The following is a 125231-nucleotide window of genomic DNA, read 5'->3' as shown; positions in this document are numbered from 1 at the left end:
AGAAATTTTACATTGTGCCATGAGGAATACCTGCCAAGCTGCAGCAACACTGCTTTATGCAGTGTTTTTAACCTGAGGTCCTTTCTTCTCAAGCTGAGGTGCATGCCCTCATGTAAAATATACTCTTAAGTGCTAGATAACCCTTTCACTGCCTCATTTCTCTAAAATGGAGATTGACTGCTAAGAAAATCCTGAATACAAACTTATTTAATCTTTTGATTTCCTCTTGCAAAATAAGAATCTTCAGCAAGGTTTTTTGTTGTTGTTGTTGTACTGCTCCTCGCTGTTGCATTTAGGTACCAGTTCTTGTTTTCCACGTAGATGGTTAGGGTATTTATTCTTTTAGAGCTTTGCTTTTCAGTGCACTTACTGCCCAATCATAGAATCATGTATCTGGACTAAAGTCCTCCTCTTTCTAGATTTTGGATAACCATTACAACTTGCATCTTTGCAACTTTCTGACTAAGCACTGGGCTCTGGTTTTGTGACACACCTGTAGAAAAGGAAAAGCCTTTACACATGCATACTTAACCATGGTGTTTCTTGGTTCAAATAGTACTTTTTGGAACAGATCTGTTTCGATCCTTTCTGATGGTTTCATCCACCTCATCAATAGGCTATCTGCCAGTGCTTTGGAAATGCAGTTGAACTTATTTGAGTCCTTATTTTCTCTACAGCTAGGGCCAGGAACAGAAACTCTACATGTTGAAATAGAGTGCCGTGTATAGAAATAAAATACTGAGGGGTGAGGCAAGAGGAGGTTACTAGTCTTTGCTAGGTGATGCGCACTATGCATATTTGCTCCAATGCTCAATAAAAGACTTCAAATGGATCGTAAGATCACTTCTATAGAAGTGAATGGCCTAGATCTGGCCATCATCATTCGACAGTGTAGCTTCTTTGTTGTCCTAGTGCTACTACTTCCCTTGGAAAACTGGTCCAGGCAATGCTGTAATGCATATAGATGAAGTCACAGATAGAATAAAAGGCCAAACACAGAAGAGACAGGTGGCTCTGTGTAGATGGGACATATTACAACATTATCTTCAGGTAGGTTTTATTCAGTAAAAAAAAAAAGGTACTAGAAGTCACCGGGACTTTCTCTGATACCAATAACATAAACATGCTTGGCTGTGACAAAAAGGGATTCTTTGTACAGGGCCCGATGGTCTGCTGCTTTTATGAAGGTAGCAAGATCTTCATAAATTCAGATCTTGTAAATTTTTGAAAAGCAAAATAATTACTAATTAAGTGTCTGACTCTGGAGCTTATGGTGGAAGATATTGGAGTTGATATTTACTGTTTACTTTCTTCTGTTAGTTTTGTTAGTTTGTATCTTCCTGGGCAGGAAGGAGGAAGAAAGAAGCTCTGTCACACATAAAAAAATTAGTGTCCTCAAGAATGTTTTTAGTGTTAGTCAATCACTTGGGCAGCAGTGATTCAAAACAGGTCCTTAAGAAATGGTCCGAACACCTTGTGTATATGGCTTCTGAAGTGTGAGACTAGTGGTTTAGTGCCCCCTGCCCCACCACAAGCTAACTGAAGCTCTTACGCTTACTCAGTTTATTAGCAGAATGGCAGGCACTTGTAGCTTGAGCCATGTCAGCTGTGACAGGAACTTCTTCCTGCACCAGCAGTTCCCTGCAAATGTGTTACAAAAAGCACTGGTTAATTTTAATCTTGGGACAACTACATGAGATAATTTAATTATATAAAAAATGGTGCCTGTGTTACCTGGAACATTCTTGTCATTCGTCCCATGTAATAGGGGCTGTTACCAAATTTTATTACTTCAGATATGCAGAGAAAAATGGGATTATCCCATCCAGGTTTACCTAGTGTAGTTAGCAATCCTGTTGCGTCTTCGTTCAAGCTTCTCTTCTGCATTTGGACACAGGTTTTTACAAGTAATATGTGAACCAAAAGCAACATTTCAGGTGCATTTCAGAGTTCCTACTGGAGTGTTGTTGCAGCACTGTTTATTATTTGAACTGTACTGCTGATTTAAGCAATTGAAGTAGGATGCACAATTTTTTTTCTTACTGATTTACCTGATGACCTAGGGCAAATCAATGAGGATATTGATCTTTATTCATCTTTGTATAAGCATGCAAAATATTCCAGTTGGGTATAGTAAACAAGCCCTAAGCCAGATCAGCACATTAAGAAGTTGGACAAATAGAGGGAACAAAGGAGACATTAAATCAGGCTTCAGGTAGAAGAATTAAGTTGTGACGGGAGAAGTGAGCACTGCAGATTAATGGAGAGCGCAGAGCTGGTTCTGTCTAGTGCTGGAAAAGGAGTTGGGGAAATAGATAATGTTGCAGTTGTTCTGCACAGTTGGCAATGGAAAATTTAAGAGCGCGTTTGACACTAAGTGATCAGCAGAGGACTTAAAATGTTACTGCACATCTGAGTCACAACCCCTTTTTTTAGTACTCGGGTTTCACACTGAGAGGTATTAACGTTAATCAGAGAGACACATGCTGTATGAATGATCCCTGGAGGTGCACGCAAGTGTCAAGGTGAGAGAAAGACTTGAAGAAAACAACCAGAAAGTACCAAGAACTGAGGCCTTGATGTCTTTATTAAGCCAGTAACAGTTGATAGCGCTGTAACTTCTGAAAGGAAGCTCTGAGCTGGCTGTCGGGGGATGAGTGCTACCCATCAGAAAACTGGTAGTGACAGGGTGAGTGTGCTGCAGGGAGGCTGTTTAACTGCCCAGCTCCCTTCTGAGAGCCAGTCTTGGAGGAAAGCATGGCCATGTTTTCCATAACAAAGCCTAGTTTGAAAACTAGCACTGAGTATCAGCCTTTTGAGTGAATCCTGACACGAAGGCCGGGCTCCAAGCCTTTGGGTGCTTGCTGGCCAGAGAGGTCACAGCTCCCAGTGTGCAGTTGGGAGACAAGCTGGCAGCTTGTCGTGCGCCCCTGGCCTGATCTGCTGATGTTAGCAAGCAGTGGGAAATAAGTAGCAGAAGAATATGCATCCTTGTTGGAAAATAGAAAAGTGTTAGATAGTACTTCACACAGACCGATAGCATACGCAGTACAATGAGGCTGGAGCTGTCTCCATAGACCCCCAGCCTGTGCCTAGAATAGTCTGGGAGATTAAGAGAAAATTAGCCATATATTCCAAAGAAATTGCAGTAAATGAGGAACAGAAAAATTTGGAAATAAAAGCAAACTACCTCTTTCCCCAGAGGGAAATTTTTCCTTGATTAAGTGAACTCTGAGCTGCTATTCTGGGGAGCAAAGACCTGAGACACAAGTAAAGCAACTTGGCAAAAGCCCAGACAGACTGCAGCACGGTTTGGCTACGTTTGCCGCTTGATACAGACAGCCCAGAGAGGCGGGTGGGGGCCCCCATCCTGCCTCTCAAACGTGTTTGTAAGGAACAGGCCATGACAAGAGGTTCCTTCCAGGGCTGGGAAGTTCCTGCCTCTCTCAGCCGAGGTAGAGCTGGCTGGGAAACCCCAAATCTCTCTTCCTAGACATCTCTTTCAGAGTATCCCATACCAGTTCTTTGGCTTTGCTGTAGAGAAAGCAAGAAAAACATCTGTACAAGAGCATTCCCAGGTTACAAATCATACTGACAATGTGCCAAAAAATGTCATTTCCCAGCTGATGTTACATGAGGGAAAGCAAAAGCTGTGGAAATCAAGGCTACTACGTTATTTTAGGCAGTTCAAGGCTGATGTGTTGTGAGAGACTGCATAGGGAAACTATTAAGGGTTGTCTGTCCTAGTGCCCTTTCCCATCCTGTGTCTGAGTGTTTGCATGAGGTCAGCTCCTTTTTCCAGACCGTCCCTGGCACCCACATCCCCTACCTAAACCCCAAATGACTGCACAGACCCAACCTAGCACTGAATGCAACCCCTGGGGCTGTTCAGGACCCTGGATTTCATCCTACCATCTGCCAGTGGCAGAAGCATCCTTATTTTTCACATGAAGCTATTCGTTAGAAGCCTTTTAACAGACGCATTGGAAGATCATTGGTTTCTGAGTGGTTTTGACTTTATAGCATGAACCTCTAAGATCTAAAAGACTTGTTGCCTCCCAAATCAGCTGCAGGGTGTGCAGGAAGTCCACACTTTCTCCTCCTTCCCGTCTCCTGGATGCTGGCTGCCCATACAGGTTCTTCAGCCCTGTGTATAATAGCAGGGCCATATCTCTCCCCACCTGCTGGCCTTCTCCCCTTAGCAGGTAGCTGCTGGTATAGAGCTGCCACACCTGAGTATCTACAGCTCCACAATGCTCTCCATGGCTGCACGGTATCAAATATGGAGGCAGCATCTTGACGACTAGCTGGAAGTGGACAGGAGGAGGAGGGAACAACTGTCTTAGCTTGCCCTAGCTGGTGACCTGAACACAAATAAGGGAGAGAGGGACACATTGAAGTATTCCTGGTATTTGGAGGGGCAGTTATCTTTTGCAGAACTCTTCTTTCATCCGCAGATGCACAGGCGCCTCCTGGCTTCCTTGGGACCATTGCCTGCAGTGTGAGTGTAACAGCAAAGGTCGCTTTTACCCAGATGGTCACAGCAACCCTGTCGTGGAGACCCACCACAGACGAAACCTTCTTGGAACATCTTCTGGAGAAAGGCTGGTGCTTTCCCCTCAGAGGGCTCCAGAAGGAGAGGAGACCCTTACTATCAGCAGCAAAATGCTAGAAGTTCATCCCAAAGCAATTCTTGAGTGAGAGTACAAGAAAATTATTAATCTGTCTAAAAATGAAATTATGAGTATTTTTCCCCCTACGCACATGATGTTGAGCAGTTTAAGCACAGCCACTTGTTCAACACTTCGGCTCTCAGCTCCAAACACTTTGAAGGAAGATGGTAGTGTCACTAGCCAGGGCTGGGACAGCAGGAATCGGGAGGCTCCTTTCACCTTTGGGTGAAAGGCATCTCTGCAACCACCCGCGGGCTCTGTGGGTAGGACAGCAGAGCCCTCACTGGGACACAAAGGGTTTATTGGGGACAGTGCTTCCCCACACCACAGGGATTCAGCACCAAGCGACAGCCTGGATGTCTCTCTGCACCTCCCCAGTCCAAAGCAGGTCTCACCCCACCCTCAGGATCCTGAAGCTGAATTTCCAGCATCTTCAGGGGACAAACAAATCCCAGTCAGTGAGTTCTGGCTCCTCTCCCAAGCATTGCCATCTCGATATTCTGCAGAGGACAGCCCAGGCACAACTGCACCATGGGGGCACGGACACACGCGTGCGTGCACTGGCACACTGACTGCAAAGACACTGCTTGCCCAGCCATGCCGGCTCACAGGTCTCCTCCCCAGTTCCCTGCTCCCAAAATACACTCCTCTACCTGCACCGGCCCCAGGCTGCCCAGCAGCAGCCACGTTTCTGGTCTCAGGGCATAAGAAGCCAAAAATTCTGTAGAGAATTCAAATAATCTGCTGGTGATCAGCTTTAAGTTGTAGGGCTCAAGATACCTCCAGAAGGGGTTTTTTAGCACTTAGAACTGGGGTACTATTTCACACTGCTTTTAAACACAGAGGTATTTTCTTGTTAAAAAATAAAAAATAACAAGTGGCTTCTCAGATATCCTGCAATGAGCTCCACAGATTATTTATGTATGAGTTAGAAAAGCTTTATAATAGATATGCCTGTTGAGATCACTTAATTTTTTTATGCCAGACTAAACTTGGTTTATTAAAGCACCTATTTAATTATTTACCCTCTGCCAGTTATCCTCTTTAGTAAGGTCTAAATGTTGTCCAGACAGGCAAGACTTCACACACCTTGTACGTATAACCAGCAGCCCCACGTGCTCCCTGCGCATTCATCTATTCATTGGTGTGAATCTAACACCCTGGAGGGGTGATACTGTTGGATCCACAAATGCCAGAGACGAGACACCTGAGATACCTACACACTATCTGCACAACACATAAAATTATACACAGCTGTCCCCGTGGCCGTACAGGCGTATTTAGATCTACTCGCTATGGCACACTGCTGGTGCAAAGGCATAGATGCAATTAAAAAAAATGCATGTGGGCAACCACGTACAAATACCTGCTCCCCCAAAGCCGTGCACAGCATTTGTGTGTGTAAAACCAGCGTGTTCGCTGTGCACCCTTCGCTAAGCGGGTGCTGCTCCAGAGCAGCAGCAGCTCTTGCAGCCCTCCTGGACAGTCGGCAGGATGACATGGTGGGAGGACAAAGCAATGAGCAGTATGGGTTGGTGGGCAAGGGCTCCCGCAACACCTGCTGTGGCACCTCAGCTACTGATGAATGCTGGTTGGGGTAGGAGAAGTCCTTGCACATAAATGGTCCTTAGGAGGAGAAATGCTGGTGGAGCAAAAAGGTCTCCTGAGCTCGCAGCATTGCTGGACTTCTTTAGCAACAGGCACACAAGAATTGTTAATGCTGAGGACGTCCATGTCCCACCTGTGGGAATAAACCACAGGGAGGAAGTTCTGCCATGCTGTGTCCAGGGGGAACCATTCTTGACTAAGAGCATGAGCACTTCATCGCTCATGCTCTAAAATCTTTGCATTTTGAAATTTTCATCCCAGATCACTGCTGCAATGCAGGTCAAAGTTGCTAACCTAGTAAAAGCAATTACAAATGTTACTACTCCAGCTATGTCAATGCCATTCTGCAGCAGGACATTGCTTGGCCTCGTGCGCGCTCCATCTACAGGCATGAAACAAACACTTTCATCCAAGCTGAAGCATTTGCCTTTCAGGTCCACTAAGTGACCTCTTGCGAAGTCATCTGGAGTTGCAAAGCGAATCGCAGCAACCATCTGGCTTTTTTTTCCTGTTTCTTATTTAATATATTGCTACCATATTTCCCTGCATCTGATTGGTTTTATTGCTCTGTACTAATCATTCCTTTTTCATCTTGCATTTCCCTTTTTCATGAAGCGCCAGCTACGCACGACTGGAAGTGATGGCTGCATGCACCGGTGGGGTAGCTGGGCTGGAGATGGCTCTGACCTTGCTGCCATGGCAGGCTGGCAGCGGGCTGGTGTCCATCTCCTGGGCCAGACCTCCTCATGCCCCCCACGGAGACAGGCTGGTCACTCGCCAGGGCACTCCAGGCATCACCATTGCCCCGAGCCACCGGGGAGACCAGAGGAGCACGGCTGTGCCTGGTAGCAGCCACAGCTCAGCTGTACCCACTACTGCTTTGCTTTCATCTAAAATGGGCTGGGGGGGGGGGGCACTCCTCAATCTGTGTGCTCCCTGTCAGCTATAGCTATAGGTTATCTATAGCTAACCAGCATGTGCTGCAGGTAGGGAGATGGTGCTTTTCCAACCTGGGCAGGAGGCGGCTCTGCTGCACCGGGTGCTGGGCACACAGCATTTTCTGAAATACAGGTAGAAAAAGATATAGCCCATGACTTTTCTGCAAGGAGACCTGGGCAGGGGGCCATTCAACTTATGAATTATTGGTTGGCTCACGCAGAGGGGACACCTGACACTGTGGGAAGATGGGGAAAGTGCATGTTTCCCACCTCCGCACAACCCCAAATGGGAACCCCCCCCCATGTGCAGCACCTAGCAGGGAGGTTTGCATTTGCCTTGGCTCTGTGTCCGAAGTCCTCATCAGCCTCCTGACCCCTCATTAGGCAACAGCAGGGGGAAAAGAGGAGAGAGGCAAACCCTCGGAGCTGACTGAAGCTCAGCTGCTTTATTTCTGTAAAGCGGTCTCCAGGCTGCTGAGGCACTGGCATTCAGGCATCCACCTTTGCTTTGATTTTTTTTACCTTTGGCTGATGAGTTAGGCTAGCAGGCTCCAAACTTTTTTTGATTGTGCACCTCCAGCAATAAAAGTAAATATATTAGGGGGCATGCACTCCCCCCAATATACATATATTTACTTATAAATTATATACGTGTACTACTGTACTAACATTAGGTACATTATAAAACATACACAAAACCAGGAATTAATAAAGGATGAGATGAAGATGAAACAAATATTACTTTATTTTATTTATTAATAGTACAAACAGTATTTTCTTTCTGCACCCCAATGTTGTTTTCTTCTGTATGCACCCCACTTTGCAGAGCTCTGATGTGCCAAAAAGGCTTCCTGTGCCAGCAGGTGTAGCAGCCCCTGTGCCGGAGGTGTTGCATTGCCCTCAGTCCCCGGTGCATCTCCAGGGGTCTCAGGGCCTCCCCAGAGGCTGAGGCTGAGAAACCTCCACAGGACTATGAGGAGATAAGAGGGCTGCAGAAATTTACAGGGGCAAAGGCAGGTGTCCGGGGCGGGGGGGGGGTGTGTGTGTGTGGGGGGGGTGTCCAAGTCACATTGTGGAGCTGTAACATCCCTCAGCTCCTCTCAGCTGCCTGGGGTGAGGTGGGAGGTGCAGGGGTACCTGCTCCCCCCCAGTGACTAGTCCCCCTCAACTCCCACCCCAAGAAGCAGCAAATCTCAGAAGGAGGGAAGCAGGATGGGGAACCTGCAAGGCACTCCGAGCTCACCAACCCACCACTGGATGCTGTTAATGGGAGCAAAGGGAGACTTCCCCGCTGGCGAGGCCCAGGCTGCGGGGAGTGCCAAAGACAAAAGGGGGTTTGGAAAGCAAACAAAGGGAGGGAAGGAAAAAAATCTTGGAGAGAAGATAGAGAGCATAAGTTATAAGTCTCTTGGGAGGTGCAGGGGGGGGGTGTGTGTGCACATGCGTGAATGGAAGATGCAGTGAGCAGCAACTTTGATCTCCCAGGACATCTGGCATGTGGGCATCCGCCATACATCTGCCTATAGGGCAGGCCCAGAGACATGCGTGACTGGGAGAGGGAGAAGAAAACCCAAAGCAAGATGATTACTGTTTCCCATGCTCCGTGCAACCTCTCCTTCAAAGCAGGCAGGCGGCATCAGCCCTGGAGAAAAGGCAGGCGGTGGCAGAGCCAAGTGGCGTCCAGCCTCGGCTCCTCGCTGTTCCCATGCCTGCCAATGCCCTGGGGCGAGCGCTGCGGTGCCCAGCCCCAGCGCCCCCCAAACTGCTCTGAGCAACATGGGATCTGCAGCTGCGGCATGGCATGGAGGGGCTCCTGGGCTGGAGGGACATCAGCTAAAGCAGGGCCTGGGGAAAGGAGAGTGACCTTTGGGGTGTGTGCCCTGGGTTTAATTTCAGTGAGGGCTGAAAATGGGCGCTCTGACCCCAAATGGCATGATGTGCTCCCCGGGATGGGCATGGGGCACTGGGCAGGGTGGCAAGGGGAGGCTGTGTTTGGTGTTTTGGACCCTAAATGCCAGCAGGCCCGAGGCCAGCACCCAGGGTACAAAATCTCCTGCACAACAGCCCGAGCCTGCAGCCGCCGGCCCTGTTCAGCTGCAGCGGTGGTCGCTGCGTGGTGGGACGTTGAAGACGCTGAGCCCCAGCACTGCTGACTCAAGTGCTTTAAAAAAAACAACCCTGAGAAATTTTCTTACAAGGGAAAAGAGTTTGTTTCCCCTTGCCGTGTGAGCAGGGAGGGTGTTCAAGCTTTTCTTTACAGGCAACATTTTTAAATGAAAGATGGCTGTCAAGTAACATCACCTGCAGCTTGGGAGAGAAACCAGCCCTGCCCGGACTCGTGCCAGAATCACAGGCTTTGGCAAAGAGCACTGCTGGCAGGTTTCCGGCCTTTCAGGGAGCTGATCTGGGGTACTTCTGTCCCTGCTGAGAGGAGCAGACCTGTCTCTACACGGTCCCCAGCCCAGGGCAGCTTTCCCTGAACTGCAACAGAGTGTGCCCCTCTGTGATCCCCCCCACTATATCACCAAATTGCCAGCGTCCCCATTGCACAATGCCCACAGTCATGCCCGCCAGTCACACACATGGGATGGCAGCTAGCACGTGCGCCCATGCAATGATCACCACCTTCTCCTCCTTCAGACCCGACACCTGGCTCATGGTGGGTCGCACCAGCAAAGCAAGCACTGGTCTGACCCCTGCAAAAAGCCTGTGTCAGTAATAGGCTTCATTCCTCTCCACCTGGAGAAGAAGCTGCCCCTGGTCCTGCCCAGGGTGTCCTCTCAGGGGGATAGACTGGTGACGGCGGGGGACTTAGCTCTCTCAGGGCATGCCACCGCTGTACTCAGTCCATAACAGCCTCCCAGCAGCTGGAGGAAAGCAATGACATGTTGGATGCTCTCGAAGCTGTCTCACATCTGGGGCTCTCTCCACCAGGTACCATTGGGACCCATAGGGACAAGGGTGAGAGGCCGGTCAGCCAGGGGGTCTGGGGTTTGGCAGCGGGGCTGGCTCTCAGGGAGCTGGGTGCTGACCTGAGTGTTGGGGATGTGCCTGCAGACAAGGACAGAGAAGAGGTTTGGGTTTGGTGCAAATTGGGCATTTTCATGGGGAAAATGAGAGAGGGAGAAGAGAGCTGCAGAGGAGAAGCATCATCAGCATCCAGGCATGCAGGCTACAAAGTGTGACAGTGATTGATGTGGGAGAGGAGGGTGATGCTTACAAAAAGGTCTGGTTTGTCTCCTACAGGCTTTCTGGGAAGCTCATGTGTGGCTCCATCTTCCTCCTCCTAGTTTGAAGAGCTGCCTCCCTCTCCAGCACAAAGGTTTTCAGTACAAGATGTAAAAAGTCTGTCTCTTCTTCTCCTCCCTGAGCTCAACAGATCCTCATCAAAGAAGGGAACAATCAGCACATTTCTTCACATCATGGTCTGCTGGCACTGGAAATCAGCACACAGCTCCTTCCTACAGAAAAAAAAAAAGTATCCTGGTTCCTATGCAAGTGGTTGGGCTGGAAAGGATGGGCTGGATGTTGCAAGGCCATGCTTGGTGTTACACAAGGGCCCAGGTGAAATAAATATTGCAACCCTCCCTTCTGACCCCAGAACATAGGGGATCTCCAAGGGCTTGACCAAGGAGGGCAGGGCGGGGTGGGGGGGGTGGGGTCGTGACAGAGTAACTTCCCAAGGCAATCTGTATTTAGCAGCAGGGAAGTGCGGTAGGATGTGTTTCCCTAGGGAAGCAGAGATCAGAAGGAGGGGAGACAGGGCAGGCAGCCAAGGGAAGCGAGGTAGACTGGTATGCACAAGCTGCATTTCCTCAGGGGTGATTCATTTCATATGCAGGTATGTCTTCAAAAGGGACACCGGGTGCAGGGGAACATCACGTGCTCCTGGGATGAATTGCCCCCCCTGGGAACGTGAGTGGAGAGGCAGACGCCTATGGGAGCCATTTCCCAGGGGATGGGTCTAGTTTGCCACTGATTTTCTTAACAAAACGTAATGGTGCAGGATCTTCAAAAAGCCCGTGCAGCCCGGAAATGTCAGGGACCATTAGCAAATGGGGTTTTGGAGGCAGTAAATCTGCTGGCATCTCCCATTTTGTCCAAGTTTCTGCTAAAAGGATGGTTGAGATGCAGCCGGCCGCTCTCCAGGGCTGGCTCTAGGCACAAGCCCTGCAAGACATCTTTTCCCCCCTCTGCTGATACAGCAAATCACGATCCAGCGTCTCTCTCGGGAAAGAAAATTAAAGCAAACTCTCTCAAATCTCTTCGGCAGGAGCACATCATGTGGTTTCCCTCACTGAATCCTCCATAGGGAAGCTTGAACCACCAGCTGAGTGAGCAGCGAGGCATCCCTCCCCCGCCTCTTGACCAAACCTGAGGGGCAAAGGGGAATCCTTGTGCCCCTTGGACAGCCACCCCCCTCCACCGGCCAAAGGCAGCCCTCTCCCCAGCCCCCGGCGCGGGCCAGGCGAGGGTTTGATGGATTGCAATTCTCCTCTGCCATGGTCAAAACAAAGGTCACGGCCTGAGGAAATTGCAAACAACTTTTGCCCACTGGCCCCGGAAGAATGGGTGCAGTGGTGACAAGGGGGTGAACATTTAACAATCCTTCCACCCCTGCAGCCTCTTTGGGAAAGGAATTTAAAAAAGCGGGCAGGGAACATGTGGCCTCCCGGTGCCGATAGAGGAGGAGGGGGCAGCCCTGAGACGCTGCTCCAGGCCCATGGCGAGCCCCTGCCCCTTCCCACCTTCTTCTCCTCCTCCTTCGGCAAAGCCACTCTGTCTCCTGTCTGCTGGGCAAGCACAGGGCCCTCGGGACTCCACATCTGGGGGCCAGCCTTTAGGGCTCTTGTTATGGTCCAGAACAAGTTTGCATTTTTTGTTAGCGCTTGGGAGACCCTAACATTTCTTAAGTGTATGTATAAATATATACACACCATCACTGCTCCCTCAAACTGAGCTTGTGACCGAGACCAAGGCATTCGGGTCCATTCCTGCCTGCCAGGGATGTGGGCTGCCCTGCCGGGCAAGCGGCTTTGTTTCGGCTTTCTGTGCCTGTGCCTTCTCCACAAAACAAAAATTGCAGCTTTGAGGGCTGCAGGAGATATAGGGGGATCCCACCCCTCAAGAGATCCCCAGGTGCTTGGAGAAATTGCATTTTACATCTCAACATGGGACAAAAATAAAAATCTTGAAATTATGGATATATTTTTTCTAATAACTATAAACATTTCTGCGAATAGGAACCGTTCATTTTAGCCTCAATTTGAGTCCTCCTGAACTACCTTAAATGCCTTCATCCTGCCTCTCTGTGCGAGGTGGTGTCTCCCATGCTAAAGTGTGATGACTAAAAGTCAAGGCAGTAACTTTACCTGCAGAATTCTTTAGTTTTAGGGAAATACACAAAACAGAACAACTAAACCCTTCCCAAAACACTGCTGGGTACCAAGGGCACTCTGGTTCTTCCCTTGCCATTAGGCACCCCTAAAGATGCACCATCCGTCAGCTCTAGCAAAACCTTCTTGGAGTGGGAGCTCTCCCCATGGTTGCCTCATGATGGGGGCGAGGGGCTGCCAGTTATTTCCACACCCAAACTGGGCACTAAACTGATCCCTATTGAAACCAATTGGTCCACCCATCCCTGACTCAAGCCTGCATGGATTAGCGAGTTGCTCTGAGATGGCTGGACAGAAAGCTGGAGGTGGGAAGTGTCCCAGTTCTCAGGGAGAAGGAGTCTAGAAAGGAAGTCAAGAGTTTAAAGCCTCAGCCTAAGAGTTCAGGGAAGCTTGCTCTCAATACAAGGGGGGAGCTTTGCTAACCCATGTAGGGAAGGAAGGAGGAGAGGAAATGAGAATTGTGGACTGCTGAAAGAAGGAAGAAAGGTAAAGAATTAGGGGGACACGTGGCCTAGCTTGATACCGCCTGTTACACTCACGATAGCATCTTGTCAAGGTTAGGACGTGGCATTTCCTACAGCACAGATAAGCTTTGTCTTTGCCTGGGCTGCAAGGCAGCTCTAAAAGCAGCGACTTTCCGCCCCTTCCCCAGGACTGGTTCCAATTAGCGCCGGCTCCGCTCAGTGCCGGCTTAGCCTCAGGATTAGAAATCTCCCCCTGCCAATCCCCTCTGACCCAAATGCTTCCTGGGACTGATGGGGCGACCAAATTCCTCCCCTTCCTAAATTGGACAGCTTGCTCTCGTCACCCCGAACTCTGGCCTCCACGGGGGGGGGAGAGGGGGAAGGGGGATACGTGACAGAGAGCAGCCCTTTGCCCACCCCCGGGAACAATTTACCTCACCCTGGCTCGAAGGAGCCTTTGCAGGGCCCGGAGCTGCGGCCATGCTGGGAAGTGCCTGCTGGGATGCTTGGCTTCACCCCCCTGGCCCAGGCAGCAGGGGCAGCTCCCACACCCAGCTGGTGGTTTTGGGGTGCTTAAGATGTAAAGGTGCAGCAGATCGCATCCCAGGCTTCTCCAAATGCCTAGAGGTGGGAAGGTGCCAACATGCGCTCCTGTGGGCTTCTTTGTGCATAAAATATGCAAGTATGTGGAGGGATGTCACTCAGACCAAGCCATGGAGGGTGAAGTGAGTCCTTGAAGGGCCCCAGGAGCAGGGATGCTCTTGAACAATTCACTCCCTTGGGCTCGTTTGCCCATCTTTGTAAAACGCTGGTGACCTCAGGGGATGAGCTCGCTGCTTAGCAGGCACAGAGGGGCAGGATGACACCCCTGGTCTGGCCAGTAAGTGTGGGGTCCTGTGTCACAGACAAATCTTTCATGAGCGTCTCTTTGCAGAGGCAGCTTCGGTGCTGTGAGCCAGACGAGTGCGTGCTGGGCTCAGGGGCAGCCCCCCCCCTCCCCACGAGGCTCCCACAGGAGGGTCAAACAGACCCCATGGCATAAGCAGGCTACTCTGCGAAGCTGTTTTGCCAGGAGAAGATGGGAGCAAGAGCATCTGTTACCAGCCCTGGAGGAAACAGAGGGAACTTTCACCAGCTAGAGCTGCGGAGGAAAGGGAAGGGCACGCAGCATGCGCCTGGGAGCCTTCGTGCCCCCGGCCTTCTGCCATTCGTCCCCCGTGCCTCCTTTTGCTGGCACCAACTTTTAAGGAAAACCGCTTTGATTTTGTCTTGATGAAAAGCTGCTAAATCAGCAAAATTGAGCAAGTTATTTATTCAGGGACCAGCTGTGCAAGGGCCAAGTGCAAGCTGCCCTCATGCACCTACAGCAGGCGCCTTCCCACATGAAACAGTACAGCCAGTTCCCAGTTTTGGTGCTGAAACCCTCATGAGAACATCTTTCAACACCTCTCTGCTGGGAGGGCTGCAACCACTGCCCCGTCTCATGTGGCAAATTTAACAAACAGCAAACAGCAGGCGCTGTATTGGGTCCAGTATGGATTCGGACCACGGCACATGAGCTCGAAAGGCTTCCTGTTCCTCTAACGGCCCCTGAGGGCTGTCATACCCTATGCAGCTTAGCGTTAAAGCAGCACAAAAGGGAACCTTGTAGGCTAAATTGGTTTCTCCTTCATAGCAGCATCACACCTCAGGCTTTACTCAAGGGCAGTCACCCTTTTTAAAGCAAAGAGACATTTCACAGAAGTTTGCAGGAACGGACTACCTGCAACCCAAGACCGTGCCATGTTTTGGGGAGGAAGGCAGGCTTTCCAGCACACCTGGGCTGCAGAAAAACCCGCAGCCCACTAGGGACTCAGGGGGAAAGCGGCGACACCAGCTCATTTCCACCACTGGGTTGTTCGTAGGCAGACAGCTGTGTTTCAGAAGGGGAAACGATCCCAATTAGCTTTCCAGGTGCTCCCTTGTAAATGGCTTTCAGGTGGTAGAACCGGGTCTGACTGCAGTCCAGGGCATTGTCTCTCTGAAAAAAAGCCCTCTGTGTTTCCCTCCCACCCCCATCCGCTCCCCGCTTACAAAGGAAGAGGGAGACCATCCAGGAGACAAGAAAACACACATACAGCACGGGTAATTGCTATTTTAAGAACATACTTTATACAAAATAACCAATTCATATGGAAATAAAATCTACAGACCTCCAAGGATCAAGCTTTTAAAAAAGTTCTTTAAAAAAATTACCCAACATACAGTATTAAACTAACTATTGAGGTAACTGTCGCTCTTGGGGAACAAAGGTAATCAGCAGACCAAGACAAAATATACACAATATAAAAATAAATAGCATTCCCCTTTCCAGTATTGACCAGGAAAGTTCACACAACTTTGCAGCAGCAGGAGAGAGAAGAGGATCCCTGACACTGTGCTCTACAGGATGGTGAGGGAGGCAGGGGCCAGAGCCGGGGCTCCTGGGCACGATGGAGAGGTGTAGGATCTGAGACCCCACTGGGGAGAGCAACTCCAGCATCAACTCCTTCCACTGAGAAATTCAGGTTATCAAATCCAACCTTTCCTAAACAGCACGGGCAGCCGGCCAGCTCAGTTTCTAACCGAGCCAAAGATGAGCATTAGGTCCCATCACCCAGCAAAACACCCCAGTCCCGAGCCCCACGCAGGTCAGATTCCCCCACTGAAGGATGCAGGCAGGGATTGTTTTCACAGCTTCGTGTGGGAGGTCTCTACCGCAGCATCGGCTCGCCCTCCTGTTGCCCTGGGACAGTTGCAATCAGTTGACAAGGGCCAGGCTTTTGCCTCCATGGCTGCTAGACCTCCTGCCCCCCAACAACAGAAAACACAGCAACATAAGAACAGCCTCACCCAAAAAGAGAAAGGCCCCTGTTTTCTCCTTGTGCCCCCAACAGACAGATTACATTCTTTACAAACTTACAATAATACAAAAAAAAAAAAAAAATCCCAACATCACCCAACTTCAAAAAAATGGACGTAGTGGCATAGACTCTCTTGCTACCTCCCCCATCAATGCCAAGTGAAGCAGCAGCGGGTTGCTCTCCTCCCCCAGAAGCATTAAATCAGCACTGCACCCACCCCTTGCTCCGCGCAACAGCAGGCACCCCTCTTCCATGCGCTCTGCTTTGTGGACGAGGCTCCCCTTTACCAATTTGCTCCCTTCCCTTTCTACCTTCCTGAACACCGAGGATAGCAGCCAGCTCTCTCCTGGCTACCTCAATCAATCCAACAGTCACTGGGAAAGCAGGAACGTGGCATAGGCAAAATACAGGGCCACAGAAAGCACCTTGCTTCCCACTGAAACTGTGAAGCCCACCAGTGTTTCATAGTCACTCGCTCCCTGAAACAATATGGGAAGGTCAAATTTGCACTGCTGCACATTATTATTGCTCAGAGAAAAAATCAGGCAGTAGTGTTCGCTGATCTATCAAGGAAGAGAGACAACATCTTTCATGGTTGTACACAGTATATATATTTAACCTAAGCCCCCTTGGAGGCAGACACACCAGGATCATGTGTGGGAACCCTGCACAAGGGCCAGGAGCAAATCCTTGTGCTGTCAGAGGGACAGGCATTGCCATGCCAGGGTGGCAAACCCCGGGATCACGTGGGAGAACACTAGTGAGCCACTGAGGACACCTTAATTTCACGAGGAGAGTAAATGTGTACTCCTCACCTGCTTTTCTATTTGCATGTGCAGAGGAGACACCTGGCAAGTTCAACCTTCTGCCCTTCTACCTGCGTGGGCAGTGAGCTTTCATCTCCGCACTCGACAGCGACCAATGGCAGCAAAGTGAGCAGAGGGAGAGAAACTTGAAAGCTAGGAAGCAAGGACAGGGGAAATGTTGGCGCATGACCAAAAGGGGATCAGAGGACTTTCTGGACTAAAAGTTGAGGTCCAAGCTCCTGTAGCTGCCTGACTGGCTTCAGAAAGGGAGATTGCTCCTCTGACGTACTCAACAGTGTTTGAATGCACTAGGTCTCTGCTTGCCTCTAACCGATTTGAAGGCCAAAGGCGTCCCTAATGGCCGTCTGGTCTAACTTTGTCCACAGCAAGGGTATTTTGCCCATATAAAATCAGTTCCACTTTCATTTAGCAGATATTCCATTTACTACACTTCTGCTAGCGAGCCATGTGTTTCCAAATAAAAAGGGCAAAGGACAGAGGGACTTGCTAGAGCTGGTGACAATCCCAATTAATCCTCAGCCCTAATTAATCCTTCATACCCTCTTCCTCTGGTGGATGTATCTCTTGCTCTCTCCTGGATGCACTGTCCATTTTGACATCCATGTTTCAAAAAGAGGAAGACCTTTGCCAAAAGAAATCTAGGCCACTGCTGCAGATTAAGGAAAAAAACCCTCTCAGTCGATGCAAGGCCAGCAGTGTTAAAACTACAAAACGCTCCAGTCTTTCAAATACCGCATGTAAGCTGAGGCAGGAGAGTAATCAAAAAGGGTACGGCATCACACAGCTCACTACACCTGCGCTTCAAAGGTACACTTGGATGTTACTACTTAGTTTTAAATACATACAACCCTGTCCAGAATTTCCTTGCCTAGGGGTGGATCCAGCCTGCTCATCCCAGGAGCTCCTATTCGGAGACAGCTGGAAATGGGTCGACCCCCAGCTCTTTTTCAAAGAGGGAGGTGGGCAGTGGAGAGTGGAAATCGGAACGCATAGTTCATTATGTGCTGGTTAAAAGCGTTTTCCTTCCGCATGGGCGGCAGGGGTCCCGCCAAGCCCAAATGTGCTTTACTCCCATCTGTATGTTAAACAGGTACAGATGGGGAAAGGCTGGAAGGTCAACGTTTGAGATGCTTTCTTGGTTACAATAAGCACATGCTCTTAAAGCTTGTCACATGGCCTGCAGCTGCAACGTTACTTTCACGGCCTGCTATCTCAATCTCGGCCTTACAGAAAGGATACAGCATTCACACACCTGCTCTTCAACCACCAGCATTGTACTTAAAGCTAAACAGGAATTCTGCAAGAGCAAACCCCTCTACCACCGATGCACTGCAGTAAAAACTTTCTACAGGGTTGCTCCAATTAAGTGTAGACCCAGTTGCACAGTTGCTCTGCAGTGAGGGGAACCAGAAGCAACCGCACCATCACCAATTCCCTTGCCTGTCTTCTCCAAGCCACCCCTCAGGATGGTGCTTCCCCATCACTTAGTTTAGCACCTTCTCCAAAACTCTACAATGCACATGGCAACATTGCTTGGAAAAGGAAAGCAGAACAAAGCCTTTGAGAGCAAAGCAACAGCCCTGCCTGAGCACAGATGCATGGAAGACTGACAGAGATCAGTAGAGTAAAAAAAAAAAAGGAAAAAAAAGTAAGGTTGTTTTCTAATTATACTTTCATTTTAAATGGAGAAGTGATGGGGTGAGAAGCTGCAGAACTGCCTCCGTCAGCAGAATGAAAGACAGCCTCTGTGAGTAGCTTTCAGATAAGACATCAAGAAGCTGATAGCTCTCCAAGACCCCGAGAAACCACACTTACAAAAATATACACAGGAGATTTGTTTCGGAAAGTCTGCATGGGAAAGGCATTTGGCAGACGAGAAAGGATCAGAAGCTCTTCCAAGAAAAGTGTCTCCTTGTACTTTAAAGTCACATATCAAACCAGTTGGGCCTTGAAGCTTCAAATTTGCTTTCCTCTTTTGTCCTCCTCATTGCAGGCTGGTGCCTTGGATTGCTACTGAGTGGTTTGGTGGGTCACACCATGGAATTTATAGACTGCAAACTTCTGCTGGTCACAGCTAAAAATCACTGTGAAGCCTCAGTGACTAGCCTTCTTAAAATACTTAAGTTGAATTGCCAGGGCCTGTAGTACTTAAGATGCCTAAAGCTTCCAGAGTCCCAGGGGAAGTTTATACAATGGCATTTATAATGGCAATTGAACATCTTGGCAACGCCACACACCACTTGCAAAGGGCGAGGCGGTGGGGGGAACAAGATGCTAAAAAGCCCAAGTAGCGTACAAAGCTCTTCTGAGAATATTGGAAATTTTTGGCATGCTCAAGCATGGTCAACATCATATTTGTTCTACGTATTATATAGTGTCATTTAATATGAAATCTGTAATTACAGCAAAACACATCCTCCATATGGGAAAAGTAAAAGCTAAAGGAAACTTTGCAAAGTCACTAGCTCAAGATGCTTGCTGAAGAAGGACCAACTGGTAATGTAATACACTATACTGCAACAACGCTTGGGGATGAGAAGGAGGGCTTCCGACTAGAGTCCAGAACTTCTCTGTATTGTAAGATAGTGACACAAGTATGGCACTCAAAAGCCAGGATATTGTAAAATGCAGCTACATGTCTCCTGCACTGTATGTCAACCCATGGCAAAAAAGTACCACTCTGTGCATAAAGACCTGCCGTTTTACTCTTTTCTAAATCCCTCCTTAAACTCATCTCTTTCACAATATCTGCAAAACAGACCTGTGCAGCATGGGTTGGGAAACCATAAACTATAAAATTCACATTTTCTGCTTCTCCCTGTGCATTTCCACTGCTGTTCCACCCCAGCAATCCGTTTCCAGCCCCATGCCCTCTGAGGGGTACCAATTTTCTGTGATTTGCTCAGATTGTACCTAGCAAGATAGAGCTCTGATTTTTGGGGCATCCTTAGATGTCATCATAAAAAAACCCCAAACCAAACAAAAAACCAAAGCCCAAACCCAGACACTTATGAACAACGCATTTGAAAGTCTGGAAACACCGAGCTAAGATTCCACAAGCAGCTCTCTGTCTCAGCATGCCCTGTCCCCAGGATAGCCCTATCCCTGTAGCCCAGCCATAGTTCCCCCTATACCCAATTAGTACTTTTCTTATATAAACCATATGTCCTCACAACAGCAGCTTGCTAGTCACTTTAATAAGAATTGCTGACTACATCAAAAGCCATTTACCTAGAAACCCTTGGAGGAGCGGTCAGCTTCACTACTCTGTTTTGTCTACCATCTGCAAGTCAAACCCTTCTCCCAGATTTCCATGATAAGGGGTAATATCTTTATGTTGTACGCTCCATATAGGATCCTCAGGGCATCTATTGCTGCCTAACACTCCACTAAGCTCTCCAGGCAGACCACAAGCAATTCTTGCCTTTCTTATTCTTTGTCCTCTGTTTTGATCTGGGCTTGGTACTCATCCAGATACCATGACCACTAGAACCATGTTTTCAGTGCCAGCTCCAGCTGAAGGCCAAGAGTGCTTCAGCTTGGTTAGTTTTGGGGGGTTTTTTTATGGCTTCTAAAAACCTCCTGTTCCACAAAGTTCACAATGAGCTGAATGAAAGGCACTTCAAATATTCAGGTAACTGTCTGTGATACAGAAGACACAGGCTGAAGTACAGCAGGGATTGTTTGCAGAATCTACATTTACATTTCCAGAATTTCGAATACTTTGCTACAAGTTATATTTTACAGTTCCTTTATTTCTAAATGTGCTATTTCAAATTATTTTTGTATCTACAATGAACTAAAGATTGTTTTACAAGGAGAAGCAACCTTTTTCATTTGTCCCAGATTTATTGTCTTGAAGAGCAGTTATACTTGCACAGTTTTTCATAAACACCTACTACTGCTTCGGTACCTCCATTCAGGGAAGGATCCAGACCTGCATTTCCGAGCAGCTGGGGCAACTCTGAAAACCCACTGCCAGCTGACAAGCCAGCAGCAGACCCTCAGATCTGGGACAAATTTGGATGAGCCATAGCATGATGTTCTTGGCCGGGGAGAGAAGTTAACTGCTTCTCAAAGGACAACCTTCAGGATAATCTATTCCGGTTTATACCAGTCCAACAGTGACAATTGCTCCCTGACAGATGAACACAAATGAAAAAAACAAACAAACAAAATACCAAAAAAAAAAATCTCCCTTTTGTAATGTAATGGCATCTATAGCTAGATATTGTAAGTCAGTAACTCCCATTATATTGAAATCTTCCATTGTGGAGGAGCCAGCTGTTCCAGGCAACTCACTGGACTAAGCAGACAGCAGCTATAGTTCACAGGCTAGCTGCAGCAGTAAGAAGAACTGTGTTTATAAACGCACTTGTGGGAATAGCATGAAGAAGTTTAACTCTTGTCAGGCTTGGAAAATGCCTTGGTTCTACACAGCTCATCAGAGGCAAAAGTACTGTAGCAATAGAGCAGTGAGACTCATTGGTAAGAGGGCACTAATATGGCAGTCCTTCCTTGTTCTAACTATTTCAAGAAAGAAATATTTCTCATGTTTTAGGCTTTTTGTGCTTCCAAAATCCTAGGATGGAAGGAGTAATGGCTCAGTGAGATGCCACCTGCCATTTGCTCAAACAGCTTTGCCAGCACATGGTAGATCTACACAGCAGGACAAAGGCGATGCAGTCACGCATGCTAGTGCAATCCAGCTAAAGATACGTGTGATGGCACCATTCAAGACAACAAAGCAGCCAGAAAAATTGTCCAGAAATCTGGACACAAAGACTCTCCCCTAACTGGTACCACAGACTAAAGGGCATGCTGCTGTGTCCTCACTTCTCCTGCCACTTGTGCTTTTGCTAGCACAAGTTGTCCAACACATTGGCACATCCTCCTTTTAACCATATTGCTATCCCCTCAGTGCAACCAGCAGCCTGCACTAGGGCTGTGGTCCCAGCAGATCTTGCTGACCAATCTTGTCATGTAGCAGCTCCACCTTGTTTTACTCCAGCTCCCCAAGGAATAATCAGCTGTATTTCCTTGTTAGGTTTAAGACGTGAAGAAACATCTGCAGATGAGATTCCTACCAAACTCATTTGTCAAACCTACATTTGAACATCAGTGCTTGGCAAAGCACTGGCGCGCAGGCTTCCCCAGTGCAGTACTGCAACTGGTGAGGAAAGCTCTAGCTGACCATGCACAGCCTCTGAGGGAAGGTGCCACTAGCCCTGTAGGACTTACTGCTATGTCATCAACGATGACAAAGGTGAACCAAGTCAACTTGCGCACGCAGCTTTCTCATCGCTTCCCCCCCCCGGAGCCATGCCACCTTAATGTTTGATTTGGAATCAGTGCTTTCTGATTCATCTGCAACTTGCAAATGCCAAATCCAACTCCATAGGACAACAAATGGCTCACGCTGCAGCAAACCAACCGCTCCCTCAAAGCGGCCTCATGCTTCTCCTTCACAAGCAACCAAGAGCAGTCAGGAACCCCAGGGTACTTTCTGCTTCACTGCTGCTAAGAAGTGAATATAGCCAAGGGACAAAGAAAGAAAGAAAGAAAGAAAGAATCCGGCTCCTCTCCTCGGGCAGCAGGGCAGTATAGATTTGCACAAAATTTGTTCTACTGGATAGGTGCTGCTCCACCCCAGCTGCACCGGTTTCACCGAAAGAAGTCTAAAATGACCAGTTATGCCATTTTCTGTTTTCTAGAGCATACATTTCTCCTATCAGAAAGGCAGGGAGAAGGGTGCTATACTAGCAGAAGGGACAATGCCATGAGTGTCCTGTCCTGGTTTAAATTCCTGGTCCTGGTTTCCTTGTTCCCCCATGATGACAGGAGCTGGAAGTGCACTCAGGCCCTGGATCCAGAGGGATGGAGGTGGGGGTGAGAGGGGGAAGGAGGAAGAAGACAAGAGAAAGAGGAGGACACGTTATGCTCCTGAGCAATTCCTGCTATTCAGTGAACCAATCGTCGGGTTGCGTCTCGGTTGCAGGGGACAGGAAGGAGGACAGCAAGTCATCCATCACATGTTCCCTCGCCTCTCCCCGCTCCCCTCAAACCCTCACCCTTATCCTGAAAGATTTCAGTGTGATATGATTGTAAACAGTTAAGGATTCCTCCAGTGCTAAGCCCACTACAAGCTGGGCCCACCCCCTCCCCCATTATGTACAATACATTCACCAACAACAGAAATTTATTTAAAAAGGCAACAGGTTAAATTCTGTAAACTGGATCCAGCTCCAAAACACACACGTTAATACTACAAGTAAAATTCCATCATCATCCTCTTCCACCCTGAAAAATATACCTGAGTTTAGCAGTCAATGAAAGTTTCTGCCCCCACCCCCACCCTCCCCACCCAAAAAAACCCCTCAAACCCTGAATGAGACGCAGTCTCCGGTCACGGAAAGCCACTAGTTTGCGATGCTTGCCCTGCGGCGGTGAGCCAGCTGCTCGGCTGGCTGGGGCCCAGCACCGCTCCAGGTTTCCAACACAAAAGCCATTGCGGCACCATGTTCCACGGACCCAGGAAGCTACATGCTGCTTGGGCGAGGGGAGGGTGGGAGGAAGGCCTGCCCCTCCTCCCGCTTGTCCAAATCACGTGTGGCTTTCGTCTTCATGAGGTCCTTCCTTCCTTGGACTAGCTCTGGAAGAGGAAGAACAAGAGTTGGAGGCCTTAACTGGCAGCTCTAGAAAGGAATAACCTCATGACTGCATGCAACAAGTTCAAAGCTAGCACTATCGGTTCGCCTAGGTTACGTTTTACAGTCAGCTAAGACTATAGAGACATCCCCAGCTCCTCTGCAGAGCAGTAGTTCACTTCCCACCTTCTTCCAGTGCTTCCCACCCTCATGAAACATTTCACTCCTTTAACCAGCGGGAAAAGAAAGACTCGCATTTCAACACTGCTCTCTCTAGCAGCCCTTACTTGATCCAGAGGCAACGCTGATGATTTTTGTGACGTCAAATCTTCTCGGGACATGGTTGCTGTAGGCATCTTCGGGAAGGGAACTTGAGCCTGATGCATTTGTATTCTGGAGCCAGGTTGAATGGAGAGAGTTTTAGCGCGTGAACATCAAGAGCAAATCCCATCTACTTGGTTGAATGCATACATACAACATTCTCATACAAGCACACATCTCGGGTATTCTTTCTGGCCACCCCCCTGCAAAACACAACCGTTAATCCATGCCCCAATGACTTAGTTGTAAGCCAAGCTCCCTGAATACTAGAAGAAGGACTGTCACGCTGGGATTATGACAAAACAGTAACAGTCAAAGCACATTTAAAAAATCTGAACATGGAATTTTTGGAGTAGCAGAATTTTCCACTCGGCAATAAAATGTGATATGCAGTCTCAGTGAGAAGTAATTTTCTGTGAGGGAAATGAGACAGACAGGAAGAGCAAAGGAAGAGGAGGGGAAAAAGGGGACAACATTAAAGGAGTTAATAACAAGAAGCTAACTTCCACTTTACTTAGCTACTCTGTCCCACTATGAGAAAGATGCAATAAAATTCTTGCAAAGAAAATGGCAAGAGCCCATTTGATTAAGAGATGCACAACCCTGGATGACACATTAACAAAACACTATCATATAAAACAAAGCACGGGTGGGGGGATGGATGGGACAGGCTAACAGGTCTCCATGATAGCAATTGCTACTTGTTTTAAGGAGCTGCAGTGAGACCCTCTCTCCAACTTAAAAGACCTCCTAATCCAAGGGTCTACAAGTCACCTGTTAGCCTCTCAACAGCACTTGCCATCCCCTCTGTCTTCAAGTCATGTCCTTTCAAGGATATCCAACACTTCTCATCACTCAGGCATCACCCCCCCACACCTTGCCTTCTCACAGAAAACATGATCTTACCCCGAGGGTCTATACAAGTCCTGGGGTGGTCCCCCCATGCCACCTCCACTGCCTCTCTGCTCCATCAGCAAGGCCTGAAAGTGACCTACGTTCTCCTCCCGGCAGCGGTACAGGGGTCCCTCCTGAGAGAGGCCGTTAGCCTGGCCAGAGGCCGGATGATGAGACAGGTGAGCATTCATGGGTGATCCATACGTCCTGGGCTGGAAATGACTGGCGGGATGCCGGGATGCATAAGGAGACCCAGTCTGTAGCATCACCCCGTGAGGAGGGAAAGCCGACGGGCCAAATCCCATCCCTGAACCCAGGTGCGGTGGGGGGGCTCCGTAGAGGAATTCCCCCGCTACCACCGAGCTTTGCCTCTTTGTGGCCGCATTGTGGTTGTCCAAATCAAGGAACTCTTTGGGACTCTCTGGCCTTTCCTGGGACTCCTCGGACTTCTCATCTTCAGGCCCCAGATCCTGCCCGTCGCTCGGAGAAACCTCTTTGGCACTCGCTACGTCCATGCGGTTGGGAGAGGCCAGGGCGGCACTCAGTGCCTCACAGCCCTGCAAGCTGCTGGCGGATCCCCGGTCTGGGAAAGGGGGTCTGGCCAGGGATGGGTGGGCAGTGGGGTGCCCGCTGGGGCCAGCCTGGGGGTGGAGAGGCCTCTGCCAGTCCGAGTAGCCCTGCGGACAGGCATAGTAGGGTGGTCGCTGGTAGTGGTGGTAGGAAGGTTGAGGCTGTGGCTGGTAGGGGTAGGGCATGCCCTGGGGGGGGCGATACCGGGGGAAGACCCCGGGGTGGGCACTGCTCGGCTGGAAGCCCCGTGGGGGAAAATGCTGGGGGTGCGAAGTGGGAGGAGGAGGCTTCCCTCCCATCACTGGGCCAAACCCTTGCAGGCCTGGGTTGATGTGGTACCGCCCGGCTGAATTCGGGTATTCCAGACTGGGCATGTAGAGAGGGTGGAACTGGTTGGGGGTGGCCCCCATGGAGCTGGCATCCATGCCAGGGAGGCCAGTGCCCTGCCCCATGCAAGGCACGGCCGCTTCGGGCAGAGCCTTCCCCCCGCCACAAAGGGGCTTCTCCAGCAGGTTGGCAGCTAGCCCTTTCCCCTCGGTGCTGGCCGCCGGCCCCTCGCCTGCCGCCCCGTTCTCAGGCAGGGGACCCCCTCTCTCGGAGGTGGGCACCAGGTCCCTCACACAGCCCGGGCTGCTGGTGTAGCCGCTCTCCGCTGGCCACGTGCCCTTGCCTTGCCCTGCCTTCAGGTCACCCTTCACGCCAGAGCCGTCCCCCTCGCCATCTGGGGGCAAGGCGCGCCTGGTGCACTCCATGGGCAGTGGGGGCTTGGGATGAGGTAGGAGTTTGGCGTAGGCCCCATCGGGAATGCCGATGCACTGAGCCTTCTCGTCCATGCCTGCCGGTGGCTCCACTAGAAAGAAAGGAGGAAAAAGTCACATGTCTTCTAATTTTGGATTGTCCCTCCCCGCCCAACACAAACACACGCCTACTCATGCTCACCCAAAGCACACATGCCAAAGATTAATTCCTGCCAGCTTAACTAGGTTTACCAAAGTAGTCTCTCAGCATCCTCTTTGGCTGCTGACCCAAAGTTGCTGGGCAGCCCTAACATCTGGATGGAGAAATCACCCCGCTTTCTGAACTGTGCAACTGGAAGAAAAAAAAGTGACTTTCTAAAGCCATGAAGGTCCTGCCATTGAAGGCTTCAAAGTACATACTCCAAATATCCTGTCCTCTACTCAAACCTCTCTACAGGACTCTTGGAGCATGGCACCAGGACAAACGCTCTTCTGCAAGGCTGCAGCCTCCCTCCCATACCCGTCATGCAGTCTTGTCTTCAGAGACCTTTAGCAATTCTGAAGAGCATTTTTGCAAACTTGGGTGACCTTTAGTAGATGCTTCTTTTAAAAGAGCTCTTTTAAAAACTACTCATGAGGTTGCACCTCCCTTGGAAAGATGGCACATGTGGACTGAACCTTCAAGATACAGGTACACTTGTAGTTTGCAAGCCACTGATAAGTCACACCTCCCCTGGAGTAACTGCACACGTGGGTTTGGTCTGACGCATGGGTGTACAGAGGCTGCCTAATGGAGAGGCAGAGTTGGGAAATACCGCAGTGGGGTCCACATGACAGCAAGATAAGAAGCCGGGGTAATGGCAGCTTTATTTCAGGCTGCATTGGCCCTTCCAGTCCACAAACCCCACTTGCCCACGCTTGGGCAGAAGCGCTACCACACACCGAGATGCTGCAGAGCTAATCGCAGCCATATTTTGACCAACTGTGATTTGAAGATGCAGCTACTCTGCCCTGCAATCGTTCAACATCCTCCCTCAGTCTCTGTTCTATATCCAGCACAGTTAAATGATAATGACTTTTAAGCAATGCCGCACAAGGAAAGAGTTTCCTCTTAGTGCAAGGCACACAAGGGATCGATAAAAGCTGCAAGGGTTTTGATCTCTAGTTTACCAGCTAGAATTAATGAAAAAACATTTTTTGTTTTGATCTCTGGGGTTTTTTTTGATCTCTACTTCAGGTTTGTTTTATTTTTAAGGGTTTTTGGGTTTTTTTTTGATCTCTACTTTACCAGCTAGAATGAGTGAAATTCAACTAGAAAGAAACTTGTGATGGCGCACAACATGCTGCCCTCCCACCTGAACTGACACAGCTGCTCAGTGGCTTTCTGGAAGTTCTGTTGTGTGAAGATTTTTGAGATGTGCTCATGAGGCACACGTGCATTTCAGAGAAGCCATACTGACATATACTCAAAGGAGTGTATTTAAACCATTTATTCACATAACATCTTCTTTCCTTACCTAACTCACTGCAGATCCCATTTTTATATTAACTCCAAGTGATCTCTAGAAGCATCACAGACTATGCTTTGCATTTGCACCCAGTGGCAAACTGATAGCTTGCGGGTATAGTTGGGACAAAGGGGACCCCTGGCAGGCTACAGTGAAACAAAACGATCTTAGAAAAATCTAAGTGATGGCTGGAGCAGAAAATATTTTCCAATTTAGATTTAAAACATAAAAAGATGTGCATAAAAAATGTGTGTGTCAACTATTTAATCAAGAATTTAATTCTTTTCTAGAAAAAAATCCTGCTTTTGTTGCTGAGCCTCAGTCACTGTTTAAAATTGACTCTGGTAAGCCTGAATGTCAGAGCATATTTTCCGCTTCTCTAGTGGTGCAAATCCAAATAAAGCCACCATTTGCAGATACAGGTTTTGTGCATCTGCAAGACAGTTGAGTTTGGGACCCTAAGAGCAACAAAGCTGGCCTGGCGGTGCTCCCTCGTCCTCCTTGCAAGCACACACTGGGGGGTAGAGGGTCTGCCCCGGCACGGGAAATGGTGATGCTGCAGAGCAGGCAGGAAAGATGCCTGGCAGCAAGCAAAGGGGCAGGCAGGAAAGCTCAAACGCTACAGGCAGGGGCTGCCACGTTGGCAAGTGGGTGCTCAAGGTGTTACCTTGGTTGCTCTCCGGCTCCATGGTCTGACCGGTGGGATCCTGTGAGCTCCCATTCCCCACGACGGGTTTTGGAGGCTGCACACCAGCGGCGGAGGCAGCGTGAGCTAGCTGGGGAAAGGGTCCGGGGAGGTGTGGTGGGGGCGGCTGGCGAGGGTGGTAAGGCACACCCGGCGGGCACACGCGGGAGGACAGCTGCTGCATGGCGATCATCTCCGGGCTGTCCATCATGGAGTCCCCACCCTGGCACCCTCTTTGAACCTGAGAGGGTCCCCCGAACAGAGCTGCCGGTGGCTGTGGCATCCTCTGGCCAGCGGTTTTCCCGGGGGGTCTGATGTAGCCTGAGGGAGGCACCCCGTGAGGTAGGAAATTTGACTGCTCGGTCCACTGGCTGGGAGGCAGTGGCGGCCTCATGGCCCGGGGGTCCATCATATGACCCAGGGCGCGGGGCTGGAGCGAGGGCCCCGGCCCCATGGGCGCCTTCTCCTCCGGCCCCATGGCGCCCTGGCCGGCAGGGCCGTGGCTGCCATTCCACAGGGCCGGGTGCGCGCGGTTCAGGTACTTGTAGGGCCGGTACATGTGCCCAGGGGGGACCTCTGAGCCTTCCGGCGGCCTCATGGGGGGCCCATTGTGCCTCGGGGGGAGGAAGCCCTGCTGGAACTGGGCTGGTGGGTAGACAGCGTCTGGCGGGGGGCCGTTCACACGCCCCAGCTGCAAGGCACCTGGCCGGGGGCCGAGGCCGGCAACGTGGGTCGGTCCACCGCAGGCCTGCTTCTCCGGGGCGGCCAGCCTGTGCCCGCGGTGCTCGCTCAGTCCCACGGCCGGCTGGGAGGAGGGAGAGAGAGATTAGGGGGGGGTCTTAGTGAGAGCCATCGCACTGAGGAGATGAGGGGACCTGTGGGTCCCGGGCTGCAGGTTCCTTTGGCTGCAGCATTTCTTACCTGCATGGCAAAGTGCTGGTGCTGCTGGACCGGGTCTCCGGGATGGGGTTCAGGCACTCGTGGCGAGCCGTACAGTTTCGTGGGATCCGATCCACGCAGAGGGCCAAATGTACCTGGCACGGCTGGTCTCTGGGGGATGGGGAGGGGTGTGGGGGGGGAGAAATAAAATGATTTATCAAGTGCAGAAAAGCAGCAGAGCTGCTGCAGGTCAGGGGAAGCCAAGGCTGGAGGACCCACACAGATGAGCAGATGGACTTTTTGGAGATACCGTGAAAAACTTGTAGTCTCTTTCCTAGGAGGTGACACAGCTTCCCTGCCAAAGCCACTCTCTCACAACCTAGCCACATCCCCATGCTCAGGGTACGATACACTCACCTGCCACCCAACTACTTGGGAGCAAGCAAGAAGATTGGAGGGGGCAGTGGTTCCCTCCAAGGAGAGGAACAGACCACAAGAGCACGAGTGATGGGGGAATGTGCCGGATTTCCTTCAAAATACTTGTTGCCTCCAGCTCTCCTACTGCCCCTCTCTATTTGCATCACAAGAAATGCTGAAAAAATTTTGTTTGATCTCTAGCTAAAAGGGCGAGGGGTAGCCTGGATCTCAGAGGAGCAGCTGATACACCACACCACAAGACATCACTGGTTAAAATGGAAAAGGCAGCGAAGGATGGATGAGGAACAGCCCAGAGGGGAAGCAGAACAGGTGGCATTTAGAGAAGAAATGTTGGGCTAAAGGCAGGTCACTGTTGCAGTCCAGGGTGACCTTATGTTTAATTTTGTTTACTGCTTTTATGAATACTCAAGGCATGAAACGCAGTAGTACACAGATGGCACAAAGTTACGAGGCATCTGTAAACGATTGAGTCAGAAGAAGACCAGCTTGCTCAGCATCATAAACTGGAGGTCAAGAGAGGAAATGTGACTGCCTTCCACGTACAACGTAACTCTCCAAGGAAAGAAAACTGGGGGAGCCAGGGCTGGCCACGCTGGGGGACATGCTGGCCGTGGGAAACATTAGGAGACTGTTCCTAGCTAGTGTGGTAAAGACTGAAACTGTACCATTTTAATTTTAAGGGCTGAAAAGTTTCAGTTGTAGAAACCACAGCCCTGACAATCTCTGGGAAAAGGTTCTTGCCACACAGTAGGGATTTCACAGTAAAGAGCTTCAATCCCCTTTACCTCCCTTCCCTCTGCAGGCCTGATGGGTGTAGAACAGCAGAAACTGCTCCTTACCATCTGGCTGGGATGTGGCACAGGGCTGGGCATGCCGCCGTACTGCAGAGAGCGAGGGAAACCTCGTCCGTTGGAAGGGCCAACTTCTCGAGGAGGTTGCATTGGGTTGCCACTTGGATCCTCTGCAGAGGACGAGGAGAAGGAGGAGGAAGAGGAAGAAGAGGAAGAAGCAGGAGCCCTGGAAGTAGCTCGATATGGTGGAGGTTTTCCTCCATTTTCCAGGCGTTGCTGCCTCTTGCCTGGTCCATCTGGGTCTCGCGACCGAGTCCAAACACTGCCTGTGCTGGAGCGGCCAGTCCGCCGGCTCCTCTTCTCTCTTCTCCCATCTTCTCTGATCCAAAACTCCTCATCTGTGTCTCCATCTTCCCCAGGGAAGTGCTTCATCATTGCTCGGTGGAAACACCTCTCTAAGTTGTAAGCCATCTTGGTATATTCTGCAGTCAAAAGAACCCAACATCAAGGACAGAGCCTTATAGAGAGAAACTATTAAGCAACATCAGACTTCCCCATCAGATAAATCATCTCCCCTCCACTAAGTTTCTTTGAGGAAGACTTTTGTTTCTAACTAGTTGACTTTGGTTTATGTTCTTAAACTCGATAAGCCATGCAGCATCAGATTTGTTCAGTAACCCCACTAGAGGACAGGCACATAGACATTACAAAGTACCAGTAGCAGCATGGCTTGCAGAGTAAGCATTAACCCAGTGTTCCAGCATAGTGCCAAAAATTACATTAGGAGAAGCACCACCTCTTCTCGCAGAGATGCATGACCTGCACAGTTAGCCAGCAGAGTGCTGAGAGAAGAAATGTGAACTTCCAGCAATACTATTTGATTACATTCAGAGGCTTTTCTTGGACTCATTCAAATCTCTGCTGTATGCTACAAGACAGAGGACAATCAGCAAACATATTTATCCATGTGCAGTTTCTAAAGCACTCGCTGACCCTGCCACGAAAGCTATTGCCAGCACCAGTGTCCCCATTGCGTCATTTCCACAGGACAGTTCTGCTTAGAGGGGCTCCTACTTTTTGTTAGAGTGGATAGGAAGGAAAAGACATATGAGAGGTGTTAATGACAAGGGCTTGAAGTAAATGACTTTCCAGTTGTTTCCACTAAACTAACCCAGAAGTTCCTCGGGAAACAGAGCTCTCCCAGTGGTGGTGCAGGAATGCTTTTACTTGGGGCCCACAGTGACAAGCTGGGTAGCTCTATTTTCCCTTTCAAGGCGGTGCTGGTGAGACACAGTCTACAGTGATGACCCACCATATGGGAACTGATTTCTTACCTAAGCAACAGGCAGAATTTTAACTGGCATGGCAATTAAACCCACGGTTTCCCATTGGCAGTCATGTTGTTCATTCAATAGCCAAGGAACCTAAAAACTACTTTTTTCATCCAAAGGACTAAAAGCTCAGTTCATTCCTCACTTTTCTGTAGTATTGAACGAACACTGGGAGCTCACCAGACTCCAATGCTTTTCAAAGTCTGTGTTAGATATTATGAGACAAAGGAGCACAGAGACACACAAGCACATGAAGGAATGAGGTCAGAAAGAAACAGGCTTTCTTCTCTTTGTACGTTCTGCCTTCTCCATTTACCAACATGAGAGTCCCTTAGTATGCCATGCCCCCGTTCTGCATGACCAAATTGAGCTAAAAACCTCACTAAAATCCCAGGCCTTATTGCTCAGGAGCTCCTACTCTTTCATCTGACCTCCAAAAATACCCCGAAAGAGAATAAGCATGTATCAAGTACTGGTGAGTAGGAAGACATCACTGCTTGCTTTGACTGAGCACTGCAAATAGATGAACTTAGCATCTTGCTGCTCTTACCACTGCCTTCACCATTGTACTTAAGACAGTTCCTGAACATGGTCTTCATATCGCCCACAAATTCTTCCTTGGTGCAGTACTGACCTCCATTCAACTTCTTCTCCATGCTAGAGATGTCCATGGGGGCCTGAAATGCAACAAAACCTCTCTTCAGTTACAGCAAGTGTAGTGGGGCTTACAAAGTTGCCTAGCTAGCTAGCTTCCTCACAGTGAGAGGTTGGGGAACGGAGGCTGTTTCCTGCAAGGCAGCCTCTCATCTTTGGTTTCCTTGCCTTGTAAAGCTAGAAGGGACTACTGGAGTCATGCAGTTTGACTGCGAGGGTAACGCACCCCACAAAACTTCAAAACACTTCCAAAAAACTGCATCCCGATCAACAAAGTGCATCAATCAAGATGGCTGGACCACTTTTCATACCTTAATGATCTGGTAGTAGTTGGGAGCATATGATTCATCAACAGGCTCCAAGAAGGGCCAAGAGTCCTTGTGAGCCTTTACCACATCTAGAACTGGCAGTAGCAAAAGAAAGGTGAATGGTTACATACACACGCCCAGGGCAGTATTTCACTTTGAGCAAGTCATGCAAAGGGGAAGGCTGGGGCAGGACTAACCTTTGTACATGGCCGTGAACTCATCATCCAGTTCAAAGCTGTAATGGGAAGCGCAACGGTGAATATGCAGACTGAGGACATATAAGACCTGCTCTTGTACTTCATCTTCCCTTCCATCCCATGCACAGTGTCATAATGCTGACAAACAGGCCTCATCAGAAACACTTCTCTAGTGTGGAGCAAATCTGGATGTTTCTCAGCTTACTCCTTGCTATTCTCCAACCTCACTTCTCCCTCTTCATTCCTGTGAATGATCACACTCCTCTCCTTCCCATACTCACTACGTCAATGCACTCGCATGCTGCATGCCCAGCTGCATACTCACAGATCCCTGGTCCTTCGCTCTTCCCTGGTAGGGGAACTGGGATCCAAGTGGGAAAGCTCAGGGGGGAGCTCCTTCCCCTGCGCCAGCAGCCAGGCCCGCTCTTCACGAAGCTTCCTCCTCCTAGCCCGTTCTGCAGTGGGGAGGGGAGAGAGGTGAAAAACCATTCAGTACTCCTTGTCAACAACATCTTGCAGGGAAAACGAAGTGAGCTCCTGCAGCTCTCAAGAACTCCAGCGAAATGTTCTTGTTCTTTCAGCAAAAGCAGCAACAGCACAGGAGCAGAGGAGGTGAGAATACAGCGCACCATCAACATGCTTCTTCATTTTTCCTTGACTTTACAATCATTGATTTTGAAGTATTACTGTGACACAGATGCTCCCCTAGGCAGCTTCCAGACAAATTCCTGACCATGGTGTGGTACAAAGAAAGAAGTTGATCTAGGCATAGATCAGCACTATGGAAAGAGCTGGCTTGTTAAATTACCATCCTTCAGATGCTTCACTCAGCCAGGTGAACTGAAGGCAGCTGGTTTTGCATTGAAGCAGATGAAGAGCAGTACTGAGGCAAGCGTGAAGTTCTACCAGCTGTGTGGCCATAAGTAACTGGGGTCATTAACATCCTCCACCACCGTGGATAGCTTTGGGAATATTGCTCAGGTAAGCCTTCACAGCCAGAGCGAGCAAGCTGCCACATAGGAGGGCCACTGGGACAGCTTTGGTTTAAGAGGTGAGAGACAGGAAGAAGCAACGCTGGTAATATAACCTGTGGTTTGCAACCAGACAGCTGGCTAACAGATTGCTTCATAATAGAAAGTTTATGGGCTCTTATGAATTTAATTTCCTTTTTCTTATAGGAAATCTGAATTCATTTGACTTGCTAAACACCTGCAGTTGTACCAACTTTCTGCTGGAGCAGAATTCTGTGAAAGTAGTGTTCAAGGAGAGATGTCATAGGAGTAAGACCCCAGAAAACAGGCCACATCAGGGAACACCCAGAGTGAAAGAATACCCTCTAGCAGAGACTCCATCTCTGGACAATGCCAAAGACTCAAGAAGCACCAGCTCTGGTGGAAGAGTATTAATTTACTGTTTTCCCCTCTCAGTCAAAAACAAACTTGGGGTGGGCGTTGAGGGGACAAGAAAACTAGGAATAGTTTTCTACTACAGGGTGGGTATTTTCAGGGAGGTCCATGGCCATGTATGTCAAAGACTGGTAAAGGAAAGTCTAAATTTCCCATTAGACGACTCTGGGTAGCACTGAAGCTGGGAGGACTGGACTTGCATCTGAGATGTCCTACAGAATCTATCAGCATCTATTGTAACATTTAATGATGAGAAGTCCAATATTGAACTGCAGTTAGCAGTCTGTCCAAGCACAGTTCAGTATTGCATGCTTCTTTTGTAAAATTTGCATCAATTAGACATCCATAATAACATCATCTAAGTGAGAAAGCTGAGGAAAACATGTGGCAATGATTTGGGCAGCAAAAGGAAAACCTCATGGCAACAGCAACCAAGAGGTAAGGTGATGTAGATTTTAGAAATCTATCAATGCCTGCTGAGGCTCTGACCTGGTAAACTGACAGTAACTGGGTAGAGCTACCCTGGTACCAGACTGCAGCTCAGTCAGGATCAATGGCAGGTTCCTCTACCACAGCAAGTGATTAACATAGCATGTTAAAGATCACTGGCAGAGCTTGTTGTCATGCTGTTGACATGGGTGGAGTCCTACCTGCCAGCTATCAAAAGCTAACCCACGCCCTGAAAAGTACCTCAAACAGCTAGAAAGTCATACGTGTGAGAGGTAATATTGGAGCAGCATCTGGAAAGAGTACTGGGAAACTCTAACCTGCTGTCATGGTAGAAATCTAGAAAGCTGCTCTAACTCATAAATTCAGGAAAGTACAGATGGGTCTAGCAGGAGGCTCACTACCTGGGGCGTGCACGCGTTGGAGTTAGGGGAAGCGAAATCTCAGACTGGAAACAGGAACGTGATCTAAAAACAGGCATACAGTCCAAAACTAAGAAGCAGGTGAAGTGCTGATGAAGTTCATCACAGAGCAAATATTTCATCCTGTGTTTCACATCACTCCTCTACAGATGATCTTACAAAATTAATGTGAAATCCCAAAAGAACTGCAAAATACAAGAAAATCTTTGTTGCCCTAAAATCTCTGTCGATGGATGTCCAGTTTTAACAAGTCTGAACCAAGCAAAACAAATGACTTCCTTTTCAAATCCATTTCTCTCCATCATAAGAACTGTCATGAAAGTAAGTATTAATGGAAGGTGTGCTTGGCAATACAGAAAGGTGGTTAAGAAGCCGAAGTGTTACCTGGGTAGCTGCGGTTTCCAGGTGTGAAAAATACTGCAGTGATTTAACTGAACAAGTCAGCCATTTAAATAACCTTTCTAAACAGCTTTTGCACCAGCCTAAAAGGAGACAACTTCTGACTTAGACTAAACTGACCAGGGACAAGTTTTAATTAAACTGAAAGAAATTGCACAAACCAAAATAAAAACATCTCTGCCAAGAAAAGCATGAACATATGTTAAACTTGCTTAAAACAGTTTACTGGCCAAACCCATACCAGCTTCTTTTGAGTGTCTCCGGTGCCTTTGCACCAGATGATGGAGTGATTGCATTTACCCAGAAAAGGACATGGTTCATACCAAAACTACAGGTACATTTATCTTTGCAGCTCTTCCGGAACTTCAGGACTAATTTTGGCTATACAGATGGAGAATTAAAGCACAGAATATGCAGTTTGCCAAGGTGAAACAGGTATCTGTGGCAGATATGGAAGCTGGATGATTCTGAGTTTAAAGCACTGGATTAGCCGGGACTGGCAACCAGGAATACATGAAGGCCGAGCAAGTAATTGGATTTTCTGAAGGTTAGAAAAAGCAGGTAAAAGAAACTATTCTTAGATAATATCTGGTCTGCTACCAAACATCTGGTAGCAGACTGTTTCATCTTGGAAAGTTTACAAGGTTTGCATGAACTTAATCTTTCTTCCTTTTCTGATTCTTTATCTACTTAAGGATTCATGATACTGCCACAGTTTTCTGAAGATGTTCAGCATTTCCCTGGAACCGCAACAGCCCAGCCAGCCACTGCAGCAAAAGCAGCAGGTAAAGGAATCCCTGTAAGGGAGGCTGACAGAGAGAAGGTGGTCAGAAATGAGCCTGCTCTTAGACACTAGTGCCTACACGCATTGGCGGAACATCTGCTGTCTGTACTTCGATCTGACTTTTTAAACACAACACAGTTATTTCTTGCAGAACAGCTTAAATCAGTATTTAATTCAAAACCACGGAAAAACAAAACCAACACCTGAAGTTGCCACCTGCCGGTGCTCTGTTTAGCCTAGTCCCTACATATTTAGTTCTCCAATTGACGAGGCCAGTAGCAAAATAAAAATACTACTCTTGCTACTCTCACGTTGTACCCTTCCCTTTCTCCTCAAGGAAAAAGGCCAAAAGGACCAAATGCTATTCAGCAGGAGCAAAGCCAGGTAATCCTGCACACGGGGAAATTCATGAGGACTCAAGTGGGGAGACAGATGAAGAGAACTGAGGAACAACACAAACAGCAGGAGAAAAATACAGCTGGGGCAAGGGAGAAAATAACTGTGATTTGAGGAAGAAGACACAGCTGCAGGGTGCACCAGAGAACAGTCACCAACACCACAAAACCATAGTCAAGCCAATTTATTTGAGGTAAGCGCAAAAAAAGATATTCCCATTCACATGTCTGGCAGGGGAGGAATGCAAATGCTTCATTCAATATCTCAATCTCCGCTTTGAAAGCTTCTGCCCCTGCTTCACACTGGCTGCACGTACCTTCCACTGCTTTGACTTTCTCCTCCATCTCTCTTTTCCTCTCCTCCTTTAGCAGCTGCTCCTGCTCCCGCTTCTGCACTGCTATAAGGATTTGGCGCTCCTCTTCTTCCTCCCTGCGCCTCTGCTTCTCCATCGAACTCAGCACATTTGGGTTTACCTGTGACAAAATGAGGCACCAAAAACTGTAATGCGTTGGCTTATTGAAGTCTGAGCAGAGGCAGGTTTACTCTGAGCAAGTATTAAAGCATACCTACAATGAATGGCTGGGGGTTTAAAAAAAAAAAAAAAAAAAAAAAGGAAAGAAAAGGATTTGTACATATGAATTCTCAGATGAAAAGCAACATGTAAAGGAAAGTTATTTGTCAAGCAATGAAACCCTACTGATGCAGGGACAAAGGAAGGAGAAGCAATGGGTTAGACAAGCTGTCACTCCGCCAGGGACACACTGCGTGTATTTCCCTTCTGTGAAAAGGATTCAGGCTGTTGACACCCCCACACAACATCTCTACCCCTTCCAGCTAGTGGAGTCCTGAGTTTCGAGTGTGAGCAGAAACAAAAACTCTGTTGAAACTGGGTCTGCTGTAAAACACAGAGTACGTAGGATAGAAAAAGAGACTGGTACAGCCTTGCATCAAGGTATTGTTTGGAGTTTTTCCTTTCTTGTTCAAAATAAGGCCCACCGCATTTCTGTGTGCTAATCTCCCCTGAACTAGCTCTCACTTGTTTGTTTGGATGGTTTACCTGCTGGGTCTCCTGACCGGTTTTCTCATTCGAGGACGCCTGGCTCTTTATTGCCTTGCTTCCTCACCTCCCCAATGCCAGCAGGCTGCTCAATCCTACTTAGGCTGCCTGCTTCCCAGACCAGGGATTGCCTGCTCCTATTTCTCTAACAGAGTGCAAGGTATGTGTATGGCAGCATGGAATTACCTTTATTAGCTTAATTTAATTATAAGACAAATGAATCTCTCATCCACCAGACACTCCCACCTCTTTTGACTTCTGCAAGACCAACGTATGTGTGCCTTATCAGCAGGGAATATCAACTGGAAAAGAACAATGTGTATACAGTTTTCTCTGCCTTCATTTTCAGGGAATAACCAGCAACCACCACTTAGGCAGAAGGCATTTCCTGAGGATTAGCAATCAGCTGGGGTCCCTTGGCTGCTGCTCAGACCATCGACTTCTCCAGGCCCATTATTAATCCCCAGAAAAAAATCTGGCACCATGATTACTATTTTGTCCTTGTTTCATTGCCTAGAAGTGGAACCTCAGGGTGTTTTGATAAATGCCTAGAAATATTGTCTGGTTTCACTGCATATTCATTCCCCCTCTGCCTCCACTTCCCCTATACAGCACTGCCCTAAAATCTCCCCCTGTATCTCTCTGTGGATGAGCATCATGCATTATCTCCCTGTCGCCAGCACCAACAATATATTAAGAAAATTAACAATATACTAAGAGAATCATGCTTCAACCACCAACAGCCATGGAGAAATATCCAAGAAAGGGTGATGGGACTCTTCATAACATTAGGACCATATCCTGCATCTGGGGATAGACTGGACAGCAAAAACACCTATTTTGTGCTGATCCTTTTTAGGCAAGCCCCACAGCACAATCTCACTAGGGAACTCACCCCATGTTCTTTTCCTTTTTTAGATCTTTGCCAACTATTAGTACTTTACTCTTCTATCACTTTCCTAGGGAAACCATTCTGTGAGGTTACAGGCCTTTATGTTAGCCTGGTTCTCTTCACATTCAGTCTAAAGTTAATTTTTCATCCCCTCATTCCATCCAATTATTCCTAGTTACACTCTTCTGGGCAAGCATAAATTCTCCTCTTCTTCAGCCACATTCCAGTCTTTATGGGCTTCCTCAGACACTTACACAAAAATCCTGCATTTCGGTAATTAGGTTAAATGTTTCCTAATAAAGCAATCCTTCCAACTCCTTGATCATTCCAGTAGTCTGCCTTGGGTCTTTCCTCCAACTGATCAATATCCAAATACCAGGATGCACAGGACTGAAACAGCTATGTCAAGTACAAGAGGTCAAGAACGTATAGAACCAGGTACTACATTTCCACTCAAAAGTGGAAATATCCCTTTATCAATCACTCCACCATTTTATTTTCTAGTCATGCACTGCAAACATCTTCCTTTCAGGCCTGATCCTGACCACGATCAACCAGTTTTCCCCTAACTCTTTTGACCAATCTTTAAATTGCAATAGAAACCACATGTGTCAGGTTCTGCAACAATTAGTGACAGGTGAGCAGGAACCAGCCACCAGAAGTTGATACACCAAGATATTCTATTGAGGATGTGACCTTAGATTCTCCAGCCGATAGATCTAAGCCAGCCTGGCGTGTCACACTAATTTCTTCAACTGTTGCTGCACAGGTCAGACCTTCCCTTTCCCTGGATTCATACAGCTTCCACCATTCATGTCCTATGGAAACATGAACACAACATCCAAGCCACAGGGCTCACACTAGGACCTCTCCAAGCCCGCAGGGTGCCTTCAGCACCCTGTATTTTAATGGCACAACACAGAATCCATAGCACATTCCTGATCAATGCACCACAAATATGGCATCCACAAAGCAACGGGACAATTTTAAGCAAAGGAGAGAACATCATCCTAGCAGATCTAGGAAGAGAAGAAAAGGGAAAAGCCAAAACCCCAAACGCAGCATAGTGAGCACCAAGGACTGCAGCAGACAGCCGCGACAATTCCACTTGCTCCCTGCAGCACTTGCAGGGCAGTGACAATGCTGACATGGGCTCTTCAAGACACTTCAGACACAGAAGTAGCCTGATTTTCAGACGAACCTACTGCCTGGTGTTCCACTTAAGCACATGGGAGCTGAGGGGGCTCAACTCAGTGTTAAAATATAAGCAAACAAACCCAAGTAAACTACTGGATATAACGGAGGCAGACGCCTATTAGAACGATAAAAGCAAGAATCCAAGACAAGTTAAACTTCCTTCCTGAACAAAGAGGTGGTAAAGGGACATTTCTCCAGCTTCCTCCCCACTTGGAGGATGTAAACCACCCTTCGCATCTGCGACCACGGCATCACCACCTCCTTCCCTCCGCCAGAGAGCACTCCAGGACACAACATCGCTGCCTCCTCCCCCGGGACCCCAAAAGGGCCAAACTTCTGCCTTTATGCTTTGCTCTCCAGACAGCGGGTATCAGACTTCAGGGGCAGGAGGCCAGGAGGTGCGGGCGCCCCGACCCCCTCTAGCCACACGCCCCTACCCCTTGCCCTCCAAACCTTCCCTACTCTGGTTTCCTCAGTGTTGCCCTAATGAGGGTGCTGCTCAGGCGGCTCTTTAATGAGGAGCTAATCTGAACCACCTGTTGAGAAATCCCCTGCAGGATTAGGAGCCTACGGAGCATTTATATCTTGGACCAAAGCGGCATCCAGCTTGTGGAGCCGGGAGGAAGAGGTCACCCCTGCACCAGGCTGAAATTTTCTCCCTCTGACTTGCCTGCTGCCCATCGCTTGCTTGGCAAACAAGCCATCAGACATGCTGGCACCTTCCCTGGCTCCCCTATGGCAGGGATGACTGCCACGTCCTGCTGGGGAGCCAGGGCAAGTGTGCCCACCCTCGCACTGGCTGGCTCCCCGCGCCCCAGCGCAGCGGGTGCTGGAGGGCCCCCTGCTCGCTGGAAATGTTTCACTGGCCCACAGGCAGCAATTAACAGCCCTCTGCCACTGCAGACCTGGAGCACCTGCGGTACTGATTAGCATCATTCAGGCTCCATGTGTTTCCCACTCCCATTCTCCTCTGGGATTTCTGCTGCCTGTGAACAAACACGTGTCCCTGTGCTTCCTGCATGGTGGGCTTTGCGGAGAGCAATTCTGGCCCCAAACTGACCATTGCTGGGGTCTTATTTTCCTCTCGGCAGGCTTTTATCTGCAGCATGATGAGAGGTTCTTCCTTCCTTTTATTTATCTATTCTAAGTAATTATATTTATTGCAGAGACCTGTACTTTCTCCTTTGTTCTGTGGGAACCCCTGACCCTGGCTCACATGGAATATTCTCTGCAGCTTCATTTCCCAGGGTTTGACAAAACACCAGGTAACTACGTTTTTATTACCTCTACAGAGAGAGATTATGCCACGGCCTGATAGAATCAAGCCAATCTTTTCCTCCAAAGCTAATCCCGTGTTGCCTGACCGATTGCTTTGGGTAGCAGTTGCCAGTTCAAAGACCCCCCATCTCCACCGTACCATGCCTCTGGCTGTGCCAACGTGACTGTTGGGGGCTGTGTGGTGAACTGGATCGGAAAGCTGATCTATGTTAAAAATAACCTCGACCAAAGAAAAAGGTTATATTTAACTCCAGTCATTTTCCTGGGTCTGGTTCACTGCACAGACCCGCAAGCAGCAGTGCTGTTACACTGACGGGGTGGAGAGGAGGCGAGGGTGAAGAGGCACGGAAATAGCCATTTCGGCCGACAAGGCTGCAGTTTGATAAGCATTTCTTTAAGCAGCCAAAATTGTGACTTCCATTTCCAGCTGACCGTTTCCCTAGCTCAGCTCCGTACTGTATCAGTCATTCTTCTCTCCCTCCGCACTATCTACACCCTCATGTGTTTGCAGCCTCACGTTTTCCCCTTGGCTGAATTTCTGTCATTTCCCTTTGTAAGCCGGTTCTTCTAGCCCTCTCATCCTTCTTCAACTTTTCTTTGAACTGCCTCGAATGTGCCAGCACTTTCATTGAAGTGGAATTCCCCAGACTGAGCGCAGATTTCCATATGCAGCTGCACCGGAGTCTGCGGCGAGGCCGGTTACCTCTGCGATCCAGAGGGCAGCACCTCCCTGCTTGCCATAGAAACCCCGAGTGTCAGCCTGCCTTTGACGGGCATTACCACCCATCTCTCTTTCAGCACAAGCACTTTCAAATGACTCCTTCCCACTGAATAGCAATGCTGCGGTTTATTTTTTCCCCCAGGAGGCATCTGCTCTTGCCTCCCTCCGTCGTCCTCCCCCTCGCACCCCCCCTCACCTCCTGCTTGATTGGTTTGATGGGCTGATGGTCAGACATCCACCTGGGAGAAAACTCTGTCCGCTGTAGACGCTTCTCCTGAAACAGGGTTGAGAATTGAGGGAAGGAAAAAGAGAGTGGAGGAAATTAGGGCACATTGGTGATACTGGCAGGAGAAACTCTGGGGGCTAGTAGTGACCATGAAATCCCTATTAGCTTTACAAGGGTAGCAAACAAGCAAACTGAACTCCATCCAAGAACATCGCGCTGACTGCAGAGCCCATTTTACAAAGCCATCTAGCTGAAGGATCCTGTTCCAAATCTGTCCCACCTGAAAACATTCACTTGACAGACAATATCCTTCAGAGTTTCGGGGCTCTGACATACCAGCTCAAGTGAACTTAGCTAGGACAGCTAAAGCAGCCACTGCCCCTTCAGCAGAGCCAGCTAAGAAACAGCAGTAAAAGTGAAATCAGAGGCAGTTTGCATAGAAAAGCTAGGCTGTAAATCGCAGCAGTTCAAAAGCAGACAGAGATTCCCTACTAGCAGAAAAGGGACAGAGAAGATGGCTGAAGACAGTAACCCCTTCAGCCACCCTACCTACGTTGCCATGCAATCGCAAACAAGATCCTTAATTATCAACTCTAGCCCTACCACTCCGTGGGGGAGAGTCTTTCTCCCCATACACAAGCTAAACAGCCCTCACATCAACAACACTTGCAGGCTGGAGTAGGGGGGAGCAGGACGGGATGACAGGCTGCTTGGATTTAGCTCTCCTTCAATCAGCGAACATCCATGCTCTTGGAAGCAGTCATAGAGAGGTAAACAGGATGCCATGTCTCCTCACCTTCTGTGCAATCATGTTGCAGATCTCCGGCAGGAAGTCTTCACTCAAGAGTTTGTAGAGCTGCCGCTCTCTAAGGGAAGTCCTCTCTCTGAAGCTCTCTGTGACCTGCCTCCACTCCTCTTCCGTCTGACACAGCAGCCACCATGTCCCACGGCCAGGCCCTTGGGACCCTTCAACAACATGAAAGGATGTTATCTCCACAGCAGTTATGACTAACAACTTTATCCCCTCTCCTCAGGGCTCAGGAAGAGCAAAAGATACTGCCAATGATAACTGTTGCGAGAAACATGCTCTTTGCTATAGACCCAAAGCTCTCCTGAGCCACCAGAAGCCCTGCTACCTCCCCTAGCGACACCGAAAGTGATGCAAAGACACGGAGAAGTACACAGGTGAAGAAGTAATGGTGGCACTTTGCAACACATGGGTAGTGTGACATCCCCGTAGCAAGCCTCCATTCCAGTTATGATAGAGCAAAGAAAAGGATTTGTTTCTTGTAATGGAGGCTGTCAGCCAAAGCAGGACACAGGGTAATGTAAATGTCTGATTTAGTCTGGCAGCAGAATAAAAACATTGAAAATTAACGTTATTTGAAATAAGCCAATTTTTTTTTTTTAGCACTGCAAACCTTTGCTGCGGTGAATAAAACCTCCCATTCTCCCCAAATGAAACATTTTCTTTGCAGGCACTTGAAAGAACAGAAGAGGAAGTGAAGGATGGGCTTCATCGGGCTGCCAGATGAGGGGGAAGTTCCAAAAGTTCACATCCCATCCCTGCTCAATCCAGAGTGGGATCTGAAGCAGATCTCCCACTGCTCTGAAGCATGTCCCAACTACCAAGACACTCTGAGCTGTTCCGCCTTGTGTGAAACATTTGAATATTAAATGCGAAGGAAGGAGACTCTCGCGTGGTGGTTGGAACACCCACCTGGAGAAGGGGAATGTGGTTCCTGCTCCACAAATGTTTACACAGAGCAGAGAAGCCTCATGGGTTGCAACTTGCATGCTTTTGCCCCAGGATGCTCTCTAAGCAAAAAACGTGGCCAGTTGTTGGGGAGGGGGAAGACATTGGTTCAAACCCCTTCAGACTGAGGGGTTATCAGCTCCCTCTAGACTTTTCTAGAGCTAACCACAGGCTACTGGAAAGAAAGCAATAGTCACCACCCCCCACTGGCAGATGTCATGCAACTTCTCACCGCATTTTCAAGCAAATTAACTGTGAAAAATATAAAGAAGCAAAAACCAGAGCCCTTTTCTCTCTGAACTTGACCCTGGGCCCTTTGTGGCTTTGAGTTGCCAGTGGCTCCGGCACATGAGCTATCAGGTTGCCCCAGTAAGACTGGAGAGCTGCAGCCTCCCTCCAGCCACCTGCCCTCTGTTGGAAACCTCCCTGCCGCAGTAGTGGCACAGAGCGTGTGCTAGCTCCAGGTCAGCCTATAGCTTAACCCACCCATGGCTTCAGCTCAAGTTAATGCACTGGGAACTGTGATGGTGAAGGACCAACCATGTGCTGGTTTCTGTGGCCTGGGCGAAGCTGTCCCACCTGCAGTGGGGAGCTTACCTGCACGCTGCCCCTAGAGCCTGCCCCCTCCTTTCCCCTTCCCTTACCAGCTGCCTATGGGCTACTCGTTTCAAAAGCAGCCAGGACTGAGGCACTGCTTTGTGCCACCAGAAGATTACTCTGCAGCTGAAGCGACACAATTTGCTGTAAGGCAATGATCTGATAAAACCCTCAGTGCCTCACGCGCTTCACTCCAGCTCTGCCACCCAGCTCTGGAGCAGCCGCCAGGAAATCTGAAGACAAAGGGTGAAGGGAAGGAGGCACAGCAAAGACAATGCCATCCTTGCCTTTTATTGTGGGGCAACGGGCAGGCTGAGGCCATGGGTTATGTGGAAGCCGATGGATGACAAACGAGTCCCAACCCCCTCGGACTCAGTTTCACATTATGTTGCCAACTCGCTTTTTCTGCTTGCCTTGTTAACCCTTAGGTGGGTATTCCCAAGCCTTCATTTACACGGTACTGAGTTCAGCCACCCAATGGCCATCAGGAAGGAGAGGCGAGGACAATCAACAAGGTTCTTCTTCGCTATCTTGGCATCACTAACCCCACTCTCTTGCCAGTCCAAAAAAATGCACCAGCTACTAACAGGGGCTTGTGTTCACCTCATCCGTGGAGGAGCAAGTGCCATTCACAGCCCATTTCCATCAACTTCAGTGAGTAGGTGGGCCCCCAAGGCCTAGTGTAACCCAATACGTTACATTTCTTCATCCCAAACTAATCCACGATAAGATAGGAAGCCCACAGGTGCCCAGGCTCCCAGCTGCAAGGCAGTCTGTAACACCAACCCCTCCTTCCAAACTCGGCCCCAGCCACCAGCAGAAAGACTCTCCCTTTCCTGAGAAAGGCATCTCTCCAGGCTTTGATAATTTAAGAGCCGTGTTAGCTGATTGTATCAACCCTGACCCCGCAAAATCTCTTTACCATTTCTTATCTGAGTCTCACGGATTAGCAAGTTTTCTTCTGCCTTCTCTCTACCAAAAAGAAAGAGAAGGAGTGATACAATAAATACATGACTTCACATCACCAAAATGCAGACGCTTATGAGAAGAATGGGGGATGCGGCAATTATTCAATGCACAGCAAAACTATGAAAAAACCAGCATGCAGAACACATGGTCAATATATATATTCACATATATATTTATCGTAGCCTTATAAAATTTTAAGAAGTGAAGGGCATGGGCTAGAGTTTGTCAAGGACAGTATTTAAATTCTTACAGGAAGCATCCCAAAATCTATACTGACTCAAGCAGCCAGAATTTTTGGCTTCAAGCACTATGCCGTGAAATTCATCTTTATCAGGACCATATCCCTTAGCACTGCACAGGGGAAATGCACTCGAAGTGAGGCAGTTGGAAGCATGATACCCACTGTTTCACCAAACTTGGCTTCCAGCTCAGTCAGAATTTTCTTTGGAGAGTGATCAAAGCATCCACCAAGTCTGAGCTTGCTTCACTTCAGAGATGCATTGAAATTATGGCTGCATGGTATATACATACTTATTGGGGGAACCCCAGAAGTACATTATACTTCCCTCTGGGAACATATGCATTTTACGTCGATTGCAGGAACGACCTTTCCATACCTCAGCAAATTTTCTTCCAGTAGTTTTTTCCGCTTTGGGGGTCGCCCTCGTCTCTTGCCCGTTTTCCCAGGAACATTTGGGGTGTTTGTCTGCCCCCCACATCCCCTGCGAAACAACAAAATCACCATGAAATATCTGCTGAGCGAAGGAACGGCGGCTGGCAGGATGGGAGAAGGGCAGGGAAATCAGAACAGCTGCTAGGAACCCAACCAAAGGAGGGATTAAATCAGAGCAGCGATGGGACGGGGAGGGGAGGAGAGGAGGGATTCCCACTCACTGGGAGCCTGATCTGGGAGCCGCCGGCATGGTGCGGGGCAGACGGGGAGGAATGCGGTGGGGCAGGCAGCATCGCTCCCACAGCAGGCTCTCCTGGTGCCACAAAGGCTGCAGGCTGGCTCCGACACAATGCGCAACGCGGGGCAGCTCGCAGTCTGCTTGGCAACTCCAATCTCGCCCCGCATCACTCCAGCCCTCTCCCAGGACCCCCCTGCTGCCCCCCGACACAACAGCAGTCAGGCGGAGTCCCCTCCAGCCGGGCTGGCTGTGTCCCCCCCCTGCAAACCCCCTGCACCCAGACATGGAGGGACATGGAAGGGGCCATTACCTGTCTGGAGCCAGCTCTCCATTGGTTTTCCCCTGCACCGGGTCCTCCTTGTACATCCGCGTGCCATAGAAGTACCAGTACAGGGCACCACTGCTGTCCTCGCCCAGCGGCTCCACGCGGAGGCTGTCGGCGTCCAAGCCCTGCGCCCACCGGGAGCCCCCCCCCGAGACGGTGACAAGTTGAAAAGCAGCCACATTGTCACACAAAACATGATGACACCCCTCTGCAAACACCTCCCTCCCTCCTCCCCTCCCACCATGCCACAGCAGCAGTACAGCTGCTCCTCCAGGCCGAGCTGGGAAAATGTTACTCCAGGGGGAAGGTGACCGTTCGCTCTCTGTCCAGGGAGGGATTTAGATTGGCATCTCTAATTTGAATGGCCTCTCTCATTTTAACATTTCATCTCTGGTGCTCCTGACAGGGAAGGTCTAATTAGTGCTGGCGACAGTCATGCACAGCCCTGAGAAGCTCCCTCCCCCCTTCCCTGCCACCACCCTTCCCCCAGCTCCCCCAGTACACTTCAGCCCCATCCTTTCATCTCACACCATCCCTCAAGCAAGGCAGTCTCGGCTCTCACAGCCCTGCCATTACAGTTGGAGCATCTCCAAATTCCCTCTTTGCAGGAAGAGTGGCCAATGAAGCCAATTTACTTAGTGACTCCCGTGTTACAAACACATCCGCGCAGGACAAGGGCCCCAAGAGAGTCCTGCGCACTTGCTTTGGGTCTTCTGCAAGGCAGGAGAGGAGACAGGGAACTGCTGACCCACTGAGTACCTGGCCTTAAAATACACTTAATAGCGTCAACCCTTCTCTTCCCAGAAAGATTCACTGATCTGGCCCAGCTCCTTTGACCGCATTGTTTCCCCTTTCCCTGCTGCCCAAAGCACCTTGAGGAGGTCAAAAACGTCATCTGCATCGAGGCGGTAGTCACAGAGGCGGTGCAGGATCTCCACCCGTGTGCGCAGGGGCAGCTCCTGGAAGGTGGACTCCCGCAGTGGGTTGGGTTTCCCTTCCTCCAGCTCCCAGCGGTAGTTGATGATGTCCTCCAGGTAGCTGTGAAACGTCTCGGATCTAAGCAAGGAAACAAAGTCCCACACGCTCACTGTATTCACCATGCCAGAAACACCTGGTGCAATGAAGCAACTTGAACAAACACAACACGGACACAGCTAACACTTGAAGGAAAACTGTGCCCCACGACAGCTATGGTTAGGTGCAGCTCTGTAACTCAGATTCCCAAAACACAGCAATCTCATTGCAACACCACGGGATTTCACGTTATACGGATACAGCTTACAGGACTCTGCATTGCTGTTATTTCTTTCCAAGCTGAAAGAACAAGCTAAATATGATGCCAACTCAGCCCCATCCCCTTTCTATCCCAATGGGCAGTGCTTTGTGCTAGTACTGACATCAACCCTTTATAGGATACAAACAAAGCAGTCAAACCTGACCCCATTCCGCTTCTCCCCCTTTCATGCAGAGACCCTCTTCTTCAGCTTTCCATTTGCTCCTCACATCTGCCATTAAGAGCCCCTGCTCTTACGTATTTTTCCATGCCCTGATTCAGTGCCTTGAAACTTTCCATAGCTGATTGTCTCCTCCCTGCTTTGCTGCTGTATGATTCCCATACTCCTGTTGTGGCCTCTATTCTCCTCTCCCTCCATTCTCAAAGATGCTGCCACTTTCTGCCTGTTCTTCCACCAGCGGCTCTGGCGGGATGTTTAAACTGCCCGATTAATGCACGCTGCCACACAGCAAGGCTCATTCCCAACATGAGCATACCCGCCAAACAAGGTTCAACCCAGAGGACTCTCTCCTCTCTGGTCTCCCAGATGATCAAGATGAGCACTCAAGCTCTTCATAAACACTGCTACTAAAATGACTTTTCTCATTTGCTTTCTGGGCCACATTAAGTCGCCCTTTCATTGACAGCAGTTCACCATACAACCCAAGGAAGGCCACATTTCTTACCATCTGGTGTTGAGGGTAAATATCCCTCTCTGACACACATTAGACTGCTGATGGAGCTTAAGGCTAAAAGAACTCCTGTCTATATTTTAAGGAGACCTAAGTCCTTATTCTGGCTGCTTAAAAATTCAGTGGAGGGAATGAAAAAGGGCTGGTGATGCCATGTATCCCTAAAAGCAAAACTTGCTCAAGATCTGGACATATCGCTTTGAGTCCTGAGACTTGCCATGCTCTCTCAGCCTGCTGGAGTTGCGTACCTTGAGCACAGCAAAGGGGGACCCCCCCATGCCCCAGCCATTCTTGCACACACGGGAAGTCCATATGCCAGCAAGAACACCACTGGGTACACATTCCCACCAGCTCTCAAAAAGGCAGCTCAACTTGATAGGTTTTTGGCACAAACGGCTTACTCTATATGATTAATGGAACCGTGCCAACACTACAGAATTGCATTTGCCTGAGAAATTGCTAACTACTACAAAAGCTATTATTTTTTAACAAAGAGATAGAGGACCGTGATCCAACTGGAGGAAGATTGTTAAAAGTCAACAAGAAGTTAGCTATTAGACAGGGGGCTTCACACGTTTGGTAAAGACTGGACATCTTTGCAAGGACAACTACAAGAATGAAGGAACAGATGCCACATGATTCCTCAAGCCATGTCCACCTGGCAGCATTCCCCTTCCTCCTTGAGTAGAGAGAAGTTGATACTACCACCCTGCAAGATCACTCCCCACCAGCAGTCTTTCTGACGCCAAATGACCTCCCTGAGATAACTCCTCTCACCGCATGACTGTTACCAGCCCTCTGGTTGTATTTAACAACAGATGCTTGAATGTACCTGGATCTAGTGCCTTCTGCAGCCTGGAGTTTGCTCTTTTCTGCATAACACAAGCAAAGCACTGGTATTTCTAAGTGTCATTGTTTTGCCCCCGTAACATCATCAATCAAACAAATGCAACTTCAAACAGTCCCCTACACTCATCAAGTTCAATCAACACAATAAAGGAGGACTGTTTCCTTAAATGATTTCTGTGCTGTCTCGAGTACTAATTTTAGGGTGAAAACCACAGCAACTATCCTTTTTTAAAATGAGATATTCAGTGCCCAGTACACCTACCTGAAGTAGCTGTGCATTCCCACAGTGCCTTCCTCACATATCTCAAGACCCAATCCAACTTGCAGCAAGGACTTCAACTTGGTAAAAAGTGTGATACTAGATTCTCTTTGCAGACTTTTAATCTTTAAGAGTGCTATTTGATCACACACAGGTTAAATATTAAATATTTACCGAAGTTATTAGATTAAAACAAAACAAACAAAAAAATTTTAAAAAAGGACAGATCCGACTCTAGCTTTCAAGAATAGAAACAGTGATGAGAATATCTTTTCCCAAAAGCATGAAAGCAACACCTGTATTTGGAAGCTCAGTCTGTCGTGGAAGGGGAATGACTCTCAGAGAGCATTCAGATTTCAGCCCCCCAAGTTCAGTTGTTCAACTCTGTCAGAGCTCAAGGCAGAAGATTACTTCATCAGCTCTGATACAGAGCCTTTGGCCGTTTCCAATAAAATTGACTGAAAAAACAGTTTCCCTAGGATCCTGAAAAACTAGTGGGTGACATGGGATACCAGGAAGAAGCAACAAAAGTAACAGGGCTTTATCTGCTCCTATTTTTCTGGCTAAATCTTTTTCTACCAAAAAAAAAAAATGAAAGGCATGGATCAGACAGATAATTTTACTGCTTGCATGAGTTCACTTATCTTGCTCTACCATTTTGGCTGTTCTCAAAGAAAACTAATCCAGGAAGCTCCTCAATTCCAAAAGATCATCTGAAATCTTTGCTATGTAACTCTCATTCTCCCTGGGGACTGGCTCTGTTGACTTAACCAATTTGGTTTGACTTTCACATAAGTGGCTAACACTAGAAATTTCTGCCATCCACCCAGTGTCCGATACATTCCAAGCTCTGTACTCAAGAGTACTTTGAGTTCCTACCCCCATCAATTTTCAAAGACAGCCACTGTGCATTTGTCGCTTCGAATAAGGATAGAAAAGAGAACCAGAGATGGGAACCAGATGTCTCAAGGCATTCCAAATCATGCTCAATCTTACCCAATTTATATTTTCCCTTTTCACAGGGGCCAGCCTCTTTTCTCCAGACAAATGTGGAGTGCTCATCTTCAACATGTCTGCTACACCTACAGTTAGTCTCACTTAGCCTGTCTCAATTAAATTTCCTTTGAAAAAGGTTTCTGTAACAGTCCTCTTGGTTTGGAGCAGAAAATCTGCAGGGTCCACAGCAACCTGCGAGAACCCTGCCGTCAGGGTTCTTCCCTGTGCAAAGCAGAAATGCTTGGGACTAACTGTTTAGCATGATCCATAAAATTCAAAACCAGGAATCAGACAGACAGGGTCCAGGAGTGGAATGACCCAGATGCAGTCTGTCATACACCCTTTTTTCAAGCTCACAAATAGGACAGTAATACACCTGCAGGTGTGGCAAGTCCTACAGAGTCTCTGCTGCAGTTGAAGACCTCTGAAAACCATTTTGTAGGTGGGAAGAAGGCAAGGAGGAGATCACTAAGATGAGGAGACAGATGTGGCTCTTTCTCTAGAGGTTCTCAGCATCACAGAGACTTTTAACATTTGACCAGCAGAGGCAACGTTAAGTCAGCAATGTCCTTCCTCTACAAATCAGAGCATTCCCAAGGAAGATGGACTGGGACACAGACACATTCTGTTTCAGAGCGCATATCCAAAGGAAAATCAACTCTTCCTAGAAACAAACTCTTCCTAGAAACAATTTTTTTAGAAGTGTGACACCATGAGCCCCAGTGCTTGTCACTGTATCTCAATCATTTCTACCTCCCCATGCCGTACAGCAAAACATCTTCCATACAGCTCATTAACCAAGGAAAGGTATTACAGAAATCACCAACGAGAGGTCAGAAAAGTTACTTTAGCATACTTTGTAACTGTAAAACTTCATCCATTCCACCATCTTTGTCCCCATCCCAGCACCATTAATATTTCAGAAAACTGAGACAGTTTCCCTCACTTGTCACAACATCCCTTACTTTGCAGTTGCAAAGCAATTTAGATAGCTGTAGTGGCGAAGTGGTGGAATAGTACGTGCCTATCTGTGATACATCCCAGGTGGATGCGGGTGATTTCTCGTGAGCCCAAAGCAATTCTTAGTCCTGTCCCTGGCTATGCTCTGAAATCACAGGGTCATTGTCAGAGGTCACTACATTTTTTGCAATGAATAGAAAAGGGGCCAAAGCTGAATCACACCTGTGGTTGAAAGTTTTAATCATACCTTGAGGAACTCTATGTATACAAAATGAAATCTGGGGCACAGGGAAGGATGCAACCCAGCACATCAATGTCAAAGGGGACGAATAGCGGCAGACAATCCACATGAGTACCAGCGAGGTGCAGCTCAAGTTCCCTATGATCTTTACTAGCAGCTGCAAAAAAAATCAGGGCATAAAGAAGATGTGAGCAAGTTGAAGGAGGGGCTCCTCCCTAACATGGATATCAGCGTCCAGAACAGTCAGAGAAATGATACACCCCCCAAGAGCTCAGCACCGCAGCCCGGCCATCTGCCGCCCGGCTGCCTCCCGAAGAGGGATGTTTCTCTGTGCTCCAGGAGAGAGGATCCCAGGCCTCCTCCCCCCACCCGGCAATCCCAATTCGAAGGTCTGCCTCTGGCATGGCTTCCCCTGCTCACAGAAGAGGCGTCCTTCCCATTGCCTGGGCTTTTAACACACGGGGCCGTGCTCCACTGTCAGAAAAAGAAGCTTGGCCAGTGCGCTCGTCACCGTGCCCAGCTTCCCAGAGGGGCTCCTTTGGAGACCTCTAGAAGTGAGGGTGAAAATTTCACAGGGTTGATGGGATATACAGAAAAATTTGGTTGGAGCTTCTGGTGAGCATGCTTGGGAGGAGACAGTTGCACCTAGAGACCCCAGCCTCACAGGCACCCTGTAGGACAAACTCAATGTGAAATTCCTTCTGAGCAAACCCAGCACCATTGGGGCTGGAATTACCTGTACACACACACACTTTTTTTTTTTTTAATCCTCATGCCCAAAGGAAGCAGAGCCACTTGTGCTTTTAGTTTTAAAGTCTCCAAAGTAAATCAAATCTTGGCTGGGAAACTGTAAACAAAATCAAGCCAAAAAAAACAAAAGCAAAAACAAACACTGATTCAGTAAGAGAGTCCCTGTGTCAATCTGCACTTCCCACAGGCCGGGTGCCATGGCCTGAGTGTGGAACTACTGTCACAGCACACTTCCCTGTCTGCTCCGTTGTTGCCAATTTTCTTACAAGCCCCTCCCTCTCCACTCCCCTCAAAAAAAAACCCTAAAAAATCCCACACAAAACCCCCAACCCTGTGGGAGTAAATATTGGATTAAAAGAAACATTAGGGTAAGGAGTTGGAAATATTGGAGACAAAAATCTCTCAACGATGCTCAGATACTGCTGGCACACACAAATAAGCCTTCTGAAAGTTCAGATGCCAAATAATTGCCTGGATCCACTAGCTAGAATATCTATCATGTTGACAGTGTTTTAAGCCTCTTGTTTCATTTAATTTACAAAATGCAACGGAAGAGTAAATACTGGAACGCTTTTGAGCTAAAACTGCTGGAAAAATGGCAAGCCTGACTTATGTCTAATCCCAGACAGTATATTGCTCAGTATTCGAGATTAAAAACCAAGAACCCTGACAAAACCAGAGGATGACAGAGAGCAGGAACAACAATAGACCTCCTCCATCTTCTGCTCAAGAGTAGTATGTGGGAGGAACATGGAAAACAAGATTGGAAGAGCTCAGCCTTTCCCTCAAATACTATTTAAACAGGAATATAATTACTCTCATAGTTTCTTTTACAGAGTTAGCCAGTAAGAAAAATAATAGAGGTGATGCTTCTGTCTGGAAAAAGCTTTAAAAGCTGAAAAAACTTGGATTCCCATAGCCACCCAGCACAAGCAGTGGTTTTACAAGCTTCTCAGTAATAAATGAAAAAAGGCTTCTTGGGCATCTAATTCACAGCACACAAGAGAACTGGGTTTGCCTCTGTGATCTCTCTAGTTAAAAGAAACAACAACAACAAAAAAAATCAAGGTCTTATCAGAACAGACATTTTATCATGGAATTAATTTTATGGACTGAAGATATTTCACCTTATGGGCTGGCACCTTTTAAATTCTGAATTGACAAAAAGGCACCAGCTTGGTGTTGGGAGTCACTCAGGTGTTAATGAGAGCATTAACTGACAGATGGCATTCAAGATATTCTCCCCTCTCCAGTGAAGACAGCATTCAAGATATTTCTCCCCTCTCCAACGAAGACAGCTTCTTTGCTACAGCAGAGATCAGGAAAGCTTAATTCTTAACAGGTGTACAATGCTTTGGCACAAAGGCAAGCCCTCTAGAAGGTAATGGGAAGGATTCAGGGTTTGCTGGGATGACCTCAGTCAAACATCATTAACAGGGTCAGGAGAAGCAAAGCCTATTTCAGAAGGAAAAAATAATGTAAGGGCCCCCATGATCAATCTATCGTGGCTTGTCAGAAAGAGAAAGCTTAGGCTGACCTTAGAAGCAATATGAGTTACTACTACCAGCCTGACCTTGAGCTCTCATGTAACAATGGAGACTTTCTTTTTTTTTTTTTACTGTATTAATGAGCTTTCTTATCTGAGGTGGGGGAGGAAGCCTTATGGACCAGCTTGCACTTTACCTTCAAACAATTTGCCCTACTGAGAAACTAAGTCAGGCATGATGCAGGGCAAAAAAGATACAACCCCATCCGTCTGGGGGAGGAAAGGATTGGATAGGTATATTCCTCATTTCCTTCCATGCCCTCTGTGTGCGGCTCACTCAGAAGGCACACAAGCCAACAGAAAACACGTATTCCTCAGACCATGGGTCAACTTGTCATTAGACTGGCAGAGGCAACAAGCATCTTGAAGGGTCTCTCCTCAAAACACTTCACTGCAGCAGAGCAAAATGACCGAAAAGCTGGAGATCCAGGAATCATGACCTTAAACTTTAACATCCACATTTTGTTTCCAATTCAACTAGGAGCACCACTAGCTGAACCACTGTCCTCCACCGCTGGTGGGGACAGACAAATCCTAGCCATGGACAGTCTTGAAGGAAGCAGTAACTCACAGCCACACCAAACTGGTGACATACCTCAGCAAGGTCCAACCCTGGTAGAGCCCTTGTGATGGAAGAAACACACACACAGGCTCATCCTGCCTTTCAGTGCACTCTTTTGATTCATGCCTGGAAAAACCAGCTGGCCTACAAGTGGCTGGGAACAAAAGGAGGACAGCTGACATTAACAGACCCTGAATGAGACCACAAAAAAATTTTAAAATAAAATAAAAATCAAACCGGACTGATCAAAGCTCCAGAGTTAAGTTTCTCCTCCCAGAGTTGGAAAGACAGCAGAGATTGCTGGAGTAAAAGACCATCACAAGGCATGTACAGGCCTGCCTTTTGTCCTCCACTTTTAGCTAGAACTAGTTTTCTGAATGCAGACACTGCCCAAGCCTCAAGTAATTCTGAGGATTACCTGTGCGGCCATTCAGGAGTTTGGCAGTGAAGGAGAGGAGAAAGACCCTTGAAGAATCAGTGTGGACTGCACTGAGCTCTGCGCACAATGACCTTTGTCTTTACCCTTGCTGAACTTTCTACATTACAAACATGGTTTTGTGTCAAACCATGAGGACAAAAAAATAGCTGGTTAGCCAACGTTAAGTAGCGGCAGCTCTTCCCTAAAGTAGTCTCGTCTAACTCCTGGATTTGGCAGTCTGAAACACGAGTGATCAGAAGTTTCCAAATCCATGAAAGATATACCCAAATTTTCCACACAAGTAGAGGACAGCAGAGTAAATTCAGCACCCTAGCAATTCCTGTTCTCTGCCCCTCACTTGTCCACCCTATAACTTGCTTCCAGAGCACAAATGTGGCACTGAGATCACCCCCAAGAATATACTGAAGAGATGCTTAGAGAAGACATCAGGGACCTGGACCTTTCCTCCAACACGATAACGCAAAGTTAGGACAGAAGCTTCTCCAGCAGAGGGGCTGCTCGATCTTGCTAAGGAAATCTAGTTTACATGGTTGGATGCCAGGAAATCTACTGCCTTCCCAGCTGAACTCCTAAAGTGTTCATGTTTAGGAGAGGACAAAAATAGCTAAGAAAAACCATGGCTATCAGCAACTAAGAATACTCCACTCCTGTGCTCCTTGTCTTCCTCCATCTTACCTCAAGCGATCTTCCATACAATAAAAACTGGGGAAGCTGGGAGGGGAGCTGGCAGATATGCTGTATCCCACAGAGAAGCAGAATAGGAACAGCTACGGAGCGAGGCAGTGTCTCCAGGGAGGCAGAGAGAATGGAGAGCTGATGTGGGCTGTCTAGTCTAATAAGGGATCACACCACAGGAGCATGTGCTGGCTTGACAGAAGCAAGTGCAGCCACTTAACCTGGGTATGACAGCTGAAGTGGGAGTGTTCCTTTGCTACCCCCAAAAAAGGGGAGTATGAAGGAAGAAGGGGAAGCCACAAGGTCACCACAGTTGCCCACCCTTCAGGGAGGTTCCAGGTCTGCTCATGCAGACTTCTTCCCCCAGCCATGGCAGAAAAACTGAGCAACCAAGGAAGTTTCCAGTTTGGGCTCTTTAGCATTACTAGGCCACACTTACCAAGTCTTGAATTAGACAGAGGTGCCCTTTTACTTGCTGTGAGATGGCATGTGCTGCCTTCCACCCCTGTTCCCTCACACGAGGGACAGGAGGCAGCAAGTCCACCCCTCCAAAAGGAGACGCCAGCTGTAGGAACTGAACTCGTCTCACACGCCAGCGTGGCAAAAGGGCACGCTCTGATCCTCCCCAGCTGCCTATGGTCCACGCTTCTGTGATTTGGCTTTTATCTAGCAACTACCCTATGCATGACACAGCCGCTGGGGGTGACTTGTTTGTTATTTTGCTGAGAGAAGGCAGAAAAGCAGCAGAGATATCAGCGCAGATATAGCACAGCCCTGCGTTGGCCTGTTCTGAAAAGGCTCTTCCCTTAGGCTGGCAAATGCCAGGGACAGGCAGGAGTGCTGAGATAAGTGTCTATTTGATCTTCTCTCCCCCATTCACCCTGGATTTTTCACTGCTTTATGTTCACAAAACGCCAAGGCAGCTAATCAGTGCTCTGTGACCCCTGTTAATTGGGCTGTGTGAGAGAAAGGCAGCACCGGCAGGAGAAATCACACATACCTGTTACTTTGAACTGTCCTGTCATTTTCCATCTCCCTGCTCACAGGAGCTCCAAGCACCTTTCTGTGAGCCAGGGCTGCTCTATTTTTGTCACTATCCATCCCCAGGATCAGCAGGAGGGGCCACAAGTGTTTCGTGTGGTTGTCCTACCTTTAACACCTCAAGGTACAGGGAGGCAACAAAGAGGCATGTTGTTGCTTCTCCTTCTGTGTGAGAAGGTGAAAGTGATTTTTGGTGAAGGAAACACAATCTGAAGGCACTGATGGCCCTTCTTCCACCTACGCCCAGCTGCTCCTCACTGCCCTTATCTGCCTCTCTGTTGCTCCCCCTCTCCCTCCCCACCACAATACCAAGAAGCAGCGAGCAGATGCCCAGCATCCATCTCCCCATCTCAAGAGACCAGAAGCATATTTGGCCAAGTAAGCCAGAGAAAAAAAGCAATTGGTGTGAAGATGTGAAGCACTGGAGGAAAAAGGGGTCGGATTTGCCAAGCCCGGTGGATTATGCAGTACTTGGAGGATGAGGAAGACACATATGGTTAGCTAGATGCACACTGGGTGTGGGGGCCTGCGTTTGATTTTTAGTTAGGAGCAAGGGCTGCTTGCGTGTTTTTGTTGTTTGATTAAGGAAAGGAAGAAATAGGAATATGAGCAGCAATAAAACCAGAGAAACATCCCAAACAACAGCTGAAGGTGTATTGTACCAAAGGAAGAGAAAGGTAAAGGGGATGAGCAGGAGGATGCGTACGCTGTCCAGACAGATTCAGAGAATATTAATGGGATCAAAATAAAACTTAAAACATGATTACTACCTGTTTGTTTTACAATGCTAACTCAAGTCTTCCTTCAAACTCAGTGAGTCTCTGCACAGTCTCCATGAGGGGAAGATTTGTGCTCTCAATGCATGCAGGGTTTTGTGAAACTGATAATGACAAATCAATGGGTTGCATAACTGGATTAAAAAGGGGGGGGAAATAATTCTGCTAAAAGATCCTGAAACATCACTGTAGTGATCAAACAGTATTGCTATATATATTTGTGAAAACATGAATTAAGGTAGCAATAGATGAACCGAAAGGATTACTTACTTTGAATGAATACAAAGAAGATATGATTTGAGAAAGTTTTAGAAACTGTCTTTTTCCTTAATTGTAACTGCATAAATACAATTAATTAAGTATGATTAAGCTATTTTCCATGGGCATTATTGGGTTTGACTCAAGATGACCATGCTTACACCAAAGGTGTGTTTAAACACACCTGCCTAGCTTTGCCAACATACTAACCCCATAGATACTCTGTACTTCAACATTTATTCATTTTTACCTTTAAGATACTACCCTGAAACCACTGCTCAAATGGTGCTGTAACTAATCAGTTGCCTTCAGTGTGATGTACAACCAATGAGAGCAGCAAGGAGAGGTTTAAACTCCAAGAGGAAACCAGCTCCATAATCAGCTACTAACATGCATCTTCCTACCTACCATCATATTGAAACATGCACCATGGCTCCAGCATGGAGGAAAGCAGATGATATTGACTTTTTCTCTTCTTGCTTAAAAATAGACCTCAATTCCTTGAGATATAGCTGAAATTGTAAAATACTGTGCTTCTGGAAGGAAATATATAGGAATCTCCAGAAAAATGCTAGTAAGACAGTCTATCGGATATCCTATCTGTCTGAATGGGAAGAAGAGTTGAGTGCCATCAAGCAATAAGTGGTTTCTGCTTCTTTATTGGGGGTTGCACTGAACAGTCCATCAGTCATAGAGGAGACAAGATGCGTGTCCCCAGCAGCATAAGCTGCTCTTTTCCTGCCTTGAGGAATCAATCTGTTGAGCCAAGGGAGCCCAAGAAAGAGGCAATATCAGTTACTGAAGCTTTACCCAGAAAGGGAGACAGAGTTGGTAGTAGAACTGGGTGGTACCAGTGCTGATGCCATCACACATTACATGTCCAGGTGGAAAGGACCAAGGAAAGAAGTTATCTCACCCCAAGCGCCTATGATAAACTAATGATAGAACTGAAAATGTCTATTGCGCCTGAAGAAATTTTGTTGTCAAGCTGGCATGTGATACTGTGGGAGAATACAAGGGAGATGTCTAAGTGTATGTCACCTCTTGCCATGTAATGACATTGATCTTGGCTGGGGAAGGGCCAGGGAAAGTGTCTTTCATTAAACAATGAATTCCCTGGCATGCTAGCGAATAGGGTCGGAAAGCTGAGGAGAGTCAGAGCCCAGCGCTTCCCTGTCCAATGAGATCTATCACTGCAGCTAGACTGGGAACATGAATTTTTCCCTGTATGCTCAGATCAAGTGGTAAGGATCTCCTGAGACCCTGAAGTGCAGAGTTTTCTGTCAGGCTCAAAATCAGAAAATGAGTGATGGATTCGACTGGCAAAGGCAGAATGGCAGGAGGCAGAAGAGAGGTGCTGAGTCTCAGAGCCAACACCAGGGTGCATACTGAAGGCACTGGAGTGTATGGTTGGTACTAAAGGACAAGAAGGTGATGGTGACGAGGTGTCGTGACCATCAGTACTGAAGTTGGTGGTACTGGTGCACAAGACAGAGGTGCGGAGTAGGAAGGCCAGCTGAAGGAAGAATGCACTGATTTGCAGGGCACAGCTGGTCCCCTGGTGAAGCATAAGATCACCAGGAGAAGATTAAGCAATACTGATGCAAACTGGACATTTTACAGGCACATCAGCAGGCAGCAGGCTTTATGGCAATGACAGACTTAACGGTATCAGTAAATTATGTCACTTTTTGGATGCAATGGAAAAGCAAAGAGCTTAGGTTCTCCTCAAAGCACATGGTCATGAAGCAATAAATCCAAGACACAGCAGTTCCCGGGGTCAGTTTTAGGGCTCAAGAAGTTCCTGGGCCTCAAAACAAAACCATCTGACCCAGACATTTCTAAGCACAACTTAACAAAGCAAGGTACCTTTCTCCCTGTGACACACAGGAGGCCAGATTTTTGTCAGCCTTGTAAAGGAAGTCAGACAAAGGCAGGAGGGTCCCTAAGTGAAGTGAAACGCTGATCCTGAAAGGCTCTGATCAGCAGGTGAAACTCCTCCAGTCCCTGCATGGGTGGATGCCTCCTAGCACCCCTCAGGAATTCGGAGTGCTGCATTCTTCTCTGCCCAGTTCTTCCCCAAGGCTTATCAAACACTGAGGATGGGAATCACTTATAGCAATAACGATCCAGCAGCCAGGACAGCGTTTGAAGCCTGGGGGCTTCTGCATTGCTTCTGTGTCAAGTACCTTCAGCTTTGAATAACAAAAGGCAATCTCTTGAAGGATCAAAAAGGAAAACAAAAAGAACCAGAGTTAGAACTATTTATTAACTAACCCAAGAACTTGTTAGATAACTAACCCAAGGTTGTGAGATACAATAAAAAGGGAGAGAGAAGGATCTGCATGGTCAAGAAGGAAAGAGGTACCTCAGGGGAAGCCAACTCTGTCAATCAGTGTGGGGGATTTGGGCAACGCTGGTGTGGGGTGAGAGGCTTGGTAAGATGCAGGCTGCCAGCTACCGCTTTGAAGGGTTCTGCTAAAGGAGACTTTGGTTCATGCACATTGGGTGTGTAGCCAGCACATACTGATCTGACCTGGAAAAGATGTGCAGGGAGGGATGCTGATGGCCACACAAACTGAAGTGTGAGAATAGCTGCAGCACTCTCTGCTCTTGCCACACGCTGCCTCCATGTGCACACGTTGACTCTTAAGGCATGGATTTTTCCCCCCTTGTTTTGTGTCTTATTCTGTGTGACCTTGACAACCAACCACACAGTGTATGCCCAACAACAAGCCACTCCGGACGTGATGAAATGAAGATGAAGCCATAGTAGTCTCTATCTCAGGAGGGATGAACACAGCCTGCTGGATGGTCCAGAACAAAGGAAGATACCTAGAGCCCAATTTTCACCTTGTGAACTGACCTGGTAAGACAGCAAAGGCTTTGGTTGGTCTGTGATGGCATTTCACTTCTCCCATCAATTACCTTCACCAGCATCTAACCAGACTTAATAGGTGCTTGCCAATTTTTATCCACATGCCTCTTTCTTTCTACTACAGTTATTTGATTGTGACACTCTGAACGGAAGCAGATCAGCCCTTGGGAGTTGGAGCCGAATAACTTACGAAAGACCCAAGTACACCTCCTATATTCTGAAAAAGCAAATAGGAATGAGGCTCACTGTGCTCCACATTCAGACTGGGAGAAGATCATTACTTACTATTCATTCCTGGATCCTTGAAGAACAAGTGAAGCCAGCCTAATGCTGCATTGTTCATTCCTACTGCCCATCAATGGAAAGCATGCTCCCAATTCATAGCCATAAGGAAACACAACAGTATTGCTGTGCCATAAGCTCTTCCAATTGTTTAGGGGCTGCAGAGAGGACCTTAGGGTATTACAGTGATGATGAGCATTGTGGGGAAGAAGCTAGAGTTATTGTCTTGATGATGATGGGGAAATAGGACACATGCATGTATTATGGCACAAATTCATATGAAACAAGCTCTTATGTGCCTTGCTGCTCATAGAAAAATATGTTTAATGTGGGAGAAGAGAGTCCCTTCTGAGGCAAAAAATACCTAGTGTGGGGTTGCCTTGAAGCAAACAAGCTTAGCAAATACATTACTCAGAACCAGCCCCACGTATTACAAGTTTCTGGGACAATGGATAAAACCAAGTTTTTACAGATAAATAAATGGGTCCTAAAGAAGTCCCTTTTGGGATTCATTTCAGAACAGGTCTTTCCTCTAAAGCTTAAACCACTATGCTGGTTGAACGAGAAAGAAACTGAGGAAGAATAGAAGGTAAAATGAGAGAAAAATTAAAAGTATAGGTGACTTAGAACAGAGACTGACATGACACACCAAATTATCGTAGTGGCTTAGCAGCTGGCCAGCAGCCTCCCCAGCTGTTCATCAAGATCACTGGCACTAAAAGGCTCCAAGAAATTAATTTCAGAACTTCTCCTATATTCACCCTCGCACTAAAGATTGCTTTCTGAACCTGGCTGAGGTGCTGGGAGGTGGTCTGCAAAACCAACCGTGCTGGAGTAAAAATCCTGCGCTGGTGGTTTGAAGCATCACTGTCTTGAAATGTAAGTCTCAAAAGTGAGGGCAAAGGTTTCACGTGGAGAGAACTTCCACATCCTGTCCCTCTCTCTCCGTCATTCTTTGTCTTCTTCCTTCAAAGGACAAGATGTTTTCACTTGCCTTCTCAGTTTCTTTCTTCATCATTGCTTTCTTCCTCCTCTCCAGACTAATTGGCTTGCAACATCAAGAACTTAAAAATACAGCTGTCCATTTCATATTCCAAACTCTGACATTGGCATGATGACATCATTGCAGTCTCCAAGACCCTTCACTGACTGTTCACTGTTCATCCTTTTAAGTTTAGCCACCTATTGCTCCCTGTCACTGTTTTGCATAACTCCCTCCCCCCAAGGTATCCACTCTATTTGTTTTTCATCCATCTGCCCTGATAATAACAGCACAGCTTTCATGGTCTTTTTTTCCCACCATTTTCAGTCCTTATTCTCCACCAAATCTATGGAATAGCACTTCCAGAACGTGCTACCAACTTTTCTTCAAATTCTTCTTTAAGGATTAATTTTATCCATCTGAGAATCAGAGACATTTACTTAGCTTTATTTATACCTGAACTCTATAATTTTATTCCACTGTGCTTCTCATTAATCTCTGAATGACTGTGTTATTTTACTGCTGTAATCTCATCCTTCCTTTCCCAACACCTGCCAGCTGCCTCATTTTCACTTTTTACCCTTTAAAAGGCTCACCTTGCATAGCTTGGCTATTATTATAATAAATATTAATATTAGATTCAAGATGAGCAATGTAGCCACTTCATCCCCCTTGCCCCCTCACGGTATCTCCTGCGCCGATGATACTGGGTCGATTCCAGAGGCCATCCCCCAATCTCCATGATGTATGCACGGCAGCACTTGTTAAAAGTCAGACTGTAAATAACGCTGATCTTGTTGATATTCACTTGGCATTCATGAATATGATTCCGAGTTAGTGAGGTGCTTTGTGGCTGGGGCATTGAAACAGTTGTTATAATCAAGGTCACTGGCATGACTGCAAGAGCCGGCCGTTAATACTCTTTCCGAAATGTGGTGGTCCCCAGGTCTGCTGCGACCGAGCTTAGGCTGGCTGCCCCAGGTGTTATGGCATGGACTGAAGTGCTGAATTCATTCAGATTGTCATAGTACCTTGGCTTAGCTATTCCTGCAGCCCAGTTCTCCACAGTATCCACGAGACTGAAAACTTGGCACTGGTTTGCCAGCTATCCCAGTCAACCTGCAACTTTATCCCCTAGACCAGACCAGCATACAGGAGTTCTTAAAGGACACAGCTCATGTAGCCACATGCAGAAGGCCAGTTTCAAGATGTTAAGCATTCTGTTGAAGACACTTTTACCAAAACATGAGAGCTGGGGTAACCCCCAAAGTAGCCTGTAAAGACACACTCCGCACAGAATAAAAGACAAGGATGGACTAAAATGACAAAGAAGAAGCAAGAAGTGAAATACTTAGAGCTATTAAACACAGTCCTCAGAAACGGCCATTCTGCCCTGATGGGTTAGAAGATTTCAGATTATTCCTTATCTCTTCCTGATGAAAGCTCAAATACGTGATTACAGAACAAGCATTAGAAAATAAGCAGAAGAGAGGTAGTGCTCTTGATTGGCAATTCAACAAGTAGGGAATATAGCTCTTCAGATGCCGTACTGGGAATATTTCTCAGTGCCACCACTAACGGTATGAAAGAAATAATTAAGACAATTGCAGGGAAGGGAAAAGGAGTTAAGGAATATAGTCTTATTATCCATATTAGAACAAACCAGGTGCAAACTACAAGCCAAAGACTCCAAGGTTAGTTTACAGATCCAGAAAGAACTTAAGGTGGGTGCAAAACAGACGAGTCGCTTGGGAAAAAAATTTCCAAAGCATTAAGGGAAGAAATAACAAGAAAAAAAATAATAATTGAGGTTCCTAAGGAAGCAAATGCTGTCTGTGGTGCCACAAAAGTCAATTAAGACAGTTTTCACCTACAGAGATGGAGCAATCTCCTGGGGTATAAGAAAAAAAATAAAAATCTCATGGGGCATAGGCAAGAGCAGAGATATTGGTTTTGTCCCTCCTCACATTCTGGCACCTTTGTTCATGTTGAAAAAAACCCCAAAAAAACATGTTATAAGAAAAAGCAATTAAAATGTTTTTCAAGAGACAATAGCAGCTTACAAAACATCTCCCAATGAGAAATATGATAAAAGTCATTGAAACTTTTTATGCCATCACATTAGAAAAACAGCAAAAAAGCAATAACAGAGCAGTGAAGAATGAGTTTCACCCAAAGAAATGCTGAACAGCAGGAGCTTTTCTGGATTATTTTAGTTGAGTGTACACATCCATGTCACACCATCACTTCTTACTTAAAAACAGCTGCAGAAGGCTCCTGCTGCGGCTGTTGCCGTTAGCTGAAGCTCTGATCTTCCTGTCTTGATACAAGTCATCAAGTCACATTTCCTGCTGGAATTAAAGTGGCAGCCCCTAGGGACTATGCAGCTGCCCAATTTATATCAGAGAGAATCTGAAGCAAGCACCAGTATTTTTTCAAACTGCTTAATTTTCATTTATTTATTTTTTTATAAACCCCAAATTCTATCAAGAGTTTTCTCCCTCGTCGCTCCCCACTTTCCAAGCAGTTGCATTTTGAAACAATTAAAAGAAAACATAGACGTTTCAAGGCCTGTGCACAAAAGCTAGAAGCAGGAAAAACCATATGGGTAAATTCACTGGCATCAAATCGAAGCGTGCCTATAGCATAAAACTGAGCCGAAAGATCAAACAAAAAGCTTCAAGGATATTAGTTATTGCGTCGCTAGTAGTTCAATGGTATGGATGGTATATGAATGCTACAAAGGGTATTTATAAAACAACAAAAGCTGCAGATCATGGCACATAAGCACTTGGAGTCAGAGCAAAAAGAAGAGAGGAACAGGGGAACTGTCCTGGCCAAGTCTCAAACCACCCGGTGCCAGGCAAGGACATCTACAGGGTCATCACTTAAGATGCTAGAAGCCAGAAATGCAGACTACCTTTAGTTCCGTACTTCTACAGTGCTTAACACGGCAAGAACCAGGTCAATGAAGAGTGTTCCTGACAGCTATGATAGGTTATGATAAATAAGAATTTGTAGAAGATCATGTGGCATCCCATTAAGTAGTCTCTGTAGTTAAACAGATATCCATAACTCAAAGAAAATATTACGTTTCCAGACATTCAACACTCCTTAACCATCAAGCTGGGTAAAAACCAGCCTCTCTCTTGCATGCAATTCTTTTTTTTTTTTTTTTAAAAAAGTCTGTCATAAAGAATATCAAAACCAAGGCAAAGTTGCTCTGCTTCAAAACCAAAAACCCAAAACCCTCCAAAAGTATTAATCTCATTTTTTTTCAAAGAATAAAAAGCAAATCAAACTAGAGCAAGTTAAATTGTGCATTAGAAGGGCTCTCAGCTAGGTTCCACTTCCAAAATTACTTGAGAGCACATTATAATTAGCAAAGGTATGTGACAGTTTTATACCCCTCTATGATGCATGATTAAAGCCAGGCAGCCCAGTTCTGCACGCCGTCAAAACAGATGTGACAAGAACCACAAGCTGTTCCCAGACAGACTGTGAGAAAGCATAGACAGATAACATTTTGGCCATCAAAGAGGTAAGACACGATACAAAACTAATTAAACCTCAAAACCCCTTGCAGAAGTAGGTAAACTACGTTTTATATGAAGTTATATGAACCATCTTGTGCTTGAGCTGCAGTGCTCCAGCCCAAGAACAAGGATGAGAACAAGCTCCAACCTTCCCATCCGAGGTGCAACAGTGGGTAAAGCCCGCAGCCTAAAGATTAACAGCTCACGGCCTTGGCACGAGGATGCAGAGCACAAATGACTGAAGAAATTGCTGCTGTAATGCCACCGTGACGGTCTGTGAAACTGTGGATTTTTCCCACGCAAGACAGACACCTACTATCTGTCTGCAACAGAAAAATGCAGAGTCCTGTCCCATTGTGAAAAGCCGAAACTAAACTCCACACAAATTCTGCCTCTTACGTTTGCACGTCTTTGTCCGCTGGGCACTCAAAAAATCAATTAGAGGCTCAACTCCTTACTGTTAACTGGGGACAAACTAGGAACAGCGGGGAAGCTGTGCATCAGGCAAGGCCTATGCCTCTTGAACTCGGGTTAGAGGGAACAAAGATGTTGCAAATAATTGTGTAAGGAACAAGGAGAATTTTAGGCTGTAAAAACACACATTCATTTTGGGTAAATATTCCATGGCTGGTTTGTGAGTGTGAAACAAACAGTGGGGCAAGCTTGTTTCTGAGAAGTGTATCCAAGCCATCATTTTTATTCTCTTTTATCTGCTGATTTCCATATTTAGACTAAATCTTAATGCTTCTTCCTTCATGACATCCCTCTGCATTCAGCACTTTTCCCTCTGTTTCCAGGTAGCCTCCCCCATTGCTTCTTCTGCAGAGTTTCAGAGCCCACCTCCCTAACATCCCAGTGGCTCCGGGCAGTTTTCCTGATATATTCCTTCACCCATTTCCACTGCACCGATCCTGCTGTGCTCTTTTCCCCATCTCCTCTGCAGAAGAGACTTTTCTTGTTAGTCCCCTGCCCACCAGGTCGTCCCCTTCGACGGGAGGTGCTATAGAAATGGTGCAGCTGGTTTCTCCTGCAGGCACCTCGTGCTTTCCCTAGCACAACCGTTCGGGTGAGGTATAAGTTCTCACAACTTCACTACGTGACTTTGCGCTCCTCCATTTCCTACGGCACCTCTGGTACTTGGACAGACACACACCAACAGCTACTTAGGTACCTCCTTGCAGCTTTTGCATCTCGGAGTTAACCAAAGCTGTATTTGCTCAGGCACAAACTGGGACCTACATGCAATACTGAATAAACTACACATCGCTGAGCTGCCAGGTGCATCACGTAACTGTACGTGAGTGTATACCCGTGTGTACATGTGTAACCTTCCCCAGACAGACAATTTGCTAATGCCTAATGACTCACCCGTGATTCATCCCTGAATTTTGTTAGTTAAAACAGCTGAGAAAGGGAAGGGAATTAAACAGTGCAATTGCTAAGTGGACACTCTTAGATCTGGAGAGTTTAGCAGAACCTCACAATGTGAAATTTATAAAATTTATCAAAGACAAATCTTCCGCTGCTTCTACAAGAGTGAGCTGGTTAAGATGGGCAAAACACTTAAGCCACTACTTTCTGGTGTTTCTGGTATGAAGAAATAAACTTGCTGCATGTTTATAAGCAAGATTATAGTGCTCTGTGGCTGTTTTGATGAAGGAGGTATACACAATTGCGTCCCTTTACGATCAAGCCTCTCATCGCATCAGTTTCATTCAGAGACAGTAAAGGTAGTGCAGCTGCCTGGTTCAGGTCCAGATACCCGCTTACAACGAATGTCAACACAGCAAAGTGAGAGAACTTACTTAAGTGGCACATATATATATACAAAATAAACTATATAAATTTTGTTGAACATAATCAGTTTAATTAGAAACAGAGCTTTCAATGCAAGCACCTATGGCTATATGCCTATGCACCAGCCTAAGCCTCTGCACAACAGGGGAATCCTAGGGAGCAGGATTGCTTAACACCTCTTCTAAGCAACTGCAAGTGTTGCCAAGCTGTCTTCGTCTCCACAATTATGCTTTGCTATTAACATGATTTGCAGAAGGACAAATAAAACACACTGCAACAAGTCTTTGTTATCACTGGGAGCACATTTCACTGCTGAGCAGTGATCCTCTAAAGACTGATGTTCCACAGATGTCTCAATTTGGGACGCTACTTTCGTGGACACTAACAAAGTGTCTCTGGATGTTGAAACAAGACAACGTGTCAAATCACTTTCTAACATCCTGCAACTGAACTGATTTCAATACTCCTCTTACTTCTGAGAAAATAATTACAATTGTCCTTCTGTAAAGCAATGGGATCTTCCATGCAAATGAAGTGGCTGCAGAGCAACAAGTTTTATTCTATGCAATACATATAAAATGTTGAAAACATATGTGATGATTTAAAGACTTAGTGTGATATTGCTAATTTGACCAAATAGAGTGCAGAGCATAACAGCAGATGTGAATGTTCGCTGTACACGCTAGTGCTACAGCAGAGCATCCGACACATTTGCATGGGACCTGAACAAAGAAGTTCACTTAACGACAGGTCTGCAAAATTAAAAACCTGCAACTCAACCCAAGAAGAGCTGGAATTCTCTTCCACTCAGTAAAGCATCTGGCCTGATTGCTGGTGGCTGCCGATCACTGCCATGTCATCACTCTAAAGCCGTGAAACATCCCCACAACCGTGTTAATTAGCTCCCCTTGCAAAGCGCTTAAGCCATAGAGTGAGGTTACTCACGTGATGTCTCTGCGCTGATAGCAACCTTGAAGAAGGCAGGCGATCAGGTCGCTGATAAACTCCACATCATCCCTGTGAAGAGCAGCTTCCAGTTCCTAATGAGCAGAAAGGAGAGAAAAAAAAATTCCAACCATCAAACTAATTCCTTAAAATTTACTGCTAGCTGATCAGGACCAAAAAGACACAAGCAGCTTCAAGTACGTGTACAGCAGCAGAGCGTACGCTGGGTAAGCTGACCTTCCCCATCATTAAAAATACTGCTACTACTACCTCTTCATTGCAAGAGTTTATGGGAAGACCTTGAAAGGCTTTTACTGAATGTCATTCTCCAGCCAGAAGACTAATGCTTTTGTCTGGAAACAGAAAAATAGGGTTCAGTGAGGTTGAGATGCTACAGCCTAATAAGAAAGCCATGATTTCTCCCATGTTCAGCTGATGGGCAGGAATCAACAGTTTCATTCTCCTCCTTTGCTTTCCACTCACTAAGGCTGGTGAGAGCTCATTTAAAAGATGTGCTCAGAGAGTGTGGCCCTAAAAGCCACTTACACAGAGAAGTAGCAGTTTCAGATGAATAGCCAGAAATGGCTGAAAGCTAGCAAGCAAATGCCCCAAAGTAAAGCAGGCATTTTGATTATTTAACTTACTTCTCTTTGTTGGGTTTTTTCCCCTCCAGTAAGAGAGAAAGAAAGGATGGAGGGATGTCAGACACCTCATGACCCAAAACCTCAAGCCTTGATGGGAGGGGTGGAGAGTATTTATTATAGCTTATTTCAGCACAATGGAGTTCATGTAAAGGCGCGATGCAGGAACTGCTCCATAAAAAAGATAAACTTCTGAACTGTAGTTATTACGAATTTCACACACGTTGTGAGAAATATCTGGTTTTCAGCCAGCAATTTCAAGCCTTGTTTTCAAAATATTACTAGATTAACTACAGTTTTATTTATATGCCAGAAAATCATTCACAGTAAGAAAAAGCCACTTCCTATAGGAGTTATCATCACTAGTATACAGCACTTAACAAGATTTAATATGGATAAACAGCATAGGCATAAGAAGTTATTATTTTGGGGTTTCAGAGTAAACAATGGATTGAATACAAATTCCTACTTGAATGTTACTCAACAGACTGTTACACAAATGGCTAAGCTAATGGCTACGGAATAAAGGTTAATGGCCAGAGAATAAAGGATAAACGTTTTGGCACTTACCCAATAAAGAAGAGAAAGTGCTTTTTTATTAGACCGCAGTAACTGCGGTAATAAAATTATTGATAACAGATTGCAGATTAAACGCTGCTTGTAGTTTTTTATTGGAAATGTATTAATGGCATATTTTCATTATCAACGCCACTCTTATTTACCTCTTGTGCAACATCTAAAGTGCTTCACGAGTGGAAGCCTGACACCTGCCCCGTGAAGAATGTATTAAACGCATCTATTATATGAGGAAACTCGAGGCAAGGAAAGGGCAGCGTGCAGCCAAAGCCTGACATAGCGTCCCTGCCACAGAGCTAGGAAAAGTCCCAAGAATCTCTGTTCTGGCTTCTGGACGACTACCCTGCTTAATGACAACTTAATACAAAAACTGCAGTTGCTGCTTGCCATGCCTCAGAGAAAGTGATATTATTGTTGTATAAATAGTAATCACACTATATAAATAGCAATTACCTAGTGAATTCACTTGGTAAGCAGTTAATGTTTTGGAGGTGTTGACTTATTTTATTTGTAAATTACTGTAGTGGACAGCTGCCTTCTAACAAAATACACCTGAGAAGGAGGGGAAAAAAAAAAAGTATGAGATGTGCTAAAACATCCCAGGTGTGTTACCACAATACACTTGCAGCTTGTCAAAAACAACGTTAGGACCCAGAATAAAGGACAAGGGGGTCTCCAGGATATTGCCCCCATTCAGCCTCTCCCTCATGCACGTACGCTTGTGCACTAAATGTCAGGCAGCAGCCTGCCTCTGCTGGGATGCGACAGCCTTTTGTATGAAGGAATATTTAAATTGCTTCCCGTGAGCCTTTTCAGCCTGCTGTTTGACTAACACTCCCTAAGCACTGGCCACAACCAGCTCAGATAGCCCCTATCTGCAGCCATTGTCTTCCAGGCCCAGGAGTGACCTTTACATTTTTGGAGTCAGTGGGTCACCCTGGGAGCTGGGGGACATTCCTCGGGCACTGGGCAAGGGGCTGTCTCCTGGGCAGGGACCTGCCCATCTTCCCCAAAACACCTGCCCAGGGAGCTTTCCCCCTCTCTTGCTGCCTCCCTCTTTCCCAGACGGGTGCTCCTTGTCCCTGCCTTCACGGTGGGCGCGGAGCAGATCTGGGAACCCGACCTGGCTGCAGACGGATCTCACAGCCACTGGCTAACAGGTGCACCGGGCACGCAGAGCGACGCGTGGCTGGGTGCGGAGTCCCGGCGCAACGCTGGGTTAAGGGGCTCTGGCACAAGTCAGCATTAATCAGCACACACGTAGCATGAGACTAACAAAAGTCCATCGTTAGCAGGCACGGGGCTGTCGGCGTCTCTGTAGAAAGGTGCTCGCACCACACTCCCCAATGCTGCGGGTGCTGCCTGTGGCCCACTCCAGTCCTGTGGTCCCTACCGACAGTCGCAATCTGGTGCCAGCAGGTTCGGTAAAGACACAGTCCAAGTATTACCATAGTTATTTGTCTTGGAAAAAGATGCCGATATTGTCCTGTGAACTTTTTGTCTAGTTTTCTTTTTTTCTTTCACTGCTTGCAACAGGGCAAGAGCATTAAGAGGTGCTTTAATTTCCCAGGGCTGAGTCCATTGGCCCTGTTTAACTGAATGCCACAATTTTCTATCCCGCTGGATTCTCCAGCTTTCTGCCCCAAAACATCTAAATCCTGGACCACATGCTCGGGGTGCTGTGGGAATGCCAGGGACCAGGAGGATGCAATGCAAATCTTAACATCTCAGGACCGCAAATGAAGAATTGGGATCCCCTCGGGTTTTCACCTAATGTCTTGACCCAGATTTTGCAGAACAAATAAACCCTATTTTTCTGACCCTCTGTTCAACAAGGGATGGCCAGAAAAGCAGCAGGGTGCTCAAGCAGCAGATCTGAGCAGAGGTGGCCGAAGCCACCCAAGGGACTCCCAGAAGAATGAGGACACCAAAAAACCCGTGGTCTTGAGGGCAAACCCTGCCTGGGGTGCCCGTCCCCACGCTCCTCTGGCCTGGCCAGGGCAAGCGGCTGGGCTTCCTCCCAGCCACCATCCCCCCCACGCCTCCAACCCTTTTGTTTTTCCCCTTTTCTCTTTGAGCACTGAGCTGTGAGCGCAGAAATCTGAACCTTGCCAAAACGCTTTGGGGACGGCACAGAAAGGAAACAGAAGAGGCAGCAAATCAGCAGAGGAAGGAGGGGGGACGACATCTCCTCCTCCTCCTCCTCTAGCTGGAGAGAGCAACAGACACGAGAAAAGCAGGATTCTCCCCCTCTCCAGCTGGCGTCACACCTCATTAGGGAAAAGCCTGTTTAACGTCTTTCCCTGCCCCCAGCCCAGGACTAAATCCCCCCTGCGTCAGGCAAGGGCTGTCGGGAAGAGGCGGCCGCCGGAGCAAGGGTGACCAGCTCGCCTGAGAGGAGCGCTGGCCTGAAGCAGGGTTAGCCAGGGCGGGCAAGAGGGCACCAACCCGTCCCTCCCCGCTCCCTGGGAAAATGGCTGGCAGGGAAGAGTCGGCAGCCCCATACCTGCCTGCCCCATGCCAGGCACTCTGGCAGGTACGGGTAACCTCTCTGGTGTGCTGTTGGCCAAGGTTTGAGTCCAAAACAAAACGCTGCTGCTCCAGAGCTGCTCTGAGCATGTATTAAACCCCGGTATGGCCTGCGTGTTGTTGCAACTGCTGTTTTGTGCTGCTCTTGACAGCACCCAAGTGCTGTGGCCTCTGTACGTGTGGTGACCCAAGCTCAGCCTTGCCCAAAGTATACTCCTTTTCAGTATCTGCCCCGACTTTTGAGAGGAAAGACGATTGACTTCCCGGATAAAAGTAAACGAATGAGTCCGCAACCATGACAGCAGTGAGACACAGTCACCAACACCAACGCAAAGGTAATGGCAGGGCTGCTGCAGACGCTGGCTTCCTGCACTATGCTGGTCAGATTCCAGCTCCTCACAAACTGTTTCGCTTGGAGGGTGGTGTCGCAAAGTTTGAGGTCCTTGTTTCAGAAGACAGGCTCCTCCAAAGCTGCAGGGAAGGCCAGCACATGCAAGAGCCTGGCGTGAGCAGGCTGTGCGCTAAGGTACAGGACTGCAGTTCAAAGGCCTCCTCTGTGCTGGAGCTGAATCATCTATAACCGAATCTGAGGGACATAACCAGTTTAAGCACAGCTAAGCCTTGTCCAAGTTAGCCATCAGTTTAAAAACCTCAATCCCTTCAGCTCTATTTCCATACCACTGCTGTTATCAGCTTTCCATTGCAATGCTCACAAGTGACTCAACAGGCTTTTGCAGAGGCTTTAGGAGATCACCAAAAGCCCCGACCCATGTGCTGAAATTTCAGTGCAGTCACTGAATAGAGTCAGGACATTCTTTTCCCCTCACAGATAACTAATGACAACAGGTACTTGGGCAAGAGTTAGGCGAATTCATGCAAAAGAGTACAGTTTACCTGGACTGGGCAGGAATATTTGAAGTCAACTGCAGGTCTGAAATGCTTCCAATGAGCGTCATTTACCCCTGCATTGCCTGAAGCCAGAGTGCGTGCTTCTCATCTCTGGCTAGGAGCTCCTGCTGCCTACCCTACCGAAGAGCCAGCCATCGCCTGGCTTTGAGGAGGACACAGAGGCTTGGTGCAGGACCACTGCTCACCCCAACACATCCCAGAGAGGAAAGTGCAGCACCTTCCTTTGAGCAGCACAGCACACCCAGCCGATTCACCCAAAGCAGCAGCAGAAGGTCAATGCAATGAAAAGCGGGATGTGGTCCCAAAGCCGAGGTGGCAGGATCCAGCTACACCACAGGCTGGTGGTGCCAAACCCCACTCTCAGCTTGTTGGTCTGTCGGTGTGTTCAGTCCCTGGGACATGCTCAGCACACCCGCAAAAACCAGGCCCCTGCCCAGCAGCCAGAGCGCCTTCTGCAGCCCAGTGCCATGCTCTCTCGGCTTGCGATCGCTGCCATCAACAGGAAATAGTTTTCAAAATAGGAGACTGCCTGTCTTGGCACGACAAGCTGGGAGGGCATTGCAGGGAATTAGGGGTATTCTTAGGGCCAGGATACCCTAAAAGGGCAAACAGCAGTGGGTTTAGATGGCTGCCTTTAGGACAGAAATAAGTTATGCTTTTGGATCCTGATCAAGTCTCCCAGCCACGTGGATATTAATTTTAGTGGCTAGTTGGAGACATCACCCATTACCTAAATCTACAGCCAGATGCATCTCTCCCAGCTTCCCCACAGTCCTGCAGGAGCCTGCACCCTCTCTCTGTAAGATGCCTCATGGATTTACAGCTTCCTGACCCAACAGACCCCCCGTCTTCTCTGCTCTGCCTTCGCATCGCAGGGAGAGTGGATGCTGAACGTCCTCCCTGCACTCTTGACAGCAGGGACCAAGTCAGCAGCTGTCCTCAAGGAAACACCTTCATCTTCACCTCACCCCCCGGGGACAAGGGAGAGCCAAGCTGGCCTTCTACTGTAGCTTTGGGAGTGTGAGGCAAAGTGTTTTAGTGACACTCGGCACCACAGCAGTCCCAGCTCTTATCTGAGCCACCAGACCGGTGTGTGCAAGGGCAAGGGATGAAGAACAAACATCGGAGGGAGGAGAAAAGATACCCTGTCAGAAGAGGACTATCACTTGGGGATGGGGAAAAAGCAGGAGCAGCGAAGGTCTTCCCTTTCCCTGTTTCTTCAGGTCCCCCCCTTAATGTCTCTCAGTGCCTTCTGAGATCTCTACTTCGCTCAACTTTCTGTGAGCAGACTTTGAAGGATATTTCAAGCACATTGTAAATAGGTGCATAATGTTACTCCAGGGCTCAGCAGAGGTGTGAGATGACAGCTTTGTATGAGGGAGATGGTTATAAACAGAAAGCCAGGGAGAATTTGTTGTACTGCCTCCACGTTACGGCTGTTTGCAAAGCACAAATCCCACGTGCTCCCCCCCTCAGTGCCATCAGTGCAATGGGTAACCTCAGTTGTCCTCCCCTCCAGCAGCTCCTTTCAGCTACAAAAAGGGGATGCACAAATGTTGAATTCTGCTCAGTTTAGCCCAAGTAGGTTTGAAAACGCAAACTGTGTCCAATGCTGATGGACATTTTTGGTCAGGCTGGAATTTTCTAGGCTTGGTTTATAAGCATACTCTGGTTTTGTCCTCCTTTAGTCTCTCTATCAGGATGCTTAAAAATCTGGGATGGGCACAAGGCTGCTGGTGATCTGAGACCACCATAGTATTTACCCTCTATCCCACTGGCCAGAACAGTTGTGGCTTCTTGTTCTCCATCCATGTTAACCTGCTGCCTGATCTCTCCTTTGGGACAGGGTCCCTCCCCTGTTTGCACAGCACGCCGCCGCTTGTTCTCCAACTGGAATTTTTCACTGCTGTGTAATACAAACAAATACGAGCAGCTCACGCTGGGTGGCTAAACTGTACTGAAAAGAGATTTCAGACTGATCAATCCAGTCTCCCTCATGCCCCATAGCAGCGTACCGGTGCTAATAAAGCTTTCCTCTCCTCCTAGCTGTTTGGGAAAAAACCCTACATTTGTTATGAAGCTTATGCATTGTCAGCACCTAAAAGCTGTAAACCTGCTGTTCATTCTGTTTCTTCCCCCTGCAAAGTACCTTTTCAGATGGACAGGCTACATCTGAAGCTCTGAAGTAACAAGCAATTAGTTTCTGTTTAATAGTTAGACATTAGTACTTTATGCCTCTAGAGCAGCTTTCATCCTAGAGCATCAAAGCATTTCAAGAACATTCAGTAAAGCCTTGCAGCACCTGCGAAGGAAGGGGAAGCACACACCCACGTGCAGAGCAATTTTACAGACGGAGAAACTAACTCAAGCCTCAGCATCCTTCCTAGGGGCACGCTTTACTCAGTGGCGAGGCTGAGAGAGAACCCATAAGGCTTGACACTCGATGCCACTGCCATCATCTTTCTTTTTCAGCAGTTTTATTAGCAGCCAAAGCATTTGGTGATCATGCTATTTCCCTCCAAAGGATCATTTCTCCCTTTCAAAATAATCCCCTCTTCCTTCAGAGCAGATAATCTACACCATTTACCGTAAGCCAGTTATGCTGGCTGAGGGGCAAGCATCACACTGGGCACTGTGCTGGCTTTACATGGGAGACAGATAGACATTTCAGGCTCAGCAGAACCGATGGTCTCCAGCCTGTGGTTTGCAGACCCCTTGGCAGACCCTGCGGAAGACTTCCAAGAGGCCTGCGAAGGGCAATTAAGAAAAGCAAGCTAAACACCAGTCTGCTTAAATTTCTAATCGGGAGTCCATGCCTTTATAGGAAAAGTACCTTAAAAACCCCCAAACTGAAACACCCTCACAAAGTGGCTGACCACTATTGCCCAAGCCACAAGTTCAACTCCTCTAGGTGAAAATAACCTCCAAACACAATAGCATGAGAGGAAACGCAGTCTGCTTGAATTGCATCCTGTTCGCTTTGCCCTCAGAAAGATGTAATTTGTTATTGCCTAGAAAGGATCTCTCCCAGTAGCTGCGCTTATGTGGAGTATCAGATTGTTAAAACTACTCATAGATTGCACTGGTTTAGGTTTTTGGGGTTTTTTTTACCAGGAAGACAGGCTGAGAAACATGGCAAGCAGACAGCTAAAGATTGGGACCATTCTGAAGCCAACCCATAATACTACATACCTTACACATTTTTAAGCTCTCACAGTCCCATGCCAGTAGTACCTTGCTGATAAAAACAACCCCAAACTCCTTCTCTCCACAAATGCTGGATTTAGCATTCCCATTTACTGGCTACGTACTACCGGCAGCTAAAGACTAAGAATTTCAGCAACAGTTTTACACAGCGCCTTAGGTGAGCACAGCCACCTCGGTGGGGAACAACATCAGCAAGGCTCTACCTGTTCTTGACGTTGTTTCTGGAAACAACATCACCGGGTTAGCTATGGTCCCTCCCCAGACGATTCCGCCGCACGATAAATAAAGAACAGCTGATCCTGCCGTGTCACCATCTCCTGCAGTAAGAGGCTTCCTGGGTACCTAGTGGGAGTTCTGCTAAGCTTTTAAGCCCATTGGCAACATAGGGAACAGTCTGTAGCTCCAAAGCCAAGAGGCTCGAAGTAATAATCCGATTTCAAAGCTCCTCCTCCTCTCCAGCCAAAGGCAGCAAGGGAGGATGAGATCAGACTGTAGATGCTCTTCATTTTAGGTCTGGCCATTGCGCTCATCTGCTCAGCATGAGCACGGGGAAGGGAAAGGATGAGTGCCAAAATCTGGAATGGATTGCTTGGCTAAAGTTTCTGCAAAGATTTCAAGACTTACTGGGAAAACAATTTTTTAAAGGGGATTTTCGCCGCTTTTGACATAGCCAGACTGGCCCGGCTAAGCCAACCTCCACTCTTCTAGCTCACACACTGGCCAAAACTCTACTCCCTGCCATCATGCACTGCTGATGCAACGCGGCATGCAAGCTGTGCAGCTGGTTTGCACTCCCGCCACAAAACTTCTCCTGTAACAACAACGAGTGGTGCCTTGGCACTTACATCGCTCCCCTCCTCCAGGATGTTCTTAGCTGCCAATAGATAAGTCAGTCACGAAAAAGCTATCTTCATGGGTGTTGAAATAAACAGAAAGCAGAGATCAACCCTCAAGGGCTCAGGTGATTCCTTTACATCCCTTCTGCCCCTCTAAGGAAAACGATGGCCTGGCTTTTGAATGGGGGGAAAAGGTCCCTGCTCACCCTTGCCTGAAGAAGCGGGATGAAATGGTAAAATGCATTAAGATTAAAAAAAAAAAAAAAAAAAAAGCTGTAAAGCCTCGCTTTTCCCCTTTAATCTGACCTCCCGGGCCAGCCATTCTTCTGCCTCCCCTTCGGATGCCACGGAGCACAGCCCACAGCGTGCTCACAGCGTACCCACCACAAACAAACCCTGGCTGGCCGCTCAGCGGGGTGATCAGCCTTAAAGTGCTATCTGCACTAAAAACTCTTCCTCCCTGGTCCGGGTCAGACAAAAGAAAAGCTGAGAGAGCCTGCAGCTACACACAGGTACCCCACGGGTTTCTACTACAGCGCGTGGCCAAGATGAATGGTGGGTGAATCCCACCACAGTGCTATGCTGAAATCCAAGTTCCAGCATTTTTTTCTATGAATGTAGTAAAAAAGAATATGTATGAAATAGCTGCCTACTGGTATCAACCCTGATGCAGCCAGCCAGTCAGCTACTCAGATGCATGAACTGCCTGTTTGCAACAGGCTTAGTCTCAAGCCTAAGTTTTAAAAACACACATCTATTCCATGGCATAACAGTTTGTGGAACCATAGGTCTCTTTTGTACTCTCAGATAACTGTTTGCACTACTCTGGATAGCCAAAAGCATCACCTTGCTTATCTGTCAGACTGACTGAGCTTATTCCAAGCTTATACAGTCCAGACATACTTCAATACAGAAATTCATGACTTTCATACATTTTTTCTTTTATTATTGTAAGAAATACAGATGCTACCTACCACCCTAATGAGAGATATATGCACTATGGGATAGGCTTGTCATATGAAATGGTGTTTCGAGCCTGTCAAATATTGTAACGCAAGTCACAGTTCCTTACACGGCCCTGGCTTCATAACACACATCACCGCAGGATCCAATGTCAAAATAAACAAAAGAAGTTACTTCTTCCAGCGCTTACGGTCTACCTTCAGCCCTGTCCAAATAAATCCGTATTTCATCAGATATGTGGAAAAGCCCCCCAGAGCTTTTAAAGCCTGGTCGGGGCTCAGAGCCTCCACCCCAGCGACAGCTATCTAGCACGCCTTCCCCAGCCGGCCTCCCAGCTCCCCCGGGAATCCCACTCTTCCTCGGCTGTCCTGCTGGGAGATGCAGACCTGCCCTGCTCCGCTGAGCCGTCATCTTCCGCAGGATGCTAGTAAAAACCCAAACCCAAGAAGGTTGCCTGGTGACGGAGGCGGCTGCTCTCGGGGCTGGGAGCAGCAGGGAGATGAGCCAGGAGCCCCACGGGAATTCCCGTACCCTTCCCTGCGGCTGGGCAAAGGCAGAGGGGAGAAGGGTCAGCTCTGAAAAACAACACAAAAGGCTAGCAGTCCCAGCGTTTTTAGGCTGTCAAGTAAAGCGTAAAATCTCAGGAGCTGCTTCTTGCTAGGTACTACGAGTAACTCGGCGTTCGCACAAGTGTCACCGGTGCAACTGTCCTGACTAAGGCCCCTCAGGCAGGGGTGGCCCCGAACCGCCACCTCTGCCCACGTCTGGACGGAGCTCAGCTCACGGGTGTGTTTGCCAAGGGAAATGATACAGCGCCCTTCGTGTGCTATGGAGACAGACGCTCCGTGTTTTACTCTACATCTGGCAATGCTGCTCCATAAAAAAGGTGATGGAGTGCCTGTAGCTCTCCTTCCACAGCACAGCATGAGTTTCTTCTTCAACACACATGCCATACAGGAATTCTTCTCTAGCTTCAAATAATGTCATCTTTAGAGCAAATAAATTCGCAGATTGCTACAAACACTTGGCTGTTTATGCAATAATAGTTATATCTGCCAGAAATGGCCAAATAGTTAATTATTATTATGTTCATAAATGTTAATGTTAACTACGCTCTTAAAACATACATTATAAACAGCATCATAATTTGAGAGAAGGGCAGTAAACGATTGCCTAGACACAGAGGAAACCAGGTCTATTGCTGTAACACTTATTCCACAGACATTATTCGGAGTACCTTTTTCTCCTAAATTCTTTCCTCCCATGCAGAATAAGGAAAAAAGAAAAAAAAAACAAACCAGATTTGTTTCATTACATTTTAAAAAATGAAACAAAGGTCTGTTACATCTTGTAAACTGGAATAGCCAGCTTTGTTTCTGCAATTCAATGCAGAAGTGATGACACTGGATTATCCAAAGATCCGCACAAAACGCTTTGGTTGGATGAAATAGCTGATCTGCCTGAAGTGGGGAAAAAAAAATACGGTAACAGATAATTATATAACCAGCTTGTAAAAGTGTTATTAGTAGAGCATGGGATCAGGAAAGCCCTGGCTTTTATTCTCACTTCATGCATTCAGTGATGAGAGCTAAATCTCTGTCCGTCTCTCTCTCTCTCTCCTCCCCACCCCCCTCCCCAAAGTTAGATAATCTTTAGCCAACCCTGTAAAACACTTGCAATCTTTGAGTAAAAGCAAGGCTGAGGTTAATGTACTGCTACTTCTCTAACATTCAGGCGCTGTGTTCTACCTTGATAACAGAAGAAAACTGGAAAAAAATTTCCTCTGCTGTTCAGATAAGGTAGCTCGAGGACTCAGGGGTAAACTCTAAAGTTCAACATTTTAGTTTGAAAGGACATTTCCAGTCACTGGCTACTGGAATTCAGATCTTCAGATCCTAAGTGATAAAATGCGATAAAAAAAAAAGAGCTTTACCAGAAAGTATCTCCTTCTTTCAAGGAAAGAATGGGAACATTAGCCATTCCATACATTAACTAAGCATAGCAAAATACCACACGTGGACCTTGTTCTCAGTTATCCGCAACTGGATGTCTCTGGAAATCTTTCCTCAGGAGTACAGTTTTGCTCCTTCTTTCTCAGGAACGACAGAGGCAAATCCAAGCAGGAGAAAAATTAAACTGGTGGCAATGGACCTTGAAGGTCTGACAGTGACCTGCAGCACTGAGGTCTTCGAAACTGCTTTCATTTGCCAGAACATAAATTAGATTCCTCACTAGGTACGGCACCAGGGTTAATGGGAGCTTTATAAAGCCTTCTTTGAACATACAGATTATCCTTTTCAAAAAAGACTAATCTTGTGTTTTAAAGTACAGTACTGGGAGCCAGGAAACCTATTCCCAGCACTGTCAGGCTGGGTGACTTCAGGCAACCGACTTGACTATTCTCTTTTTCAATACGCACAAAATAGAGACAAATACCTAAATCTCCCATGAGGCTTAATATTTGTAAGACAACGAGAACCAGCTTAACTATTCACAGATCCCTCAAAGCAGAAGAGGATGGCAGGCCCTTTCCTACACAGCCTTGCTCAAACCTCTCCAAACAGTAAGTGCCACAGATAGCAGCAAGGACACCCGTACCAGCCACTTCATACAGGCAAGAATCCTGAATTACAACATTACCAATTACTTTTTTTTCAGCAGTGAAGGAAATGTCTCATTCTGCCCAGCATTTCTGTCTAAAAGAGGTGCTCAAAACGAACAAAACTGAGGAACTAAGAAAAATTCTAGTTTAGGGAAAGCCATGCTGGCTAGGCAACTCTCAAAGAGCAGCTTTCCTCAACAGGATCTGATTTCATTGCAAGAATGTTAAAAACAACTTAAAGACAACAAAATTAATTTTTTTTTTTTTTTTTTAAATTAAGCAAGTCAAAGGTAAAATACAGAAGACTACCAAATGTGCGAGATGACACAGAATGTTCAGCGCTGGGAACAAGGATCGCTACTTCCGAGAATAAATTCATCCTAGACATCTCCACTGTGAAAACCAATACTGGCTTAGAGTCTACCTCTCAGAAGGTACATGCCATTCCCCCCAAACTGTCATAGTTACATACTCTTCATATTCTAGTTTCCATATATTAGTCTCCTTCAAACTTTAAAATAAGTATAAAACATTTGGGCATAAAACAATCACATGATTTCCAAAGCTCTTTAAAGGATGGCACATGGACCCTTACACATGCTATGAACTACAGCATTTCAAAGATTGCCATCTTTCAAGACTAAGCACAGGTGTTTTCTGCACAACCCAACATTTTGATCAATGCATTCATATGGCTGCTACTGTTCAAAACACCTACTTGCCCATGAGCACAGGTGACTCTGACCTGGTCGCTCCCAGAGGACTCAATCCTAGCATATTGATGGGCGGTAACATCTCCTGTAATTCAGCCTCACTAATAAAGCTTTAGCAAGAGGAGATCCAAAGACACCTAGCATGCAGAAATCTCAGGAAGTCATTTTAACTAAATAACCTCCATGCCACTTCCACACAGTCGAAACAGAAGAAGAAAAAGCAAACAAACAACAAAAAAAACCCCAAAATCACATCCTACCCTGCAAACTACAAAACTTGCTCATTCCAAGGTTACTCGCACAGAAGAAAGTTATCAAAGCACAACAATGTAATGTCACTTCCTTTTCCTCTGAAATAAATTTTGGTGTTCAAAAAAATTCCACCTATGCGTCTGCTGTGGGCAGCCTTAGTCAACACAGGAGCAGACCCACAGCCGGCAATCAAGGAACCGCATTCAGGACTATCTCTGTATTGACTTCTAGCTGGGGTACAAAGTTAGGAATTTCCTTTTTTTCCTCATTTTCACCTAAACTGAGGTACCAGAATTATTTTTCAAACAGAAACCAATTGATTATATTTTCCTAACAGCACTTGCAAAAGAGCTAGAGCAGTTTGATCCATTGCTGTTCATTCCTTCGAGCACACATCCAACCCTTCAGTCACTCTGTGCTTATTGGCTATATAGAAGGTAGAGCAGCGAGGAACACGAAAGGATTAATTCTCACAATAGCGGGAAGCAGGAGTCCTGACTCTTGCGGGGGGGGGGGGGGGGGGTGAGTAGGGGAAGAAGGGAGAAGGATGAGCGTGTAGGCTGCATCCCTGGTCTTTGGGCTTTCTCGCCATGATTTCATCTTCTGCCGAAAGCTATCTTAAAAGGAAAGGGTGTCCTGATGACTTAAATGTAAGAAGCATGACGGGAATTTTGTTTTAAATCTGCAAAGACTACGAGAAAGGGTAGTCTCTTATCAGAGATAAATGCGAAGCATGGCTCAGCAGGGAAGGGAATAGCTAAGGCACAAACAGTTCACACTCTGTTTGTTGGGAGTCACGCAGTAGCTGAATAGATTTATGATTCAGATGTTTTAGTGTTGGTTATTGCCGATTAGCTCAAACTCTTAGAAAAACAGAGAGAGAGAAAGATTAAGCTTTTGTCCGCCCCTGCCCCAGCCCTCATCCTTCCTTTGCCTGGCAGCGGGGGTTACTGATTGTTTCTGTCCCTTTTTTAACATCAGAATGGCTCAGAGCCACACTTGCTACAGAAGCAGATCACGCTGCCAAATAATCATAAACATTATAGATTCAACAGCCTAATCATTTAAGTGCAACATCCTTTATTCAGGTATAGCCTATGCAGGTATATTTGGTTATACGGGAACTTTTAAGCGTGGGGTTTTTTCCAACCATAGAGATCACTCGGGACACAGAAAGGGCTGACAAAGAGGGACCAGTTTTGTTAACTTTATCTTCAACCTCTGTATAAGCCCCGTAACATATACACAAGAGGACTTAATGCATCTTTATGGCATTTAACCTCACAACAACCATGTGGGCTTCCCACAGATAAGCTAAGTGACTTGCCCAAGATCACACAGGAAGCCAAACGCAGAGCAGTAAAACCGAGCCTAACAACTCTCACACTAGACCTTTGACCATTGCAGCATTAATCCATTTCTAATTTAGTTTAATTGAACTTAACACTCGGCGAACAGATGTATTCAAACCCACTATTACATGGTGTGAAGCTATATGTTAGAGGAAGAGATTCGGTCTTCTCTGCGAATCACATCTCTACATGTAAATGTAATGATGCAACCTTAAGGAGAGAGTCATCCCTCGGCATCTCCGCAACTGGGGGGCCTGAAATGTTGCTGACTTTCAAAACCGCACTGCAGCTAAACTCTCCGGTTGCGGAGGACGGGCGAAGAAGGACACTGATCCTGCCTCAACGCACCCGCAGAACGATACATATTCCCAGCGCTAACTGAGGTCCAAAGTCCATATGGGAGCACCTGAACACGATGGCCATTTTTTTAAATGCTCGGAGCATGTAACAACCCCCTTTTGTTGAAACCGTATGGGACTTTCACTTTTAGAGGAGAGAGAGGGAATCAGGGCAATTTAATCATTTGTAATGAGGATACAGCAACTATAGGTCATATTGCTGTAAACACGAAAGTTGTCCCGTATTACCTTGGTTGTGGTTAAAACACACAGCAATACTAGGACTTGCATAGGAAGGCACCCGATGGCAGATTCCTCTCTTACAGATCCAGCCAGGACCACTCATCCAGGACAACTCTGGACAAACGCTTACGTGCTGACCCAGTGTACGGCGTCAGTCGCAAACGTGATGCGCTGGGTACGTCTCCAACCTCTCGCGCGCGTGTTTGACGCTCACAGAGTCCGTCTGTGTACAATCCACCGCGTCTGGAAGGCAAATGGGCTGTACATCTGCACATCAGTGGTGCGGCGGGTCCAACACAGAGAAGGAACATCAGGCTTATTATGCAGGAGTTACGCAGATCATCCGAGTGATTTCTATCCAAAAGCTCCCAGACAGGAACAGAGGAGGCCCCAGACTTCCCTGGATTGCTTCTTCAAACTTGCAATGCTGCTTTCCTTGAGATGCCACGCACGGTGTGAGCAGATTAAGCTGTATTAACGTAAGACACTTTTAAACAGTGCAAACTGGAACTAAACTTGGAATTAACCGGACTGGTGTAAAATTATACATTAATACACACAGAAACCAGATTAGAAGACAGATGGCGAAGAGGAAAGGAGAAAAAAGAAGAGTGGATTGGATATACATATGTGGAATTACATTCTGTGAGTTTGGCACAAATCTTAGAGGCAGTTTTTTATTTCCAGCGTAATAGAAAGTTGCCTAACAGTGCTGGTACACTAGATAAGGGGAAAAAAAGAGCAGATGCTTTTGAAGGGCTTTGTAGTATGAATCTTTGGCAGGAATTTAGAGATCAAGGTGGGCAGGAGCACTGGAGGAAGGAAGCTCTTTCAGATACGGTGGAAGTATAAAAAGGGAGAAGCAAGAGGAAAAAGGAAATTATGGTGAAGCAAGAGTAACTGTCAGGGTCCAGATCATAAGCAAAAGTGCAAGAGAAATGCTCAGCAGAGATGCGGCATGGGCAGCAGCGTGCAGAAGCCTGAAAGTAGAAACAATACAGTGGAAGCTGTCAAAAATTAATTAATAATAGTAGACACCTCGTGGAAAGGCACGTAAAACATCATAATGCTTCTGTATAAATGCAGAGTGTATCTACACCTTGAACACTACATGCAGTTCTGGTCCCCACGTTTGGTTAAAAAAAAACAACAAAAAACAAACCACAGGAGAACTAAAAAGCCAGAGCAGGGCAACAACAGTGATCAAACACATGAATCAGCTTCTGCAGAAAAAACAATTATGCAAAACAGTAAAAGACTATAAAACCAGAAATGGCATAGAGAATGAGTTCTCATAGTCCCTTCTGAAAAAAGAATGGACAGACATCAAATGAAATTATCAGGATAAAAACAAACAAAAGGAGACACTTCCTTGCACAAGCAATAATTCATCTGCCTGTCTCTTTGCCATGGAATATTATGGATGCTAAAAGTGTACATGAGTTCACAGAAGAAACAAGCAAATTAACAGAAGGGGTGGGGGGGAATATCTATCAAGTGCTGTTAAATACAAAAGGAAGTTTCTGGGCTGCAAATATGAGCCAGAGGCTGGGAGCACAGTCTGGGGAAGTATCACTGCTCAATTGCCCCGTTCTGACACTCTTCCCTGGGTATCCGCTGTACAACAAGAGACAGGATGCTGGGCTAGACGGACCTTTGATCTGACCCTGTATGTCCATTTTTGTGCACAAGGCAGAAAAGGGTTTGTATTCCACGCTGAATCAGGCTGGGGATAGTAAAATTGGAACAGGAAAGAACGTGATTTAGATGGCAAATGCAGAAAGCACTGGTTGCCTAGAGTTGAATGTCAGTGAGGGGGGGGGAAATGTGAGGGTCCTAAAAAAAATTTAAAATCTTGTTACAGCATTAAAACAGAAGACAGAGATGAAACTTTTGACGGCAAGTATGTGTATGAATACAGAAAACTGCATTTCAGATGTAGAAGGGAATAGAGACTTGATTTCACATGACTTTGGATGTAAGAAGGGAGGCAAAAAAAAGAGGGGATAAAAGAACAGTATTGAAAAAGACTCCCAAGATAAAAGAACAGTATTGAAGAAGACTCCCAACATGTAAAAACTCCACTCTCCTCCAATGCCTCAAGCTATACGCAGAGGCAAGAGAAAAGAGATGAAAAATGCAGCGTGACATGCTCCTTCAACTTCAAGAGATGAATTTGAGATGAGGCAGTGGAGATGATCACGTAATTAAGGTACTGGACAGACACGGGGAGATCAGAGTTCATTTCCCAGCTGCGCCACAGACTTCCTTCACGATGTTGGGCATTTCACTTTGTTGTTCCACAAAACTGAGAAAATATTTTCTTAATGCACAGGAAAGCTGTGAGGCTGAATTCTTTAAACATCTGAGATGCACCGTAGTGTCTGAAGAAGTGGAGTTAGGATAGCAAACGCCAAGCACTCGTGTGCCAAGGACCGCGTTTCGCAGGCTGCTGGGACCAGACGCAGCATGGGACGTAACCACAGCAGCAGGGACAGGGGAAATAATTCCATCACAAGAAAACAGCTCAGGGAAATTAAACCCAATAAGGTGTGAGGGGAAGAGGTTTCGAAGCCAGTCAAAATATAAGACATGGAAAGTGGGCTTAAAGAGCTGAAAAGTTTGCAATGCCTCTGAAGAACAATGCCACAAACTATAGGAAGGAATCAGCATGACACTACAAGGGTGGGAGATAAATAGGATGAATGGGTATAATGTGGCAAGTACTGCAATACCTGAGTCTACATCCAAGATGCACTTGAGTACTTAGAAATAAAGAAACAATGCTTAGCCTAACATTTTTCTACTGAAACTTCCCCCCCCCCCCCCCCCCCCCCCCGTGATCAGGAATTTAAACCTTAAATGATTTGAATATTAACTGTATCACTAAGGAGATATAAACAGGCTCTGCCTTGGGATACCAGCACCAGTGCAAAGTCTAAAAAAACTGCAATATGGGCTGTTTCGATCCACTGAAACATTACACTCAAATACTTGAGACACATTAATACCTCTAAAACTTATCTAAAGCTAAATTTGAAATTACTATAATCACTAAGAACTGAAGCTTTCTCTGACTTTTAATCAATCCTTTAAATTATACATAAAAACACCCAAACCAAATATTTGCCAAGAGCTGTAAAACAACTCCCAGGCTGAACTGGCAGAAAACACAGAAGAGCCCAGAATAGACCTTACTGATAGGATAAATTGAGCCTTGACATGTGTGGAGCCCATCTGCGAGTAGCGAAGAGTACGTGCTTCATTTCTGTTTATTCCCTTCACTGTAGATGAAATTTCATGGGTAACGTTATAGCAACACTGCCAAGCTGGTGCCCCACTCCCCTCCCCATGTGCTCACAGCTCCTGGGCATCATTGATGACCAGCCACGGGGAGTTTTTAGGATTTTTCAATCCTAAAACCAATCAGCCGGTTGAGTTTTCTTTGCTGTGTTATTTTACAGCCTTTCTCTGTCCAACCTGCAGTCACTCACGGCAACGCAGCACAGTGCATGGGAGGATGTGGCTGCTACCAAGCACCTACCTACGACCTGAGCACAACCCTTAGTGCACCCGGGAGCACTGAGTTGCAAACCAAAAAGTTACTTTCTTCTTCCAATTTCTGAATAAAAGCCTTTATGTGAGATGCTGAGATGTAGACTTCATAGAGCCCCAAAGGACCTGAGGACCAGAAACCAACCAGGTCAGTTGGTTAACTACAGTAAATCAATTTTAGGTGCAAAGCATCTCATTTAACACAATTTAATACTAAACTCCATCAACAAACCAATTTAATGCTTTTTTTCATTCAATTTTTTAACCAAAAGCACTTTAATACAGGTCATATCAAATAGTTTATTCTGTAAAGAGGAAGAAACAGTTATGATTTTGTAACATAAAACTTTAAAACAAATCAAAGTAAATGAACTTTAAAGCCATAAATTGCTTAAATGTGTTGGTTTTGGCTGGCATAGAGTTAATTTTCTTCACAGTAGCTGGTAAGGGGCTGTGTTTTGCATTTGTGCTGAAAACAGTGTTGATAACACTGATAGTTGCTGCTGAGCAGCACTCACACAGAGCCAAGGCCTTTTCTGCTCCCCAAGCCGCCCCGCCAGCGAGTAGCTGGGGGTGATCGAGGAGCTGGGAAGGGACACAGCTGGGACCCCTGACCAAGGGGATATTCCATATCATATGACGTCCTGCTCAGCATATAAAGCTGAGGAAAGAAGAAAGAAGTGGGAGATGTTTGGAGTGATGGTCGTTGTCTTCTCAATTTTAACGCTTCTGATTCTCTCCACCACCCCCCATCCCACTGTGGGGGGTGGTGAGCGAGCGGCTGTGTGGTGCTTAGTTGCTGGCTGGGGTTAAACCAGTACAGAAAAAAATACTGAATTGAATGTAAAGAATGACTTTGGCTGTAAATCTCCACACCTTAGCAAGATCCAGAGATAATCCAACTTTTACTAATATAAAAAGCAAAAAATATTAAAATCATATTTAAATGACGATTTGATTGTTGCTTGTTTGAATTAAAAAGTGAAAATCTCCAATTTTAACAAATCTATTTAAGCTTCCCAAAAGTTTGAGGGCAAGGGGTTGTCAAGATACTCAGAAGACCTTTTCAAAGCATATCTCCAGAGCGAGAGGCTGCGCTGGCTGCACCAAACAGATCGGTATAGGAGGGCATCGCAGCCGCAGAGAGCCGAACCCTGCAGGAGCCCTTGACGGGTGCCGGTAACGAGCAGTTCAAGAGCAGGCGCTGTAAAAACCCAGGGCAGCCTGCCACTGATGCCTGGAGTCACATAAAATTAATTTAAATTGGAAACAAACTGGCCCAGGTAGCACTTGCCCGAGTTTCAAACAATGTTAAGAGTGAAGCGGCATATTACGTATTTTGCTGGCAGCTCCATCATTAAAATTAAATAGGAAGTGGCAAAGCTGCAGGGCAGGCGATACCGTGCATTTGTATATAAAAAGCAACGGTGAGCTTGGGAATTACAGACACTTGTAAACCTTACTTTAGTACCTGGTAAAATGGCTCAACTGGGTAGTTATGTAAGTTCGATTAATGCCATACAGGAGGCACAGATTAGTATGGTATTTCCCTAAGAAAAATTAGCACCTCTATATTTTCTATAAGTAGAGTCAAGACAGTGGTTAAAGAAAAACGGGTAGATATAATTAATTTGAATTTTCAAACAGCCTTTGGTAATATTAATCACTGCAACCTATTAGGGAAACTAGTCATGGGGTGAGAGGTAAACATCTGTCAATAGATTAAAGCTAATTTAGAAAAAACGAACAGCATGAATAAATGGCCAGTTTTCAAGAGGGTTAATGGGGGAAGTCCCAGGGGCGGATACTATGATCAACATTTAATATATTAAATGATCTGGAAAGGGGCACATACAATGTGAAATAGGGGGGGGGGGGGAAAACCCAAGGTTGATGATACTGCTCTATAGGTTAGTTAAAAACAGCCAGAATTAAAAGAATAAATCTGAAGGATCTACCCAAGTTACAGTAAATAAATTTTAGTACACATGAATGCAAGGTTATGCAAACTGGCAAGGAGAGTTTGAACTAATTGTAGACATGGCTGGGTTCCACATTAATTGTGGCCCTTTGGAGAAAGATCTAAGCACCCTTGTGGACAGCGCAGGGAAAACATCTGCTTAGTGTCCAGTCATTGTCAAAACCACAAACCAGATGTGTGGCTTTGTATTAGAGAGAGATAAAGAATAATATGGAAAACACAATTTCAGTCTCGAACATTGTGTTCAACCCATTTGTCTTTGTAACAAAACAAAATATGGACTTAAAGGTCCAGACAGAGTTGAAAAGAATTAGAGCTCCAGAAAGATGCTCATCTAAGAGCTCAATTGCAAAACAGACACATTACAAAACTCAGGCTCATTGAACCCTAGTAACGTGACTTTGGACAGCCTACAGTCCATAAAAAAGTTTGCTGAATAAGAACTCTAATGATTTTCAAATTTCTGGGCTATATTCAAGGGATGATAACTAAGAAGTGAAACAGTCCAAGTATATGATACATAAAGCAGGCAGATAAAGCCATCTGGATGCACTTATTCTCCATTCCCACCCTCTTTTTCTCCCAATAAGACAGGAGCAAGGAGTTGTCCAACTAAATAAAAGACAGTAGATTTAGAAGTGATGAAAGAAAATATTGCTGCATCCATACAGACAGAACTAACCAACAGAACTCTGCTCTGCAAGGTATTTATTGAAGCAATAATCCTAATAAGATTAAAAACCACAAAACATCAACAATGTCAGCAACTGGAGGCAAGAGAATTCCACAGTTTTCCCACTTGTCTTTGCAGGATTTTACTCTTTCTTCCAAGGTATCTAAAATTAGGTGCGACTCAGAACGAGAAATGAGAGCAAGCCGGGCCAGTGGCCTATCTAGAACCTGCTCAGAAGTTTCAATGCAAGGAGGTGGACAAGTCCTGGAGATGAAAGTAGATCAAAATGAAAGAGGAAGGAAATGGAGAAGGAATTATTTTAACTTCATTGTGTGAGTTGCATTCAAGGAAAAGATGGTTTAAGTCAGCACAAGAATAGGTGAAAAAAATGCTGAGAAACAGAGCTTTTCATGTCTAAAACCTTCAGCCTTCTCTGAAAAGTGGTAGGAGGCAATATCAACTCTACAGTTACTAACACCGATTCTTCCACCCAAACCAAACAGGAGGGTTTTTTTGCCTAGGTCTTGCCCACACCTGCATATCCATTCAGATTAGAGTGAGGACTTAAAAGTAGAATACCTGTTGCTGAATTGTAACACACACAGACAAAACTTGGAGTGGACGTTGTTGCGATGCTAAAGGGGAGGAGGGCTGCACATCTGCCCTGCAGATTCCATAACACGGCTCACATCACATTATTTTAGGCAAAGAGAAAGGTAGGTGTGAGATTACCAACCTGATGGCCATCCACCACCGGAGGAAAAAAAACAGTATTGGAGGAGATGCCAATGTTTTCTCCCTATAAGTGAGGGAAAACATCTCCATCTAAAACTGAGCAGTCGGCTAGCCTCCAGAGCACTGACTCACACAGCAAGATCATTGTATATTTGCCATCTAATTCCTTCTTATACCTTCCAGTAAATTCTGAGTCACTTGTTTAGTATTTAGACCAAGTCTGCCAAAGAAATGCATGTCTGAAGTGTCCCCAGTCTCCTACTTTGTCAAATAATCCCAGTATTGATTACTGAGATGAACCCTGTACTGATTCATGATACTAACCATCCCCTGCTTTCCAGTTCACTTTATTGAGGATAAAACTCAGAGACACAAAAGGCATAGGAGATCCTGTTTCTAACCCTGGACTATTCAGAGGATATTCTCTGCCACCCTCCGAAGTATTTATCTAGTATAAGTGTTTCAAGAGCAGAGATTCCTATTCCTGCTGAGGAGCCCTTCCTTGTGCTCAGAACCCATTTTCTCCTCCTCCTTTCCCCTATTATTTCTATCACTCAATTTCCTTGGCTCCCTTGGTGTCTGTGTCCTTTAGATACAGGTAAACATCCAATACAGTTAGGCCTTTCAATCTTTCTTTACAATAGGATCATTCTCCTGCTGTTACTCTGGTTGATACTCCATTACTTCCAACACAATTTTAAAATCTTTTTGGTATTAAGGTGTTTGGAAACAAGGTTACACAAAAGAGTATGAGCTACCACCAGTCTTAATATATTTTCCAGTATAACGTTCCTTTATATGCAGTCAGTAGCTTTCCTTTTTATTAACACACATTTAAGAAGAAAACATCATACAACATTATTGTCTTATGGCCTGTCTTGAACTAATGGTCTGCTTTACCCCCTAAAACATTCAGCACAAGGTGTCGGGCCCACAACAAACATGACCTATTGGATTCACAACATTTTAAAAATTATAATAAACACTGGGCTCAGTTTGGTTCTCTAAATTGGGCGTATACTTGGATCATATTTTCAAAGTATCTTCAAGAACTGACAGTTCAAGTAAAATATGAAATACTGATTTTGGCCAAAAGTCACAAGACATGACACACTTCTCACATCTCAAACGTTCCCACCAACTAGCTCTGGTTTAGATTATTTACATCCAGATATGACAGCACACACTTTCCAACTTGAATTTCTTTATCTATACTTTTAATCTCTCTCTGGCACTTTTGAGTAGTACTCCTTTAGCATTTTTAACATCCATGACTTTAATTAATACACTGCCTATTTCCCTCTCTGAACCATCAGTGAATTTGAGACAGAAACGACTTCTGATCCCTGTGGCACCCCGATACATATCCTCTCACACAGCAGTTTACAGTTCCAGGCTTGGCCGGGGTAGGGAGCAAGGACCTGAGGTTTTTTGGTTATTGCTTTTACAGTTCTCAATATAAATTAAGCAGCATTATTGAGATAAATCAAGAGTTTTCTAATAACAAAGTTATAACCACACGTTATCTACCTTGAATGACAGCACTTAATACAATGTCATATTAACAGAGCTTCACTTGAATTTCTGAACCAAAGGAAACTGCAGGAAGCATAAAACTAAAGAAAAGGCTAAAAGTCAAGGGTTTTTTCCATCTGAAGAATTACTTTATGTATCTACATGCTATTAGTCAAGATGAAGTCTCATTTTAAGTCCATTTTAAAAGGCACCGTGTTTTGGATGTGCCAGAGAAAGCAGTTGGCAGATGAGGGCAGGTTACTGGAAGATGGGAGTCACGCAGACACAAATTTTCTGGAAGCACATGAAGCGTCTGGAGCTCGTCCACGAACACCACGCCGTGCGCTCTGCAGACCACGTCACGCGCCAGCAGGGCAGTGGTGGAGCAGCCTGGTTTCCTTTCCTTCCCCACTGCCCCCCTCCCTCCCTCGTCAGCCCAGTTCTGTCCTCTGCCACCAGAAGACCTAGTCGTGATTCCGCTTGCAAAAAAGGGACACAGGAAAGGGACTCCGAAGGGTCACATGCAGCTCTACATGCACTTAGCATTTCCTTAGCAAAACTGGGACGCCATACATTTTGTCTAAAGCACAGCAGATGTACATAACTGTCAGACTGGGTCAGACCAAAGGTCCACAGGGCTCAATATTCCTCCCAGAGACAGCGACTGGCAGCAAATACTTGGTGGGTGCGTAAGCATACCATAAGGCTTCCCCCCTACCAGCTTCCAGCAAGCTGTGGCTTAAGACTTCCTGTGCCAGAGATTGTATCTTTGTGCTTAATTGCCCTCGATGAACTTCTCTTCCATGAATTTGTTTAATTGCTTTTTGAACCTATCTCGACTTCTGGCATCCACAACATCCTGTGGCAATGAATTCCAGTTTAATTATGTCTTGCATGAAAAAATACTTCCCTTTTGTGTAGGAAATTACTTCCTTTAAAAAAAACCCAACAAAATAAACCAAAATACAACGAACAACTCTCACTATGTAAGACTACAAATTCTGCAAAAATATTGCAGGGGCTTTAAAAGAAATCACTGCGTTCAGTTGTCCTCTCTGGCCTTTTGCAGAAGGCTACTGCCTGGAGTACTAAGCAGGGCTGCTGGTGAAAAAGGTGAAACGCTACATGATGGTGGTGGATGATGGTCCTATATGAGTTGGGAACTTGCAATAAATGAAAAACAAACGGGTTGCCGGCATTCCTGACTGTTGTATGCACTAGCAAAAATCCAGCATTAGAAGACAAGATTTGTTCCCTGCTAGATGGTGAGAAAAGGTCTGCGTTCTAAAAAGTTTCCCATGTTATGCTTTTATAACTTAGGTGCTGCAACCCAGTGCAAATAATCACAAAGAACATAATTCCTTGCCTTCCTTATACTATTATTAATTTTTGTTTCAGGTCCACAAGAAATAAATTGAAGTACAGAACGTAGAGATAATGCTATATGAAACCTCTTTCTACTCTCCTTTCCTTTCTCAACAATCCAAACCAAATAGCACAAAGAGTCCTCCTATACGTTGGGTTTTTCTAATACAGCACAACTTTGGCAAACCCTCTTTGCAAAAGTGAAGTCCAAGGGAACTAGTTATTGGGTCTGACAGCTATATCTGTAACAAACCAAAGCACTGATGGTCCTTGCAGGACCAAGAGGAGGTGGGCATGGCCAGCAGCAGTTCCTCCTTCCTGCTAGGTAGGGCATTAAAAGGGTTGACTAATTCCCTATCTCTTGTCCTCCTAATCTGCAACAGTGCTTGAACCAGGCCACTCTACATTATAAATAGGTCTACTTAACTCAGCTGAACATCATTTCACTTAACCCAAAATGAGTACAAGTGGATAGCTACCCTGCAGTTACACACCAGTTGCTGGATTCTTGCAGGGGCTGCTCACATCAGCACTTCCAGGGGCTGTCATGCCGTACGTGTAGCTGTTCCAAAATTATTTTCCTATAAACCGTGGGGGAATTTGTTAATCTTCTGGAGACAGGGAATTCAGGGAGGTGCTAGAGGGCTTGGAGCACTCAGGCGCTTTAGCCTCTATCTTTACTGCACGGTCAGAGTGTCAGCAGCCTAAGCAAACGCAATGCTTCCACTGCAGGTAAGTCACTTTACCCTGTGCCAAAGCACTGGCTAAGCTCATCGCAGACCTTGGGGCAGGGGCACAGGGAAGCGGAAGGGCAATACCCAGGGGAGATCAAAATCTCCAGTGAAGACGTGCTCAGAGATGACAGCTGGCAAACACTGCCTTCCACATGTTTCAGAGCACTCCTCCTCACAGGTAGCCTCCACATTTTACCTATTTTTGTTAATATTTATTGCCAATGTGCCCCAAGAGCGAGGCTTCTCTTTGGATAGGTGACAGCAACCGGATAACCAAAACAACAACAAAACTCAGCATTTAGTTCTCCTGAAGCCAGGCCCTTTCTCTTCATCAGTCAAACATAGAGGTGAGCTCAAACCCCGTTTTATTTATTTATACACGTTACCGCGTTCTCTATTCCTGGCAACTGGTGCTCATGACATAGTGGCCTGGGACACGCTGGAACGGGGCTCTGGGTCACCTTGTAAGTGGTGGCAGCAGCTGCCTCCTGGATCAAGCGTTTATTAACCAGCAGTTCGGGAGGGCTCTAAATTAAGTTCTCTGCTCCCTTCCCACAGAGGGGGAGGGAGAAAAATACACCACCACCAAATCCCTATTTGCTTCCAGTAGGACTCACTGAAGTTTCCCCGCTGCTCCCTCCTATCCTTGCAGAGATAAACTGCCCAAGCCCCATTTTTCGTTGGCAGCCCTCTGGACTACACAGGACCGCTCGCTATTCCAGCTGCCACGGCTTTTCACAAACTACGTAACCTTTTTTTGGTTGGTGGCGGTGGCACGCGGCTTCTCTTGCAGCACAAATCCAGCCTTTGGACCGTCTCTGCCTCTGAGATGCCTCCACAACACCACCCCTATAAATCCCAGTGGCGGAGGGTTGGGCATCGAGGGTGCTCCGGGCCCAATATCAGTCATTTGGGAGGGGAGACTGTATAAATAGCTGCTGTGCACATACTCCGGAGGAGCAGCAGGGGAGGGAGAGAGGGGGATCTGAAGTGTTGGGCCCCAGCTGTGAACTCCTCTTGTTTTTGTTTTAGGGTAATTAATGTTCCCTTGAATAGAGCCAGGGCATGGGCTCCTGTTTCTGCAGCTTTCAGCGCTATCAGCAGCCCTTATTGGACTGGGCTGGGAGCGGCGGGGGGAGGTTTGTATTTCCTGCCATCCCCATTAAATGAGGTAATGCGAGCGCGGGGCCGGGCGGCTTGGGGGGCTGGAGGCAGAGCACAGCCAGGGCGACCCCCCCCCGCCCCAGTCCCCCAAAAGGCCGGCACGGGGGGAGCACGCCAGCCTGCTGCCGAGAAACCCCTCCGGAGAGCCGCTCGCCCCTTCCTGCTTCTCCATACTTCTTATTAATTTGGCTGCCAAGGCAGGGGACCACCGTACCCCCATCCCACCGCTCCTCTGCCTGCTCCCCTCTCCCACCCCAAGCTCCCCTCCGCCTGAATTAGACACATTCCCCCTGCGCTCCCAGACGTCTCCATCCCCTCATCCCCTGACAGAGCAATCATTTATCAAGTTGTTTCACGCGTTGTCGGGGAGGGGGGCCCCGGGGGACGGGGGTTTGTTTCGTCCCTTTGTTGGAGCTCCACAGGACCGTCCAGCTTAGTCTCCAGCCAACTGCTGAGAGTTGCCGGAGTCCAGGAGCAAATGTTAAAGGGGCTGCCTTTCATCCGCAGGCTGATCCTGCTGCCTTTTCATTTTATTCTTCCAGCTTCTGGGATGTTACTTGCTTACACGCCCCCACACCCACCCCGGAATCATTCTGCATGCATGTTTTTGAGGGAGCAGGAGCTTATTTTCCATGCGCTTGTCTCTTCTCGCCCCCCCTCAGCAGTTTCTCCTGTCACCAGCCCACTCAGCCTCTGGGAGGTTTTTTTACCACTGGCCTTCTTCTCATCCTTGAATGTAAGATATCATAAACCAAATTTGGTTAAAGGCAAGTCCTGCTCGTGCAGCCCATCTCTTCCTTGCACGCGCTTTGGTGTATTGCAAGCTTTTACCCCCCCTCTCTGTGTGCCTGGGAGATGAATAACTACCTAGAGAATACCACCATCAAAATACAATATTTAAAAAAAAAAAAAAGAGGATACTTTTTGGCAAAAGAACTGAGTAACACCAAAGGAAAAAAAAAAAAACCTTTTGAGCGCTCTCGTGCTTTAAGCGCTCTTGTGTTTTCCACATGTAGGACTGGAAGACAGACGATCTGGTTTGTATTGCAGACTGCCTACGCTCATGCAGGAAGCTTGTGGCAGGTCACCTAACCCCTCTGCACCGCACCGCGCCGTGCCTCACCTGCGAGACCAGGATGCTGCCCAGCGGCTCCTGGGGATCCTGCCTGCGCTCATTAACCACCCACTAATGCCCTTAGGATTCCTGGGTGGAAGGAAACATGGAAATACAGAGTGCATTAAAGCAGGGATGTCTACCTGCACCCCAAAGCCAAGTTCTTAGTTACCTGCTTGGGAACAGCTGACTAACGAGAGTGTAGCCAAAGGAGCTGTGAATCCAAACACACCATTTCTTTTGTTTACCAAAGCGCATATGAAATGCTTGCAAATCTTACGGCTGCATTTATTTTTGGACAACTATAGTTAGTTACAGTTTGTTTTCTAGCAAGCTGCCAAGACTGTCCTCTGTGTTTATGTGTGAGCATTTCCCAGCTATAGCTTCTTGTAGTCCTTAATTTAAAGGATGGACACAACTTAAAGGCAAAAAAAAAAAAAAAAAAAAAAAAAATCCTACTTGCTTAGCAGCTAAGTAGCCATTGTAAATTCCACACATTTCACAGCAGAGAGGGCAGGAGCTGCCTGAGATCTGATGTATTCCTCTCACCACCTTCCCTCCATAACTCTTCCTTGTGGAGGAGAGCTGGATTCATTTGCTTCCCAAGTCAATCAACAGAGTTCATGAGTCAGCCAAGGGAATGCTGAAAAGCAAGAGGGTACGCTCCTGCCCCCAGGAACTGATTACACTGCCTCTTAATTGTTCCCAGATTCTATTATCCCCGAAGAGATGGAGCAGCACCAGTCAGCTTGTTGACAATATCCACTCTGTACAGCCTACCTCATCAGACATACAGAAATTTGCATTTTTGCAAACCACGGATCTGTTGAGACTACAATAGTTAGGTTATTAAAAGGAAAAAGTCAGATCTTACAGATGTCTATCAGAAAAGTCATCTGAGTCAGAGCTGCACATCCTACAATTTTGAGTCTGTTGATAATCACACAGTCAGAAAACCATCTGATACCAGGGCAGCTCACACCTATAACCAGTACGATACTCTGCATATCTCTGATCCACACAATTCCCTCTATTCACATTCTCTACCAGCGCTCATTACTTTTTTTCCCCTGTTCCCTCCTGTCCTCACCCAAATGAGGACACCCAAAGCTTCATTTCACTCTTCACTCGTCGTTAACTGGAGTATTTTGGTTTTTACACTGCTGCATGGCCTCACTTGTTACTAGTCCTTTCAGATCACCCGTGCAGACTGTTTGACCTCCCTAACAGTTCAGGTGACAGCGTATGAAGAAAGAAATGCTACATTTAGGACTGTAAAAACAACCTGAGGTCTGTCCCATTATTCAAACCCTTTATAATAGTTATTAAATGAGTAATCACATACATCTCCATTACACTTCATTCAGTACATGGGAATGTGAGACTAGGAAGTAAAGACAGCTGCTCAATATTGATTTTTATCCCTCTTATTCTTAATGTATCCCTATGCCTAATTTGCTACATCACTTCCAAGCCTGGCCACCAAATAAGCTATTAATTGCTTCGCAGACCTTTTTCTGTGGTGGCTTCTACGTAGCATCTCAATCCAATAAGCATTAATTCTTTTCTTAACCTATTTACAAGTTAATGATTTCTAATTTGATTTGGCAAATGAGAAATTAGGGATAAAATAATGACCAACACTAGCAAAATTCACCCCTCCATTTAGGAATCCAGTGGCTGCATCTCTATTTGAGATTACTCCCTAACCCCAAAAAGAACCCCATAAACCCCATGCTTGGCATTTTTATGGCAGCATTTAAAACACAACAGAGTTTTAATTGTCATTTTTCCCATGACTGTGGGTAGGTAGCAATACAGAGGCAGGGAAAGCAAGGGAGATAAAGGTGCCTTGACCAAAGCCACTCAGAGAACCTGTGGCAGAGGCAGGCTCTTCCCTGCAGCACCATTACCAATTTCAACCTTAGCGCCCAGCTCTCAGCCCTTTCTAAAGCCACAGTTCAGCAATACAGCTAAGAGAGCTTCAGAAGGTTCAGTACTGAACCAGAAGTGCAACAGAGCACTACCGAGCATAAACTCCACTGTGCCATTTTTAACACATCTCCCCAGTTTAGCTCCGTACTGGCTAGCACCCACGGCCGTTCCTCAGCTGGCTAATTCAGTGAATGAAAAACACACCCTGATCTGGATCATCTGGATGACCAGCAGCTGGGGATGGAGGCACATGGAAGGAACCAGGGCCCAAAGCTGGAGCTCTGCAGTGCAAACAGGGGCTGAAGGCGCCTTTGCTCTCTGTGCTTCAGCCGACGCAGTAACTTGTGGGGCTGCCTGTGACATGATTTGGGACCTCATGCCAGTCTCCCTTGGCTTCACCTATGCTCTCTCCCAGCTCCTACAATAGCTCATAAACAGTTGTGTTGCCACAGCTGGGGGGAAGCACATGTCCCAAGCTGCTTTGGAGGAGAGCACTGCCACCAAGCTGGGTAAATGAAAATTTCTTACGAGAAATGGGGCATAAGCAACTCACCCAGAGCCGTGAGTCAGTCTGGGTCTCTGCAACAGAGATGAGTGCTGAGACCGAACATGCAACTCTATATCAGTATGTTTCTGTTGGAAAAACCTGTCCTTATTCCTCTATTCCTACACCTCTTCCACTCATTTGAGGGCTTCATTGTAAGCCAGACAACCAAAATAATTTCACTTAAAAAAAACCCACAAAAAGTCCTAAACTTAGCTTCTGAAACCTGGATCATTCCTCCCCCTCCCCCTTCATAAGCATGGCCCCACAAAATTGAGTTGGTGGATGAAAAGGGGCTGTGATCTCTTAGGACAGAAGAGTAGAAGAGGGGAGAGCCAAGGACCTCACATCTGCGTTGCCACTAGCTAAACCAACATGGCACTACACCCTCACTTAGCCAAAAGACAGCCTTTCTTTTCCATTTCTCATGTCCTGCCCACCTTCAAGCTTCTTCAGCAAACAAGGTGAGAACCACATAGCTAACGGTTTCGTTCAGTGCGTAGCCTTGATTTATACTCTCAGCACCATCTGCCCTACAGAGCGAGCACTGCCAGTCTCCCATGAAAAAAGCATGTGACCCTGTAATTAAAAACAATCATCATCTGCAGGTGCAAGGCGATGCATTAAAGGTTGCACAGACAACTGTAAATCTATCGTTTCCTGTCAAGTAATTGAATTTGTAATCATTTAGCATCAGTTTCAACACAGAAAACAATAACGTACAATAAACCCCTCACTACCATGTCACGGCAGTGGTTTGAAGCAGACACCTTCTCCACCACTGCTACCACTTGAGCGCAAATACAAATTACATTAGCAGGAGAGCAGAGAATATTGCTCTTTGAAGCCCTCGCTGCAGGTCAGAAACATTGAAAAGCATGCAGGAACAGCCTTCTTTTATGGGCAGCCTACCCAAAGGCAAGCAGTTAAAACGGTTTTGTTTTGGGGTTTTTCTCTCCCCTCGAGTTAATAGTTAGCTCTTCAACCAGTTACAGTACGGTTAGCAGTTGGATTTTCATGGTATCGCTATTGCTCTCACCTGCCCTGTTAGAAGTTTGGGATTTTGTTTCTAGCTGATGACATTTTCTATATTTACAACAGCACTGAAGGTGAAGCGTTATGAACATTAATTAGGCATGCCGATATTTTCATTATTAAAATATTAGAGTCAAAAAATGAGGTTTAAGTGTGATGTCTTGTCTGAGCTGGTGCACTCAGCTCCTTTCTATCATCCATGGAGAAAGAGAACACCTTCAGAGTGATTCATTCCAGTCTAAAATAGACTCCTCATCTCTCAAAGATCAATTTCTTTCCACTGACAGTGATGAACCCCTGCATGATGAGTCTGACATGACAGTCCACTTTGAACACTAAATTATTCTTGCCCCTTTTCTCATCCCCACCACTTACTCCAACTCCTACACCACGGTATGGCTGGCACACCTGTTTGCCGGGCCATTCTATAAGCCAGCTCATAAAACTAATCCAGGCAAAAAAATAACTGGAAGGAAGGGGAGTTGAGGTGTTTTGCTTTTTTTAATCCACTGGCCAGATCAGCTCCCTAACCTCTTTCAGTGTGGCCCCACAAAGAGTTGTGCTGGCACACCTGAGCAAGTGCTGCTAGGGATGCAGGGACTAGATAGTCACCTAGCTTTTGGCACGTAGAAGTAGACGAAATGACCTAGATCTTAAAAAACCAAAGGCCAGAACTCTTGGGCTATCTGTTCTCAATAATAATAATAAAAAAATCTTCCTGTTTGGTCTACAGCATTTCTGTCAAGGCAACAGCTGCTATTTTGTGTGTTCCTTACCCACAGGTCCCATTTGGAGTGCTTGCATAATGACTGCTGAAGTCAGGTATCAGTGCAAAAGCAACAACCATCCCTCAAAGGCAAACTATTCCCTACAGAATGAGAAACAGAACTGGCAGTTTCCAACCCTGACTTATTACCAGACACAGTTTGAGTGGAGTTCAAAAAAAAAAAACACCAGCAAAAGGTATATCCCTGCCTCAGAACTAAACACCCTTGCTTCCCAGCTCCCACTCTGCCCAAGCTGAATTTCAGCAAAGATTTAGACTGTGCATTGTTAAGTATTCCCTTAAAACAACTCTTGTGACAATTCTGCTCTCTTTTTTGGAGGGGTGGGAAAAGAACTGAGAAAAATATTCTGCCGTCTTCAGATCATGGTTAACCTGATCCACTATTGGCAGCAGCCTCAATCCAAGCAAGAGGTTGGACTAGAGATTTCCAGAGGTTGCTTCTGACTTTATAATTTTGTGATTCTATATTGAGGTTTCCTTATCAGTCTTCCCTGAAATCAAGTCTTGACTGGCTTTCCCTTCATAATGGTCTTCATGGATCATTTATACCTTCAAGGTCTCAGCCTCCATTTAGCATCACCTCTCTCTGTTCAGATGTCCTTTTTTGCTCTGTTCTCCACATGTGACATAGCACAAAACCAGGTGCACATCATGAATGGTCAGAAAAAGCAACAAGTGAAGCCATTACACCCAGGGCAGGACACCAGTGTGGCAATACTCCATCCATCATGACCACAGGAATGCAATGAACAAGCATTTGGGGCTGGATGCATGTGTCTATATGAATGCTAAGAGGTCCACACAATGGTATGGTTGAGTAATGTTCAACACACCTTGGACCTTTTGCTGGAAGAAGGAGACATTAATGTCCCCAGGCTAAAATGAAGCCATCTCCAAGCTGCAGTAGATGCCACTCCCCATCCTGCTTCTTACTGCATCTGGGAAGAAGTAGAAAAATAAATCAGCATGGTTCCTTACTTCCCAGCTATAGGAGAAAGGGCAGCAGGGGAGAGGATTCCTCTTCTTTGGTTGCAGAGGAGCAAGTCATTCTTCTGATGCTGCAGGTCAGACCTTGTACACCCCTCATACAGGGGCAGGAATAGAGACTCTTGCCCTCTCTCTCTGGGCAGGAGTCCCAGACTACAAATATGAGACTTGGCAGCTGAGTATTTGTCCCACAAGAGAGCTCTGGCCTAGATAATGTCAAGCATCTGCCTGTTAACCATGAAACATCACAGAAGAAAACATCAGCCAAGTACATTTGTTCCTCTGCTTCTGAGGAACCCAGAAAAATCTCCATGTAGTACAGCATCTCCTACCCATCCCCTGCTCCTCATCCTGCCCCTGCCAAGCCACCAGTCTAGGCCAGGGCTCACATACAGTGTGATAACTTTTGTGCAGTACACCCAGCTAACAACATCCAGGCGCATCCTCTTGGCTCAACCGTATACAGCCTTGCTAATTTTTTTGGGTAGGCAGTGAGGAAATAAGGACTCAAAAAAAAAAAGAGACGATGGGGAACTTGCAGAGCCCCTGCCATTTGTTTAGCTCAGACACAACTTCAAGCACTGCTGTAATTGTCTAGAAATCAAACAAGTGGTTGATAGCACCAATTAACACCTTCCAGCATAACAATACCTTCATCTCAGCTCTCCCCATTCTCTCAACAGCTTAACATATTGGCACCCTGAATGGCTTCCCTCCCAGACAGCAGACAAACAGGAATATGGAGGGGACCGAGGAGTACACTGTGCCCTAGCATGAGAAGGGGGGCAGCCCATAGTACTAGCAGTTATAAATCTTATATTAGAATAAAAAATTAGAAGTTGACCTGAGACAGACAAGAAGGTGAAACTGATCTAGAGAAATATTTTTGATTCAGAGTTAAAACGCTTTTTGTTAATAGCTACAAGCTGAGAAGTTGTGGGGTTGTTTTTTTTAAGACTGACCTTTCACGAAAAAATACAGTGGCCTCTGTGCACAGGGGGGGAAAAAGCCGTATGAGCGATTTAATCAAAGTGGGGGAAGATTTTAAAAAATCTTCACATTTTCTTCAGAATAAAGAAAGAGTAAAAACAAATAAGTTCTTATGCTTAAGTTACCTCTTGCGTAAACTTAAGTTTGCAAGCTCAACTACATGTAACAGTCTTACATTACAGTAGCACGTAAGACTGTTTCTATAGCACTCCATATTCAGCATACAGATTGCGTACCACACAGAGCAGCAGTCAGCTCTAGTTAACAAACAAGGGATATCCCAAAGATAAAACTTTGGTTTCAGCTGAGAGGCTGCTTTCTGCGGTTACAGCATAAATCTGTAGTACATCAGCTTGAACCCACTAGACTCGCTCCAAATTTACACCGCTGTGACTGGATACAGCATCATGCCTGACAGGGAGAGGGAAAGGGGCAAAGGCTCCTATTTTATTCAATATACTGTTTTACTAAAGTAATAGGACTGTGGATGTGAGATTTCCAGGATTTAAAGCAAAGCCAAGTTTGTAGAGAGGCAACATCTTCTGTTCGACCAGCAACTACAGCAGGAAAAAGTGAACAGCTGCTGGATTCAGAGCTGGAGTTTTCTCCCCAGCACTTGTGCTACCATTTAAAACAATAATAAAAAAAAAATTATCCTTGGCTGAAAAGAAGGCTAATTACCCTTCATGACGACACTGCCTATCTACCTTAAGATTCAGCTGGAGGGATAGCTGCAGCTTGGGCACGTTCCCAACAGGGAGAAGCCTCCGGCTTTGCTCCTCACCTGAGCGCGGGCAGGATGGCTGCTGGGAAAGCAGCAGCAATCCCAAACCGGCTAAGCCAGGCCGCCTTCCACCACACCCCAAGGGCCTTCGCCTCCAGCATTGAAATGCTAATCTTTGTCAACTCATAAACAAAAACAAAGAGGAGGACACAAGAGGTACAAAGCCTCCCCGAGCTCCATCCCCAAATGGAATCTCCCCATTCAGTCTCTGTCTCACGGAGCATGATTTTACCCACACAGTGAGTCCCACAAGCTCCGATATCAAAATTGCTGGCAGGCAGCATCTTTATGGTCAGATGCATTTAAATGGCCACTTCCACCACATGCTAGAATATCCTTTGTTTCAGAAATCTCCTCAGAAAATAGCTTTTTACTGCAACAACACACCAGGCACAGACCTGCTAGCCTTACTTATTGCCCTTTTACAACAGGACACCATCAAATATTAATAATACTAAAACCTAACTGGCTTCTGCAGCTGGGCTTAATCTTGACCCTGCATGTGCTAAACACACATTTTCCTCATCTACCCCCAAACCCACACTTTTAAGACCTATGCCTGTCTGCTCACTCACGAAATGGGGGCAGCACCTTCCCAGAGACCCCGGCTAGGAGCAGGAGGAGGGTACCATAGCTCTGGGTCTGCCACAGGTTGGCATGGGGCATGTAGGTCAGCTGGTGAGGAGAACAGGTCCAATGGCTTCCCTTGGAAGCAGAGACGCTAAATCTCAGGGATCAATAGGGACACGCGATCCCAAGGCTCGCTGGCCCTTCTCTCTGCTTACTCCGCTCGTCTTTCAAGCCCTGTCAGCATACCCACATCTGTAGAGAGTCAACACAGGGGATCATTTCTCACCAGTGAATGGTCCCTACCAGAGGGAGCAGGCAACCATCTAATTACCCTGAAAGCTGCCCTTTTGTTTCCCACCCTCCCTGTTTTCTTCTGTCTCCTGACCTGTTTTTGCAGGCATTTTGGGCTGCCTGTCATGTGGAAGCCAGATTTTAAAGACAAAGCAGCAGCTCCCATATTTATCCCTCCACTGAGGATCGCCTGACTCTGAAGGCACTGCTGCTACCGCTCATGTTCAGGGCAGAGGAAGAGGACAGATTCCAGCAACACGGACCACGGGTAAGGGAAAAGCCATTCTGCATGCCATGAATGAAGGCGCGGCAATTTCTTACTGGGGTAGCTGAAACCAGCTGTGGTTAACTTAGGCCAGAAGGTCCAAGGCTCTTCTCTGCCAAGTTTAGTCTTGGATGACAGTGAAATGTGCTTAATTTGACAGTTTCATTTTAACATGTGTGGGCAAAGTCTAGAAGGAGGAGGCAGCAGCAAGGGAGCAGAGTTGGATCATTATAAGATAGCTTTCCTGTTGCCTCAATCCAGTGCTCAGTACTAAAAATGGATACAAAAAATTATAGATGCTGACTCTTCACCCTAGCAATGAAATAATCGAACACAGTGTCTTCAACACAGTAACTATATTCTCACAAGTTATAAAAATTAGTCTTTCACTATAAATTTCAAATTCCTCTATGGTATTACAAAAGCCGAAAGCTTGGACGTAGCACTGGAAAATGTGAGGCTGGAAAACAGGGAAACTTTTTCCTTATTATTCTTTTCACATTTTTTTTAATCTATAATAAAGGAAAGTTATGGCATTGATATGACTTCTGTGTCCTCCTCAAACTATAGGAAATACATTTGTATTCCTGTGAGCATGTGCAATGTAGTTCCTCAAGCAGCCAGTGAAGCAGTAGAGAGGAATAGGTGGTCAACAATGAGTTTACTTAGTGGAATCCTCTCAAATGCATGGAGATGTCCTGGCTTGTCTGGGACTACGTGCCAGTGAGGATGGGGAAGAAGAATGCTTTGAGGGTACATAAGCACATCTTCTGCTCTCCACTTGACTCTTCCTCCTGAAGAACTATGAAGTGCATATCTTTCTTTATAATGCTTTGCTCTTCATTAGATGATGCGAAACCATTGTCTGGTTTACAACACATGCCTGGGCACCAATTTCCATAAGCCCAGTGCATTCTCCTGGCTATTTGGGCACAAGATTTGTTGTCAGAGCATTGCCAGACATAGCGATCGCCTACCAGGTAGGTCAAACACCAACTAAACTGGAAGGTATAACAGTGTGTCATCTTCTTCTCTCCAGGCTCTGGATAAGAAAGGACCACTTTGGCAGTCCAGCACTGGCCACTTTGCAACCATCACCCCCTTCTGCTCACAGTCCCCACGTTGGGGAAGCTGCCCTCTCCATTTCACACAAGTGCACCCCAGGCACACAGGGCAGTGAAGGGTTAATTTAATTAGTTCTGTGTGTGCTCAAAGAATTACAGGCAACTTCATTTAATTATTAAGTAGCCAATCAGGTAATCTCTGTATCTGATTAGCACGCTAATGAAATAATGTCTTCCAGTTCAAAGCTGTCATTCCAATCAAGAGACAGCCCTTCAGCTAGAAGGAAAAGCTGGCCAGGTTTCCATGGGCTCAAGTCTTTGGATTTTGGCGAGAGGATAGGAGCAGGGAGTGGAAAGCCTTTCTGCCTTCCCTCTCATCGTCTCTATTCCTCTGCACAGAACAGTGTGGCTCCCCCTTCCAGATGGGCAGGCAAGTTGGCTCCAGAGAGGCTCCCTGATGCTCCAGGCGAGCGTCCTGCGTCACCACCACCATGCGTCCCTTCTCTCACGCTCCCAGACGCCCAAGACGACTCCAGTCGGCCAGAGCCGGAGAGCGCCAGGCCGTTAGCGTATCGCCTAGGCACTGCCAGCTGAGAGATCTGCTAAATATGTGGGGCATGACTCTGCTATGGTCCACATGGGAGAAGAGTCACACAGCAAAGCCATTATAGCACTAAGAGGAAGCCAGAAACCCTCTTCCCTCCCCCATGCCGCACTCTGCTCTTGTGTCGTATGCAGTTATTTCCAGCCTGGGGAAAAGTGCAAGGCGGCAGCTGTCACACGAGGCAAGGACTTGCCCCTTTTAAACAGGGATTTCAGGACTAAATGACCCATTACAATTAACACAGCTGCAAGAACTGGGACACTTCCACACAGCCCAGAGACGGGTTTCGGGAGTGGGGGAGGAAAGGATAAGATGAGCAGAGGGTTAGCATCGTACTTCCAAGACCTGGCATGGCATCTCCCACCCCTCTGCTTTTTAAGTATTAGCTCAGCTGTCCTCTTCCAACTGCTACCGCTCAGCCTAAGCACAGTGAGGCAGCTGAGCTGTGTAGCCCAGCCCAAGCCCACCCCACACCATCTCGTCCATCAGCCCCCACAACTGCCCCTGCTCAGACCCAGCTCAGAAACTCCCTTTCCCAGAGAGCAGCACCAGCTACTCCACTGTGCAACAGTGGCACAGCTGCTTTTTGCCTAGCCGTGCACATTTTAACTTTTAATTAGCTAGCCCAGGTTTATCAGAGGAGCTGCAGCAGGATGTGGTTCAGCACGACTGAACCATCCCAGCGTTTATCCGAGGAGCCCGACAGATGTTGCTGTCCACGCTCAAGCCTGTGCTGCTGCATCTGTACTTCTGTGTGTCCTCTACTGCTGGGTTAAATGCTAACTCAGCTCCAATTGCTGCAGCTGCCAGCGTGCCTTTGCACCGCAGGGCGGGCATTGCCATTTCTGAGCACTAGATCACCTTCCCGGTGATCCTTCCGCTCTTCCAGCGCATTTCCTAAGAGAAGAGTGGAGCCTCCAGGATGCTCTCACCAAACAGCACTAGTTTTAAGTCACCACGCTGAAAACAAATACAGAGAGAATCCCAAGAGGAAGCAGAAAAATTGCGAGCAGTCCCCAGCCAGCCAGCTTTCTATGAGAATGCCGAATTGTTGACACTTTTTGTTGACCACCTTCTTCCCTGAGCGTATCCCACGAACAAGAAACAGTGCTGCCGAGAGGGAAGACATATCTCCCTCTCTTCTCTCTGCTGACTATAGCCATTCCAAATGAAGGAAACCGGTTAGATCAAGAAATTCAGGCTTGGACAGCACAATGAAGCATCCACTAATAATCAATCCCTTCACAGCAGCCTCCCTGCCAATTGGCTACAGACTAGGCAATGATTATAAATTGTAGTTACTTCTCCAAGGAAAAACAACACAACATCATATGGCGGTCCATGTTCATCCTTTAATTCTGAAACCAGTCCTGCTTACAAAAAAAGAGACAAGTCTTTCTAACTGCCCATCCTGGAAAAAAAAAAAAATACCAGCCTGAAATCCAAAGCTGGGTTCCTCCTGGCTTGTGCTTTGCTAGTCGCAAAAAAAAAAAACCCCTCACCCAAAAGAGATAAAACTTGTGTCATTAAAGTTAGCAGAAAATTCTAAAAATGCTGAGAGGGGGAGTTTATTGGCTACCAAGATACTACTGTCAGCCCCGTATGTCTGGCATCCCGCTACCTCAGGAAACGCACACAGGAGAACCTGCCGAGGCAGAGCTGCCCCCAACACTTATTAACCAGCATGCAGATGCAATTCGAGCCTGACTGAAGCTGCCACCTGGGGACCTGCATTCCTTGACAGCTCCACCATGCACATTCCAGCCCCCTCATCCCCCAGCCCTGAAACCAGGTCAGGGAGGCACAGCGTGACCTGATCTCCACCTCTGATAGCACCAAGCCCTGTCCCATCCCCTCTTGCCACCCTTGCCACAGTCAGGCCACACGCGCCGCCTCCCCCCCTGCACGGAGCAAGGATACAGATACCCATCCACACAGGCGAAGGGACTCCCTCTCAATGCCATGGCTATTTGTGGATCAACCACCATCCAAAACTTCCCCAGATGAGAAAGTCCGGGCGTTTGGCAGGTCAGACGCTTACTACAGTGAGTAGTTTGTTCCGCTGAGGGACTCGTAACACCCTCCCAAATTACACATTGCCCTTTACGGGATGCCGCAGCAGCTGGAATCGGCTCCCTTCTCACATTCCTTAATAAGCACTTCCATTGGAGAGCAGGGTGGATGCAGGGCATCAGCTGCAGTTAATCATACCCGAGAGCTGGGCTCCCTCTCCCCATGCTCCACAGCACTATCTCCAGCCTAAGAATATCCAGCACCACCCGCCCAGCTGGGGCAGGAGGAGTCAAGTGGTCCGAGCTCCCAGGCATTACAGGTCTCCCTGTTACAGGAGACTTTCACTCTGCCTCCCCCAAGCAGCAGCCTTCAGTGGGGCCCCCCGATAGCTGGTTGAGATCCTACAGATCATGGAAAGATAATCCATTGCACTACTAATGCACTACTGCAGCTGTCCATGGAGAAAATCCCCTTTCAACAACAAAAAAAAAACCCCCTCAAGCCCTTTGATCCTCTCCAACACACTATTATCTTAAGGGCAAAATAGTCTTCTGTGCTGAGGCACCTTGTATCGGGCTGAAAGAAAGGAAATCGAGACTGCTATTCCCTGTTTATTCTACATGGCTGCCCTGTCTGACAAGGCAGGCCACTCCGGCCTCTTCAGCACAGGCAAGCAAATCCTGATGGGTAGATACCTGCATTGCTGGGTGACCAGAGCCTAAGAGAAACTTCTTCTGGGGAAAAAATTGTTTGGGGTTTTTTTTTAAAAATAAAAGCCTGAATTTCTAAGAAAGAATCATTTTTTTCAGTCTTTTGTTTTTGATGCATAAGTGTCAGCTACAGTGAGATTTAACTGATTTCTGCTGCATATTCAGGTCTGACTTTGGAAGGAACAATTTAAAGGACAATTTAAAGTTGACCACCATCAACTTTAATTTAAACTTCTAACTAGAATGTTAACTTAAGAAATATAACAAGCCTTGATATAGTACCAAAAAAACAAACCCTAAAACCCTTTTACGGAGGCTGATAAGAGTTCTTCCCCAGGTGCCCCCCTTCCTGCATGACCTCTTGTTACCTGTGCAGTCTCACTCCACCTGCTACCCGGCGCTGCAGTGCGATAAGCGTTTCTTTCAGCAGAAGGGTCAGCTATAAAAAGCCCTTCCCCTCCCCGCTGCCTGTTTCCATTCCCGTGCCGCTCCTTCAGTCATGCTGGTACAACCCTTTCGCGGGGCTGCGGATGGAGCCGGCTGGGGGAACCGCTCCTGGTTAGACATAGCTCACTTGGGGGGGGGGGGGAAAGTGTTGCGGTTTTTAATCCGGGTGAGCGGTTTTACTGCCATCCGTGATGGGTGGCAGGAGCTGCCATGGGAAGGCAGCTTGAGAATTGATGTCCTCTGGTTCGACCAGACATCGCTTATGAGTCCGCAATAACAACACAGGGAAAATGGCCACATGATGTTAAACCCTCTGGTGAAGAGTAAAAAAAATAGGAAAGAAAAAAAAAAAAGAGTCAGTTCTCTCATGCCCTGAAATCCTATTAATTTCAGAGGTACTCACAACTGCACTTTATACAAGGATTTTTAGAAAACTCATCTAAAAATCCCAACAAAGTATTGCTGCTTGTGCATATTTCTCCATCAATCAGCCATTAATAAGTTTTGAATTCTTAGCTGACTCAACCAAAAGCAACAGGAGTGCTGGAGACTTGGACACACAGTTTCTATAGAGAGTGCTCACCAGACTTGGCCCCTGCAATCATCCCAAACATGTTTACATGCCAATGCACACGTGTGGCCTGGGAGCTGCATGGGACAAGAGATGATGCTTGCAAGAGGAGCATGCAGAAAAGAGGAGAAGAGAAGCACTGAGAAACATCAGACATGGGGATGTGAAGGGCTGCCATCCTCCACGTTCAGACTGGGAACCCTTCTGAAACTGGGACTCACTTTTACTTGCAAGTGCAACGTAGCTTGCATTTGAAAACATATTTCACTGTTACAGAGCACCCTTAACGTTACTTATTCGGGTGCCATGAAGCATCCTATGTGTTGGGGCAGTAAGAGTTAGGCTTCAGTGAGGTCTTAAAGTACCACAGGAAAGCACGGTAGGGGTCTTGCTTGCTGAGCTTTTTTTCCTTGCTTATTTTTCAGCGTTTGAACCTTCCCAGCACACCAGAAGAGGGAGCCTTTGACTCCTCTCCCATGCTCATCATTTGTTTTATATTAGCAACAATGACAAGCTCTATTAAGAGTCAAGCTCTTTAAGTGAACTCTCACCCTTTGCCTCCTAAAACAAACAAAAAACAAGCAAGGAAAAAAAAACACCAACCACAACCCTCTTTGCCTTGTGTTATGGATATATAAATATTTTTGCTGCCACACAACTCCCTGTGTACAGGACTCACCAGAAATGAGAAAATTAGCTCTGCCTTCCAACCCTTTGGCCGTGCAAAGCTCCAGCCCCTTTATGGCAGGCTTAGCTGGAGAGAAAGAGCCAGAGAATTAACGGCTTTACAAACGAGGAGGAAAAAGACCCTCCAGAGCTCCTTTTACATCACCAGCCCCAGCAACCAGAACTAAACTAAGGCTAGAGTTTCAAGAGCCACAGTGGATCGACCCGGCAGCTCGCGGCCACCAAAAGCCTGAGGTCCTGCTCCCACCGCAGCACAGCAGGACTGCAACCCCCCAAAACCCAGGCAGGACTCAAGCTAAGCAGCTGGGCTGGCGCCGGGGAAGGGGCAGACCACAAAGTCAGCAGCACAGCCAAGGCAAGAGCTTGAAAGGGACCGAGATTGTCCTTCTGGCAGCTGGCAGCCCCTTAAACCAAAGATTCGGGTTTCACTGCTCCCTCAGCAGCGCGTGTGCTCTCCTTCCCACCGGGCTGAACACGCCAGCTCGACCACATTGATGTGAAAACCAAGAGACACCCCCACCACCCTGTTGCTGAACTAAGCTACGTAATATAGGGAAGAGCCGAACCAGTGTAAGTACATCTAGGGTGAAGAGCTTGCACTGTTTAAATCAGATCAGTCCCAAAACTATGTTAAACTGGTGGCCTGGCCCAGCCCAGAGGTGGCCTGAGGACCATTATGCACTTCATGTTTCAGATCTTTTGGCATTAACTGCACATAGTGCCTTCTCCACCCAGCCCTCAGCAGCCCTACCCTGGATGATACCAGCAGCTTTGCTTCTTCAGTGAAAAGCTGGTGTTTTAGCTAGGCATTTACAGGATATAAAGACTTCACGAAGAAGTTCAGCCAGCTCTGAAGGCAGCTGCCACACTGGGCTGCAAGGCCACCTCGGAGCAAAGCAAAGACCTTGACTGCCATCAGCCCGTAGTGTCAAGTTATTCCCCCGTCCCTGGTAAAGGCAGACTTAAAATCCCCCCCAAAAAGCAGAAAAACATGTGTTCTGGCAGAAAGCAAACCACACTAGGACCACTTTTCCCTCATCAGCTGTTTTCTGTGCCTCACACACAAAAGGCCACAAACCCCTCCTAATTGCAGGAGCCCTCCACCTAACAGACCCTGCTCTCGGGGCCCTCCTCCCCAGGAACTGGGGGAGAACTGGGGCACAATAGGAAGGAGACCGGCTAAAGGGAATAGATCTGTTAAATTAACACATTTTCTGTCAACCAAATCAGCTGCCCCTAGTGCTATTGTTGGTGAAACAATGGAGACCCCAGGAATGGGCACCCATTAAAAGGAACAAGCCTGCTGAAAGGATACACTCTGAGGCACAGCCTTGTGTGTTTAACAGGATTCTCTACTGTAAGGAAGGAGGAATCACTAGGCTGCATTGTTCCCACCACCACAGCAGATGCTGTTGCTTCTGGTAACGAGGGGGAGAAAAAAAATAATAATTTTCATAGCTACCTACAATAAGGTTTACACGATAAACTTTTAATTCGGGAACTTTTAACTGCCTGGCTGTTGTCATTTCTGCCTATAGCCCTTTTCTTGAGGAGATTTTTGCCTGAAAGAAGTCTATGAAAGCATCCATTGCCATTACAAAAGTTAATTCTTCACCCTTCATGCAGGCACTTAACAGATGCCAGGGGCAGAATGGCACGGCTCTGCCGGCATTATTCGCAGGGAGAGAAAGACAGCAGTTAAGCAGGTCTACACATAAAGCTGCAACACTTTAAAGGTGTTACTTTTAGCTGGTTTGGTTAGAGCAAATTCCAAAAGGAACAAACTTGAGGCCTAATTTAGATGCACTGTGCAGAGGTTTACATCAGCTACACCGAATTGGGACAGGTTTGTGGTAGTCGAGTCTTTATAAACAAAGCAAACTGCGAAGTCATATTTAAGCTACTACACAAAACATTTGGTTTTCCTAGCAGGGAAAGACTTGTACCAGATTATCTTAAATTGGTTTTTAAACAAGTTCAGCTTAAACCACATCAACTAACACCAGACATGATTTTCAGAGTCAGCAGCACCAGAAGTGGTAACTGCCTCCAACTACTAACACCACAGAAAATATGTAGTATCAACCCCCATGTATTGCATCCAAATCTCCAAAAGTCTTATCGCATTTCTCTTTCTCTTCTGCCTTTGACTGCTATAGTCATTCCCCAATTCCCCTGTCACCTAACTCAGATCCATTCAAAATGTTGCTGTCAAAATAACCTTCCTTATCTATTGTTCAGACACCCTTTTGGCTGTGTGCAGTCACTTCTTGTTTCTTTTCATAGACTTAAGATAATGTTTTAACTCACATATCAGCCTCCTGAACTACCTATTCCTTCTTTTTGTATCCAATTACACTAGAGTCTCATTATATAAACTGTAAACACTTGTTAAAAAGTTTAAGATCTACAGTTGGGGAAGATGTGACTTGCATTTGAAATGGAAACCAATATAATGCTTCCCAATTTGCAGACCACTTGAAACAACAGCTCTGAGAAGTATCTCTCTCTGCCTCCCCCTCCATTAATCTCAATGAACTCTAGAGCCCAATACTGACATGTAGAGTGTTAATGATTCTATTATGAACAGAATAACTAAGGCAGCAAAAGTGAAGACCAGCAAAGTAAGAACTGCTGCTGGGACAGACATGGGGAGAGGGATGGGGCACTGCCAAAGCAACTAAACCAAACAGAGGATGGCATAGGTAGAAAGAACAATAAAAGCAGTACTAACCATGCATTTCATTTTGGTTTTCAAACTTTGTTTTCAAACAACAAGTACCCAGCTCCCACTCTCTACTCTGATGAAGCCGATGCTGCCTGGGGGAAGCAGAGCCACCGTGGAGCGACTGTGGTATATAACCCTGAATTCACAGAGCTGTCCATAAATGGGTCTCTCCACACGATGCAACTGACACTTTTTCTTCTCAGCATGTTTGAAGTCCATCATTTTTTCCAACGCTGTCTACTTGTCGTACAGCGCCTCTCCCTGCACCGCCAATTACTCTACCTTTCCTCAGACAATTTGCTTTTTCTAAAGCCAGTTGCTTTGCGCTACAGTGAGTTTTAGTGAGCAGATCTATTGTTCGCTCTCATTTCAGACAGTCAGTGCCCGCTCCCTTCCACTTTAACGTTGCCTACCACCAACAGGAAAATGGCACGAGGGATGGACATTCTAATGCCTCAACCATTCTACCAAAAAAGCATTTAAACCAACTGAGGCTTACCCTCTACGAGTAGAGCTGACCTACATGAATTCACTGACATTTGCATCAGCTTGCTGCACTTACTTGTCACATTGATCTTAATCAGATTCTAAAATCTTCTGATCAGAAAATACCTGGTCATCTCAGCTATTGTACAGCACGATGAGGCATCGGTAGATGCTGTACATGCTACTGTGATACAAATAATATTGCAGTACCAGCCCAGAATAGCTATAGAGAGGTGAAGGCTTTGTACTGAGGTACTGTACCACACTGCCTGTGCAATTAACCCATACAAACCAGTGACAGAACAGGAAGGCTGTGCTATTTTGGTGTCATGGATCACAAGGGATGCACCCAGAGGGCACAGAGCAAGGGGCTCCACAGAGAAATTTCTGCAGGACCTAACATGACAGGACAGCGGAGGTCAAAGCATATTCAGCCATCCTGTCCTCACTAGGAAAAATAATTTTTTCAAGTATTAAAATTCTAACACATTTAGAGTTTAACACATTAAAAAATATTGTTTGCTTTTAAAGCTGTAGCTGGTTTGCACAGATAGAAGAAACCCTGTTCTTTGCTCTCTCCTTCGCACAGCCGCAGCACAGCTCTCCCTCTCTCCACACTCTTCCTCCTCCCAGGGGACCCACGGGAGCAGTAGCAGCCGCTGGTTTGTAACAGCCACATAATATTCCTGACAGAAAGAGCCTGTTCAGGAACCGACATGGCAGATACCGCACTACAGGAGGAAAAAGGTGGGCATGAGCAGCGGTGTCCTGTCTGTGGGTGGGAGGAACATACCTAAAGGTAGAGCCAGAGCCCAAAGTGGTAGGAAGGGGCAAGAGGGGAGGAAAAGCATCTTAAAGCCATAGTGAAGTTAACAGCAGAGGCAATTTGCCCAAAGGCGCTTTTAAAAACCACAGGAAAAGATTTATGTTTTCCCTGTGTAATGTGGCTTTTCCCCCTTTTCCAAATAAACCAAGTTAACAACAATGTTTTGACTATTTTCAAGCACGTTCTGGAAAGTCACCTCCCTTCGACCTACCCAGGCAGAAGTTCCCAAATGTTTTAGTTCACAGCTCCTGGGAGCACATGCCAAAGAGCTGGGTGGCCGCGCCACGCTGGCTTCTGTTTTCAAGTTGTGCTGAAACACGGTTGAAAATGTTAAATTTTCTCCTAATATTTTCAACGCAAACAATCCCTACAGCTCCCAGGAGAATATTTCAGTTGCAGAGGGGAGGGCACACGGCCAGGAGACACTTTGTCAGGAGAGGCGTCCCACATTACAGTCCAGTCTTGAAGAGGGAGACAAATCACTTCCTATCATCGCCTGCACTAACCTGACTGTGGAAAGCATCCTTTTTGTCCTTTGAGGCAAGGCCTACCAAAAAAATAACGTGTCCTGTAGAGACAGACCTTCTCCCACTGGAGCAGTGTTACAGTAGGTAAGGACAAACCCACCCGATGCAGATTTTATAAACCACTGAGAAAAAAGCCACGACAAAGCCCAATTTTTGAAGTGGCATGAAAGTTTTGTACAGCAGATGGCTGACAAGACAGCCATTTAAAGGGGGGGCGGGGGGGAACAGACCCACCCCAGAAGGCAGAATTGCTCCCTGCCATCCTCAGAGATCCACGTAAAAACGCGGCGTGAAGCCGAACACATCCTGGTGCACCCGCTTCTGGCCCACTGAACTTTTGACCCGCTGGCAGTAGCTGAACCCCTCCTGTGTCCATCGCCGGGCGATGCTGTGGCGGAGATTTGAAAAGAGGAGCCCTGCGCCTCGTCAGGCGCCTGCATCTGCTGGAGCCAGCATGGGGGCTGGCTGTGCCCACCCCCTTCCCGAACAATGCCCAGCGCCCAGCCTGATGGATGCGCTTCTTTCTTTCAGTTTCGGACACCCCTTTCCCAGTCTCTGGCTATGCACTGGTCCAGCAAAAAGAAAAACAAAACATCTGCTTCCCAGGTTTCTGACATCCAGCTGCTGATGGCAGCCCTGCATCTGGAAGCTTTGCTTTCTTTTGGGCCAATAAGTAGAGGGCAAAAGGTTTGCATTTAAAGAGGGAAAAAAATAAAAATTAAAAGGGCTCCGTGCTGCCTCCCTGTACTAAAAGCTCTCAAACTTCTCGAATACCATCAACAAATCTGCTCTGCACGGGAGGGATGGGTCCAGATGGCCTATCATTACAGAGCCTTCCAGATAGCTGTGGGCAGACCCGCCAGAAGAAAAAAAAAAAAAAAAAAAAAAAAAAGAAAAGATTGGGCAGTGAGGGGGAGAAAAAGAAAAAAGAAAAAAAAACCACAAAAATAAACCCAAAAGATAGCTACAGCTTTTTTTTTTCTTGTTAAAAACATATTGAAAGATCAGGTTTTGTCTGGTTTGGGGACTGCAGAGACTGCAGCAGTGAAACTCTGACCTCACCCTCCTCTAAAATTGTGGGGAGGGAGAGAGCAGAGATTATTTGTTACATGCAGAATTACTGTTTAAAACTTTTTCTTTTTGTAACAATGTTGTAAAAGTTTAGCACCAAACTGCTGGCTGGAGATACATTAGTATCAGAATAAGAAAAAAAAAAAAAAGCCACCAACCAGGTTTTAACTTGAGAGGAGCTCAGCCCTCCCAGGAAAAGGAGAATCTCCTCCAAAGCTGACTGCCTCCAGAGTAAGGTCATCCTTTAGAGATATGGACGCAGTCGGACAGACATTTGCCATGAAGCTCAAGGAGTTTGAGCGTGACCACCCTCCAGCTGAAACCCCTCCGCGCTCCCCCCCAGGTGAGCTGCCCCAGCTCTCCATTTCTGCTTCCACACACAAGAAAACAGGTTCACCCAAAAACACCTGTTCTACTTTGCATCCAAATGGACCGGAGGCACTCACCCCTGGCTTACCCAACAGGGACAGTAACTTTTGAGGGAAGGGGCAGTAACTTCTCAAACCACTCGCATTCAGCCACAAGCGCACCTCCACACAATCACCAAAGCTAAAGCAAGAAAATGTCATTTGTAGATGAGCAGAGTTTAAATTTTTGATGACTGGCTTGGGGGGTTCCCCCCCCTCCCCAATATTTGCCTCAAGTCCCAGCATTTCCCCAAACCCCTAGAAGAATGGACACCTCCATTTTATTCAGACACCTCTGCAGCTCAAAGCCCATCGCAGAGGCAGCAGTGAGACAGCCGGAACGGACGCCAGCATTCCCAGGTCCAGAACCAAGGGAGGAGCTTTCTTTATGCACTTGAATAAAGTACAAGCAAAACAAAACAAAACAATCACACAGAACAGTAGTCTTTGAAAAAAAGTTTAAGTTCCGTCGCCGGCCATCAGTTTCACGCCATGAACTGCTTGGGCAAGCTCTTTGTGCAAAGTGCCGTTACCAGATATCCCTGAAACCAGTGATGAGGTCGGAACAACTATGCCAGGCAAGGGGTAACAAGATGGTGAGCTTCATAGAACAGCAAGTTTTGAAACCTCCTGCGCTGGGCTGCTCACACTGTGCCGGGGAAGGAGATTTACTCTGCGTGCCTGAAGACAGAGTTCTGACAGCTGCATCCGTCCTCTTGCAGCATCCCGATTTGAACCGCGATTTATACTGTCCCTCAGACGGACGCCATCCTTTAAAACCCGTTTCTGCCAAGAGCTGCAAGGCCATCCACACGCACAGAGGTTTCTGGCGACATTTACAGCGGGCTGCTCCTGCTCTCTAACACCCCCAGCACCGACCCACACGCACGTCCCAGGCAACCCCCCCCAAAAAAGCAAGTTAATTTGTTCCCAGTGATGTTAACTCCCCCACCCTAAGCGTGCTCCGGGAACCAAAGGGGAGCCCACATTTACTTCATTTGTGAAGCAAGCCAGATGCTAATTGCCTCCAAAGGTGAAAGGCTAGTGCCTTGGCCCTTTTATCATTGTAAATTCAGGTTCCTTCAAGACTTTGCGCTGCTGGGCCCGAGAGCCTCCCCCTTTAATGGTTTGGCATCAATAGGAGGGGGAGGGGAGTTCCCTTTCGCAAGAAGTTGCATCATTGAGAGACCTTATCCCCTTTCAAGATTTCGCACCGCATAAGGGATTCCCCCTCTTCAGAAATTCACATCCTGCTCGAGGAGTTTTGCTCTTTAGGGCTTCGCGCATCCCATTGAACTTTTAAGCATCTTTGGAATTCGCATTCACGGGGCAATTACTGTCTTTAAAAAACACACGCCACCACGTTATTCACCCGGTTTATTGCCAACGCGCTGGCAAGAATAGCTTTTTCACAGCAAGCACAAAAGATTTCCTACCAGGACACACTTTGTTTGTAACATTTGTAGCCGGAGCACAAAATATTTACGGAACATTAGCCACGCACACGAAAATAAGAATTAAAAAAAAAAAAAAAAAAAAAAGGCACAATAAAGTTACAGAGGAAAATGGGTAAAAAGGTACGAAAGCCGAGAGTTTTCCCTACGCGGGGACTGAGGCGGTGGTGGAGGCACCGTCGCTCCCCCGGAGCCTCCGCGGAGCCGCACAATGAGCGGCGCGGTGCCCTGCGGTGCAGCCCGGCCTCGCCGGGGCTTGCCGGGATGCGGGAGAAAGGCTGCACCCCCCGCCGCCCGGCTCGGCACGGCTCGGTGGCGACCCTTCGCCCCCCCCCATCCCTCCCGCAGTGGCACCGGCCAGGTGGGGATCTCCTCTCTCCCCCCAACAAAAGGGACCAACTTGAGCACAGGCTGAGCGGGGTGGGGACACCCCCCCGCCCCCCAACAACAGCCGCGGGTAACCCCGGGGGAGGTGGGGGTTACCGGGCCGGGCCCGCCTCTCGCCGCCACCATTTTGGGCACGGGGGACCGACCGCCGGCTCCGTGCCGAGCCCCCCCCCCCCCACCTTTGTGTGCGGACACCGGCCCGGCGGAACAATGCGGCCCGGCGGCGCCCGGCCCCGCTCCGCCCGCAGCTGCCCCCGCCGTGCGTCCCGCCGGGTCCGGAGCCGGGGGGTCGTGCCCGCCGCCACCGCCCGCCAGCGCCCCGGGACGGGCGCGCCGAAAGTTTGCGAGCGCGCCCGGTAAGGACGGGGAAGTTGTTGCATCTGCCGCAAGCGGAGGGGAGAGCCCGCGGTGCATCACGCCGGGATTCAGCGGCTCACCGGGGGGGGGGGGGGGGGTGCGCCCCTCGCCCCACCGCCCGCCGGCGCGGGGCACGGGGAGCGGCGTGCGGAACCCGCCGGGCAGCGGGAGCGCAGCGGGGACGGCGCCGCGGCACGGAAACAGCCAACGGGCTGGGGCGAGACCGGCCGGCGGCTGCCCGGCGGGGCGCGCACCGGGCGGGGGACGGTGGCCGCGGGTCTCTCACCTCGATCTCGAAGTCGGGCAGGCGGAAGGCGGTACGGAAGAGGGAGCAGAAGTGCGCGATGGCCGGGACTTCCCACCAGGAGCGGAGCTCGTCCAGCGCCACCGCAGCCTCGGGACCCCCGGTGCCGGCCACGCCGCCGCCGCCGCCGCAGCCGCCGTCCTCCTCCGGGCACATCTCCCGCGGCCGCCGGCTGCCTGCCTGGCTGCCGCCCGCCCGCCCGCTCGCTCGCTCCCTCACTCCGCGGGCGGCTGCGTGCCGCCGCCGCTCGGCGCTCCGGCTCCGCCCGCCCCCCGGCGCCACGCCGCTCAGCGGCCGCCCCCCGGCGGCCCCGCGCTGCCCCCTCGCTGCCGCCCGCGCATGGGGCGGCTCGGCGCCGGCGCGGGGGCGCTAGGGCCGGCGGGGGCGCTGCTGCTGCTGCTGCTGCTGCTGCTGCTGCTGCTGCTGCTGCCCCTGCCGCGGGCGGCCGCCGCTGCGCGGGCCCATCCTCCTCCGCCTCCCCGCGCCGCCGCCCGCGCCCTGCAGTGCAACCGCCGCGCCGACGGGAACAGATGGGCCCGGGCCGCGAGGGGGGCGGGGGGGGGGGGGACACACGACGACGACGGCCCGGGAGGGGAGGGGCGGGGTCCCGCGCGGGGAGGGCGGGGCTCAGGGCGGGAGGGCGAATGGAAAGGTGAGGTCGGGCGGGGGCGGGGCTCGACGGGCCCGGCGGGGAGGGGCGCGGGGAGTGGACAAAAGGCGTGAGGGCGGGGTGGGCGGGGCCCAGGCGGATGGGGGGGGCTGCGCGGCCGTGCACGAGGAGGGGGTGGAGCCGGCGCTCATCACAACAACAGGCCCCCCGCGCCCGCCCGGCCACGCCCACCAGGGCGGGGTGACCGGGGGTGGGCGCGGCCGGGCAGTGGGCGGGGGTGACGGCGGCGGCCGTTGTCCCCTTACGCGGCCGTTCCCGTGTCCCCGTCCTTGCGCGGCGCCCCGGCCTCGCCCGGGCGGTACCCGCCCGCTCCCCCGCCGGAGTCAAGCGACGGGACGAAACGCCGCTCTGGGCTGAGCCCCTCGGGGACGTCTCAGGGCGCGTCCCCGCCGACCGGGGAGCCTCCGCCCCCCGCCTGCGGCCTGCCCCTCGCCTCACGGGTCATCCGCCTCTGCCCCTGGCCTGAGCCCTCCACCCCGCCTCAGCCCCTCGCCTCGGGCCTCGTTGGTGTCCGCCCTCAGCCCGGGTAGATCGCCTGCTCCGGTCCCCAGGGAGCTGGTCGTCGAGCTGCCCGGGACAGCGCCTCAGGCCCGGTGCCAGACCTGCGTCCCCAGCCCGGGCCCTCTGGCAGGTCACCAGGGCTGGCCGTGGCTGCTTAATGGGGCAGAGAGCTGCTGGGGCTGGCTCTGGGTGCAGCGAAGGGGGAACCCTCGACGACTTCTGTTCTCACTTGGTATTTTTGAGTGAGGGAGCCCAAGCAGCACTTCTTGTTCTCCAGGTGCTGCTGCTGCCGCGAGGAGCCATACACCCTTCTCTGTCCTAAGGCGCTTTAGTGTCTCACCTGTACACCCAGTACCTCCATTTCTCCTGGCGAGTAACACTGTCCTATTTTGAAATCTATTACAGAAAAACATCCAGCCACAGTGAGGATTGAGTGTTTTTTGTCGGTGGTTTGTTTTGTTTTTTTTTTTTTTTTTTTTTTTTGCAGGACTGCTGTAATGAGACATAGAGCTCCAGTGAAACACTAAGCTGTTAGAGCTTTGCATGCTGACACTGCATCACCTTACAACCTCCCAGTTTGCCTCTGTTGTCCAGGTTCAAAATAATTGCAAAGTATCGCTGTGCACAGCTGTGCCAGTCTAAGGTCTTACCTCCATTGCAAGCCAGCGTTTAACCAGTTTAGGACTTCCTTCCTTCTGCTCCTTCGTATCTTCATCTGGCTGGGGCCATTTTTATACCAGTCCCACTTTTGCTAGCTTTTCCTTTCCTTATTCAGTTAACTTTCTCACCTTCAGCCTCTCCCCTTCACACCTTACATTCCCTTGTTGTTGGGCTCAGCGCAGGACGGCAGAGCTCAGCCTGGGGCCGAGGGCGATTAGACCAGAAGTGACTGGACAGATCCCATGGCATGGTGATCACCAGCGTGGATGCAAGGAAGCAGTGAAATGCCTGAGATGAGGTTGGAGGGGGAGTGGGATGTCCCCTTTCAGGGGTAGCCTGAAGAGCAGGTGGAGGAAACTGCATTGCAGATGTCCTGCGCTGTCTCTGACTTGGAGGCATCAGAGAGGGAAAGGCCAGTGGCATCAGTCAGCGTCATCGTATTGCTGCTGAGCTAACACCAGCTGACGTAGAGCAGTCTTGATTTCAGAGTCTGCAATCTCAAGCATGTACTTTTGAGACTTTCAGAGTTTCCTCTCCCTGTTTCCCTTCAAAATGAACTTGGCAATAGAGAATAAGGTGAAGGCGTGAGCTCTGTGCTGTGCCCTAGGCCACTGCCTAACAGCCTGACCCGGGAAAACTTTGGCTGAGGGTGGGAACAGCTAGTTTAGAGAAGAAACAATTGAAGATACAGCAGTGCGGCTCCTCAAGAGTGACTAAGTTCTAATTTCATTGCCCTTTTTCATATTGCAAGATCAAGGGATACCCAGTGGAAATTGGAAGGAAGCAAATTTAAGACGGTACAAGGAAATATCTGTACCCTGTGTAATTAACACATGGCATTTGTTACCATGAGGTTTCATTGAGGCCAGGAGATTAGTAGGATTCAGAAAAGGATTAGACATTTGTATGGATACTGAGAACATTCACGGTCACATTAGACAGGATATAAATAAATTTTAGAAGGGATATAAACCATCAGGCTTCAAGGCACAATGTAACCACTAGCTGATGGCGAGGGATTAGGGAGAAACATCCCTTGTGGGCAGGTTATTCTATAATTGTCCACTATGGGGTTTCTTGCACCTTTCTTTGAAGTATCAGAGAGTGGCAACTGTTGCAGTGAGAAGACTGGATTAGGAGGGCTGCTGGGCTGATCTGGTATGGCAGCTGCTGCGCTCTTTGGGGGGCAGTGAGGGTCGCTTGGGAAATGGAGTGGCAAAGAGGATAAGATATAAGAGGTAGCGTCAGGCCTCTTATATCATTCCTCAGACACAGACCTCACTCTCCTCTGCTATAAATTTCACGCTCACAGCATAGATTTCCTAGACCTTCCCCACCAAGGTTTTTTTGCCAAAATGTGCACTGTTTAATTGGTTTATTAGTTACCTTTCTAAGTACGTCTTTGCATCTGTTTTCCCCAAAAACTTTTTGACTTAGTGAATTTATTGTTTGCAGGAGACCAATATGTTATACTGAAACCCTGACTCTGTTTCAAGGGACAATGACTCCAAGCCTTGATCTGGAGCAAGGCAGTATCTAATCTCTCGTGTATTGCATCTGCCTGCACTGGATTAGACCAGCTCCAGCTACAGTACGGTAACTGCCGAAGAGGAGAGTGCAGGCTAACTTACAGTACTTTGTCAACATATGGGATCACCATAAAATACCAATAGCTCTGCCTGAGAAATTTTGGAGTGACAAATTCTCAGACACAGTTTTCTTTGGGCCAGTTACAGAACTATATAGTATTACTTAATGCCTGATTCTTCCATGGAGCAAACTTTTCATCCTCTGGCCATGTAAGGGGAGTTTATGTTGCATTTCTGTCTTGCTCTATCCTGACATTCCTCCCTGAATTCCTGTAATGTCCAGCCATGGCTTATCTTACTGCTGCATCTTTACTTGTTCTTGACACTAGGTCAAATAGCTTTGTACTATCCTTACTCTCTGTCCCACTAAGAATTTTGTGAACCTTAATGAAGACTCCTAATCTCTCTTTTTGTCAGAAGAGCTATGGTCCCAATTTTGCCTAACATTTTTTTGAATTAATTTGGCTCCCTCTATCGTCCCCATTATTTTTTTTGGACTGTGTTTTCTCTTATATTGTTCTTTTTACACCAGGATGCTGGGGCCTGCCCACGATCACTTCAGGTTGCTTCACTTTGCCTGATTCTTACACTATTCTTAAATCACTTCTTTAGATTTATTATTCAAGCACAAAAAAAATCTCTGCTCTCCCACTGATGTTCAACAGTAGGCAAAGACTTGGTGAGTGCAATACACCATTTCCTATTCTTTGATAAATATCTCCGTTCACAAATCCGTGTGCTTCTCCCCTTCCAAGTCACCTTTGGTTATGGGTTTCCTGTTCATAACTAACAAAACCAAAGCCTGCTCTGACCAGTGTCCTTTCCCAGTATGCTATATTATTCCTCTCAATCTTTTTTTTTTTTTTTTTTTTTTTTCCTAGGCTGTTGGTAAGACTTCACCTACTTACTGATTTTTCAACTCAATATCCAATCCTGGCTGCTCACTGCCCTCCATACTTACATTCCTCCTTTATCTTCTGTGCTTTTTCTCTTAATTTCTTCCCAAACTGGCTGTAAGTTGAGTGCTTGTACCATGTAGAACCACACTAAGAAAGAACTCTGAGGCTGATGGACCAAATCAAAGTCTCATGTTTTTGTTGTTCGAGGTCATCTCTAGATTCCTGAGCTCATTTTCTTGAGGAAAAAATGCCAAATTAAGAGTGACAAAAGAAAATAAAAAGGTTTTAGGAGATGCAGGGACTAAATGTCCCCATACCTGTATGACAAATCATTTCACCTGGAAACAAACAAAAAAAAAGAATAGATTTCTGACAGGTACAGGTGAGTTCCTCACCAGCTGAAGTGATACTATCATTAATAAGGATCTTTTTCAAACAAATCCTAACTTCTTGCATTTCCACTTCATAGCTTTAAGCTAAAGCCCCGCTGACTCAGTTTCTGTAAAGTACAGGAGGACCTGCAGCCTTCCCTTGTAAGGACTCAAAGCTCTTGCAGCAGGACCAGGCAAACCTCAGACTCGGTTCTCACTGGCAGCACATTCTGAGAAGCATGGAGTTTGGGGAGGTTCAAGTTTTCCTAATTCAGGGGAAAAAAATTAAGAATAGATTAAACCAAACATTTCATCAAAACAGAACTTTTGCATTTTGCTGTGTGAATTGCTTCAGCTCCCTTTTCTAGTGCATCTGAATTTTATTGCTGCTTTGTTTGTGTTGACCTCCCTCAATAATCTAGCACTAGCAAATCTCACTGCCTTTACTTCTCTTTGCTCTCTGAGTTATGAAATAGAAGATAGTTGTGATTTAGCCTCCTAGTTTCACCCCAAGCCACTTCTACCTTCTAGGACTCTTGTATTTTGTTCCCTTTTCAAGGCCTCCTGAGTGAAGAGATTTTGTGGTTTACATAGCACGGTTGAAAAGCCTTCCTGAACAGAGCAAAGACTGAAGTGGAGTACTTAGCATCAGGGGGTCTGGCTTTAATTCTCGATCTGCCTTTCTGACTCAGGCAAGTCAAGGAAAGTAAGGCACACATGGTGAAAATGAGGGCATAGGTTTTTTCTGGGTAGTGGTGGGGCTGGGGTCATGGAGGCAGCTGGGGGGATCACAGAAGAGGTGCAAAAGAGGGTGAGAAACTTTGCTTCCTGTAACTAAACTAGGGGATTCGAGAGAAGAAAGCCATGTTGGGTTTTGATAATTACTTATTCTGAGCCACTAGTTGTGATTTTGTAAGTAGGGACAGCAGTGGTGCACAAGGGGTTGAAATAAGGTGCATGAAAGCCAACAGGAGTGGAACAACAGGAAAACTCCTGTTTCTTCAACAAGAAAGTGCTGAAGGAGAGGAAAACAGATTTGGAATAGAGGACATGGGTGTAGTCAAGAGACTGCGTAGGATGAGGGAGAGACAAGGGAAGCAGGGGATGAGAGAAACTGGTAAATGCTGTGAGAGGTGGCAAGTGGAGGAGTCTATACATCTGCTTCCTAATTAGGAGGGAGTATGGAAAAATCTGTAGTTACAAACACTTGGAAGGAGCAGGAATGCTGTGAGGAAGAAAGGGAAAGAGCAGGGAGAAGCTGAAAGAAATGGTAAAGTCAGGGAGGGAGAAGCTGAATAGAGAAAAAGGAAGAAATGCATAGTGAAGACAAAGCCAAGCAGGAGGCTCTGCTGGTGAGTGGTGGTGGGTGGGGTGCTGCAGGGTTGAATAAGAAGGTGAGATGAGGAAGGTACAAAATATGAGGTCTGAGCAGCCTAACAATGTGA

General features: G+C 47.2%; 1 protein-coding gene across 1 annotated transcript; it reads right to left on the bottom strand.

Moving 5' to 3' along the window:
• Positions 1-15204: 15204 nt before the first annotated feature.
• On the bottom strand, positions 15205-119551 carry CECR2 (CECR2 histone acetyl-lysine reader). Its single transcript, XM_075757057.1, has 19 exons — positions 119079-119551; positions 68269-68363; positions 47404-47587; positions 46517-46656; positions 45913-46017; positions 45249-45298; positions 42770-42939; positions 41944-42021; positions 36919-37075; positions 33074-33203; positions 32749-32786; positions 32555-32646; positions 32140-32266; positions 30307-30740; positions 29072-29200; positions 28133-28955; positions 24663-26070; positions 23723-23828; positions 15205-23440 (listed from the first exon to the last, which is right to left on the bottom strand). The coding sequence occupies exons 1-19, from the start codon at positions 119250-119252 to the stop codon at positions 23435-23437; spliced, it is 4446 nt and encodes a 1481-aa protein (XP_075613172.1). The 5' UTR covers positions 119253-119551; the 3' UTR covers positions 15205-23434.
• Positions 119552-125231: the final 5680 nt, after the last annotated feature.

Source organism: Balearica regulorum, chromosome 1 (assembly GCF_011004875.1).
Source record: "Balearica regulorum gibbericeps isolate bBalReg1 chromosome 1, bBalReg1.pri, whole genome shotgun sequence".
Classification (NCBI taxonomy): Eukaryota; Metazoa; Chordata; class Aves; order Gruiformes; family Gruidae; genus Balearica; species Balearica regulorum.
This window is presented reverse-complemented; position numbering and strand designations above follow the sequence as displayed.

Bases quoted from the DNA above. Each gene is read 5' to 3' on its own strand.
- CECR2 (XM_075757057.1), bottom strand. From the start codon at position 119,252: ATGTGCCCGGAGGAGGACGGCGGCTGCGGCGGCGGCGGCGGCGTGGCC. The intron at 46,657-47,403 runs GTGCTTTGGGCA...CGGTGGGCGCAG, and splicing joins ACGTTTTTGACCTCCTCAAG to GGCTTGGACGCCGACAGCCT. The intron at 23,829-24,662 runs GTAAGATCATGT...ACCTGGCTCCAG, and splicing joins GACTTGTATAGACCCTCGGG to AATACAAATGCATCAGGCTC.